We start from the raw sequence: 144,179 nt of genomic DNA on the forward strand, positions 1-144,179 counted from the left end.
TTTCAGTTCAGTTTTAGCTTCATGAGGGGGGGATGGACGGTGGTTATGGTCATCATTTTTGGATGTGATGAGCTTCATTGCATTGCTATTGTCAGCTAAGACAATACTAGGTTAGATGGTGATTGACACAATTTTGTAATTTATCCAAATTGTGAGCTAATTTATATCTTAGAATAAAAGCAAGGAGAGGTTTCAAAGTCTTACTCTTTGATACAACAAAAGCTCTATACATGGAAAGCTATTGTGCTAAAGAGATTGCTAGAAATATTGCAACCGGACACTTTGGGGAGGAAACTCCTGAGGTTGGTGTGGCAGGAGTTGGTACATTCCAACGACTCTCTGCAAAACTGACTTGCTCTGAATGATGAAGCTGCTTGGATGAGCAGTGAAATCTCTCAAGCTTACAAAAATTTGTCCACTTGTCACGATTCAACCTTCAGACACCTGTGCCTGGATGACTGAGATTTTTCATCAACAGTGTCAGTGTAATGCAGATTTAAAACTGACCAGCTGCTGTAAGGCTGTAAATCGAGATGTTGAAATGAGAATGAGTCAGCAGGGTTACTGCCACTTTAAGAAGCTGTCTATATAAGAAAGGCCATTAGAGGGCGTCTCTCTCTCTCTCTCTCTCCATGTGTATCTCCTCATGTATCTGCATTGTAGTTCTCCGTGTAGGATTGAAGAATGATTGCTTGTCTGGTATGTGCCTACCACTTCTATGCCTGTAAATAGAAGTCTTCTCTATAAACCACTGTTTGTAAGACAAGCCTCTGTATCCTGCATTTTGCTCCTGGGTGGTCTCAAAATAGTAGCCACGCTGTAAACACTCTGACAGACAGAATGCTAGAAACTCTTTTCAACGGCAAAGTTGCAGGTCATACAATAGAAGTATCTGCTATCATTAAGAACCTGTGAAACCAATGGGAATCAAGGAACACAAATCATGGAAGTGAATTTTGAGTTTATTTATTTTTTTAAACTGATATTGATGTCTTAAGTTACCCTTTTGCTAAGAAAAAAACCCCAGCAAATTTCTTGTTCCAGGTGATGTTCAGCTGAGAAATCATCACATAGCAGATTCCCAGACTCCCCAAACTGTTCAGCCAGTGGGCTCCTGGACTGAGGTTTAGCAATATCAGGAGGACTGTATGTTGCCCACTCTAATAATCCCTTTAGTTTTCAAAACTACCCACTAAAGTGCAAAGTATATTCATTCCAAGTTTTAGTTTCTGTAGATGTGTGTGTATCAGTGGTGGGTTTCTACTGGTTCACCTCAGTTCAGGCGAACCGGTAGCAGCGGCGGTGGAGGCTCCGCCCACATGCCCGGACATCATCATGGATGCTCTGTGCATGCACAGAAGGTTCTGCACATGCGCAGAAGTGCCATGCAAGAGAGAAGCAAGCACACGCACATGCGGGCTCAATGTTCCGAACCGGTAGCGAAGGTAAGCAAAACCCACTAGTGTGTGTGTGTGTGTGTGTGTGTGTGTGTGTGTGTGTGTGTATGTGTGTGTGTATATATATATGTGTGTGTGTATATATATGATATATATATATATATATACACACACACACACACACACACACATATATGTACACACACATACATACACACACATATATGGGTGGAGGAAAACCATGGAACATGTTAAAAGCTGGTGGGAGTTCTCTTATCCCAATTCTTAGTCAACAGAGATATGTTTAGAGAAATGCTATCTCACGCAGGGTGCCCATTGATTGGTGGAAAAACAAGTTTTCAAAGTCATGCATAAATAATTTGTTTCCTGAAATTGCCATTCTGAACTTTCCTTGACCACATGGGTGAGACAGGGCAGCTTCATATTAAATTATCACCTCTATGGTTTTAACCACATGTATGCCTCAACCTTCCCCTCCTTAACATCCTCTGGGTGTGTTGTGATCAATACCTAGAATGCTGAGCTCTGTCCCAAAACATCTGGATAGCTCAAGATTGGGAAAATCTGATATATAGACAACTCATTCCATGAGATCCTTGTAATAAAACAGCATTCGCTCGGTTCATGGGCTCCAGCCATGTGCCGTTCAGAAACATGCCCCCCGTTTTCCTTTCTGTTCCACAACCCAGCCAGCTGTCTTCCCTTATCTCCAAGAGTGTCTTTCTGTAATCAATCTGGTCTTGTCCTCAGTGCTTTGCATTTTGTTTTTCTTGTGGCTTTCAAATATAATAAATGCTCATTGAAGTTTATTTTTAGGCCACCGGTTTATTTTCATGTGGCAAATTGAATGCAGCCATATATAAAAAAACCTCTTCTTTTTCTGTGATGAAGGGCCAACCGTCCTCCCCTCAACCATTATCTCTCTTTCCCACCATCCTTAAAGGTTGCTTCATGAAAAGGCTATAAAAAATGTCAGCAAAGGGCAAACTGCTATTGCTGTGGCTGCGGAGTGGCATCAAGGTTTTAATTAACCAATCAGTTGTGAAAGATTCAATTTTTAGCTGGTGCAGCTTTGTAGCCCTCCCAGTCTCTTCTCTTGCTGTTGTGTTTGTTAAAACCTGTGAAGTATATAGCTCTTCTCATATTGTATGGAAAAGGGAGGGAGGGAGGGAGGGAGGGAGGGAGGGAGGAAGGAAGGAAGGAAGGAAGGAAGGAAGGAAGGAAGGAAGGAAGGAAGGAAGGAAGGAAGGAAGGAAGGAAGGAAGGGTTACATTTATAGAAATCTCCATTTACAGAAATCTCCATTTTGGTGTTATATCATCCTTACAAATGGGTGACCTTAGAAAACCTTAAAAATCTACAGGCTTTTCTCTGTCCTATTTTGGACAGCTTCAAATGAGGCTGCAAAAATTATACAGTCACTAGATGGCAGCAAAGAGTGAAAGTTGATTGTATCTCCTTGTTGCTACCTATTGGTCACCCAAATTTTTACAAATCAGACTTGGTAGCTAATTTATGCGGATATCATAGAAAGATTGGTAAATAGATGGATCTTTTAATTTACTATACAAAAGATCTTGTATTTTTTAATATAAAATTATTGAAAACTTTAAAAATGAGTAAAATTAATGCACTGGAGTAAAAAGGAAAAAGGATGCTTAGTGCATTGTGAGCGCATTGTAAGCCGCCCTGAGTCTCCGGAGAAGGGCGGCATATAAATCAAATTAAAAAAAAAAAAGGAAGAAATAGACAAAAGCTAAAGTGGAAAGAGAAAAAAGAAAGGAAAAATAATTAAAAAGTAGAAAAAAGAAAAAAATATAAAGAAGTAGCTTCCAATCTTTTTTAGAGCAGTTTTGAGTTTAATTGTAGATTTATCTTCTTTTTTTTAAAGTTTCACAATGACTCCCTTCTTTCTATAATCTATCCTATCCATCAAATCAATAGATCATAAATTCATTTTTACTGTTTTATGGAAAAAGTCCCTTATGGGTTTCCAGTAGATACTGGAATGTAAATACTGTCTTTTCTGTAATCAAATTAGTCAGCTTGTCTATCTCAACAAGTTGATTCATCTTCACCAACCATCCCTCCAGTGTGTGTATATGTATGTGTGTATGTGTGTGTGTGTGTGTGTATCTGTGTATAATGTATTGCCAAACCTTTCCATCTTTATGTGTACAATAATTTTGCCATGATTATCATATATAAATATATTTTTCATGACTCTTTTTTCAATTGTTTATCCATCAGTTACAAGAGGAAAAGCACTGGTTTCAGTTGTATATTAAACTTGTATCACATTCAGAGGTGGGTTTCAGCAGGTTCTGACCAGTTCTGGAGAACCGGTGGCAGAAATTTTGAGTAGTTCGGAGAACTGGTAGTAAATGTTCTGACTGGCCCCGCCCCCATCTATTCTCTGCCTTCCAAGTCCCAGCTGGAAATGGGGATTTTGCAGTAACCTCCCCCTGGATTGGGGAGGGAATGGAGATTTTACAGTATCCTTCCCCTGGAGCGGGGTGGGAATGGAGATTTTACAGTATCCTTTCCCTATCATGCCCACCAAGCCATGCCATGCCCACCAAACCACACCCACAGAACTGGTAGTAAAAATATTTTAAACCCACCACTGATCACATTTATTGTTCATTCACATTAAAAAGTTATGGTAATATAACAGATATGTCATAGATGATTGCCACTACTTATGGAATGGGAAACTGCTTCTCTCAATGTGTGAAATATTCCTTATAATTTGAAATAAATGCACAGTTTAACATTTCCCATAAAATGTCCTTTCATTGAAATAAAATTGTAGATTCTATTTCAGACTCTAGAGCCGTGATGGTGAACCTATGGCATGCGTGCCAGAGGTGGCATGCAGCACCCTCTCTGTGGGCATACAAGCTGTCACCCCAGTTCAGCTTCGCCGCACATGTGCGCGTACCTCCTGCCAGCCAGCTGGTCTTTGGGTCTCTGTTGTGCATGCACAGGGGTTGGAGCGTGTGTGGGGGGCCATGCACAGATGAGCGGGGGCGGGGTGCATGCAGGGGTGGGGCCAGGGGTGGGTTCTAAACTTTTTTACTACCGGTTCTTTGGGCGTGGCTTATTTTATGGGTGTGGTTTGATGGTCATGTGACAATTCTTTAGGATTTAGCAGAGGTACTGGTCTACCAGGCTTTTAACTGCTTGTAGAGCTACCCATTTGTTCTTGGAGCATCCTGGTCTATCCATTTGTTTTTGGAGCATCCCGGTCTATCCATTTGTTTTTTGAGCATCCTGGTCTACCCATTTGTTTTTGGAGCGCACTGGTCTACCACCACACTGCCTTTTAACACTGATCAGCTGTAGGGTGGCCCTTTGAAGCCCCGCGGCAAGAGTTTAAACAGTTTTTTCCTTCCAGCCAATCAGCTGGGACTCGGGAGGCAGTGAAAAATTGGGGTGGGGCCAAATAAAAGGTAAGAATAACATGTGGGGGGGGGCAGGAAGGCCCAGCTCCTGAACAAAGAGAACCAGTTCGGTGACATCATATTATCACCACTACCGGCATGGCCGAACCAGGCCAAACCGGGAGGAACCCACCACTGGGTGGGGTGCATGCACGGGGGCCACACTCACATTGCATTTTGGGGGTTCGAGCATGCTTTGGGCACTCAGGCCAGAAAAGGTTAGCCATCACTGCTCTAGAACATACCAGGCTGGGGAATTCCACACATCTTTAAGCTGCCAAACTTGGGAACACTGATATAGACCAACAAATACTTTTCTTAAAACACACCATGTCCCATGTCACAATCCCTCCCCCTCCACATCCAGTTAACCAATTCCCAGCTTTTCTCTCAGATTATCACTCCTTTGCCTTCGTTGTTCAGCTCCACATTGTTTCCATATACCTTTCCAAATCTGTCTGCAAGGCTACTAATCAAAAAAGGATGAAGCAAGGAACACTGACTATTTGATGACTTGCCCAGCATATTAAAAATACGAGTTTGACATCTTGCAGCATGTTGAACAATCCTTTTGCAAATTACAGCATGGCTAAATACAATTAAGCTCATTCCGTCGTACACAATAACTGTTTAACATATGTGGCGGAGTTTGTGCTCAGATCATGACGTTGGACAGTTCTTCCTTTTATACAGCTGTTACTCTGTAGTCATATTTAATGTGCTGAGGTCTCATTAGATTTCCTAAGATAAACAGGGATAAAACAGATTTTTATTTTATTACTACGACAGAGAAACAATCTCTCCTATCCCCAAACAAAGCCACTCCAGGATATTGTCAAGGAAAGGGGTGTTTGAGGAGTGGAAACCTTTTTTTTTTTTTTTTTTTGTTAGCTAAGTAGAAATCACAGGATAGTTCAGAATTCTAGTTTTAATTCTGCTGGCCCATTTGATTAGATTACTATTATACGTCCTACAGTACATGAGGTACCCTTGAAAAGCAGTGGTGAAATTCAAATTTTTTTACTACTGATTCTGTGGGCATGGCTTGGTGGGCATGGTGTGGCTTGATGGGCATGGCAGGGGAAGGATACTGCAAAATCTCCATTCCCACCCCACTCGGGGGCCAGCCAGAGGTGGTATTTGCTGGTTCTCCAAACTACTCAAAATTTCCACTACAGGTTCTCCAGAACCTGTCAGAACCTGCTGGATTTCACCCCTGTAGAAAAGCACTTAGAAATTCCAGCCGGTCGTAGACTCATGAAGATGGGTTGATTTAGGGCCATATATTGTTAACAGATGGACCCTGTGTCTCTGTGAGATCATATTATGGGCACCGAGCAGCTCAATTCACCTTCCTCTAACTTTATACTGTAATAATTGCAACACTGCAATTCCATGGTGGCTTAGGGGAGGAGTTTCTTCCTGTAGGTAGAAACTCCTGCCAAACTCCACCTCATAGACTCTTACATCTACTATTTCCTTACAGCTGATATAAAACTCTCATATCCTTTATCTGTAAGGGCAGATTTGCAGCTAGCAGTGGTCTTTTTAAAAAAGCCCACACCCTTTTGTTTTATGAAAATAAATACAGCAAAGGCAATAACCAGATCAAAAAGAAGGTGCCACATATCTTTGTTGGCCAGTGGAAAGATTTCTGGTTGACTCAGCCTCAGTTTGCTTATGTTGAGATTGGCTTCCTAAACTGAGCATATTGTTTGGATGCATGAAAGTACCCTTCAACTCTCAGAATATTAAGCTAGGACAATGGTAGCTGAGGAATTCTGTAGGTTGAAGACTAAGCATCTGGAGATTGCCCTGGCTAAGGAAGGTTGCATTACACCAAATACTCTGGGTTCTGTTTCAAGTCACAATTCAAGGTATTGGCTTTCACCTAAAAGTCATTATGGATTGGGACCAGAATATTTAAAAGACCACTTTCTTCCTATGGAATCTGTCTATCATTGAGCAATACAACTGAGCATGGAAGGAAATAATAATCTGTTCATAGTCAATTACAAAACCAATGGAGGCATGATTTTTTTTAAAAAAAAAATACAGAACCTGAATGTAGAGAGCAAATGTCAGTTAAATTGAAAAGTAGAAAGCTATTTAGATTCTATACTCCCTGAATGCCATTATCCTACTATTTCCCAATGAAATAGTCATTATTTGTTTACTATTTTAGCCTAATTATGTTTAGATGTTTAAACTATTGGCTATCTTACCAAAGAGGGGAGTTCAGAAAGGATAGAATAGGATAGGGTAGGATAGGGTAGGGTAGGGTAGGGTAGGGTAGGGTAGGGTAGACTAGGGTAGGGTAGGGCAGAGCAGGGCAGGACAGGGCGGGGCACGGCACGGCATGGCACGGCACGGCACGGCCGGGCAAGCAGGACAGAAAGGCAACTCAAAGCTGCCGACAGAGTTATGTTGGGACATGAAACTTAAAGCGTATGAATACAAGAAACCTCAACATAGTGAAAAATGAAATGAAATTACCATAAACTGATATATAATGCATGAGCAAATTGAAATGGATTGGGATTGCATTGAACCCTTTGAGTCAGAATATCATATTTTTAATGCTTAGGACATGAAAAACAAAGTAAAAACCTATTGCTTTTTTTTTTTTTTGTTAGGAAGCGTATAGCAAGATGCACTGCTTGTGACTGGAAACTGGAATGCCAATGTTGGAAATATTAAGGAGGAAAATGAAATTGGATTGGATGTCTTAGGAAATGAAATTAAGAGGAGAATGACTTATCAACTTCTGCTACTCAAAGTATGTTTTCATAGCTAATACTATGTCTCCAAACAACCAAAGGAACTTCTGTATACAGGGACATCACCAGATGGAGTACATAGAAATCACATTGACCATATTATTGCCAAAAGGAGCAAATTATAACATCAAAGACATGGCCAGACGCTGAGAGTGGAACAGATCATGAACTGCTCATGTGCAAGTTCCAAATTGTGCTAAAGAAGAGGAACACTAACCAGATTCCACAATATGATCTTGAGCATATACCAGCCATTTTCAAGGAGAACATCAGGAATTGCCTTGAAGTCCTCAACCTTATTGATAGAGAACCAGAGGAGCTGTCGGATGACCTTAAAGAAATGGTTAAAGAAGAATGTGAAAACAGTCTGCTAAAAATGAAGAAAAAGAAGAAAGCAAACTGGATGTCAGAACGTATCATGGAAATGTCCAAGAAAAGAAGCGAAGCCAAAGCCAAGCAAGACAAAATCTGAGAAAGGAATTTAATAAAAAGTTTCAGAGAATTGTTAAAAAGACAAGAAGCGGTATTCTAACAACATATGTAAAGACACCGAAGATGGAAACTCACATGAAAAAACTAGAAAAGGTCTCAAAAAGATGTCTAAACTCAGAAGGAGAAACTCAAATCAGCTATGCTAAAGGATGCCAATGGACAGACAGTAACCAATTCAAAGGCCAAAGAAGGAAGAAGTAAATTGAAATACTGTGCAGCAGAGATGTCAACATCCAATATATCCTGAAAGATATTGCCTACTTACAAGAATCTCTAGTATTACAAGTTCAAGTTAGGACTGCACTTTGAAAGGAGTATTATTTATCTTTGTTGCCTTGAGTTATGTATATTAAAAAAAGGCAGAAAAAAATTGTATAAAAATTATTTTTTCTCCTACTTCACACAGATGATCCCAGGTATTCCTTGCTATACATTTATGTCCGTCAATGTGACATGTCAGCAATAGTTGCAGATCCATTGGAAAACAGTGAGGTTGCTTGACACTTTCCAGCTGCGGCACATGATTTGAACATTCAAATAAATGGAATAAAGTTTCCTATTACCCATGCCTTAACCTGTGTCTCTCCCCGCACTGGAGGGTGAAAGGGCATTGATGAACAAAGCAGAAGACTGTTGTGAGAGAGTAAACTTCCCAAAATTTGGCTAGGATTGTTATATAAAATTACTTTAGAATGTTTATGGGAGGAAAAGTTTCTTCCTTCCCCCACGCTCCTCATACATCTCTCAGGAGGGCCTCTCAACCTTTCCGAGAGGCTTTTTGAAGTTTGTGGTAGGAAGGAGGGGTGGGAAATTTTCCATCCCCTAAGCTCTTAATTTAATTTCTCATAGGGTCCAAGCTAGGGATGACTAGTATATCCATTATGGCTTCCTTCTGTTTCCCATTTTTACAAATTGGTGAGATTCAATTTATCCAACTTTCACATACAGAAAAAAAAACCCCACCACTTCAGACTGAATTTTGCATGTACTGTATACCTCTAACCATAGGCATTTGCTTAGAAATTTGCCTGCTGTATTTTTTTTTCTTTTGCAGTTTTTCTTAATACGATGATGACATGTTTTTGAATGGTCTTCTCTCTAGTGAGCATCTTTTTCAAAACATCAAGGTACTGCCTTGCAAAGGTGAAAGTCCAGATTTTGAATAATCGTTTCAGTATGTATGTTGGTTTGCAAATGTGAACTTTGATACATTAGTTTTCTTCTCCAGCCTTAATCCAAATCAAGCAACCCACTCTCTGCCTTTACATAAGGATGCACTTATAGACCAAGAATCTGCTTATATCTCGATGGTACACACAGGCTCCCTGTACCTAGCATTCACTAACTGGTAGCAATGTATTAGGAGTAAGGGTATGTGGGAAAGACCTTGGGAAACGAGATAACAGAATAACGAAGATGAAAAGATGCTGCCAAGGGAACAGTTAGATAAGAGACAACACAATCCACAGCTGGTTAGTAGGTGAGGCAAGAGACTCTAGTTTCTCAGGCTGTAAAGGAGAACTGTACTTTTAGCCTCGCAAGATTCTGTTAATGTAGCCTTACAATAAAGTTGAATAAACTTATATGGTTATATTTCTTGTCTAGGCTACCTGGTAATGCTGACATCAAGATTGCTCCTTCTCAACATTACCTGCCTCTTTCTTGATCTAATGTCTCTTCTACTGTATGTATTATCTTTTGGTTTGGGCACCTTCCAGAATAATAGGGGAGAAGGAACTAAAACTGCAAGTAGGAACCATCACCCCCTATCCCATCCTTCTAACGGAAGGCTTTGCTAATTTTTTTCCTTTACATTTGCAAGGAGGCATGTCTGGATCCAACTTGTTTTCAAATTGCTCCTCTTAGGAAGTTTACCAAATACTATGACTACCAAAAGGATTCTCCTGCAAGTCAGATGAGGCATATTTGAGGTGCCTGGCAAAAATCTTCCACACTTTATACATGTAGACCTCCTCAAACTCAAAGTAATATGTACGAAGCTGATCTGCCATGGCATATGTGCCAGAAACAACAAACTGCATTAAATCAAACCCAAGAAAAAGTAATAGGAGTAGAAAGGGATATTTTCCAAAAATCAAATGTTATATTTCTTCTGTAATACAGATGTGCTGAAAGCCGGAATGTTACCATGTAAAATGCAAGCAGTTTTGATGACATCTCTACTTTTTCTGTACAGTCAATCTGAATTTCATTATCTTGCTAACTTTAGGTCATGAATAGATTAGGAAGGATTCCTTTTAATGTCCTTATACTAGGTACATGAAGTATACTTATAATCACGAAAATAGATGAGAACCCACTGAATATCTTTCATCCATAACACAAAGCTTTATTAGTTTCTTCTTCAGCACTTTCCCCCATTTATGTTTCAGTCATAAAAATATGCAGAAATATTTCGCTCAGAGAATCAAGGTGGCCAGAGAGACTAGTGAAGACTGCTGGAAGCATTGTGTTGTTTCTAGAGCATGCAATGTTTTATTTTAATTCATGACCTCTTGGGTAGAAATACAGGAAGAGTTATTCCAACACATACAGCTGTGTTAATCAAACATTCATCTCCACCTAACTTGTTATACTGTTGGATGCTTTGAAGCTTCTCTTTACTGCTATTTTATTATGTATTTGTTCAGTTCCAGTTCATGCTCCATGTTTTTTTACCACATGTTTGATTCTTTCCCTGCCCAGGTTGCTTTTTAAACTTATTTTCCATACATTCACAGGGCAAGATTAACATAGGAGGTACCATCAGTGCCTAGATGGCGTTTGCTGTCACAACGGTTGACGTGTAACAGGAATTTTGTATTTTGCTTGGATACTGCTGGTGCTTTCTTTGGAAGAGGTATTTCAAGCTGATCTGCAAAAATGGAGTAAAATCCATAGGTCATGGCAATTAATGCATTATTTACATCAACTAAACTGCCAACACATAGATCCTATGACTTTAGGAACCTTGGCCAGAATAACCCATCTCCTATAGATTAGATGCTTTGAGATGCTACCACAAACTTCTGAAACTCTTCTGTATGCCACTGGACCTGCAGTTGTTTGCCAAGGAAAATACCTCAAGCCAATATGTTAGGACATTGATGTTTCCTTTGCCTTCTCTGGTAGCCAAGCACTGAAAGTGTTCACACTAAATTTTGCTGGCTCTGAACTCATGCAGAACCCCCACTGGGAGGATGTAACAGGATCTACTGCTTAAGAAGGTAAGGGTGGTCTTGGTTCCTTGCCTTCCAATGCCACATTGTACACTGAGAATTGATGTGGACTAGTCTGAGAGAAAGAGAATGGTCATAAATGGATAGCAGAGCATTTGTTTTGCAGGCCAAAGATCCCAAGTTCAGTTCCTGGCATCTCCATGGATGATGGTAAAAATTCATCTTTGAAACCCCCATCTCAATGAGTACTTTTTCTTCTGCCAAATAGGTAAACCACAACAAGCAATGGATGGTTGTATCCACAATCTGGCTAACTCTATCCCTAAATTCCTCCTCTAAAAAGTAAAAGTAAATGTGCACCTGTCCAAAATCATTTGGGTGAGCTGGAAGGAAGCAATGGGATGGAAAACTTGCTGGTTCAGTTGAGTTCAACTCCCAGCTGTTGGGCCTTTTCTTGCCCAACGGCTAAGGTGATGGGTTATGTGACAGAATTACGCAGCAGCTGTCCAGATGAAGTCTGATACACTGATACAAAATTGTAGTGTGTGTGTGTATGTGTGTGTGCGTGTGCATGCACCCGCGCCCTGTTCTGCCCAAAATAAGACATCCCCTGATAATAAGCCCAATTGGGCTTTTGAGCACATGGCAATAAGGCCAAGTGCTTATTTTAGGGTTCAAAAAAAAATATAAGACAGGGTTTGTCATCATCCAGAAAGAATAAACACAAGATAGTCAAGAACACGGGAACATCATGAGGTAAATTAAACAGCATACAGAACACACAGAAGAAAAAGAAGGGAAAAAGGGGGAAATTCTCCTTTATACATACAGCCTACAATTGTGTGTTCTGGCCTATTGTACTCTTTACTGTTCCAGCTACTAAATTTAATATCCTAACAGATTTAAATTAAAGAGATTCCCTAAATTATAGAAGCTCAACCTCCTTGGTGCAACTTCCTTCAGAGGATAAAAATGGAGGGAAAATCATGAGGTACTAGCTTGTGGGAAGGCACATTTTTGATCTGGTCTGTTGCAATGATCTGATTCAGGGTCGTGCCTGGAAAACCAAGCCATAGAGTGAAAACAGTTGAAAATGAATATGTCAAGGACCTGGTACCAGGTAAGCTGGCTATCCTATCCTGACCTGTTCATTTATACTTCCTTGTCACTGTGCTATAGCACCAAAGGGCACCATTTCTCCTGAAAATGAGTTTTCATGAAAGTACAAGGGGCCAGCTTTTGTGGCATTTGACCAGCTGAAGAGTCTCAAAACAAGTCTCTTTGATTCAACAGACCATAACACATGAAAAAAACCTAGAACTGCAGAAAAGCTGAAATATTACTTGCAACTATGAATAAGCAAAGGATGGGGTCTTACCCTAGGAATAGTGTGAGTGTTTTGGTACATGATACTTAAATTACATATACTGATTTTCTGCATTTGTAACGCCAGTAAAATACATGCCTTGGCTAGAATACACAGACAATTAAAATATCTCTCTTTTGTTCAGCTTTAACAGGGGTTAAAGCTGGACATGTACACAAAAATAGCACTAAAGAGCCGTTTCACATATGTTTTAGACTTATAAGAAAATTCCTGGTGCCTCTCTAGTTTTGATAGTTGTAACCAGTGGTGGGATTCTGCCGGCTCTAGGGGGTTCGGCCGAACCCTTTGTTAAATTGCTGGCTCACCCTGCCCCTTGCCCCACCCCTCCGCACCACTATTTATTGCCAATAAATAGTGGTGGGCGAGGGGCGGGCGAGCCAGCAATTTAACAAACGGTTCGGTGTTTTTTTGTAATTTTATTGGCCCGCGGAGCTTCAGCATAGGCTAATTAGCCCCTTGATTCTATCGGCCTCCCGACTCTCAGCTGATTTGCTCTCAGCTGTTTTGCTCAGGGCTCTGCTGCTTGCTTGCAAAGAGTGCAGATTTTTTTCCCCCTATCTATGCTGAAAAATGAAACTGAAAGTAAAGCAGGCTGTTGGCTTTGCTGTTGCTGCAACGTTGGAAAATTAGGCAGGCAAATTTATGTTCTTTTTCCTCACCAAAAAAGGTAGGTGCAAACTACCTTTAGTGGAAAGGTAGTTTTCCCTAAAGAGGTAGTTCCTCTTTAGGGAAAAAGAGGAGAGTTCAAGATTTTAAAACACAAAAGAAAAAAAGCTCTATTTAAATAGGGAATTGTAATAATTGAGAAACTATTAATTGTATATTGTGTTGAAAGCAGAAATGGTTAAATTGTGGTTTGGAGGAATATATGGGGGAAATTATTTGGTTTATTATTATTGGTAAATATAATTAATTGATTTGTAAGAAATTGGATTGCATGGAAATAATTGGAATATTCATGTTCATATTGATTAATATACAAAAAAGATAGTTATATAACTAATTGATTTATATTAAAACGTTGAATTTATATTAAACAACTGTAATATTACATAATTAACCAATGTGAGGATGGATATAAAAATGGATGACAATGAGAAGGGGTATAATATAGAATAAAAGGGAAAAATTGAATTTGATTAAGATTAGAGATGAGGATGAAGGGTAATATTTTTTTTAAAAAAATAGATAAGGAATAAATATGGCAAAAAGGAAATATAGAAACTGTAAATTTAATTGAAATGACTAAACACTGTTTAAATTTGTGAACTGGCCAAATACTCTGTTCAAAGAAAATACATTGTATGTTTGTATGTGTGTTTCTAATTACTGCTATTTATTCATTTTTATTCTCTTTTATTCTTTAAAGTTTAACAATTCATTCTTTATCTTAATATCTTTATATTTGTTTGGGGTTGCCTTTCTTCCATTTCATCTTTTTTTACTGTACAGCAATCTTTCTCCTCAAACCTACCACCTCTCTCTTTTCTTTCCTTCTTACTTTCTCTTCCCCCCCTCTTCTTCTCCTCCTCTCTTCCTTCCTCTCTTACCCTCACTCCTACTCTAATTTCCCTTCCCTTCCTCCCTTCTCTTCCTTTCCTGTCTCTTCTTCTTTCTGGATTACTCAGAGGGCTGAAAAAGTTATTTTTGACTGGTCCTTGCACTTTTGACCACTCCTCGAACTTACGACTGTCCTCACATTTTACGTTTTTCGCCCTATCTTGTCACCATGGTGAAGAGAAGCAGTTGTGAAATGAGTGACACGGTTGTTAAGAATGTTACAATGGGCATAAATGATGACCAGTCATAAGGGTGAGGACCGGTCAAAAGTGCGAAGACCTGTCAGAAATCACTTTTTCAGCCCTCTGAATAGTCCCTATGTGCATAGGGACTAGTCAGAAGGCTGAAAAAGTTATTTTTGACTGGTCCTCGCACTTTTGACCACTCCTCGAACTTACGACTGTCCTCGCATTTTACAGGATCTTTTTCCAGGCTGTGTAGCTGCTCCGAAAGCTACTTGTGACCTGATGCTCCAATCAGAACCAAGGCATTTAGTAAATGGATGGGAACATGGTGAAGTAGAGATAAGGGCCAGGAAAAATAAATAATTGACAGAAACAATTCAATTTGAGGTAACACAATGTAGTTAATTCTTCATGTGTTTCCCTTCAATCATGCTAAAAATTAAAATTCAGGGGCAATATTTGAAGAGGTTCTGGGAACCACAAGCTGTGCTGCTTTGACATCATTATTTGGGATGATATAAATTGAAAAGTTTATTTATTTATTTATTTATTGCGATTTATATGCCGCCTTTCTCCCTAGGGACTCAAGGCGGCTTACAAAATGACAACTTCAATACAAATCACAATACAATACCAAATTAAAATCAGTAACCCAATTAAAAAACGATTTAAAATTATACCAGTGTACCCCCAAACGGATCAGTTTAATTGGCGGAAGAGCCATGTCTTCAGCTCACGACGGAAGGAAAGAAGGTCGGGGGCTGTCCTGAGCTCAGTGGGCAATCCATTCCAGAGGGTCGGGGCTCCCACAGAGAATGCCCTCCCCCTGGGGGTCGTCAGCCGACATTGTTTGGCCGACGGCACCCTGAGGAGGCCGACTCTGTGAGAGCGCACAGGACGATGGGAGAACGGCTGGAGATGGTCCTGCAAGTACCCCGGGCCTAAGCCATGAAGGGTGAGCACCAGCACCTTGAAACGTATCCGGAGTGCCACCGGTAGCCAGTGCAGCTCACGCAGGAGAGGTGTTACACGGGAGTATCTAGACGCCCCCGTAACTACCCACACGGCTGCATTTTGGACTAGCTGAAGCCTCCGGACACACCCCAAGGGCAGCCCCATGTAGAGGGTGTTACAGTAGTCCAACCTAGAGGTAACAAGGGCATGAGTAACCGTGGCGAGGGCATCCCGGTCTAGGAACGGGTGCAGCTGGTGCACAAGACGGACCTGTGCGAAGGCCCCCCTGGTTACGGCCGTCAGATGGTCATCTAAAGACAGCCGAGAATCCAGGAGGACACCCAAGTTGCGGACCCTATCGGAGGGAGCAAGGGTTTCACCTCCGATCATTAAGGATGGAACCTCCAGATCCCGGGATGCCGGCATCCACAGCCACTCAGTCTTGGAAGGGTTGAGTCTAAGCCTGTTCCTCTCCATCCAAACCCGCACCGCTTCCAGGCAGTGGGACATCATGGAAAGGGCATCCCTAGGGTGGTCAGGGGTGGAAATGTAAAGCTGGGTATCATCAGCATATTGATGATACCTCACCCCAAAACCACGGATGATCTCACCCAGCGGTTTCATATAGATATTAAAGAGCAGAGGAGAGAGAACCGAGCCCTGAGGCTCCCCACAAGTGAGAGGCCTCTGGGAGGATCCCTGACCCCCCGCCCAAACAGACTGCAGACAGCCCGAGAGATAGGAGGAGAACCACTGTAAAACAGTGCCTCCTAACCCTATCCCCCTGAGCCGCTGCAGCAGGATACCATGGTCGATGGTATCGAACGCCGCTGAGAGGTCAAGAAGGACCAGGATGGAGGAGCAATCCCCATCCCTGGCCCGCCAGAGATCATTTACTAGGGTGACCAATGCCATTTCCGTGCTGTGGCCACGCCTGAAACCAGATTGGTAAGGATCCAGGTAGTCAGTTTCCTCCAGGAATTGAGGGAATTGCTGTGCCACCACGCACTCAACAACCTTCGCTAAAAAGCGAAGGTTGGAGACTGGACGGTAGTTGTTAAGTACGTCAGGATCCAGGTTAGGCTTCTTAAGGAGGGGTCGAACCACCGCCTCTTTAAAAAAGTGGGGATAAATTGAATAATACAAGATACATGTGAATCACATTTGCTCATTATCTGCATATTCCAGCTTCTACAGACAAGCAGGTTAGCTAGTAAAAATAAATATAATGGTTCTCCTTTCAGAGTAATTAGGGGATGGAAACAATCAGTTGGTTGGTCAGTCAAATCTTATTATTTCAGCTAAAACTTTCAACAGAAATAGGGAGAAAGAGGTTCCAAAAAAGAGTCAATGATGTCCTAAACAGAAATATAATTGGCATAATAGTGATACTTCTGGTATATTAATTAAACCAATGGAAGGATAACATTTAAAACCAGGCTTCAGAATTGTATAGGGTGAAACCAGATACTGCCAATACAATTATCCTCTAGCTGGAACTAAAGCAAAAAAAGAAAATGAATTAACTTACCCCTTAAGAGCTATATCTAAAATGTATACTGATTCAGATAGTATGGTGTATCTTCCATGAAGTTATTGTCATATGGACAGAGTGAATGGCCATCCATTCCTGCACATCTGTGTCCTCTGTAACAGTTGAGGGACACTCGGGTATAGGTATGAAATCTCACCCCGTAGCTACTCTGAATGGAGTGAATCTGGTACTGTTGTGTACTGCGTTGTTATATGCTACTTCCGCATAAGGGAGTAGTTCGGCCCACTTGTTTTGCTGATGGTTCACATAACAACGCAGATACCGTTCAACCATGGCATTTGCTCTTTCTATTGCCCCATTCGTGGCGGGATGAAAGGCTGAACTGAGACCCTGTTTGCTACCCACTTGTTCTAGGAACTTCCGCCAGAACCTTGCAGTAAACTGTACCCCCCTGTCCGATATAATCCTCTGTGGAATGCCATGGAACCGATAAATATGTACAATAAATAACCTTGCTAGTGTCTTCGCTGAAGGTAATCTGGAGCAGGCAACAAAATGTGCTTGCTTCAAGAATAAGTCGATGACCGTCCATATAATGGTGTTTCCCTGACTTTCTGGCAAATCGACTATAAAATCCATGGCTATTTGTTGCCATGGTTGAGTTGGATTGGCCAACGGTTGTAATAGCCCTGGAGGTTTCCCCAGCTTGATTTTCATAGTACTACAAATAACACAACTCCGTACGTATTCTTCTATATCCCTTCGCATCTGAGGCCACCAAAACTGCCAGTTCATTAAATGTAATGTTTTTAGGAAGCCGAAATGTCCGGCTGCCTGCACATTGTGGCAGCGCTGTAAAACTGTTAATTGTACAGTTTTGGGGACATATAGCTTGGACCCCTTCCATGCAAATCCCTCCCTTTTCATCAGCCATGTTTGGGTCTCCTTGAACCAAGGGTTGGTGGTGAAGGCTTCTTGAATAACATGGGATATGTCCTCGCCACTGCAACTCTGCGAAGCTGCTATAGTGGTTGGAGCTGTGTTTGCTTGGATCAATCGTACCGGCAATATTGCCTGTACGACTACCTCCCTAGTACTATCGTATTGTGGTTTTCTGGATAAGGCATCCGCTAGGAAATTCCTCCCTCTGGGATGTATTTCAGGTTGAATTTAAATCTATGGAAATACAGTGCCCAGCGGACCTGTTTTGGGGATAGTTTCCATGGGGATTGCAGAGCCTCCAAGTTCTTATGGTCCGTCCATACTTCAAAGGGGACACTCCCCCCTCCAATAAGTGGCGCCACATCATCAACACCCACCAAACCACAAAAGCCTCTTTCTCCCAAATTGGCTAATTGCGTTCAGTGTTGTTCAACTTCCGTGACATGTACACACACGGTTGGAGGGTTCCCTCCTCATTGGCCTGGAGAAGTACTGCCCCTACTGCCACCTCGCTGGCATCCACCTGTACCACGAATGGTTTGGATGGGTCTGGATGCCATAAGATTGGTTCCCTAGGGAACAAGTCTTTCAAGTGTTTGAATGCCTCTTGTCAAGTGGTTGTCCACGTGACAAGGTAACTTGGATATGGGGTTTTAGTCAGGTGTTTAGTCTGCAATAGATCCATGAATGGAAGTGCTACCTGGGCAAATGATGGTATAAATTGATGGTAGAAGTTAGGAAACCCCAAAAAACTTTGTAATTGTTTTCTGGTTTTAGGGTCTTGTCAATCTAAACCGCCTTGACCTTATTTGGGTCCATCTCCACACCTTTTGGTGATATTCTGAAGCCGAGATAGTCCAGGGATGTCTTGTGGAACTCACAGTTGGAGAGTTTAACATATAAGTGAGCGTTCAACAGTTTACATAGCACTTGCCGTACCAACTGGGCATGTTCTTTCATAGACTGGGTGTATATGAGGATGTCGTCCAAATAGACGAGCACCCCCTTATACAAGTGTTCATGCAGCACCTCATTGATGAACTGCATGAACACTGCCGGTGCGCCTTGGAGTCCAAATGGCATCACTCTATACTAATAACTCCCCAGGGGACAGTTAAAAGCCGTTTTCCATTCATCCCCAGCCTTAATCCTGACCCTGTAATAGGCTTCACAGAGATCTAACTTCATGAATTAACAACCTTCTGACAATCGAGCCATCATGTCTTTTAGGAAGGGGAGGGGGTATTGATGCTCTATGCAAACCGCATTGATTCCCTTAAAATCCACACATAGACATAACCCACCATCTTTTTCCTCCCTAAATAACTACCCTGGACCTAGCAGGCTGGATGAAGTCCCTCTTGAGATTCTTCTCAATATCCCTAGCCCTAATGATTCTGTCAGGTTCCAAACAGAATGCAAAAGAAAGGACACAAACCTGGTCTGTTGCTGCCTTCTTTTATTAACTTCCTGGCATGTACTGACAATCTCTATTGAATCTTTTGTTAGGGCTACATGCCCATGCTCCCTGCTACCTTTTATACAATAAACACCAACCCTCCCATCATCCAATCACTTGGGTCTTTCCTCCCACGTGTCCCAGAGTAATTGCTCTCAACTTTAAGCCAGCATATAGTTACACCCCCAGCTTGCCTGCTTGCCAAAACCTCCTACCTAATCGGCTGGGTTCTTCCTCCTCCAGCCCCACCCACTGCCTTTTAGGCCTCTTTCGGCCCACTCTGCCATCCTGGGTGATGTCATCACCATGCCCCTCAGCTGTTTGGCAGCCATGTGGCATCCTGGCAGTTCAGCAAGGTTTCTCGGACCGGTCACATTCTGGTTGCTTCTGGCACAGGTGAGGTTCAGCGTGGCCACAGAGCTTACATCTCTCGATGTCGTGACAACGTTTCAGCTGGGCTTGCTGGGATGGTGACTGTGCTGGACGTTGGATGCATGACTCCCTCTGAATGGCAGCTCTGGGCCGGCTGGCCCGCCGGAGCTGACATCCACCTTGTTGTTGGTTGTCCTCTTCTCTTTTCTTTTATCTTTCCCAACATTATAGTCTTCTCCAAAGAATCAGGTCTTCACATAATGTGTTTGAAGTATGATAATTTGAGCCTAGTCATTTGTGCCTGAAATGAAAACTCTGGGTTGATTTGCTCACAATCCACCAGTTTGTTTTCTAGGCTGTCTATGGTATTTTCAAGAGTCCTTCCTAACATCAAAGTTCAGAGGCATCAGTACTCTTCCACTCCTTCATCAAAACCCAACTTTCACTTCTTGAGTGTCACAGGGAATACTCTGACTTGCACAATTCTGATTTTTCTAGATATAGACTATAGGATTTGAATATCTTTCCAAGGCATTCTTGGTATTCTACTATATTATTCAAGAAAATATGTGCAGCTGGTGAAAATTTCACTTAAATATTGATCTTTCATGCAGAAGGTACAAGAGAATAAAAAAGCAATTATTCATATTTGTATCTGCAAGTTTTGCCAATAACTTCTCTTTTGTCAAATAGGTCCATGGACAGCTTTACTCAATCTTTGAATTTACTTTGGAATTTAGTGTCAAATTGTTATGTTGTACAGTATATTGTTGTTTATTATCATTCAGAATTATCTATAAAAATCTATGCTTGGAAAAGGAAAGGAATAAACTGTTTTGTCTTTGTATGTGTATATGGAATTGACATACAATCTTACTAGTATAGTGGTTTGGAAGTTTGGTGTGATATATTAGGAACTGGGAGACTGTGAATTCTAATCCTCCCTTAACTGTGAAAACCAGCTGGATAATATTGGGCTGGTCCTTTTCCTGTAGCCTAGCCCACTTTACAGGTTGTGGTGGTGAAAAGGAGGCAGCAGTGTTATGTACTATAAGACTGCTTTATAACACTGCCCAGATCCTATACTTGGGCAGCCTGGCTGGCTTTATACACAACAAAAAGATGGGATGTATCTTTATGGGTAAATGGAAACAGCTGTGGAACACGAGTAAGTGGGTGCTCTTTGTACATGTCTTGTTATCCCACTTACCAGGGCATCCTGATGGCCACTGCAGGAAACAGGAAACTCTGAAAGATTCTTTTCAGAGGTGGGTTTCAGCAGGTTCTGACCAGTTCTGGAGAACTGGTAGTGGAAATTTTGAGTAGTTCAGAGAACCGTTAATAAAAATTCTGACTGGCCCCGCCCACATCTATTTTCTGCCTCCCAAGTCCCAGCTGATTGGGAGGAAATGGGGATTTTGCAGTAACCTTCCCCTGGAGTGGGGAAGGAATGGAGATTTTACAGTATTCTTCCCCTGGAGCAGGGTGGGAATGGAGATTTTACAGTATCCTTCCCCTGCCACGCCCACCAAGCCATGCCTACCAAGCCATGCCACGCCCACTAAGCCACACCCACAGAACCGGTAGTTAAAAAAATTGAAACCCACCACTGATTCTTTTGATAAACTTCAGCAAGTGGCTTCTAACATTGCTCCAGTCTTCTCAAAGCAGGCTTTTAAGTTCACAAGGTGGAGAAGTGCCCTACTTTCCTCAGAACAAAGTAACAAAATAACAGAGTTGGAAGGGACCTTGTAGGTCATCTAGTCCAACTATCCACCCAAGCAGGAGACCCTACACCATTTCCGACAGATGGCAGTCCAGTCTCTTCTTGAAAGCTTCCAGTGATGAAGCTCCCACAACTTCTGAAGGCAAGCTGTTCCATTGGTTGATTGTTCTCTTGGTCAGAAAATTTCGCCTTATTTCTAGGTTGAATCCCTCATTGATCAATTTCCATCCATTATTCTTTATCTGGCCTTCAGGTGCTTTGGAAAACAGGTTGCCCCCCCCCCTCCTCTCTATGACAACCCCTCAAATATTGGAACACTGCTATCCTGTCTTCCCTGGTCCTTCTCTTCACTAGACTAGCCATGCCCATTCCTGTAACCATTCTTTATATGTTTTAGTCTCCAGTCCTCTAATCATCCTGGTTGCTCTTCTCTGCACTCTTTCTAGAATCTCAACATCTTTTTTTATAGTGTGGTGACCAAAACAGGATGCAGGATTCTAGGTGTGGTCTTACTAAGGCTTTATAGAGTGGTATTAGTACCTCCATTGTAGATTAGGACACAAACTGACTTGTTCCTTTCCCTTTTGCAGGTAGTTCTTGACTTACAACCATTTGTTGAGCAACCATTTCTACAACGGCACTGAAAAACGTGATTTACAATGGGTACTCATACCTACAACCATTGCAGCATCCTCACAGTCATATGATCAACATTCAGGCACTTAGTAATTGGTGCATTGTTACAAGGATTGCAGTGTCCCAGGGTCGTGTGAGTGTCAATTTCAGCCTATCCAGCCAGCAAGCAAAGTCAATGCGGAAAGTGGGATTTGCTTAACAACTGTGTGATTCACTTATCTGCAGTGAAATTCAATTAACAAACCTTTGCAAAAAAAGAATAATACAATCAGGCATGACTCACTTAACAACCTTTTTAATAACAGATATTCTGGTCCCAATTTTGGCCGTAAATCGAGGATTACCTATATATGACACGACCTCTGGCGCAAGGGAATATACATAAGCCCAGTTCCTATACTTGGGCAGCCTGGCTGGCTATTTACTGTAACACCCTTTTAAGAAAACAGGAAGATAGTAAATAATACTGACTTAATACATAAATGTGTACTATTCTGTAGCAAATGTATTAGAGGCGACCATAAACACAAACGAAATCTAGGATGCTGGAAACTGCCATATGTCTATCCAGGAATCTAGGAAGAATACCAAAGTAGGGCACAATTTCAGTTCAGGATTAGAAGTGAGAGGAGGCAGCATCCTGAGTCTCGGGAGAAAACACTGGGGCTCCCAGGGCATTAAAGTGCTGTTCTACACTGCAAACGGGCTGGAGCGGGAGTCTACTTTTAACTTTCTAAAAAAGCACTCAAGACCTGCCTTTTGCCTCCAAGTGCTGGGAAAGGGTGAGATTGGCAAAATGAATTTGTTTCAGGCTGCACGGGAAACTTAACCGTGATGAAAAAAAAGTCTATTGGTTTTAATGTTTTTGGTTTAAATGTTTTCATTATAAATATCTTATTCGTTGGTTGTAAGCCACTCAATTGGTTTAAGATAGGTGGCTACATGGAAGGAAGGAAGGAAGGAAGGAAGGAAGGAAGGAAGGAAGGAAGGAAGGGATGAGATGACAGACGAGATGACTGACAGACACAGAACACTCAAATCTTCTAACTTAGTGCAAGTACAAGAATGCGAGGAAAGCCCCGACTAAGGAACAGAGTGAGGAGTGCGCATGCGTGCATCAGAAGCGAAGGCTTCTGAATAACCGAATTAACCGACCTCCACGTTTCCATTTTTCCAACGGCCTCCTGTGTTCAGCAGCGGCAGGCGGGAGGGGGGGGGGCGGAACCTTTAGAACGATTCGACTCTCGACGCCCCGTTACGTCTCAGCCGGGCGGAAGAGCCGCGGGAGCTCTCGCTACTGTTTTTACTTCCGCCCGGCAGTACGTGGGAGGAACAGAAGCCGCTGTTGCTGCTTCTCCCTGCCTGAGAGATGCTGAGAGCCGGTCGAGAACCGCTGAATGGGGAAGGTACGTGCTTTGGCCAAGGGATTGCCTCGTTTGGTTTTTTCCTCGCCCTTCTCCGGTGCTCCTCTTCTGCAGCCCCCCCCCCATATTAATCCCTCCCTTTCCCACCTCCTTTCTCCAGGGTGATGATGATGGCAGAGAAGCCATCGCGCTCTGCTTCTTTTCTGGAGTTATTGGCCAACAGCCGTCAAGGGGTCATAATTGCACTGCAGTGAAGGTAGGCTAACGATGGGACTCAGGCTGATGGAGCAAACTAAAAAGCGAGGCAATCTGGTGCGGAAAAGAAGAGTTAACAAAGGAATGTCTTGCTCAGGATCGTCTTTGCACTAAGTGCAAACAGTTCCATCTCCTGCTTGGGCAGGGGGTTGGACTAGATGACCTGCAAGGTCCCTTCCAAATCTGCTTATCTGTTAAATCTGTTTCACACCCACTGGCCTGCATTTTTGGAATAGCTGTTTTGTTTTGGCTACTGTTCCTACGATCATTAGCCTAACCCTAACTTTTGGCCACCGGGTGGGCATAGTCCCTCCGGGGAGGTGCCTGGTTTCCTCCCTTGGGTTTTTCTATATATGTTATAACTCAGGTCAAAAAATACCACAGAAGAAGGGTTTGTTGTTGTTCTCATCCTGCCCTCAAGCAGGAAAAAAGGAAATTTGTTACTAATTTCTGGACAGTTCTTTCAGCTGTTAACAATAAATAATTTGCAGAGAGGCAAAAGTAGGCTTGTGATGTTGATTTTTTTGGGGGGGGGGATTATCACCTGGCCCCGGGGTTACAGTAAAATAATGTGATGATTGTTAAATCTTCTGTAAGAATAAACAACATCAGACTTTGGATCGACATGTGGCTGCATCATCCCGATTGTTCTGAAGAGAAATTTTGTACCTTGTTCCCTCAGGATGGAGCTGGAAATAATTTCCTGTTTGATTTCTCCTGTGGCAGGGATGAGACACACTATTGCATAAGCAGCAAACTATACTCAGGGTCAAATAATGCCACGATATTTTCTGATTTTATTACTAAAAGGCATTAATTCGTGAAGACTGATAAGAGTGTCAGAGTTCTAAAAGAAATGTTAACCCTTCCTCTTTCTTGGTAATCTTAAGAAAACACCTCCCCACCCCCATGTCATTTGCAAGGAGCAGGGGGAGCACTCCTCCAAAGCAATACTGTACATTGTTAGTCTCAGAATGCAGCAGGGAGCAAATGGAGTGGATTCCCTCCAGGCCTGATCTAATCCCATTGATTGAAGTATTTCTTTTTAATAAAAAAAAATTGGCACTGAAGAGTTTGAATATGGCAAATTGAATCTGAGAATTTATTTTCCTTGACAAAGTTTAAAATAAGCCTGGTTTTTGTTTTTTTCATTACAGTAATTTGCTTAAGCATTTTTTCAAGACATGAATGTACTAGGAATGAAAGCCTTGAATTGTTATCCTGCTCATTTACGTATTTATTTTTTCCAATTCATATGCAACAAACATCAGCCGCTTGATTTGACGATGTGGTTAGGCTTTATTTTACGTAATGTGAACATTGTGTGCTTTTCATTTTGTAAATTACAAGTTGCAATTCTGATAAGAATCAGTGCCTCTTCTGCAAGCATTTAATAACATAGGAAGCTGCTGTTAACTTTACTTGTTCCCTACATGAGAATTTCTGAAAACATCATGTAGAAGTTGACAAAACCCCTCTATCTTGTTTGGCCAGGAAATTGCTGGCAGTTCATTTCTTTATAAAGCCAAACAAGTATGGAATGATTATTGATAGCTAATTAGCTACCTTTAAACTCTCTTTATTTTCTCTTCAGCAGCAAGCATGAACTCAGATTCTAAAGAGCAAGATTTGATACATGAAGAGTTCACTTACATTTCTGGAGTCCCAACACAGATTCTCAAGTGTGGCCCTTGGGAAGATCTCTGGAATGATAAAAGTGCACCCAGACTTCTATTTCTCATTATCCCTGGTAAGTTTTATATGGTGATGGTTTGATACGTACGTTCCCTTGATCAAATCGGTTCTAAAGTGACAATTCTGCAGAATAAGAAAAGGCCAGTCAAGTCATCCTTTTTTAAAAAAGGAAATAGCAGAGAAATGAGACTGGAGGATGGAAATATTTATCTTTTTCTTTCTGCCGGAATTGTTCATGATTATTGTCAGATACTGGTTTTGGAGTAGAAAAGCTTCTTTCGGTTTTGGTGATTGAATATTGTGGCCATAGGTGGACAGATATTGCCTAGATTCCTAGTTTTGTCATTGAAAAAAAGGATAAACCTATTTTCTCAAGTTTAAGCATCTCTGTATTGATGAGTGAGCTATTCAGACTAAAGAGTTACTAAGGCTTTAAAAATGGATACCATGACATTATGAAGCAAGCAGGCACAAAACATGCAGATCCGGGAACAAACATGTTGCTTCAGAAGTATTCATGCAACATATACTTGAAACAACATAAATCATTAACATATGAGCAGTTAATTAATGACCATTCAAAGTTGCAATGGATCTCCCAGAGCTACTTACAATCTCTGCATGGAGTTACAATAGTTGCAACCCCCTGCATCATGTGGTTGTATTTTGGAGGCTTGGCAGTTAGCTCATCTTTGTGGCAGTTTGCAGTGTTCCATGATCACATAACCGCAATTTGTGATATTTTTGCCAGTTTCTGGCGTTTACTTTTGCTTTCCAACAAAACCCACCCATTGGGGAAATAGATTCATTTAATGACCACCATATTCATTTAACGACAGCATCATTTGCTTAACGATTGTCATAAGTGGTTGTAACTTAAATCTGGTTATGTGATGCCTTGACTTACATCCACAAAGATTTACAACCTAATCCCAGACTCAATTATGATAGTCAAGCACGACCTATAAGTGACAGTAAAGTGAGTTCCAAATCTTCACCATATATGTCAATTTCTCCCTACTGACACTGCAAAAGACCAAAGAGAGTGAGGTAACAGTGATTAAGATCGTAGAAGGAGCAAGGTTCAGGTCCACCCTCAACCATGGAACTTCATTGGGTGACTTTGAGTCAGTCTCTCACTCAACCCAACCAACCTCACAGGGTTGCTGTTTTCGGAAAGAACAAGGAGGAAGAAACACCATGCATGCCACTTTCTGCTCCAAAATGAAAGGTAGAATAGAATTTTAAATAAATACATTCATTTATTCCCAACTACTATTTCTGATTTCTACAGAATGGTCAGCAGTATCTCTGAAAGGAACATGAAGCCTGTAGTTCAGAGATAGAATCCCAATCAAGTCCCAGGTTTAATTCTCTGGGTTCTCTCAAATAAAAGTGGGAAGCACTCCAATGGTTCAGTAGTCTAACCTGTCACAGGGCAGCTTCCAAAATTTGTATTTGAGAACATGGGAAGTGTCTATGGAGATACTCAATCAGCCAGTCATGGCTGTCCCAAAGGTGTTTTTTCAGGAGGCAACTGGACTTTCTTGTTTTTTCTTTGAAGATGTTTTGCTTTTCATCCAAGAAGCTTCTTCAGCTCTGACTGGATGGTGGGGAAAGGAAAGGTTTATATTCCTTGCAGACAGCTGGTCATTTGCATATATATATATACCCCAACGATGCCCTTGAAGTGATGTCCCAGTGCCTGGAGGCTGTGTGGATCTGGATGGGGAGGAACAGGCTCAAGCTCAACCCTTCCAAGACTGAGTGGCTGTGGCTCCCGGCATCCCGATATAGTCAGTTGACTCCATCACTGACTATTGGGGGCGAGTCTTTGGCCCCCACAGAAAGGGTTCACAATCTGGGAGTCCTCCTGGATATGCAGCTGTCCTTGGAGGAACATCTGACGGCTGTAACCAGGGGGACCTTTTGTCAGGTTCGCCTGATTCGCCAGTTGCGGCCCTTTCTTGATCGGGATTCCCTGTGCACAGTCACTCACACCTTCGTCACCTCTCGCCTTGACTATTGCAACGCTCTCTACATGGGGCTCCCCTTGAAGAGCACCCGGAGGCTCCAACTGGTCCAGAATGCAGCAGCGCGGGTAGTGACGGGAGCAGCATGGCGCTCCCATGTAACACCACTCCTGCACGAGCTGCACTGGCTCCCGGTGGTCTTCCGGGTGCGCTTCAAGGTGTTGGTCATCACCTTTAAAGCGCTCCATGGCATAGGGCCTAGCTATCTTCGAGACCACCTGCTGCTACCGACGACCTCCCATTGACCCGTGCGCTCCCACTGAGAGGGCTTCCTCAGGGTGCCATCAGCCAAACAATGTAGGCTGGTGACCCCCAGGGGGAGGGCCTTCTCCGTGGGGACACCTACTCTCTGGAATCAGTTGCCCCCAGAGATAAGGAGAATCCAAGACCTCAGTGCCTTCCGCCGTGCCCTTAAAACCCAGTTTTTCCAGCAAGCCGGGCTGGCTTAAGAAGAAATTTTTAAATGTTTTAATTGGTTTGTGATTTTTAATTTTTGGGCCAAATTTATATATATTTTAATTCTTTTTTAATATTTGTATTTCATATTCTTAATTCTGGCTGTACACCGCCCTAAGTCCTCAGGGAGAAGGGTGGTATATAAATTGGAAATATAATAAAAATAAATAAATAAATTATATATATATATATATATATATATATATATATATATATATATATATATATATATATATATATATATATATATATATATATAATATGAAACATAAAAAATTCAATGTCTACATAAACTCTGTTGTCTGGGTACAGTTAATTTTGATAAATAATAGTAATAATATTCATAACAATAATAATCACATACCGGTAGTAATAATAGCATTTGCTTATCCATTTTAGTGAACCTTCCTTATGTAATTAATCAGTCTCTTATACTTTGAGATTTCTTTCTGTTTCTGCTAGTTAGCCATTGATGAAACAGATCCATGTTAAAAAATATTCAGTTTCTTCCTTTTCCTTAATTTTGAGTGTTAATCTATCCATTTCTGCACATTCTAATTTTTTTTATTACGTTCTCATCTGTAGGGAGATCTCCATTTATCCATTGTTGTGCAAACACAATTCTAGCTGCTGTTAACACGTGTAAAATTAAATATGTATTCCCTTTATTATATTTTTCTGGTAGGATACCCAACAAAAATATTTCTGGTTTCAAATCTATATGTTGCTTTATCATTTTTTCTAACCATGTGTGTATTTTTGTCCAATATTCATTTGCATTCTTTTAGAGAGTCCTTGAGGCCACTTGGAGGTTTGTCTGTGTCCTCAGGGTCACCTGAGTAATGCAAATGTTTGTGAAGCCTTCTTGGCTGCAGGATATTTTCTGTCCTGGGTCCCTTCATTGTTGAAGACAGGCACAGGCTGTTGGGAATGAATCTGTGTTGTCTGCATCTCAAACTGAAGCACAGATGGTTCCTCTAGTTTGCAGTTTTTCTGGAAATCCATTCATACTCCCACACCATTCGAAGGGTGTTCCTCCCAAAGTCGATAGTTCAATTTTCCATTCCCCACCATCCAGTCAGAGCTGAAGAAGCTTCTTGGATGAGAAGTGAAATGTCTTTTTTTTTTTTAATTTGATTTATATGCCTCCCTTCCCCGGAGACTCAGGGCGGCTGACAATGCATTAAGCAATAGCCTTCATACTTTTGTATATTTTATACAAATCAGTTTATTGCCCCCACAAACTGGGTCCTCATTTAACCTACCTTAGAAAGGATGGAAGGCTGAGTCAACCTTGAGCCTGGTGAGATTTGAATTTACAGTAATTGCAGACAGCTGGTGTTAATCACAATGCTTTTAGTCTGCAGAGCCACCAGGCCATCAGTCTTCAAAGAAAAACAAAAAAAATCCAGTTGCCTCCTGAAAAAGCACCTTTGGGAGAACTTGGAAGATTTGTGAGAAATCATGTGAAATTATCAAATGAATGAAAATGATGTCTGTTGCCAAAGAATATCTGATACTTTATTAAGTCTCTTAGGCTGTTGTTCTAGGATACGAAACCATTCAACAAAGCATGCATAAAAGAAAAATTATCCAGATATATTGTAATGATGTACACTGCATGAACAAATTGTAGCCACATTCTACATGGCATCCTTCTTTCCCTAATTTCTGTGTGTTATAATAGTAAGACATGGCTGCAATATGTGCCAAACTAAAATGTCATTTTGGAAATTGAGTCTGAAACAATATCAGCTGGAGAAACTGTTAGTCCTAGAAAGAGTTGTACAATCTTTGAACAACCACATTTGCACTTGGGAGTTTTTGGTGCTCTATCTGACATTTCAAAGGAAAGGCGTTTGGTCCTTTCTCCTATATAAGTATATTCATCGGCTTTATTTGAATGTGATGAGAAGAAGACTAGCATTTCCTAAGCTTGCATATTCTCATGTTTTCCTTTAGCACAACAGCAAGGAGTTCTAAAGCTCTCTTTTGCACTTTGGTTTGCACTTAAATGAAATTTGAAGCATTTGATCTTAAAAATGATGGAAGTAGAGTTTGATGACGTTACCAAGTTTGGTAATGAAATGTCTGCAAGAAAACAACCAGGCTCAGAGAGCATCAGTTCAATACTGAGCTACAAGAATTCTCTTCTCTCATATCACAGTATCATTTTATAGTAAATGACTTGTGAAGAAATAAAAAATACAGTGAGGTGGCTAAAAGCCAGAGATGTTCTTAAAGCTTTTGCAATACTAATTTGCCTCATTTTGTTTGAACATTTCAGTGGAGTCTCTCTTAATGTTGGGATCAGATATATTTGTTCAAAGCAGTTCTTGCTCAACAGGTAATGTAGCCTATTCTACATTATGTCTGACTGTTAGGAACTGCTGAATAGGCATTTATTTATTACTAAATAAAACAATTGTGCTTTCTGACCACAATGTAGAAACAAATGTGCCAGAAGATGGTGCTGTTTTAAAGATAAGTACAGTTTTTTTACAGGTTTTTTTGGTATGGAGAACTTGATTTTCCAATAAAGTTGGGGGTTCCAAATAGCTGGTCTCACTGCATTCTTCCAGATATTTAAGTTGCCATGTATATGATATACTCCTTCACAGTCAAATAACATTTGATGTGTCTGAAGCTAGTTTCTGGGTCATTGGTTGTTTCCCATGATTAGATTTTTCCCAACAAGTAATCCCAGTGACAAAAGACTGAAGACTGCCACTTCCAAAATTGATTTAGCCGTCTGTTCTTCAAACCATTGCATATGGATGTGGAATTATTTCATTACCCCGAACAATACACAATGCCAAAACAATAATGAGAAAAGTTCAGAAGTCTCTCTACCTATTCTACATTAAGTCAAACTGTTAGAACATTGGCACCGAACTAATTAAAGGATCTGTATAATGATTTTCTCAGAGTTCAGTGGAGTAGGTGGAACAAGAATGTAAGGTACTGAGTGCTCTTTTTGACAGCATTTTTATTGTCTTCATTAAAAATTGTATTCACATTTGTGGCTCTTATTTCTACCCTTTAAAGGTATTTTTCAGTGTCAGTAGCTATTGTAATAGGTGATCTATATGATTAACTTTTATAATTGCTTTTTTCCTCCTCCTCTCTATTCCTTATTTTGTCTGTGATCTTTTCTATTTCCTTTCTAAAGAAAAAAATTCAGGTAGTGACACAGTTTATCAGAAGATAGAAATCTTCCCTGTCAGGGAAAAAAAAAGATTAATCACAGATATTAAAATCTACACTGAAGAATTGACTACAAAGCTTAACAAAAGTTGATTTCTTCCCAAGTCATTGATTATAAAATGATACTGTGCTGCTCATAGGAATGAGACAAATATTCTGTACCCCCCAGTGGAATGAATGGGGAAGAATGAAAATCTGTGAAGGAGTTAAAGCATAAAATCTTTGTTTTACCTTTGGTGGCTCTTCCAAACAATATCAGTTTTTTAAAAAGACAAGATTGTAAAACATGTTACTCAAAGAGCATTTACTTAACTCAGTTCTTTTAAATAAATTCTTCCCTTTCAAGTTACAGAAAATGCATGCATATTATGTGAATTTAAAAAACAATACCTTTTAAAACACATTTTGATTAATAGTTTTAGGGTGACAAACTCCCCCAAAATAAGTAAACTGCTCTCATTTGGGAGAAACAGGAACTAAACATTTCAGGAACTTGAAAAATGTGAATAATACACTATATTTGAAGACTACATTGCTGGAGAGGTCATACGTTTCTATAGTAAAGCAAATGCAATGGAGGAATTAAGTTCTACTTTTTTCCCCCCTGAAAACTCATTCATGTGGGGTAAATCTTTGGTAAGGTGAAAGTTGCCTGCTGAGTTGCAAAATTATTTTTTAGACAAAGAATGAGAAATCCCATACAATCTATTTTCATTCCATGTTCAAGTATGATATATAAATGGACCATACAGTGAAAAATATTTGATAAATATAATTTGCACAAGATACAAGATAGATTACTTAATATTTCAGTCTTTTCAATGAATTGTGTTTTATTTGTGGCCTATACTTTTACTATACTTTTGTCTTTTTTAGGTAATCCAGGATTACCTGGCTTTTACCGGACATTCATTGAGGCTTTATATTTTAACCTGAATCAGCAGTATCCTGTATGGATCGTAAGCCATGGTGGACACTGTAAAATTCCTCATGAAATCAAAAGAAAGGAAGGTAGTTTTAACATCTTTCTTCTATTAGATTATTTATCATTGATGAATGCTTAGCCTATATAAATCAGCTGACAGCATCTTTTGTACTAAATTGTATGAAAATGGTGCCATGGATTTTACTGATGCTTTCATTTATATGTCTAGTTTTTTATATGTCTAGACTAGTTTTTTATATTTATTTAGGTGCTTATAAGGCTATTCCATTCAAACTCTCTGAGGCTAGGCAGTGTACAAAAGACACCCCAATTTTAAAAAATATAAAACATACTAAACCTTAAATATTGAACACTGAAAATGCCAACAACCTACCCAGGGGTACTCGCGTCAACCTAGTCACAAACCTTAGTGGGAGATCCAGGTGTTAACCATTTTCCTAACAGGGGTACATCTGGGGAAAGATCATTCCAAAGGGCAGCCAATAATAAGAAACTTAAAGATTAGGAAATATCTTCCAAGACACTTAAAAAGATGAATAGTGTTCCAAAACCTCAAATTATCATTATAGAATTGGCTTATCTTGGATCAACCTCTGGGATATAAAGCATTTTTAAGGACAAAAAAAAAGTAAACAAAGGCTTGACCTGAAAGCAGCTGTTGTGCCTGTCTTATACAAAATATTTGCTACTTGAATATGTCCACAGGTAGGTGGTTATTTATTTTGGAGCAGAAGATCCTGGAACAATAAGTATTGCTTCCTTTGGTTATCACCATAAGCAGCATGATTAAACTGTATAATTAAATGCCATCTCATAGCTAGAGGTCCTGCATGTAAAAGGCAGAGTTTTTTTTCTTGCCAATTGGTATGTACTTGAATGGAAGAATGTCAGAATAACCCAAAATTACAGGCTGTCCCCGCCCCCCAAAATTTCTCTACTGATTTTCAGCCTGCTTTCCAATTATTTTAGAAGGGGTTAGTGGTTTCTCAGGAATTAGTTTTCTGAACTAGAAGCACTTCTAGACCTAGTCAAGTCCTATTTCCTTCACACACCATGCCCTGAACACTTTGGAACCACCTCCAGTTTGGAGAATTAATTTCCAGAAAATCACTTGTCCATCCCAGGAACAGCCGGAATGACATGGCCTGAGAAAGAACAGAGCATTCTAGAATTTTCAGGAAAATTCCACTGTGACCGATTGTTTTTATTCTGTGTATCACAACACTTTAGTCTTGATGAATTTAAATTCATGCTCTATATTTTACACAGTGGGGATATACACACACAAACACACACATTGGTGTACCAAAAATCAGGCTCCATAGACAGTTTATTATATAAATCACATTAAATGTTCAAATTAATTGTCATTTTCTACCAAAAATTTCATTACTCATTTGATGGATGACCTTTGAACATTCCTAAGTATATGGTAAATAAGACTATTGGAAAACATATTAACATACAGATGGGTTTGCTGATCACGTACCTGGCTCCCTGCCACGTGGCAGCAGCCCTGCCCGAGCTACTCAACGTCATTGCCGCGGTGGCGGTTGACACCCCCAGACTTATGGTCATGGGGGATTTCAACCTGCCGTCCGTGGGTGAGACGTCTGAGGTGGCTCAGGAGTTCATGGCTTCCATGACAGCTATGGACCTGACTGAGTTAATTCATGGCCCTACCCACACGGGGGGAAACACGCTGGATCTGGTTTTTGTCTCTGGACAGTGGTTGAGTGATCTTGAGATAGGGGATATAGTCATCGAGCCCTTGTCATGGTTGGATCACTCTCTCCTTTGTCTTGACCTTCGAACTGCTACACCCCGCCGCAGGGAGGCGGAGTGGTAAGATGGTTCCGCCCCAGGCGCCTGATGGAGCCTGATAGGTTCCAGATGGAGCTTGGGCCATTCCCTGAGGCTCTGGCACACGCCTCGACCGGAGACCTAGTGGCTGCCTGGGATAAGGCGGCTGCTGGGGCTCTGGATCAGGTCGTGCCTTTGCGGCCTCTGACCCGGCGCCGATCTCACCTGGCTCCTTGGTTCACTGAGAACCTAAGGGAGATGAAGTGCCGGAAAAGACGCCTAGAGAGTAGTTGGAGGGCCAGTCTTTCTGAATCCGACCGGACACTAGTAAGATCTTATATTAAGAATTACCTAGTGGCAATAAAAGCAGCAAAACGTGTTTATTTTGCTGCTCTTGTTGCATCATCAGATAACTGCCCGGCTGCCCTGTTGAGGGTGACCCGCTCCCTGCTCCACCAGGAAGCGCGGGAGGACCCCTTGGAGGCTAGAGCCGAGGACTTTGTTCAGTATCTGCATGACAAAATCACTCAGATTCGGGAAGACCTGGACTCTGACTGGGTAGTTCCAGGGGGGATGACTAAGGCTGGTCTTCAGAAGGTTATCTGGGATGAGTTTGATCCTGTGACTCCTGATGATGTGGACAGGATTCTGCGTAGACTGAATGCGACCGCATGTTTGTTGGACCCATGTCCCTCCTGGTTAGTGCTGGCTTCCCAGGAGGTTATGCAAGGCTGGCTCCAGGGGATTATAAATGCTTCATTGGGTGAGGGTGACTTCCCCGCCACCTTGAAAGAGGCGGTAGTGAGGCCTCTCCTCAAGAAGCCTTCCCTGGACCCAGCAGTGTTGTCTAATTATCGTCCGGTCTCCAACCTTCGCTTTGTGGCGAAGGTTGTCGAGAGTGTGGTTGCACGACAGTTCCCCCAGTACCTGGATGAAACGGCATATCTGGATCCGTTCCAGTCGGGCTTCAGGCCTGAGTATAGCACAGAAACGGCATTGGTCGTGTTGGTTGATGATCTCTGGAGGGCTCTGGACAGGGGTTGTTCCTCTGTCCTGGTCCTATTAGATCTCTCAGCGGCTTTTGATACCATTGACCATGGTATCATGCTGCACCAGTTGGAAGAGTTAGGGGTGGGGGGCACTGTGTTGCGGTGATTCTCCTCCTTTCTCTCCAACTGGTTGCAGCCTATGTTGGCAGGGGGGCAGAGGTCGACCCTGAGGCCCCTCATATGTGGGGTGCCACAAGGGTTGGTCCTCTCGCCCCTTTTGTTCAACATTTATGTAAAACCACTGGGCGAGATCATCGGTGGTTTCGGGGTGAAATACCACCAGTACGCTGACGACACTCAGCTGTACATTTCTACCCCGGACGACCCCAACGATGCCTTTGAAATGATGTCCTGATGCCTGGAGGCCGTGCGGATCTGGATGGGGAGAAACAGGCTCAGACTCAACCAATCCAAGACCGAGTGGCTGTGGTTTCTGACGTGCCGATATAGTCAGTTGATGCCATCACTGACTATTGGGGGCGAGTTGTTGGCCCCCACAGAGAGGGCTCGCAACTTGGGTGTCCTCCTGGATTCACGGCTGTCTTTAGAAGAGCATTTGACAGCCATGACCGGGAGGATTTTCTATCAGGTTCGCCTGATTTGCCAGTTGCGTCCCTTTCTGGATCGGGACTCCTTACACACAGTCACTCATGCCCTCGTCACTTCCCGCCTGGACTATTGTAATGCTCTCTACATGGGGCTCCCCTTGAGGGGCACTCGGAGGCTCCAACTGGTGCAGAGTGCGGCCGCGCGGGTGGTGATGGGAGCGACATGGCACTCCCATGTAACACCTCTCCTGCGCGAGCTGCACTGGCTCCCAGTGGTCTTCCGGGTCCGCTTCAAGGTTTTGGTCACCACCTTTAGAGCGCTCCATGGCTCGGGACTTGGTTACTTACAAGACCGCCTGCTACCACAAACAGCCTCCCACCGGCCGGTACACTCTCATAGAGGGGGGCTCCTCTGGGTGCCATCGGCCAAACAGTGTCGACTGGCGGCCCCTAGGGGGAAGACCTTCTCTGTGGGGGCACCTACTATCTGGAACGAGCTCCCCCCGGAGAGACGAAGGATCCCGGATCTACGCACTTTCCGTTGCGCTCTCAAGTCCTTTTTATTCCACCAAACTGGCCTGGCCTAATTTTTCCTCTTTTTCCTTTGTTCTTTTTATAATATATGTTTTAATCTGTTTTTAAATTATTGGGATGTTTTAAATTTGTCTTGGGCCAAATTGTTTAATTCGGTTTTATTCTGCTTTTAAATTTTGTATTTATGTGTTTTACTTTGTGGCTGTTCACCACCCTGAGTCCTTCGGGAGTAGGGCGGTATATAAATCTAATAAAACAAACAAACAAACAAACAAACAAACAAACATATCATATTGTGATTAGCCTGTAGAGGCTGACTTTTGGTGCATTCTGTGTGTATGCGTTAAGTGTCTGTGTTTGTCCTATTATACTAACACACCCTTTGGTAAAAGGTTAGTGCTTATGACATTGCAGCTCATTTTATTTTGGTGTCGAGTTTTAAAAACATCTGCACAATGTAACTAGATATTTTTGCTACTGAAGTTGCAGAGTGCCTTATTGTTAAAGATTTACCTTGTATCATTTTTAAAAATGCACAAAGGAATTATGTAGGGCAGTGTTGGCGAACCTTTTCGGCACCGAGTGCTGAAACGGGAGTGCGCGGGAGCGCTGGAAACCATAAGAGCAGTTCCCCGGTGCGCATGCGCAGGGGTGCCAGAAACCGTAAGAGCAGCTCCCTGGCGGGCATGCGTGCACCAGGAAGCTGAGCTTCCGTTTTCCGGCATGCGCATGCGTACCGGTCACCTGGTCGTCTGATTTCTGGCACTCGTGTGTGCGAAGATCAGCTGCGCACCGGAAAGTGGAAGCTCAGCTTCCTGGCGTGCGCATGCCTGCCAGGGAGCTACTCGTCCAGTTTCCAGCACTCCCGCCCATGTGAAGACTAGCTGGTAGCACACATGTGCGCACTGGAACCTGGAAGAGCAGCGGGCAATGGTTGACATGCCCAGAGAGTGCCATAGGTTTGCCGTCACAGCTGTAGGGCAACATGATTTTTATGTATATTTCTGGATTGATACTTGTAGTATATTTGAAGTATATATGACTATTTAGCCAGGGAGTTGAAATTTAACACAGTGAGATTGCCTGCTCATGTTTAGTGGGATTGTTTGGGACTACATTTAGTAGCAATGAGGTTATCTCAATTTGTAATTGACTTGGTATACTCAGTAGGGCAGTGTCTAGGGCCTCTTTCTATAAAATCAAGATTAACAATAGTCACTTCCGTGTGTGATAATGACTTAGTGGTTTGCCTTTGTCAACCCTTTAAAGCAGGGGTCCCCAACCTCTGGGCCTTAGACCAGTATCGGTCCATGTTAGGAAACGGGCTGTGCAAGCGACAGGCAAGTGAATGAAGCTTCATCTATGCAGGCGTGGGATCTAGGTTGTGCGCACCCCACCCCACCCCACCCATCTTGTGACAAGTTTTCCACAAAACTGATCCCTGGTGACAGAAACCACTGCTATAAAATAAACCTAAGAAACCAATGCCATACATGTCAGGGCTATTTTTATTGTAATGGTTATAGTAATAGAATCTTGGGAGTCTGAATGTGCTCCCCCCTCCTTCCCTTTATTTCTGTGGAAACTAGGAAAAGAGCCAATCACTTGTTTTCTCAAACATTTCTTGGAATGGATTGAAGCCCAACTTGTCTGTGGCTCTTTGTCCTATTCTTCAGGGCTATTCCTCTACCCTCTATAGTTCTAGAGAATATTCTATTGTTACAATTTCTCCCAAAGTTTGATGTCTATACTACTGAGCCGAGACAGCTTCCTGGTTAAATAGGGATCTATCAATGAGCAAAATGATGACTTCAGCAAAAAAATAAATAAAAAATGGCTTATATCCTACATGACAGTGCATGATTATGGCTATGTTGGCCACAGAGAAATCTGCTCTTTCCTGCAGTTTCAACTCTAGTAACTGTCCAATTCAGTTTTCTCATGTAGTTAATAACATCAGATGTAAATGGGAATATGGTAGAAACTTTGGAAGTGAACAAAAACATCTTTAGTGGATGCTTCTGAGATGAAGTATATTCACTCTGAAGTTAAGCACATTACCGCAGTTCCAACAAAAATGTCCAGTGTGTTATGTTATGTAGTTTTATGGATCAGTTTTATTTAATGTGAAATAATGGTTTTTGTACTTTTCTTCAGTATCTATAAATAATATCTAGAAATTTTAATAGACAAATGTTTAAATAATATTTGTAACAAATAACAAAGCATTTGGCACTTCCAATTATAGAACAGGAACAATTATATTTAACTTTTTATTATCACTAACTTCTCATTTGGATTCTAAGCCTTATGCAACATTCTTCCTCCTGTACTTCTATAGCTGAAAGTGAAATCTGAGATAGCATGGTATTTTGTTTAAATTGCTGCTAATCATTGTGGTCAAATGTCAGATTCTAAAGCAAACAATAACAATTTGGCACTGCAAGGGAAAAAAGTATTTCTCAGCTTTTAGATTGATGGTAGAACTTGAGAATTAGCATTTGCTGGCAAGTCCGTTGTTGATTGATAGCTTGAAGTTATCCGAGCTTAGATTTTACATTGAACTTTTAGTGCAGTTGCCAGAAAACTTAGAGCATGATCGTTTATCAAATTGATCTCCAGTACAGAGCCAGGAGGGGGGGAAACCCTTTGGTAGATGAATATTAGAAATTATAAATTATTTGGGTTTCTTAAAAAATCAAGTTGTAATCAAATTGATTTATTATTAGTTACTTTAGTTTGATTTTTCAAAATTAAAATTATGAGCAGCACAATGTAAGGCCCCCTAGGAGATGCAGTATCTGTAACTGAGTGATAATTTTCTATTAAGGTCGAGTAAATATCATAAAAGAGCTTTCTTCAAAGAAAGTTTCAAAAACTCTTCCATCAGGCAAGGGATTACTAGAACATAAAGAAAAGCAGGATAATAGAAAAGCAAGGGAGTTAATAAAAAGAGGGCAGCTCCTTCAGACATGAAATTGACATCAAATTCAGCCCCACAATCTAATCAGTCTAACTTAGGCTATAAGACCTATCTTTTGTATACCCTGTCTTGAAGAGGGAGGGAGGGAGGGAGAGAGGGAGGGAGGGAGAGAGAGAGAAAAAAAAGATAGATAAAAAGATAGATTGTAGGTAGATTGATAGGAAGATGAATGGATAGATAGATGTGTACCCTGCTCTATTAGCAGCAATATCTGGCTGGTTGGCTGGCTGGTTGGGGCCTTGCTCCTGGAATTGGGACAGCAAAAGGCCCCGGAGGAGATTTCTAGGAAATCTAGTCTCCTGCGAACGAAGTTAAATTGCAGTGGTGGGAATTAGGATGACAGATTTGAGCAGCTCAGAAGAAAGGACCTAGAGGGAGCAAAAAGAATGAGGAAAAGAGGCTGAACTCCATTGAAAAGAGAGAGAGATTTCCACCCCAAGGAAGAGCCATGGTGATATCTCAATCTGGAGATTGTATCCTGGCTGTCACAAGAGGTGGACTCGATAGGCATTTTACTGGGGCTGGGGACTAAGGACATATTTATGAGTCAACAGGATTGGTGAGGGGTCATTTGGCCAAAAAGGACCAAAAGCAACATTTGTCTATGGAGATTCTCAGTCATCCAGGTCATAGTTATCTCAAGGGTGCTTTTTCAAAAGGCAACTAGACTTTGTTTTTTCCTTGAGGAAGACATTTCGCTTCTCGTCCAAGAAGCTTCTTCAGTTCTGACTGAAATTTCAATCAGCTTCCTCAAGGAAAAAACGAAGTCCAGTAACCTTTTGAAAAAGCATCTTGGAGATAATTTGAGCAACATTGTTTGTCATAAGTTTTAATGTTTTATATTGTTGTGTTGCTTAATTTGATTCGTATCTTAACGGCCATTATTTTTAATTAAAGCCAGTAATTCCCTCCAGGGTATGTGTGTGTGCCTGAGCCAGGTTGAGCTGGTCACCTGGGAAAGGTTTAGAAGGGCCCAATTGCCAGTGGCCCTTTTGGGAAAGGTGGTACAGATAAATTTGCTAGTGCTAATTTTTTGGTCAATTCCTATTGCAAAAGATAATGTCATTTTATACTGATATATTGATATATATATGGAATGTTAGCAATTAGTACAGTAACAGTTAACTATAAATTTGAGATCTCTTTATATTTATCTAGCTACCGTGTTTCTCCAAAAAGATATCCCACCTTGAAAAGAAGCCCTATCACGTTTTTGTGCGCATGCAATCAAATTAAGCCCCACCCACAAAATTAAGCCATGCCCACCACAGGATGCAGGGGATGGTGCTAGGCACACAGGTAAAAAATAAGCTAGGGTGGGGATGGGGGGGCTGGAGCTGCCCTACTTAACAGGCCTCGCACACCCCGACACCTGCCTCGCCTTCTGCGGCCTCTTCTTCTGCGGCTGCTTGCGGCCACTCGCACAAATCGCCCTGGCGCTCCTCAGATGCCTGCTAGAAGGCATCTGCAGCCAATAACAGAGGCCAGGGCGATGCGTATAAGTGGCAGCCAGCGGCCACAGAAGAAGTGGGCCAGCAGCAGGCTCCTGCTGGGTGGGGCTGTCGGTGCCACCGCCGCAAAATGAGTCAATAATTAGAACCCTCCAAAAAGAAGGCCTAGCCGTTTTTTCGGGGGTCAAAAGAAAATAAGACCCGGCCTTTTTGGAGAAACATGGTACCTACCTTTAAAACTGTAATATACTGAAGGGTTTAACATGGCATTCTGCTTAAGAACGATCTATACATGCTGAATAAACATTAGCAGAATCATTAAATGTTGCTTTTTCCTCTGCACTGCCCAGTATTGACACTTTGACTCATTACATTTTCCTAAGGGTTAGTTTGCTTGACTGCAGAGGCTACTTATGAACAGCTCCTTTTATAACCTCATAAACACCGACTACTTATTTATATCCCGTAGTTTTGTCCATTACAACTTGCATATTATTATTTTTGTTTGTGTCTCTGTTTTATATGGTTAAAGAGCTAGAGGATGCTAATGGCATATTTGGATCTAAAATGTCAAGCTTAAAAAACAAGGAGAGGGGTAATATTAAAATGCCTCCTTGGATTTCATTGTAATCAAAGCACAGCGATCCTTGTTCCTTTCTTAAAATAAGCAACTGAAGCTTGCCCACAGTGCATTTATTTTTGCAAGATTATAAGGTTTCCCTTAACGTATCTCTTTAAAAAAAAATTGGAACAGCTTTTATTTAATTTGGTTTGAGAGTTTCAGTTACATTTTGTTTGAGTGGTGTAGTAGTGAAGTAATTTACTTTCTTACTCTTAAGCTTGAAAACATAGAATTGGAAAGTTTATTTAAATGGCATGTTAGTGCTTCCTCTCAGAGGCTTTTAAAAAGAGTGCTGGCTTTCAAAACAGAAGCTACTGATCATATGCGGCTGTCAATAAGATCATGTTCAACTAGAGATTAAACAATTGATCTTTTATTGAATTATATACACTGTATATATATATATATATATATATATATTGGTTTAAACATAATATACTGGGTTTATCATATCATGTGGAAATTGCATTAGAATCTTTAAAATTAGTTACATTAACACTTTACATGCCATTCGTAGCCTCACATTTAAAATGTTGGCTGAACCTCAACATTGTTGTTACAAGCCACCTTGAACACATTTCCTAATGAAAAGGCAAGACAAAACTATGGTAAGCAGTAACTAATGTGGGAAGTCATGGATGATGATGATGATGATGATTTTTAAAAAGATTTTTAAAATTGAAAATGATCAAACGCTAGACTTTGATGCTTGCATACCTACCTAGTCAATTATTTGAAGAATGTGGAATGAATGTGTTACTCTAAAGCAGTCTTCTGTAGGTTGGCATCTACCAAAGGTTTTTTTATTATAACTCAAATAACTCAAGTTATTTATTATAATTCAAATTATTATAACTCAAATTATTACTCGGTTGGGAAAGCCTGTGCATCTTCTACAATTCATGTAACCAATGGGATTCTGTCTATACCTGAACTGTATGTGAGTATCTAAAATAGAGTTTTTACTTTCTTTTCTGGATACAGAATACAAGGATAATGTTGATATACAATATTGTCTTTATTGGTTATATGTTTAAATATGGAATGAGGAATTATAATCTGCAATTTTGAATATTTCAAATTTATTACATAGAAATGAATTTAATTTTTCAGAGAGCTTTTGTATTGGATACCTCAAAAATGTTGAACCTTGACTGACTAGGATCCAGATAACTGCTTCATTCAGTTTTTCTCTGAACATGCATCCAAAAATGATGGTTAGACAACTGGGTGATAGTCATCTAATTCTTATCTGGGTCCAAGCAGGGACTCTTAAGGAGAAAGTATGTCAGCTTCCTTCAAGGCTATTGAAAATATTTCCTTCTTTAAAGAAATACTAACAATCTAGTGGATGCAGAGAACTGTGCCAGTTGCTCAAAGTGGCTGGGACGTTTTAGAAAATACCCTATCCAATTACTCATACGTCATAGGCCAAAATGAATCCTAGATAATAATTGTCCTGAGCATTGCTTGAGATTCTGCCCAAGTGGGGTTACGACTCAAGCAAACTTGAGCAACTTTACCAGTCAAATGCTGAGGTAAATATCACTGTGGCTTGGGAAAGTTCTTATACTGGGCTACTTCCCAAAAGGGATTAATCATGATCATGATTATGATCTGATTATGCTCTGGACAATAATTCCCCCCCCCCCACACACACACACACATTGCAGTAGGAGAGAAGTAATAAGTAGTTTAGCTAAAGAGGTTTGTTTCTTCCATTAAGATACCATTGTAATTTAGCATGTTGTAAATGCAGTGGCTGATCAGCTACACTTGAAAGCCTATAAATTCCCTATCCCTGTCCAATATTCTTAATGTGCAGCTATTAAATTGTTTGGAGGATAGGATAAAATCATATTTAGCCTTAATTCAGCTCAACTATCATGCATGTGTCCATAAAATATAACTATTGAGTGGAAAGTTGTGTCCTTGAGGATACGGGAGAGCCATTTGAAAGAGTATGAACACTGAAAATGTGCATTTGTTTTCGCTTTTTCTTTGGACTTTTGTGTAATATCCAAGATCCAAGACATGGAAAGCAACCATGCATTCAGCTTGTCCCAAAGATGCTTTTTCAAAAGTCAAATAGACTTGTTTTTCCTTGAAGATCTTTCTCTTCTCATCCAAGAAGCATCTTCAGTTCTGACAACCATGGGCTGGATGACTGAGAATCTCCATAGACAACTAATAAGTTTGTGTCGGTCTTAAGGAGTAAATGAGATAGGAATCACAACCAGATAAACTGATTTTCACTTTTTTTGTAAAGTTACATTAACAGAATCTTACAAGCCTAAAAGTACAGTCCTCTCTTCCCCTCCCATCTCCTTTACAACCTGAGAATGTAGGAAGAGTCTCTTCTGAGCCTCTTGCTCCGCCCATTATCCAACTGCTGGCTATTTTGGCTCTTATCTGATTGTTCCTTCTTTGCCTTGTCTCCCCAAATCTTTCCCACATATCCTTACAGGTTAGGAGGACTGCTTAGATAGAATACTGCCCTATTTATAACTGGAATGCTCCCCCATTTAGCAGTTCTCTCTCCCATTTTGTTTTACTGACTGTTGAGTTGGTGACCTCTCAAATACCAGTTTTTCAGGATTTGATTGCAACCTCATGATTATTATTGCACCTGATTTGGCTCTGACAAAAGCAACAATAACAAATAAACACAGGTGAAAGAAGCAGTGGGTGTGTTAATGAAATTACATGGTTACCATGTAATTTCTTACAATGTTTTAGCAAATAGTTTGCTTAACATGTCTCTATTTCATAACCCTCATGAATTTTCATGAGGTCTACGTAATGCTAACTAGCAAGTATTATATAATAAGAAATGAATTATTTACTCTTTTGTAGTGTCACAAATGTTTTTACTGCAGAATATGTCTAGTGTTTCAGTATAGAGCAGGAGCTTCCTGTTTATAGGACTGTTTAATATATGTGACGATTCACTTTCAAAGTTCTGCGGGCTATTCATCAACAGTGAAATATTACCACATCAATGTGTGAGAAAGGACTGGTTGTTTTCATTTAATGTTTCAGGAACTGCCTCAGCATGGTAGTAGTGCTCATCTTAATGGTTCAGCCTTTGCTGCTCAGTTTGACTCTTCAGGAACTTTAAAGGACTTCTGAAAGCATAAACACCCATAATAATTCATTAATGGATTGGAAATGGACAAACATTTTGTGCCAAAAGTTAATATGGAATATGTAAAAGTATACCATAGGGGGAAAGCATTGGATTTTCAGCTGCTCTTTTTCTCTTTTGATTTGCTTTGTGTTTGTTTGTAATCTTTCATATACCCACAGGCACACAAACACATGTTTTACTGACTGTTGAGTTGGTGACCTCTCAAATATCAGTTTTTCAGGACTTGATTGCAACCTCATGATTATTATTGCATCTGATTTGGCTCTGACAAAAGCAACAATAACAAATAAATGCAGGTGAAAGAAGCAAATGTCTATTTGTTGTATTTTTATTCTATATATGACAAATTTTGGTCCTACAAAAGTTACTGAATTTCAACTCCTATGTTCAGTGGTAGTAAATAAATAGAGAGGGAAATTGAGTCAAAGGCCTCAACAAAGTACAATTTCCCTCTCTATTTATTTACTACTACTGAAAATAAAAAACAGCCTGAAAATGCCCAAAAATGGTCCAAAAAAATGGCCCAGAAACCGGCCTGAAAATGGCCGAAAAACAGGCTGAAAAATGAAGATTGAAAATCTTCAATTACCTCTCTTGAAGCTGTACAACAGGGGTGTCAAATCTGCAGCCCGCAGGCCAGATGTGTCACGTGCTGGCCCTGCCCCCACCCAGTTTAGCGAAGTCGAAAAAAACTCCTGATACATCATGTGACACTGCAAGTTTGACACCCCTACTGTACAACAATCTGGTTTTGAAAGGGGAAAAAGAATTCATAGCTTCTGTGGGCATACACTTCAGACCTCTCAATACCTCACATCCATTGTGCTTTTTCTTGCCCCGCTGCATAAATCTTTTAAACATTTGCTGGCAAACACAAAGTGAGCCTTCACCCCAAAGCATATTCCCCCTTCTGAATTTGGATTATTACACAACCATATGAAATAATATAAAATCACACTATTAAGCACAGTAACACCTAGAGTCTAGACTATAGCAAAACTTTGTGAAAAAAATTGATATAAGTTTCCATAGCCCATATATAGATTATGTTGAATAAATGTAATGTCTTTGGGTTGATTTAAAGCCAAGATATGAAAATAAAGAAAACAAGAAAACTTCATCAAAAACTTCAATTGCCATAATGTTGTCTTCCTAAAGTCCCCTGCTTCCTTCTTTGCTCCAATTACAATTTCTGTACTAATAAACTTTACATCTAGTTTTAGAACCAATTCTGAGAAAATAAGCTTGAAAGTGGGTCAAAAATCCTTCCACCAACTTGGACCTTTTCCTCATATCACTACATCAGTAATGGGGTGGGATAGGGAAGGAATCTCAGTGTAAAAGCCCCTTATTTCCAGTGATAACAGTTCTAGGATAAATCAGATCAATAATAATGTCTGTCCGTGTATCTCTCCTGCTCAGCTTTTCCTCATTATCTGACTATTCCAGAATATAAATAAAGACAGAGGAGGACAATTCTTGTGATTGAGAGAACTTTGTGTCTATTTTTAGGGCCAGAATTATCACAGCTCAATGACAGAGCATAGATATTGCATATTCAGGCAAAGCAGAACTGAGGAAAACTTCTGTTGAGATCATTGCGAACTTCTCATAAATTATGGTCCATGAAGATGGGGAAATTAGTGATCCTTAGATGCCTTTCTATATTTTTATGCATATAGCATGTTTCTATTAGAGTCTTCCTTCATAGATATGCTGCTCAGGATAATCTGTAATAAAGCACAAATCCCTAAAAAGGACCTTAATTTGCCCATTTTTGACAGGGTTTTTCAAACTAAAGCACTGTTGTTAACAGATTAACATCTGCTGCTTGCAATTACTGCAAGTTCAAATCCCACCAGGCTCAAGGTTGACTCAGCCTTCCATCCTTTCAAAGGTAGGTGAAATGAGGACCCAGATTGTGGGGGCAATAAACTGACTTTGTATAAATATACAAAAGTATGAAGGCTATTGCTTAACGCATTGTAAGACGCCCTGAGTCTCCGGAGAAGGGCGGCATATAAATTAAAGCAAAAAAAAAAAAAAAATTCTAAGATGTGTGGACTTCCAGAATTGCCCAGGCAGCATTCTGGAAGTTGACGTCTACACATCTTAAAAGTTGCCAAATTTGAAAAACACTGATTTATCAGAACATCTAGCTTAGGGGTATCCAACCTTGGCAACTTTAAGACTTGTGGACTTCAAAACAGGCCACAAAATGGGTAGGGGTGAGGCCATACAGTGGTGGGATTAGTCCGAACCGGTCCGAACCGGCTGAATCCCACCTTTGCCTTTGAGGCGAATGGCCAGGAGGTGGGGCTGGGTGTGATGAGTGATGTCGAGTTGGCCACACCCACCCAGTCACATGACCACCCGGCCACGCCTACCCAGCCAGTCATTAGGGCAGAGAATTGGTTGTTAAATTATTTGAATCCCGCCACTGGCTGGCTTCCCCTCCTGGGAAATAGCAATGAGCTCCGTCCCCTAGAGTCGGATATGACTGGACAGGGGGAAACCTTTACCTTTTTACTTTTCATTCATTTGTATCCTGCCTTTATTATTTTCACAAGTAACTCGAGGCAGCAAACATATCAATACACCTTCCTCCTCCTATTTTCCCTACAACGTGCCTTTGCAGCCTCTGACTCGGTGCCGATCCTGTGGGGCTCCATGCTTTACCGAGGAGCTGAGGGAGATGAAGTGCCGGAAAAGACACCTAGAGAGCAGTTGGAGGGCCAGTCTCACTGAATCTGACCGAACACTGGTAAGGTCGCATATTAAGACCTACCTAGTGGTGATAAAGGCGGCAAAGTTTAATTACTTTTCCGCTCTTATTGTGTCATCAGATAATCATCCGGCCGCCCTGTTCAGGGTGACCCGCTCCCTGCTACATCCGGGAGTGCGGGAGGACCCCCTGGAAGGCAGGGCCGAGGAATTCGGACAATATCTGTATGACAAAATCGCACAGATTCGGGGGGATTTGGACTCTGACTGGGTAGATTCGGGCAGGGTGGCGACGAATAGTCTTGAGAATGTTATCTGGGAAGAGTTTGACTCTGTGACCCCTGATGACGTGGACAGGATTTTGGGGAAACTTAGTGCGGCCACATGTTTGCTGGACCCGTATCCCTCCTGGTTAGTATGGCTTCCCGGGAGGTTACACAAAGCTGGCTCCAGGGAATTATCAACGCTTCACTGAGCGAGGGTTACCTCCCCACAGCCTTGAAAGAGGCGGTGGTGAGGCCTCTCCTCAAGAAGCCTTCTCTGGACCCGGCAGTATTAGCCAACTACTGTCCCGTCTCCAACCTTCGCTTTGTGGCAAAGGTTGTTGAGAGTGTGGTCACACGACAGTTTCCACAATACCTGGAGGAAACGTCTTATCTAGATCCATTCCAGTCGGGCTTCAGGCCCGGGTACAGCACGGAAACGGCATTGGTCGCATTGGTAGATGATCTCTGGAGGGCTCGGGACAGGGGTTGCTCCTCTGTTCTGGTCCTGTTAGACCTCTCAGCGGCTTTTGATACCATCGACCATGGTATCATGCTACACCGGTTGGAAGAGTTGGGGATGCGGGGCACCGTGTTACGGTGGTTCTCCTCCTTTCTCTCGGACCGGTCGCAGTTTGTGTTGGCAGGGGGGCAGAGGTTGACCTCGAGATGCCTCATATGTGGGGTGCCCCAGGGGTCGGTTCTCTTGCCCCTTTTGTTCAACATCTATGTGAAGCTGCTGGGTGAGATCATCTGTAGCTTCGGGGTGAAGTACCACCAGTACGCTGATGACACCCAGCGGTACATTTCCACCCCGGGCCACCCCAATGATGCCCTTGAAGTGATGTCCGGTGCCTGGAGGCTGTGTGGATCTGGATGGGGAGGAACAGGCTCAGGCTCAACCCATCCAAGACTGAGTGGCTGTGGTTTCCGGCATCCTGATATAGTCAGTTGACTCCATCACTGACTATTGGGGGCGAGTCCTTGGCCCCCATGGAGAGGGCTCACAATTTGGGCATCCTCCTGGATACGCAGCTGTCCTTGGAGGAACATCTGACGGCTGTAGCCAGGCGGACCTTTTATCAGGTTTGTCTGATCCGCCAGTTGCGGCCCTTCCTAGATCGGGATTCCTTGTGCACAGTCGCTCATGCCCTCGTCACCTCTCGCCTGGACTACGGTAATGCTCTCTATATGGGGCTCCCCTTGAAGAGCACCCGGAGACTCCAACTGGTCCAGAATGCGGCCGCGCAGGTAGTTACGGGAGCTGCATGGCGCTCCCGTATAACACCTCTCCTGCGTGAGCTGCACTGGCTCCCAGTGGTCTTCCGGGTGCGCTTCAAGGTGTTGGTTATCACCTTTAAAGCGTTCCATGGCATAGGACTTGGATATCTTCGAGACTGGCTGCTGCTACCAATGGCCTCCCACCGACTGTGCGCTCCCACAGAGAGGGCCTCCTCAGGGTGCCATCAGCCAAGCAATGTAGACTGGTGGCCCCCAGGGGGAGGGTCTTCTCTGTGGGGGCACCTGCCCTCTGGAATCAACTGCTCCCAGAGATACTAAGAATTCATGACCTCGGTGCCTTCCGCCGTGCCCTGAAGACCTTTCTTTTTCAGCAAGCCAGACTGGCTTAACACTTTTTAAAATGTTTTTAATAGGTCTGTTATTGTTCTTTTAATTATGGGGCCAAACGCATATATATCTTTTTAACTGTATTTTAATGTTTGTATCTATGTTTTTTACTTTGGCTGTACACCGCCCTGAGTCCTTTGGGAGAAGGGCGGTATATAAATTTGATAATCAATAAATAAATAAATAAAACAACTCTGTGAAGTGAGTTGGGCTGAGGAGTAACTGGCCCAAGGTCACCCAGCTCCTATTATCCCTCTAAATACTTGTGTGCAAATCAGTGGTGGGTTGCCCCCGCTTCGCACCAGTTCTATAGAATCGGTAGTAAAACTGGCGGGAGGCTCCGCCCACTGACCCCGATGTCATCAAAATGGTTCTGCGCTAGCCCACACGTGCGGCTCCGCTGCAAACCGGTAGTAAAGATAAGTAGAACCCACCCCTGGTGCAAATATATCAAGTACACTTTTTTGCCCCCTTACTTTATGCTACTATAACTATAATGTTCATTTTGATGTGTTTCTATTTAAAAATCACATTCTCTATATTAAACAGGACATTGTGTTTACCAGTTTACTTTATGTAATTTAATTTGTAAAAACAAGTTTGCCGATTCTACTTTAAAAGTAATATTTCTTCTCTCCGTTCCCCACAAACGCGCCATTTTTTTGAGCAAGGATATGGATTGGAACACTTTTTTTTCTTTTTTTCAAATCTTATATTACTGAGGCCTTTCATTGTCCACATTCCTGTTAGAGTCGGGGGGGGAAGGGCGCGCGTGCGCATATTGTCTATGGATATTTTCAGCCTTTCACTCCATGACATAAGTTGTTCTCTAGCTGATACCATCACCCATTCTATAATTGGATGCAGATGATATTCTAAGTAGGGGAGGGCTGAAAGATATTTCTTTATAAATTTGAAACTTGTGGAAAAGAAACATTTATATTTTCTGGTGTCCCAGTTTCAGGGAGTTATGTCACAGTTCACTGAGATGAGCAATACTGTGGTTTTCGATTTATATTCTTAACTCCCTCCTTGAGAAATAACAATGTGCATTACCTCTAAAACAGCCAGCTAGAGATTTGAAAAGGCACTGTGCTTGGGGAGAAATCTCTTGAAGACAAATCATGTCCCAACTCATAGTTCATTTGTGGGATTTGAAGGGTATGTAAGATGTCAGCAAGATGCTAAATGAATACGAGAAGAGGGCTTCAACTAATTTGATATTCTGGACATTATTGGCTGCCGCACATGTGCTGAAGAATTCAAAACAAACTCTTTCTTATGCATTTGCGCTAATCTTTACAGAAAATTAAAACTGGATAAGATCCAAACTACAACACCTTGTGTGATCTCTTTTCTTGCTCTAGGTGTAGAAACACATTGATATCTTTTCACTTGTGATTTAAATGTAATTAAATTAGTTCAGTTTCACCATTATACTTTTAGCCTTTCCTTTAGAATGCATCCTTGTGGCTTTTTTCCCCCAGTACATTTCCTCTATTTTAGAAGTTCTCCAACATAACAAATATTTTGTGAGTTCCATTTTATTCAGCACATAAATTAAATAAGTAGGTTGACAGTATACAACCATGACATAATCTTTTTTTGATTTTGAACACATTATTTGAAGATGGGGTGGTCTGCTATGTCAATATTTTTTAAAGACTATCCACAATTTCTTGTAGTCGATTAAAGGTCTTATTATGCACAGGAAAGCAAACAAATAAAAATAAAAATCAATTCTTTTTCCTCTTCTGTTGTCCATCGGATATTTGAAATGTGATCTTAGCTGTCCTTATCTGTTCCTTTTCTGAGTTTAGTTTCTGCTTCTATAAAAAATTGAGAAACATTCATTTTATTTTAACTAAATGATTTTTTAAAACCAGGGCAGAAAAACCAATATACATAACTCTGGGTACATGAAGATACTACTCTCTATACCTTTATTTGAACCATTTCATTTAATTGTTGAATGAATAAGAGAAAGGAAAGACATGAGAAATGATCATACCCCAAAATACCTTAAGCTTGTGTTACTTGAGAGTTTCATATAATTCAAGACAATACTTCTCATAGGATGAATTAGATATTCAATTTACAACACAATACTTGGCTACGGACTGGATGAAAAAATAACTGGAGCAACTTGGCCTAAAAATAGGCCTTCGTCTGAAAACAGTGCTTTGGCCTAAGGCCTTTGCTACAAAACTTTTTATTTTCCATTACCTGTATAATAAGTGAAAAAAAATTAAAACTTTTATGGGCAAAAGATTGTTTTCGTCTTTTTTTTATTTTGAGGAGGTAAAGAGGAGGGGACATACCGTTTATTTCTGTCTCTCATTCTCCTTTCCGCCTCTTCCATTTTTAATTCAATAGCATAAATCATGGCAGGATGTTTCTAAGGACAGTTTACCCGCAGTATTAATTGGCTTTCTCAGAGCTTTTTCTGTGGCCATCCCTGGTTTAATTTGTTTAAGATTTGAACAAAAGGCTAAACATTGAACACTAAACAATAAACAGTAGAAGATCCTGTTTTCTTGAAGCAATTATCATTTTATACCCAACAATTACTTTTTTGTGGCATTTTAAAAAAACAACTAATTACGCGGGGACCCTATGAGAGCACACTCAATAAGTGGTTCTTCATGTCCTCAGCATGATGCCAAACACGTTACCATAGACAGCCCTGTGCAAGAAACTCTTAAATAGTGAATGTCATCTCGCCTTGACTGTCTCATCTGAGCAACCTAGGAAGAGGAATACTAAACAGAAACAGGTTCTCTTCTTTGTTTTTTCTCTCCCCCTCTCATTGTTGACTGGATTTGAACCTGGATCTTAGTTTGACTTTCTGCTATTTATACCATACCAGATGTAGTCTGTTAAAGTGGAATGAAGGTTTGCCATAGAAGAGAATATTTGAATGAGATTTTCACAAGCATTTTTTTCTTCTAATAAGCTTTTATTTCATAAAATGAAGCAGAGTGGAGGAATGCATTTGAAATTATATTACCCAGTGAATGTCTCCAAGACTATGAGTATTTTATGCTATTTATTAGATTTATATAGCTGCCCATCTCACCTTTTGTCTTTGTCTGTGATGGTGACACATTGCAACCCTGGGCATGTACCCTGCATCTCCTGGAGGCTGAACATTTTTTCGAAAAACAAAAAATGTAGATTCTGAGCATGAGAAAATTGGCCATCCTTTCTTTAAAAACAGATAGTTCTCAATTAAGTGCATATCTATCACAGATGGCATTCAGATGTAGACTAAGTCAGTCACTTAAATTTTTAGGTGTTTAAAATGTACTGTAAGTTATAAACATAATAATGGAATGATTATAAACATGTTTATGACTCCTCCCCCTCCCCAAAAAAGTCCCTATCTTGTTTGATATAAAAGAAAGTTATTTAGTGAAGTATTGGAGTTGGACATAAAGTGCAAAAGGTTGAGAATCATTTAAGGTGCTGAATAATATCAACATTTTCCAAACTTTGGAGGGAACATTTGAATTTGAAACATACAAATTCTCTGAATAAAATAAAATTTCTAAAATTGTGGGGTTCCAAGCCCTTAATAGAATGGGATTTAAGATGCAAATGGTTAAGAGTCGTCATTGTGAAGGTAGTCCAGCAACATAATTCTTGCTCACTGTTACCCGAAAAAATAATTCACCTGCCTTTTGGTTTCAAGATTCAGTTTAAGATGCTGCCATTTTGTGGGCTTTTCTAGTCTTTAAGATCAGCATCCATGGCTTGTTTTCTGTTCCTACAGGAAAAATAGAAATTGGGGATATCACAACAGAGTGTTCTTTATGGCAATTCTACATGTTTCTTTTGTCCTCCTCCAAGAATTCAGAATGTTCCCTTCTGCTAACTCTCTGGAAAAATTTAAAAGCTTTTATATTATTTTTGGTTAATTTTATTTTGTGCATTTAAATAAGTTTTAATTAGTGTTACTATTTTATTGATAATGTTCTATTTATTACAAGTAATTGAACAACATTTAATAATTATCACTAAAAGAAGGTCTATGAGTATTCTTGGTAATTTCTGGATTATTTTTGAAAGCAGTTTTAAAAAGCTACAGTGAATGTGATGAATCATCTTCAAAGCAAAGGATATAATTTTATTATTATTTTTTGGTTGTTTATAGAGATGGTTTCGAATGACACCGATGATGTTTTTGGGCTTCAAGGACAAGTTGAACACAAGTTGAAATTCCTCCGAAAGTATGTGCCAAAAGATGTCAAGCTCATACTTATTGGACACTCAATTGGCAGTTATATTGCTCTTAAAATTATGAAGCAGTCACCAGAACTGGAGGTATGTCAGAGATATATAAACTTATTCAACTTTTTCTTTCTCCAATTCTCCCCTTTCTAAACTGATCATGTTTGTATAACAATAATCTTAATTCTCAGTCACAGAAGATGGCCCTAACAGGAAAGGGATAATACACTTGGCAAATAATAAGAATTTTATTATTATCTCTTTTAATCATTAAACATGAAACTCAGTCAACTGGGCATTTAAAAATGTGTCACAAATACCATTGACTGGTGCTAATGGCTGATACGGGTTGCTGCTAGCATCCTAGATATCAACCAAGTATCATCTTAAAATATACAATGTTCTGAGTAGTGCAGGTTTTTGCAGTTCCGCTGGTGTTATTGCAGGAAGCTGCAATTTCTTGATGTGTTTTGTAAAATTCTTGGATAGGGTACCAAGTGCCCCAATGACAATGGGTATCACTGTTACATGTTTCATCCCTAACCGTGTAGTTTCAGTGGCCAGGTCATGATATTTCGTGATTTTTTCCAGTTCTTTTTCTTCGTCTCTGGCGTTTCCTGCTACAGCAATATCAATAAACTGTACAGTTCGGCCCTCAATAACCGTGATATCTGCCGTGCTTATTATTTTATTTTATTTTATTTTATTTTATTTTATTTTATTTTATTTATGATTTTATTTTATTTTATTTCATTATTTTATTTTCCTGGGAAATTCCAATCATCTTTTTTAAAAAAAACTTTCTTTGTATCCATGCTATAGAGGATATAATCATCTGCAGTCCTGGAGACCATGATTCCTTCACCAAAATCGGTTCAAAACATAATTAAACTTTTGAATATGTATTGCTTTTTAACTAACCCTTCTGATAGGACTGGAACTTGGCAAGTTGATGTAGAATAGGGAAACTAGAATATTCCAACTTCCTCCACCTGAAGGAAGACTCACAGATTGTAGAGAAGAGATTTCACCAAGCATCACAGCATCACGAAAGAAAGTCATACTATCACAGAGACAAGAAATCTAGTGGCTTCCCCAAAGAGTAAGAGATGGGTGGTGGTGATGGGTGACTCCCTATTGAGAAGAAGAATAAACAGCCTGCAGATCAGACATCCTATCAAAACAGTATGTTGTTCCCTAGGGATGAAGATACAAGATGAGACCTAAATAATCAAATCTATTAACCATTATTTCATGCTGAAATAAGTGACACTGCCAGAGAGAGCTTGGGAAGAATACTGAAAAATTATGTGTCTTTCAAGTCTATGAGTCTATGAGCAAAGTAACTTGGGGCACAGGTAGTGTTTTCATACATACTTCCAAACTGGAAGATATCTTGCTGAGGTTATCTGGAGAGCTTTAAACTAAATTTGAATGGGGACAATGTCATCCTTTCAATATAGACCAGACTAGGAAATCAAAGTCAGGCAGGTTAACACTACTTTTTATTATAAAGATACAGAAATAGAATCATGAAAACCTTAATGCATTATTTATTTATTTATTTATTTATTTATTCGCATTTCTATACCGCCCTTCTCCTTTCGGACTCAGGGCGGTGAACAGCCGGATAAAAAACATCTATAACAAACATCACAATTAAAATAAGATTAAGATAATTTATAAATTTGGCTCATAATTTAAAATTTGTCAATTAAAATAAATATTAAAATTTTAAAAATTTTAAAACTAACCCTAAAATCAGGACAGACCAGCTAGTTGAAAAAAATGAGTTTTTAGGGCCCGACGAAAAATCCGGAGGTCGGAAATCACTCGTATCTCTGGGGGTAGATTGTTCCATAGGGTAGGTGCCACCACAGAGAAGGCTCTCCTCCTGGGGGTCGTCAGCCGGCATTGTCTGGCCGACGGCACCCTGAGGAGACCCTCTCTGTGGGAGCGAACCGGCCGGTGGGAGGCTATTGGTGGCAGAAGGCGGTCCCGTAAGTACCCTGGCCCTAAGCCATGGAGCGCTTTAAAGGTAATCACCAACACCTTGAAGCGCACCCGGAAGTCCACCGGAAGCCAATGCAGCTCGCGCAGGAGAGGAGTCACATGGGAGCGCCCCGTCGCTCCCATAATCCCCCGCGCAGCCGCATTCTGCACCAGTTGGAGCCTCCGGGTGCACCCCAAGGGGAGCCCCATGTAGAGAGCGTTACAATAGTCCAGACGAGAAGTGACGAGTGCTTGAGTGACCGTGCGTAGGGAGTCCCGGTCCAGAAAGGGACGCAACTGGCGTATCAGGCGAACCTGACAAAAAGCCCTCCTGGCCACGGCTGTCATATGCCCTTCTAAGGACAGCCGCGCATCCAGGAGGACACCCAAGTTGCGGACCCTCTCTGTGGGGGCCAATGATTCGCCCCCAATAACCAGCGATGGCGTCAGCTGGCTATACCGGGACGCCGGCAGCCACAGCCACTCGGTCTTGGAAGGGTTGAGTCGAAGCCTGTTTCTCCCCATCCAGACCCGCACGGCCTCCAGGCACTGGGACATCACTTCCAAGGCATCATTGGGATGGTCTGGGGTGGAAATGTACAGCTGAGTGTCATCAGCGTACTGATGGAACTCCACCCCAAAACCACGGATGATCTCACCCAGCGGCTTCACATAAATGTTGAACAGGAGGGGCGAGAGGACCGACCCTTGCGGCACCCCACAAACAAGGCGCCTTGGGGTCGACCGCTGCCCCCCTGTCAACACAGATTGCGACCGGTCGGAGAGATAGGAGGAGAACCACCGCAAAACAGTGCCCCCCACTCCCAGTCCCTCCAGCCGGCGCAACATGATACCATGGTCGATGGTATCAAAAGCCGCTGAGAGGTCTAATAGGACCAGGATAGAGGAATAACCCCTATCCCGGGCCCTCCAGAGATCATCCACCAACGCGACCAATGCCGTTTCCGTGCTGTACCCAGGTCTGAAGCCGGACTGGAGCGGATCCAGATAGACAGCTTCATCCAGGTACTGGGGAAGCTGTCGCGCCACCACACTCTCAACAACCTTCGCAATAAAGCGAAGGTTGGAGACTGGACGATAGTTAGCCAAAATAGCCGGATCCAGGGATGGCTTCTTGAGGAGAGGCCTCACCACCGCCTCTTTCAAGGCGGCCGGCAGGACACCCTCGCTCAAAGAAGCGTTAATAATCCCCTGGAGCCAGCCTCGTGTAACCTCCCGGGAAGCCAGCACCAACCAGGAGGGACACGGGTCCAATAAACATGTGGTTGCGTTCAGCCGTCCCAAGATCCTGTCCATGTCCTCGGGAGCCACAGGATCGAACTCCTCCCAGATAACATTCTCAAGGCCTGCCTCAGTCATCTCGTCTGAACTAACCCAGTCGGCGGCCAAGTCTTCCCGAATCTGAGTTATTTTATCATCCAGATACTGTACAAAATCCTCAGCTCGGCCCTGCAAGGGGTCCTCCCGCGCTCCCAGATGGAGGAGGGAGCGGGTCACCCTAAACAGGGTGGCTGGGCGGTTATCTGATGACGCGATAAGAGCGGCAAAATAGCTAGATTTCGCCGCTTTTATCGCCACTAGGTAGTTACACACACATGCGCGCGCGCGCGCGCACACACACACACACACACACACACACACACACACACACACACAGAGTTTGTAAGACCTAGGGAAGATCATGTCTTAAGACATTTTTTCAGATTACATTTTTCAGGTTCCACTCCCAGATTCAGGTTTCTTTTATCTGACCATTGTCTTGGTAGCAGCTTTTCCTCCTGTTCTTCTAGGCCAATGCTTCTTAAAGTATCTGTCCGGGGGTCCACAAAATCAAATTATTTCCCAGTCTATGTTGAAAAATAATGCAGTATTAAAATCCAATCAAACAATCATGAAAAGCAGCAGCGAATGCATCGATTTTAATTTTTAATGTGGTAAATATGAGTAAATATAATCCATACAAACAAAAGCACCTTTGGAATTGTCTGTGATTTTTAAAAGTGGGAAGGGGTCCTGAGAGCAAATGTTTAAGTTAAGTTTAAGTTATCGTATTTTTTGGAGTATAAGATGCACCTTTTTCCCCCAAAAAAGAGGGTGAAAATCTGAGTGCGTCTTATACTCCAAATGTAGCCCTGCCCAGCTTCTCTAACAGAGGTTTCAGAGGCTGAAAAAAGCATCAGAAAAGAAGCTTCAGAAAAGAAGCCCCCAAACAGAGCTTCAGAGGCTTTTTTTCTGAACCTCTGTTTCGGAGGCTTTCAGAGGCAGGAAAAAAAGTTTTTTCTGAAACAGAGTTTCAGAAGTTTCAGAGGCAGAAAAAAAAAAGCAAGGCACAGAGCTCACAACCAAGGAACCTGTTGCTAAAATTCACCTCTGGAACAGCTGACTGGGGGTATTCCGGGAGGCTGATCCACCTGCCAATCAGCTTTTTTCTTATTTTCCTTCCCAAAAACTAAGGTGCGTCTTATACTCTGGTGCGTCTTATACTCTGAAAAATACGGTAAGTTAAGTTTAGGCCATTCCCTCTGCCTATTACAGAGGAGGACTACTACCTGGAATGGAGATAGAATTTCAAGATCATGGGAAGGGATAGTCCCAGTCTATGCTGCACTGGTCAGATCACACTTAAAAAACTGTGTCCTGTTCTGGAGACCATAATAAGAAAAGACACTGAGAAACAAGAAAGAGAACAGAGAACAGCAAAAAAAAAAAAAAGATGGTGAGAGGCTTGGAAGCCAAATCTTATGAGTGGGTAAAGGAACTTGGTGTGGTTAGTCTAAAGAAGAGAAGGCTAAAGGGTGGTATGATAGCAATATTCCAATACATGAAGGGATACCACAAGGAAGAGGGTATTGATTTATTTTCCAGTGTACTGAAAGTAGCTAAGACAAAAATCAAGGATAGAAGGTTTACAGTGAGTAATCCATGCTTGAATTAAGGGGGAATTTCCTAACTGCAATGCAACAGCATGCCTCCTCAAGCTGTAGGTGCTCCTGTACTGGAATAAAGGAGGAAAAAAAATGGACAGCTATTAGTCAGAGATGGTAGGAAGATTCCAGTGCTAGACAGGGGATTGGGCTTGAAGATTTCCAAGCTTCTTTCCAATTTGATTCTAATTTTTTGTTAGGATATTCTTTATTTCCAATCTATGTGTTTTTTTTTTTGTTTTTTGTTTTTTTTTTAATTTGATTTATATGCCGCCCTTCTCCGGAGACTCAGGGCGGCTTACAATGCGTTCAGCAATAGCCTTCATACTTTTGTATATTTATACAAAGTCAGCTTATTGCCCCCACAAACTGGGTCCTCATTTAACCTACCTTAGAAAGGATGGAAGGCTGAGTCAACCTTGAGCCTTGGAGAGATTCGAACCAGCAGTAAATTGCAGGCAGCTGTGTTAATAACAGGGTGCTTTAAACCACTGTAGTACCAAGGTTTTACTTATTGTACAACACAGGTCTCCCAGGAAGAGCTTTTACAAATTCATTTGCAAAACAGATAGAACTAGAGTGGAGGCAAGGTGGAATATAAATAACTCGAGAAGAAAGGATATAGTGCAGATATTAGTCATACATTTATTCTGTTTATGGTTCATGATCATTCATTAAAACAGTACCATCTTATTTTTTCTGTTGGTTTTAGCATATACTTTACTAATTGTACAAACAGTATAAAATCCTTCCGAGGTGGGTAAAATGAGAACCCAGATTGTTGGGGATTATATGCTGACTCTGTAAACAGCTTAGAGAGGGCTGTAAAGCACTGTGAAGTAGTATATAAGTCTAAATGCTATTGCTAAGTGTAAATTTATTCCTGTAAATTGTTCTCCTTTGACTGAAAGCTTCCTTTTTTTAAACTGAAACTACAAATCCACAGAACACACATTAGCCTATACTTCACACCCAGGAATTAACATGGCTAACATCAAGTTCAGATACAAACGTCTCACTTTTTATTTATTTTCCAGGAGAGAGATAATACACTGTATTGTATTTGTAATTTATGTAATTCTAATACTAAGGGATCTAGGGAAAAACAGCTTATTTTACTCTAATAGTTACCTGGTTTCAATTATATTTGATTTGTTGAATTGCTTTCCCCCTTCACATGGCCTCAAAGATGTTGCTGGCACAGTAATGATTTGTCAGTGGGTTGAAACTATAGATATGCTTAGGATGATTTGAGAGCACAATGTGCTTGAAGTTAAACTATGACAAGCTGAATTTAAGACAGTGCAACAATAGAAAATATTTGTATAACCCAGTTTGTTGCACAACTTCTGCCCAAAGTAAGTTAACCTCTATATTTTATGATATGAAGTGTGATAATAAGAAACTTGTGTTTCCATCTCTTCTCTTGTTTTTATTGGAATATTTAATTCTCAGGAGCATTCAAGTCCACAAGTGGTTTAGTAGCTGGCTGTTTATCCGTGTGTGTTTATGACTACTTTCTGTATTTGCTATGGGATTCTGGTTTTGGGTTTTAAAATGTACAGCTTTCTAGATGATTTTTCAGTGCAATGGGTTCTTGCTTTGAACTATTTGGTTGTTATTTTTGTAGTTCCCTATTATTTGTTTTCATTCGAAGTGCACCTATTAAAATTTTAGTAAAGTGTACTTAATAAATACAGCAATTGTATACAAGATAAAAACATTATTTTTTTAAAAAAAGACAGGTATGGATCGAGCTTTCGGATTTGTGCTAGAATCCATCTTCAGGGAACTTCTCTAGCTAGAGAGATGTTCCCTGAAAATGGGCTTTAGCACCAGCGACCTATACAGATTGGATCCTGCAACATTATCCTGAGACACGTACATTCGTCTTCATTTGTGAGGTATTGATTTCTATTTATTTATTTTTATTAAATTTATATGCTGCTCATATCACTATTTAAGGTCACTCTTTTTTAAAGTAATTACAAAAAAAGAGTAAGAAAGTTGTATTATTACAAATAAGACGGGTGTATTTAAATGTTCTTTACATGGAGATGGTGGAAGCTCTCAAGTTCTCCTCGGTGCAATCTTCCTCATGTTTCATCTGGCTTCCTTTGAAACAGATGAAGAGTGAGAATTATGTTATTTAAAAAAGCCACTTAAAACAGTTTTTCTAGGAAGTTACCTAGCATTAAAATAGCAAGCCATCCCGAAATAGAGTATAAGTCTGTTATTCCGCTGCTGTAGTCCAAGTACAATAAGCCCAAGTGCTGTAGTGCAAGGAAAGAGGAAATGGAGAATTAAGATCTGAATGACCGGTAGAATAAATAATATTAAATGGACTTCAGTACCAGTCTTAACTCTTGTGTTCAGTCCCACTGAGATGACCGCAACAGCTCGAATAATATTACACAAGAAAGCAATTTGTGGTAACATTTTGTCTGTACTATTAAGACATCTGAGCTTACAAGATGTAGGTCTAAAAAGAGTCAAATTCACTTCTACAAAAGTTAAGAGTAAAAAACAGCAAACTAGATCTTATTTTTATTCATTAAATTTATTAAATGGACATTTCATCTTTTCTTAAGCAAGTTCAAGTTGGCACATTACAGCCTCCGTACAAGCATTTGTTTATGACCAAAGTTGCAGTGGCAGTGAAGAAAGTGACTTACGACCAATTTTCACACTTAAGACCAATGCAGCATCCCCATGGTCACATCATCAAAATTTGGACACTCGATATCTGGCATATATTTAGGACGGTTGCATGGTCCCAGGGTCATGTGATCACAATTTGTAACCGTCCCAGCTGGTTTCCGACAAGCAAAGTCAATGAGGGAAGCCAGATTTGCTTAATCACTTTGTGGTTCCCTTAACAACTGCAGTGTTTCGTTTAATTGTGGCAAAAGTCATAAAATGGGGCAAAAACTTTAAAAAACTGCCTTGCTTAGCAATGGAAATTTTGGGCTCAATTGTGGTTGTAAGTCAGGGGCTACCTGTATTTAGTCCATGGGAATTTGTGCAAATGAGATTTGGTTCAATGACAAGAAGTTATAGCTGGAAGTTATTTATTTAGTTTCGTGATTCAATGGCAGTTTAATTCCTATTTTAAAGGATTAGAGTGCCTGTCTTAAGTGATCAAGTGATTCTGTATGTGCTTATTTTAGACAAGATCCTGTTGAGCTCAGTAGCAGCTGACACATAGATTGGATTATAGAACAGTTAAGCAATTAAGGGTTTCAACACAGCTGTAGGAGTGCACCTTTTTCTGAGTTGCTATATATAAATTTGCAGTTATATCAATATCTGTTACAAAATTTGTGTGAAGAAGCATTTGACTGGCCGAATTGAGAGTCTCCTAAGATAATAGGAGCAGTTACATCTATCAACAATTGAATCTGTGTTTTTATTGCATTATTAGTAAGTAGGCAGATGAAAAAAATACATCTTGTTAAATAATAAGAGATATTTGCCAGCAAAACTGGAAAAAATACAACAGCTCAACTTTCAGGTTCTCAATAAAATTTCTGGGAAGAAAAGTCACCAGAAAACAATGGCAAGAATGTTTGTTAGTCATTGCTTTCTATAGGAGAACATCTAAATATTTTACTTACTGACCAATACTAGTATAACTGGACAAGCCATGAAAAGAAATTAATGGTAAATGATAAAACATTTTAATCCCTTTAGCAATCCTTAACAAAACATGTTGCCTTTTTCAGAAAAGCCTCTTCAAAATTGATTTACATAATTCTGTATTTACACTATGAGAGAGAAATTATCTAAACTGAGGACATGAAGCATCTCAGCAACATTAGCAAAAAGAAGTGAATGATCCATTTACATAAAATCAGAGTAGAAATCTAATTCCTTCGGATCTATTTACAAATGATCAGCAATGCTCCCATTCTCTGGGAAGGGTTATTCACAAGCATTGAACTACTACATAAGACCCTCTACTCACACCTAATTCACATTACCAGAAAGACCCTTCAAAAATAAAAGTGGACTAGAAAGTGTTAAGATACATATAGGAGCAATCAGCTAAAGGAGTGAATCTTTATATTGAACCATATTTTGTCATTGTGATATTATGAACCACATTGAACTGGCCATGGAATAGATCTTTGGAGGAAAATCATTGATTTTTGAGATTGGCATTAAAAAAGTGATATTCTGTAATCAAGATGTACTTCATTATTGACAACATTGGAAAGTTTCTCAGTATTTTTCCTAATTCTTCTTTGGATTGTGTGCAGAAATATGGTTTTTAATGTTAGAATGCTAAAGTCTGTCATGGTAAGAGGGAGAAAAGAGAAATTTGAGTGAGAATAGGGGTCAGGACCTCTTGGCTGTAATTCTGTAAAGGTAAAGGTTTCCCTTGCACATATGTGCTAGTCATTCCAACTCTAGGGGGTGGTGCTCATTCTGTTTAAAAGCTGAAGAGCCAGCGCTGTCCGAAGACGTCTCCGTGGTCATCTGGCTGGCATGGAACGCTGTTACCTTTCCACCAAAAGTGGTCCCTATTTTTCTACTTGCATTTTTTATGTGCTTTTGAACTAGGTTGGCAGAAGTTGGGACAAGTAACAGAAGCTCACCCCGTTACACGGCACTAGGGATTCGAACTGCTGAATTGCCAACCTTTCAATCGACAAGCTCAGCGTCTTAGCCACTAAGCCACCACATCCTATAGTTCTACAGAAGCTGCCTTTTCTGTACCATGCATTTATATTGATCACATTACTTTTTTATTATTTAGTTAGTTATTTTGGGAGGAAAACACTTGTACAATCCTTTTCAACTCTAAGAACATTTTCAGAACTTGGTTTTAACCGTTAAAATTAAAAGGTTCTTGTAAAATAAAAATGTCCACCAGATTCTGCTCTTACTAGCGATGCTAACAAAGTCTCAGACCTCTAAGATGAGAGAGCTCATGCTTTTGCATGTTGAGGGCTGCTTTTGAGTGGTTTATTGGGAACCACAAACCAAAATATGAGAGGACTTAGACAAATACTCAGTCTGATTTAATTTAAGTGTAATGTCAATGCAATTGATAGAATTATTCCTTGTGTGTTCAATACTTTTTCTCTGTCACATTAAAAAAAATTAAGTTCAGTGGCAATTTTTTTTAAGGGAAAGCCTCTCTTTATGATTTGGGGACATACATCCAATCTATGCAGATTGAAGATTATATATCTATAATATATGCAGCCAAGAAATTAAAAGACGCTTGCTCCTGGGGAGGAAAGCTATGGCAAATCTAGATAGCATACTAAAAAGCAGAGACATCACCCTGCCAAGAAAAGTGTGTAAAGGCAATGGTTTTCCCAGTTGCAATGTATGGCTGGGAAAGTTGGACCATAAGAAAGGCTGAGCGCCAAAGAATTGGGGCCTTTGAACTATGGTGCTGGAGAAGACTCCTACGAGTCCCTTGGACTGCAAGGCGATCAAACCGGTCAGTCCTAGAGGAGATCAACTCTGACTGCTCTTTAGAAGGCCAGATCCTGAAGATGAAACTCAAATACTTTGGCCACCTAATGAGAAGGAAGGACTCACTGGAGAAGAGCCTAATGCTGGGAAAAACAGGCAAAAAGAAGAAGGGGACGACAGAGAATGAGGTGGCTGGATGGAGTCACTGAAGCAGTAGGCGTGAGCTTAAATGGACTCCAGAGGATGGTAGAAGACAGGAAGGCCTGGAGAAACATTGTCCATGGAGTCGTGATGGGTCGAACACGACTTCACAACTAACAACAATCCAATCTATGCGCTGCTAAGTAAATTTAAAAAACAGCTCAGAGGTCAGCCACAAAAAAAGCTTCACTTAGTAATGAAAGGATAAGAGCTGGAGCCAGACAGCCTTCTCTGAAGAGAAGACAGAGTGTAAACAGTAAAAAAGTTTTATTTCATTTCACCGCCTACCTACTGGGACTGGCATAGAGTGAGATCCAGGGATTCATTTTAAAGAAATAGCAAGGGTGAAGCTGAAGAGGAGCACAAATGTTTGATGAAGTACAAGGATGGAAAAGTTAATGGGCGGAGAATGGGTTGAGGTACAGAAAGACATTGAATACAGAATTATCTGACTTCTTCTGTAAGATTTCTGATAATGGTGTAGTACTTTGATGAATACCATGAAATATTTTCAGGGCATGCCAGCTGCTTTAGATAGTGGTATGCTACTTCTACTTTGGTTAAAAAAGGTATTGGTGTATAATTAGGCAGTGTAATATATTCCTTACATAAAATGTATCTTGGGTAAATTGAGGCTTTAAAAGAAATAATCTGAATGGTATAAGCGGGGGTGGGGTGGATTAGAAGATTCCAAGATCTTTTCCAACTCTCTTATTCTGTTAATAGCAAATATTATAGTCCCTAGGAAATAATTTGGCAGTAAAGTATTAGGGCCATGGTGAAGAAAATTAATTCATTTGCTTAATTTCTTTAGGCTTCAATTATACCTTGCATATGACTCTGCAGAACAGCCAATTAAATTGTTTGTATATTTTTTTTATTCATTTGCCACCAATATGCTTATCCATCAGTCAATCATTTTTATTTGATCATAGACCAGCAAATAAAACAAGGAAATCACAATTAATTAGGCAAAAAGAAAAAAAAGTTCTAAATTATCCTAGAAGGATTAGAAAAGAAAACACGGCATACTGTGCAAACTATACAATAGTACTTTGCTGTAGTCAAAGAAATAAAATCATTTTAACCCATGGCACAGAAGAGCAGAAGGATAAGTGGAGATTAAGTTGAATCAGGCACATAAGGAAGCTGTTTTTCATTCAGAGAAAATACTTTCCAAACTAGCCATTTTAGCCTGGAGCAGGGAAATAAAATCTTACATTTGAATAAGAGGCCATCCCAAGAACAAGATTATTCCCCCCCATTTGGCACCAGTTTACAATCTTCTTCCTGATTATCTTTTTTTCTTCTTCTTATGGTTAAGAATCAGTTGACCTCTTTAAAGTGCTAGGTTGGGTCCTTAGTTGTCCCTGAACTAAAAATTCAATGTGTCTGGACTGGAACTCTGGCTGCTGTTTCTTCATGCATATGCATTACATTCAACAGAATTCAGCAGCCCTGCAACATATTTTGCTAACACCATCCAGATTCAGATGTGTCCTAAGCAGAACTATTAAAAGGCATGCAAGGAGATGACTTCAAATGGCCAAAACAGAGAGACAAGGCACAGGCTACAAGTAAAGTCACATGCATCTGGAACACACTTCACCAGATGAAATTACTGCCTCAACTTTAAACTTTCATGACTAAGGCTAATTTATTCATAGCAATTCATTCTTTCCAGACTGTATTACGACAGGCAGTTATCAACCTGAGGCTGCCATTGAAAAGTTACAACTCAGATTCTCCTGTTTACAGGAGTGGGTCATTGAAAGAAGAAGGTTGGACAAATTCTGGAATGATTTTCTTGGCTTATTTTGAGCTTTTGAATTTGCAATGAAATTTAAAAACCATAAATGGTGTTGGATAGTCTGCTTTTTTAAAAAGCATATTATGTAATATGCTTCAACTATTGAGCAGTTTAAATTTTAATAAAACAAATAAAACATTTTATCTACTTGAACTGAAGTTCTACTAATTTGATTTAATGAAAACTGACCTGGGATCAAATTGATCAATGTCATTGTGAACTTCACTTTGTGGGTAATTTCATTTTGTTAGGCACAAATAAGCAAGAACATTCTTTGAGTTCAAAGCACAGAAAAGTTTATTATTGGTACCCATACACAAGAATCTAGTCACTTAATGGTCAAAGCTTAACTGGAGCCAGATAAGGGTCAACAAAATTCATGGAGGGGCTGCGCTTGGGTCTCTTGTGGCAATGCAATGATTCTAAACTAATGACACATTTAACTCCACATTCCAGCTCAGCCTGCCCTTCTCCACATTTTGCTTCCTCAATCTATGTCAAAGATGGCTCGTTCAGAGAACATTTGTTTCTTGAGATTCCTAGCTGAATTTTTTCATTTTTAAAATGTCTGTTTCTTCTTTCTTAATGGGAAACTTAGGGTTAGGAGAGTTACATTCTTCTGTTGGATGCTTATCCTACGGTTGGGTAGGTAATATATAGAAAACTATGTTCTGTAACTTTAACTGCTACAAGATGACTAATTGGCTGTGCTAAGCAGACATAAAAGAAGGAAGGAAGTTCATTCACTTCTGCTCCTGCTATTAGAAGGTTGAACTGCTGAAAGGAACTGTGTCTGTGTTACTGAAGAGAACTGGAATTGTAAGCAAACTATGTTTTGTGTTGAACCGTGATTATTTGAAGAAGTGTTATCTTTGTTTTGAGAAGCCAAGTTTGTTTTTTTACTACAAGTAAAGACTGTTTATTTTTCTTTAAACATTCAGAATCTGTGAGTATCTGTGTGTTTTGCTAAGCAACGTATCTATTCGCTGTCTGGTCCGTGGCACCACTTTGCAGAGGGCAGTTTTACCCTCAACAATATCCATGCTATTTTCTTCTTAGAGCAAAGATTCCATAGAAATTTCTAGCCGCTAGTTGAAAATCTTAGATTTTCTAATATATATATGGGACAGGCAAACTAAAAATTTTCAAATTTGTTTTCTATTCAATGATATATACTATACACTAAACTGCACGGGGAAAAAGCACCAGTGTTATATAGTATGATGGATAAATGCTTCTGGTATAACTTTAAAAAGAATGTAGGTAGAAGAATGAATTAATGGCTTTTCTTATATCAAATATTTCCTATCCTCTTCTCTGTAAAACACTCCAAAAGGCCTATTAAAATTCCATCTGGGTTTTCTTTAATTATAGGAGACTAGGAGCTAGGGTTGCCAGGTCTGCTTCCAAAAAATAGTGGACAATGGGGGGGGGTGTTAAGTAGTAAAAAAATAAAAAAAATTACAATTAAATTATATATTTTCTTACAAACATTTTAACACGTATTAAAATAATCACTTCAAAACTTTACTTAAAATTCAAAACATCAAATATAATAATATGTAAAATATTAAATTACATTTTACTTTGCTGTCGTGTGTATTTTTTATTGACTGCGCAGCTTTGATCAATTCTTTGTGTTTAAGGAATAATTCTTTAATTTCAGTACAACATTGAGAAATATTAAAAAATATACAATCATAAAGCTTTTGAATAAAAAAAATGTCCACTATTTTGTGAAAAAAAATAGTGAACATAATGTGAAAAAAAGCGGACTGTCCGCTCAAATAGTGGACACCTGGCAACTTTAACTAGGACAAGCAAAGGAAATTTGCTAATAGTAAAAGTAGCTAAATGAATTAGCACTCAGTCTTTGAGGACAAGGTTTCAAAACAAAAAAATTCAATTAAGCAATCCTGTTTAATAGAACAAGATGTGTAAGAGTTTCAGTAAGAACTTAAAAGTGCTCAACAATTACAGTGGATGACTTTTACTAATAGGTAAAGGACATAAACATAAGAGTTTTATCTATCATGGAATATTTTTGTCTATCATGATAAATAAATCATGTCATAATTTATAGCATTACAATAAAAGGAAAAAATACTAGAGATCAGTACAAATGTTTGATTCTTAATATATAAATAAAGTAGCTTGGAAGGTTTTTTCATATTTTTGTGCTGTCGGGTGGATCATTAGTTTTAAGAAATATACGTAGTGCAAAGAGTTAGAGTAAGAATGTCAGTTGATTCTAATCCTTCTCAAAGCAGCACAAAGATATTTACCTTCATATCAAACTGAACAAGTTCTGCCCTCATTGCAAGAATATCAGTGTGAATATAAGGAGAGAAAGAGAACTGGCTGTTATGTGTAGAAGGCCTCAGCAAATATTACGGCTTTTTGATACGTTTATTTTAATTGATAAGGTAGTTGTAATCTGTCTCTCAGGCAATTTAGATCAGTTTAGTCATTTGATGCATCAGATGAAGTGAGCTGCTGCAACTCAGGAAACTTAAATCTCTTGATAAAATTTATTAGTCAGAAAAGGTGCTATCAGGCTCCTTCTGATTACAGGTAGTCCTCGATTTATGACCACAATTGAGCCCCATCAACTTTGCTTGTCAGAAGGTCGCAAAAGGCATTCACATGACCCTGGAATACTGCAACCGTCATAAACATGAGTTAGTTGCCAAGTGTCCAAATTTTGATCACATGACCATGAAGATACTGCAACAGTCATAAATGTAAAAAATAATCGTAAGTCCCTTTTTTCAGTCCTGTTGTAACTTTGGATGGTCAGTAAATGAACTGTTGTAAGTCAAGGATTACCTGTATAAAGAAATGACTTCCCCTACATAACAACAAATATAAACAATTTTAATAATTTGTCATCTTCCCATATCTCATCTCTTGTCTATAACCTTAAATCTCTGTTGTTCAGTTCTGGTCAGCAGAATACCATTAAGGATGACCAGAGATAGCAATGTATCTATTTTAACCTTGATCAAATAAACCAACTCTGTATTCCTTTATTTACTTTTAACAATATTGGGGTTTTTAAATATTCCTTCCCCTTCAAATAAGTTATGAAATCTGCTTTTTTTTTCTCATTCTTTTCTTTATCCCTTCTCACAAAATTCTTCAGATCACTTTTATAAATCCAATTGCTTGATGATTTCTTGTACACCCCCCCCCCAGAATCCTGTTAATCAAGCTAGACAGTTACATATAAATACTTCAAATAAATTAGAAACTACTCATTTATGAAACATTCTAATAATTTGACAAGAGAAAATTAATTGAGTGTCTGAAAACAATACCTACCGGTATGTATTTGTTATTGCCATATATGTCCAGCTATTTTCAAGGCTAATAGAAGCATATAGTGCTGCATCCTGTCTAAGCACAGTGAAGATCTATAAAATGAAGATCTTTTTTATGTTGTCCAGTTGCAATATAATAGTAAAATTCATCCCATGATCTCCCAAGAAATTAAGACCGTAACTTTTTTTTAAAAAAAAATAATGGGATGCTATTTATTTTTATGTTGTCAGGTGGATTCTTTAAAACTCTAAAGGTTTCATAAGGGATCAATTAAAGTGTGATGGTTATGCACACCAAATTTGATTTAGCTGTCTAGGTTTGGCAGAAACAAAGTAAGATCAATTGATAAACCAGCAAATGATATTAAGGACTGCAGAATAACTTGGCTTAATGTACTAAAAAGACTATAAAATTAAAAACTAAGCCTTTTCCTCTCTTTGTGCATATTTAAACAATAGCATTATAATGTTCAATCTCAGCTCAACTCCTCTCACCGATTTGCTGTGACGACCACAGAAGGAAAGTACTATTATCTATGCCACCTTGAATTCCTGAAAGAAAAGATGGGAACCAAATCTAATACATAAACGCAAGTCCAGTTGTGGAGTGTGTAATACTTGGAATAGTGCTGCTGTACAAATGGTTCCGCTGTATGGAACAAATCAACATGAATTCAGAGCAAAGCTTTCAGAACATGATATGCCTCAGAAAGAGCTTTTTCAAGAGGCAACTGGACTATGTTTTTTCATTGAGGAAGACGGTGTTTTGCTTCTCATCCAAGAAGCTTCTTAAATTCTGACTGGATGGTGGGGGGCGGAGGGGTGGTAGTCAGAACTGAAGAAGCGTCTTTCTCAAGGAAAAAACATAGTCCTGTTGCCTTTTGAAAAAGCACCTTTGAGACAACCATGACCTGGATGCCTGAGAATCTCCATAGACCTATATGCCTCAGTGTTAAACATGGACTAAATGTATGCCTGACTTACACATTTATGAATGCTTTTTAAGGCTCCAAATCAGATGGAACTCTTTCTTCTAATAAAATACATTAGGCACCCCTCATCCATAACAGCATCATCATTAGAATTCTCTTTTATCAGCGCGGTCATTGATTTTGTTAGCTGAAGAAACCGGGGGTCCAGATTAGGAATTCTGTTACATTATTGAGCAAAACAGACCAGTAGCTCCCTCCTGTTTCTGCCACTCGACAGCCCACAAACTGAAAACAGCCATTGTCTCATAAATTGGCTGGGAATTTCAATTATGTATGCTGTGCACAATAGCAAAGAATGATTGGGGGGTGGGGTGTTGTTGGTGGTTTTAAAACAGATCACACATACTACATTGCCTTTTTTTAAAAAAAAAATCTCTAGAGAAGCAATTTAAGTGGTCTGCATTTGAACACTGCCTAACCCTCCCATTCCTTCCATTCCAATCGAGTTATCTATGGTTTGCTGTCCTCAGGTAACGGTAATGTCAAACAAGTGAAGGTTTGTGAAGGTCGTCATTGTACCAACTTCATGCTTGTAAGAAGCACATTGGTCAAGTAGTGGGTTTCAATTTTGGCTGCTACTGGTTTGCTTGTGGGCGTGTGGGCACCGCATCTGCGCATGTATAGAGATGTCCAGATGGGTGGGCGGAGCCTGCCGCTGCCGCTACTGGTTCACCCGATCCAGGGCGAACCGGCAGCAACCCACCACTGCATTGATCTCACTGAAAGGCATACAGAAATTTGCAGGAGTGGTCAGGAGTGATAGGAAGTATGGCAGTATGTTACTGTATGTGTACCATGACTACATCATGGTCTTCTGTCAAGTTTATAAAGTGATAGAGAAATCTGAGATGTTTGCATTATTGTTCTGAATGGCAGAGTTCACTTGACCTAGAAATCCTGAAATCTTCAAAAAAGAAAAGAAAATTACTTTTGCAGGAACCCAACGCAATGAGCCAATTCAGAGAAACGGGGCAAACACTGCCTTGACGTAGCTGAATTGTTCATACTGCAATGACTGTAGTTTCTTCACTTGAAGATTATTGATTCATATATAATGGATAAAAGTAGCAGCCAGTTGCATTTGCTACCTGAAATTAAGTGAATGGAGTAATATTTTCATCCTGTTACTATAGGGATACTGACCTGTATTATCAAATGTTTTAAGTATAAATTTGAAAAGCAAAGCAGCTAATTTTATCTACTTTGCCAATTTAATCTGTTTTAGTTTAGTTTTTCAGTATTTTTATCACATGAACCAAATTTGTATTTTCTTTGCAAATAATGTGCCATTTAAACATTTTAGGGGTTACAAGAAGTCTACATCAAGTCAGTTTTATCAACTGGACTGATACCCAGTCTTTAAATAGTTCTGTTGAAGTTCTAAAGCAGCCGTTCCCTTCCATATATCTGTATCTACCTAGAGTAGCCCTATGACGAGATAGGCAGCAAATAGAGCTAATGAGAATAATAATCTGATCCCTTCCAGAATTATCACTCAGATCTGGGTTGGGCATTCCAGGACTTTAATTCTAACATCTAATTTTAAATGGAAATCATCTAAGCTAGGTCAGGGTGTATTAGTTTAGACATCCTACAGTATTCCCTTCTCCTACGTGTGGAAATCTATAAGATCATTGTATTTGCCTTCATGTTAATGAAAGTATGTTTGCCTTTCCATTAAGCAATGGCAAAGAGCATTAAAAGGCTTCTTACAGGTGCTTAAGTTGGAATCTTCAAAAGTTGCTTTGGCATTTACTGAAGCACTGTATTCATTGAAAGGTAAAATTTTATTGCAGAGGGGAAAAAGGGAATTTAGTGGTAGAAGTGTAGGATTTTCTTAGGAAAATCTTTAGGTTATAGACCATATCTGGAAACATTGACCAAATGCAGAACAATATTTCTGAGTATCAACTAAAGCAGTGATAAAGCACTCTCTCTCTCTCTCTCTCTCTCTCTCTCTCTCTCCTTCCCTCCCTCTCCCCCTCTCTCTCTTTTCATCACAATTTGGCGAATGACACTCATGGGTACATTTTTTGATAGCCCAGAAAAATGAAACTGGTGATGTCCACTGCAGTATGCCTAAGAAGCAAGGACACTCATAATGGAATTAACAGAATAACAGAGTTGGAAGGGACTTGGAGATCTTCTAGTCCAGCCCCTTGCTCAAGGAGAAGATCCTATATACTATGTCAGACAAATATTTCATCCAAGATTTTCAATATTCAGTTGTACATTCAATATTCAGTTGTACATTAATGATATGAAAATGCTCAATGTTCTGGATAAGAAACAATAATTTTTTGTGAAAGTAGAACTTTATCTTCTTTAAAGGGACTTAATACAGGAATTTTCCTGTGGCTCAATATTTAATGCAAAGTTAGGGCAGTCTTAAATACATACATTTTATCCATTGATTGAAAGGGCATTACTTCATAATTCCAGACATACTTGAACAACACAGATTACATGGATCTTTTAATCTGATGTATGTGTATGTATGTATGCATTTCTGCATTTTTGTATTTATTTATGTGGAGATCTTAGGTCACCCAACCCAAGTCCTTTGAAAACATTTTGCTTCTCATCCAAGAAGCTTCTTCAGTTCTTCTTACATGCTTTTGGAAAAGCATCCTTGGGATGCTTCTGGGTAGAATATGGGACTAAAAGACTAGACTCATCTGGATGAGTGATCTATTCTGGGACAGGGTAATACCGGCTGGTAAGCCATGTGGAACTCTTGATTCTCCTACCCAAGGATCTTTAGGTAGGAATGACTCTTATCATTTATGACATGTTGTCTCCAGAAGGTGGTGCTGGGAGACTGCTGTTCAATGTCATTGTTTTGTAGGCAGTGCCCCATAAGGTTCCATTTATCTATCTTTTGTAGTTTTGTTACTGTCCTGAAGCACTGGAGAGGAACCATTTGGAGCGCTGAATGACTTGTCTTCAACATGCCGATGCCACTTGAACAGTACTGCAGTTTATATTCAATTCCACAAAAGTAGTTGACAGAGTTTGATAATAAGCTCGTTTTATTGGGTGGGCAGGAAAAAAGACAGACTTAGGGACATTCCGCTGATCATCAGAAAGTTCAGCTTGAAGACCGGATTCTACTTATTTATGAAAAGGGTGTATTCCTTCTGAAAGATCATGGTCTTAACTTGAGAATGTTTCTTGATTCTGAGATGCCCTGGATCTTCATCTGATGACAGTGGGTTTCTTTGTTTAGTTTAAGGCAGACTGTAAAAACTTATTTGTTTCACAAGGCTTTTAAGTAATTTTTCAATATATTTCTTCTGAGCTCTGGTTTGTAAAGGACTGGGTTTTTCCTGATCTTAATTTTGCTAAGTATGCTTTTAAGTTTTAAAGATGTAATTTACCCGTGGGCCTTTTCTAGTTCCAAAGGCTACTCAGAAATGCTTTAAATAAACACAGTTGCTTTGCCTGCCTGGAATATATCTCAGTTATGCATGAATTGATCTGTGCTCTTGAAAGTATTTAGTAGAATGACTTTTAACATTAAGGGATTCAGATAGCGTTCAAAGAGCATAAGCAGTTGATATTCCCATTTTAAGAGATTCCACTAGCACATCTGCCGGTAAAGTAGTGCAAGATAATTTAATAATGCAGCAGTACGTCAGGTCTTTGGATATATGCTATAATTGGATGTACATTCATCACCAGTGACTGCTTTTACTTAAGCAATGGGATTTTTCCCTCTATTCCACCAGCATCATTCCATGTGTGTTCCCAGTTTTCTTTTAGAGAAACTCCAATCCTCCAGAAGAGATTTGAGGATGTTTCAAGAGTAGAGAAGGATTTCCTTCCCTTGGCAGATTATTCTTTGTCAATGGAAAAAGGATACCTTTGGGTGCAGGTTGATAGCATGATGTTTATACACTGATGCAGCAGTCTTCTGGGCAAGATGCCTATTTTCTGTCTCTTTCCCAGTTACACTATGTTTTATCTCTCTTTTAAAAGGGATGATAAAGAATGTGGAGCAAGTTGGCCTTGTACCTTGATTTGTAGAATGTGGCTGACTACAGAATTTAAGGAGAAATGAAATGAGTATAAGAAGGAAAAAGGTACCCCGCCTGTCTTACTCGGGCAGTACTCACTGCTAACCTTACTACCTACCTCTGTTCCACTAATGTGCATGTGTATTGTTTGTATATCACAGATAACTTACTAGTAAAAGAAGGTAATGAATAACATGTCAAAATTGAAAATATAGCATATCTTCAAGTTAGGTAGAAAACGTATTAATAATTAAGGATACATTTCAAACAAGTGGGTTGTTATTTTTATAGTACTTTTATTAAAATCAATATGTAGAACAGTAAAAATCTAATACAAACTAAAAACAAATTAAAAAATGAAAAGGCCAAAAAAATAGAAAAGAAAGAAAAATTACAATAAAGAAAAAGAAATAGATAAAAAATGATTTCTCGCTTCATCACAACAATTAATAGCAATACAACTTGTAACTACAACTTATAAGTAACTATGACTTGTAACATACGTTCTCTTAAAATACAACATATGATCTTGCTTTTAGCGGAACTGTCTTTAGTTCACTATTTTTTTCCCTGGAAGTTTAAACAAATGGGTTACTTTTTGTGTAAAATAAATCACGGTCATTTTTAAAACTAATACTGAAATTGAAAGATTTCTGTTTCGGTTGTATTAGAAAATTGCTTTTCTGCTAAATATTTTTCTTTCAAGTATAGTTGCACAAATTAGCAAAGGAATGATTAAAGCTCTTCTGAATCATAGGAGTGTCCTAAAAGTATCCCAGGAGAGCTAATCTAAGGCTGTATTTTATGCAGGGTTTAGAATTCAAAGACAGTAAAAATGCTGTACCTTCTAGAAACACAGACATAGGAGGAACAATTGGGTAGATGATTGAGAATGGCTAAGAATTGCATTTTTAAAAAAGTGGCCTGGATTGTCTTCGCAGTAGTAAGTGTTTTGCATTTTAATGGAAAATTTCACGATTGCTTTTGAAAAACAAACAACATTTCTTCAACTGGGTGAATATGTTTTGAAGATATTAACTTTTGGATCACTCGTTGGCAAAGTAATGTTTGGATGACTTGCTGTTTATAAACATGTCTTGAAAGCCTAGTGCATGAACCCAGATGAAAATATAACTTTTCAATACAACTGGACTGAAAAAGTGTAGTTAAGGTACATAAAATCATTCTGTTAGTTTCTCTCATCACACATCAAAATGAAACCACCTAGTAGAAAGAATTATAATTATAATATATGGGCCCCAGTGAGAAAATGAACATGCTTCGTGTCAACTTTAATAAGAAAAAATATAGCAGATTTGCTCATGACCTTAGTAATGTATGTATATAAGTAAATGTCTTGATGCATACTCGGGCAAGTACAGAATATATTATGGGAACTGAGATACGAACAAAGCTTTTGGCTCCATGCACATTTAGAATATAAATTATACCTGAGCATTATGTTAAAAAAATTCCCACACAATTTGTATACTGCTATTTTAAACTATTAAATCCTGGATGTGGAAGGACATTTTTTTAAAACAAAAATCTGAATAATATGAATATCAATCATATTGCTTCTTTAGCATTATTAATTTCAAAAAATTAAGAATGTAAATGGAGATATATTTTAAGACATCTCATTTCGTATTGAAAATTTTAATTCTTATGCTATGCTGTTGCTCAAGACAAGTACCTCAGAGGGAAGAATACTGTTAGTCCCAGAACAATTAAAAAAGAACTGAACCTGTATTCAATCTAATTCAAGTACTCTCTACTTTGTACAAAAACTGATGGTTCTGCAGGAATGCATTTGGTCAAAATCTAATTCGTATTATATCTTCAAGTGGGTAAAATCCACTGAGAAATACATAAAATATTGTCTCTTCTTTTTCATGGAGAAAATAATTACTTGGTGTGAACTATGTATAGATAAGGTATCCTTGGAGTTATAGTTTATCTATTGCCCTCAGTTGGTTGGTTAATAGTAGATGAAACAAACCCCCAAGTGAATTGTCATTCCCCACATCTGCTTGTACCTGAATAATCTTTATCAGTTGTATTCCTATTGTTTTGTGAATCTAGGGAGTGTGAGCTATGTGGTAATGACTGTGGGGCATTTTAGTTTGAGTTTGGTTCTTTGTGAAATTAGTGACTGGTTGGATTAGGTAATTGGATTGTAATTAGCATGGGTGTAGACGCAAATAACTAGTGCATGTGATTTTAATCTGATTTTAGCCCATGGTAATCTTGGCCTGATACAGATCTGGATTTAGATCAAAGAATATTTGAAGGCAGGATGGACAGCAAGTGATTATTATGGTAATTCCAAAGGACCTCACCCTAATATCAAGAACCCTAGGCAAAAGATTAGCAGCATGAGCAAAGCAGGAAACATGTTTTACTTCAAGCTTGAAATAGATTAATTTTACTGAAAAATGCTGCTGGAAAATACTGTATTGGCTCTATTTCAAGAGAATATAATTTGAAATTGCTCAAATTTGTTCCATCTGAACAAACTCAAAAAATTTTGAATGTTCCAGCTTTGGAAAATAAGGGGAACATGGGACAAGACTTTTCCAATTTTTTTTTTTCACTCCAGGCCATAAGAGTAAGTAATCCTATGTGGGGATTATGGTTTTGTAAGTAAAAAAATAATAAAAGTAATCCCTTTACCTGATATTTTTATTTTTCAGATCACAGGTAGCAGTTAGTATAAACTACCATCTCATCTGCTAAGTTCTTTGCTGGACTTCTCTAGAGCTCTAAATTTCACAAATAATATCATTAACATGACTACAATGGCAACAAAAGTATACTCGTATTCCAATTTTGTACAACAGAAAAGCTTTGCAATTGCATTGGGGTACTCAACATCAAGATGGTTAAAAAAAAGTTCACACTAAAACTCATCAGAGCAATTCAAATGGTCCTAACGTAGAACAAATAGTAGTCTTTATATTTGCCATTCAGAAGAATTAGTAGCTGTTTGATTAGTTGTAGCAATCCAGGCCTGTCTCTAGTAGCAGAGCAATGGCTCTCCTCAGTTCTAAACCATGAGTTTAACTAATTAGTATTTTGCCACAGCGTTCCACTTTTTACCCTCTCCAGACTGATAGAAGTAGGGACTTCATGATCCCATCTACTGCTGTATTAGGTAAGTTGTTATAAACTAGCCCAATCAAAAGCCATAATATAAATGCCCAATTAGTACTATCACAACATTCGCCAAAAGTGCCACTGAAAGTAGCTGAATTTTGTTTTGAATACAAGTTGGACATCATTTCAAGCCAAAACAAAACCTGGAACAACAAAAAAATTGTTTCAGTCTTAGAACACTAAGAACAGCTATTTTGAAACATGTTTTGTTTCCATTATAAGAAATGATGCAGACCTCTTTCTTTTTTTTCTTTTTTTTACAAAAAGCTGTCATTAAATTACATTTGGGGGGAAGGGAGGATATTGGGTTTCCGTGACTGATAGGTCTGTTTTCAAATTAGAGTGATCCTAGCAATTAGGACATCCATTTCCAGGATCTTGAGGGCTGAAAAGATTTGGGCAATTGGTGTGGAGTGATTATTTACCAATTCTGCAAAGATCTATGTCTTAATGTCACCAGTGCCTCATTTTGAGTGGCTCACAGTGGTTTTTAAGTTTCACTAGCTAACCTTGCTTAACAGTTTGTGATCAATAATTTTTCTATGTATTGTTTCTCCAATTTTTGAATTGGTTTAAGCAATTTAAATGGATTTGTGAAAAAGGTTATCAAATTAATCTGTGTACTTCAATATTGCCCTGTGAAATTCTGTTTCAACATATTCAGGAAGGGGGATCATTATTCTTATACTGTAAATACATGTTCCCTTTGAACAACGTTTCCTTTCCTATCTGCCTAGAATTTGACATAGATATGCTGGAATTTATTACTGCAGATGTCATCACATTAGATAAACAAAGCTGCAGGCACTGTTTTAAGATCAGATGATAAAATACTAAAGCTGAACAGTTTCTGTGGATTTTAGAAGGCTTTCTCTCTTCAGAAAAGTCTCCTCATAAAACTCTAGTCTAGTGTTCCTGTAAATTTCATTGTGTTCTTCTGGAAAATATGCTGGGTATGTTGCTTCTGTGCAAGACTAAAACAGAACAAAGTTTTGCCTCTTAGAGGCACAGTTTTGCACTAGAATCCCGATACATCAAATAGGATTTGTAGGTTGGCTTGGATCTGAGTAGACCATTTCTAAACTTGTTTTGTTTGTTTGTTTGTAATATTTATAGAGCCACCCATTTTATGTCGAACTGTGGGCAGCTCCAATCAACTGAATCTCCTGACTGACAGGCGGCCCTTTTTGTTGAATATCACTAGGTGGTATAAAGTTCATCTCATAAGAAATAAAATGCATTTTGCATATATGGTTTAAAGTCTGCAGGTATATATGGAAGATAGAAGAGAGAATAATAGGGTTGGAAGGGACTTTGGAAGTCTTCTAGTCCAACCCCCTGTTCAAGCACTAGGGGTGATATGCTCAAGGACTAAGGGTGATATAATAGCAGTCTTCCAGTACTTGAGGGGCTGTCACAGAGAAGAGGAGGGGTAGACTTACTCTCTAAAGCACCTAAGGACAGGACGATAAATAACAGGTGGAAGATAATTGAAGAAAGATGCAACTTAGAAGTAAAGAGAAATTTCATGATAGTGAAAAGAATTAATCGGTGGAATGCTTTGCCTGCGGAACTTATGAGTGCTCCATCACTGGAGGTTTTCAAGAAGAAACTGGACAGCCGTTTGTCCGGAATGATAAGGACTCCTGCTTCAGCAGAGGGTTGGACTAGAAGGCCTCCAGGGTCCCTTCCAACCCCATTATTATATGTCTTATATATTCCTGCATGCTTTAAACCATAGATGAGCAACTTACAGGCCACATGTGGCTATTAGCTGCTACTGTATGATTTGCAGAGCCTCAGTAGAGAGAAAGAAAAAATTAAAAAAAGAAAAGTGGTTTTCAATCTTCTCTTGGCTTTGGCTCCATCTTCTGCCAGCAGTAAAAGGCCTTCCATACGGTAATATGGCCCTGAACTCATATAAATTTCCCACTCTGGCTTTAAACAAACAGGTAATTAATACAATACATTAATGCAAATTGCACATTATGATTAAATGCATCATTATCCTTTAAAATAACAGTGGATTTCACTTGCCTGATAAAAGTTTCTCTTTCCAAGCTTGTGATGCATAAAGATTGAGTGCAACATGTGAACAATAGCTGTTACGCTTGTCACAGTTTTGACTTCCATAGATTTCTTCTTCAAAAGTTGGCAGTCCATAGTGAACTATTGTGATTGCTTATAAAACTCCCTTATTTTGCTTCCTCAAAGCTATCTGACTTTAAATTATCTTAATTTTACATGCACACTTTTTTTAATATGGATCAGTGCTCTGCAGCTATAAGAATTGGAGTTGGAGGAAGCTTTTCTTTCTAGGGGTCATCATAGTGGATCAGTTATCAAAATAATGGATTGCTTCCTGTTTTTGCTGGCTGATCTGATCAGGGCCTGAAGTTTATTGGAAACTTCAAGTTACATAATGAGCATGGAATCCAAGTCATGCATTCTTTTTAGTTGAGGGTGATTACATTAACTGTTTTGCATACATCCCCAAATAATTCAGAGCAAGTTATTCTTCAAAAAGCAAACAAGCTCCAAGATAATTTCTTCCTCAGGCATGGAAGTGACCCTCAACCACTGGCAAGTCTGTTAGCGCCATTGTGTGGGCCAGCAAACTAAGTTGTCTGCAGTTTATGACAATGTAAGGAGTGGTTTTGCCAGCTCTGTGTTTCAGGACATGTATCTTTAAACCAATAGTTGTGATTATGGGAGCTCTGGAGCATAGTGGGTCACAAGGTTAGAACACTGGGCTGATGATGGGCAGGTTTGCATTCAAGAGCCACTACTCCATCTCCTGCCGACCCAGCAGTTTGAAAGTGGGTGACCATGAGTAGCTAAATGGATACAACTTTGGTGTACAACTTCATGAGGGCACAAAACGAGCCTCCAACTGGGCGTCCTCCAGGCAACAATGATGATACTAGCAAATCCTTTCCCTATGGAAACACTTTGGTGCTTCTGACATGGAAATATTATTATATAGGGGTTCTATCCCTATATAATAGGGAAATTTTCTAAGAGAGAGCGTAACTGATAAAAATGTGCAGTAGAACTGAGCAAGATGTCAGTGTGATACCTTGGTATATAAAATTATGGAGGCAGGCAGGCAGGCAGATATCGCAAATGGCCAGTTTGCTTCTTCAACACACTATCAAATGTAATTTGTTTGGATAGTTTTCATATCTCTTCTCATGAGCTTATGAAAAATAATTCTGACCTGGAAAGCAATTATATAAATGATGGTTTGGGGGAATTACATGTGGCAAGTAACTCAGCTATAGCTATGCACACAACTATTATAAGACTGGGTAGAACTCTAGAAATACATTATTTATGCAACCATAAAATAGATTGTTGTGGTTTCAGTGTACATGCTCTGTTGTTATAGTTTCCAGCTCATGAGTAATGAGTTTTATATATAATGAAATGAAAATTAATAAATATTTGTTAACAAAAATATAAAGATGTAGGGAGTCCTATTCCAAAGGTGCTTTTTCCAAAAGGCAACTGAACTTTCTTGGTTGTTGTTGTTTTTTGAAGACATTTTGCTTCTCATCAAACTTGGAAGAGAAACAAAACGTTTTCAAAAGAAAAAAAACCAAGAAGGTCCAGTTACCTTTTGGAAAAAGCACATTGGGACAACCATGACCTGGATGATTGAGAACCTCCATGGACACATAGAAAGTCCTGATTCATGCATGTAGCCAAACTCCTTAGATATAGTAATAATAATAATAATAATAATAATAATAATAATAATAATAATAATAATAATAATAATAATAATAAATTTGATACAAAGATGGTCCAGAATGTTGGTTATCAAGATCTCTAAAAGTGAAACAATTATATGTTTGATAGTGAACTGGTTTAATATAATGACATGAAGCTGCCACATAATCTGTTATCAGTATTGCATTCCTCTACTTCAGCTGTATGACATTTTAAAAGAAAAAAGAGGATTGTAATGGCTTTTTTTTTTTTTTTTTGCATAGAATGCCTTTTCCTTCACCCAGAACCAACACAGTGTATGTTGGATGGTTTACAGAGCTCTCCAGATATAATTCTCCTTTTCCTTTACACTAATAGAAGAAATACTTTCAAAAATATGTCTTGCCTAAACTATGATATGGCATGGCCTACGGACATTTTACTCCCATACACAAGAGCAGATGCTTGAAAACTGAACCACTGGAGCAACGTATCTACTGGTTATTAATGTCTCGAAGCCTCCTGCCAACCTCAAGAATGACGCCTGAAAAATAATTTTGAAATGTCCTTGGGACCTTGATAGCATAATTGATGTAATAAAAAATATTAATTTAAGAAGCTGAAGGATCAAACTGTCAAAGTCTTTGATATATGTTAGATGAATGCCCTCCCAAAATAGATGTAGAACAGTGCTTGAATAGGATCATTCTTTCTAAAGCGGTGGTTGAAATCCATGTCTTGGGCAGGCAAAGATAAAGTTTGATTCGAGTCAAATATGGCTCCCAGTGACTTCAGGATCCTTCCTGGCAGTACTCTTTTTTGTATATATATAAAAAGTTTTTTATTAATAATATAAAATTTAAAAAAACATTGGACATAGATATGACATCACTGGTTCCAAACCTCTTCCGTCACTTTACAATAATATTAGTACTCATATAAACATATAGTTCTTAAGCTTTGTTCATTATTTAAACATAATATAACATTATATTAATACTTTTTCCTTTATTTTTATATATTTATCTCTTAAACATACATTTATTTATTTATTTATTGGTTTGATTTATATGCCGCCCTTTTCCGGAGATTCAGGGAGGCTTACAATGTGTTAAGCAATAGCGTTCATACTTTTGTATATACCTGCTTAGTAGGGCTTCCCCACCCCCCAAAGCAGTGTTCTTTTTTATACAAAGTCAGCTTATTGGTCCCAGAAACCGGGTCCTCATTTTACCTACCTTGAAAGGATGGAAGGCTGAGTCAACCTTGAGCCTGGTGAGATTTGAACTTGGAATAATTGCAGGCAGCTGGTGTTATTTAACAGTGCTTTAGTCTGCTGCGCCACCAAGGCTCTTTGTCATTTATCTATAATATCTATATTTTTGTTCTAACACTATACATTTGTCTTGGCTACCCTCTTGTTATCTATCCAATCATAAAATTGTTCCCAGATTTTGTAGTACTTAGTTTCGCTTTTATCCTTGAGTTCCAAAGTAAGTCTGTACATTTCTGCGCATACAGATTTTTAGTAATATTTCCTCTTCAGTTGGAATATCTTTCTCTTTCCATTTTTGAGCGAAGGCTATTCGTGCCACTGTGAGTATATGCAGTAATAAATAATTTGTATCTTTCTTATATTTTCTTTCTATAATTCCCAGTAAGAAAAATTCTGGTTTGACTTCTATATTTGTTGACAAAATTTCTTCCAGCCAGTTCTTTAGTAAATTCCAAAATTTTTGCACCTTTGGGCATTCCCACTATATGTGGCAGTAATTCCCAATGGTCTCTCCACACTTCCAGCATATTGAGGATTTCCCCTTATTCATTCATGCTAATCTTGTGGGGGGGAAGTGCCACCTATAGAATATTTTATAGAGGTTTTCCTTATAGGAAGTTGCTAGTGTGATTTTTACATTTTTTCCCATAAACTTTGCCAATTGTCCAAATTGATATTGTTCCTGGCAGTACTCTTGACAACACCATGGAAGAGATTTGTCATTACTTTCTTTCAGTATCCTTTTTCCAATTTCTAGTTTAGTTGACCTACAACCATGGTACTTCTTGATGGTCTCCACTGAAATATTAATGAGATTCAACTCTGTTTAGTTTTTGAGATCAGCCAGGTTTAGTTAGATGTTGGAGCACAAAGCCTAAAACAAACTTGCATGGAAATTCAGAAATGGCATTCATCTTCAGGGAATGTTTACTTTTGTTTGCTGAATTTTAAGGCAATGGCAACTATTAGCATACTAAATTTAATAATGCGTGCATCCTGCAGTTTAACTTTGTTTATAATTTCTGAATCCCAAATGCTCCACATTTGTCAATTAATGATAACATAAAGGAAGTACAATAAACTCTTCTCAGTAAGTGATATGTTCCTCTTGCAAGACCTCAGTTTAAACATTCAATCAACCTCTAGTCCAGTTTGTTGGAAGATAAATGCTCAGTTTGCTCTATACATTTAACTTTGGTGGAAATATTCAAGCAATATTCAAAAGAACAGGAGTTTTGGAACATCATTCTGAATTCCTGTCAGAAAATCCTCCTCATTAGATCATTGGAAACTCCTGAGGCCATTTTGACCCTAATCTTAGATTTCTTATAAAAAAAGAAAAGTTTTTTATTATATATGACAGGGTAATATATATCCTGAATGATTGTCTTCAAAGCAGCTCATTGCACAATAACAATAGTTCCAGGATTCTTCTTACCGTATTTTCAGATGGATTCCAATTATGTACAAATTGACATATTCCCTGTTGAATGATATTCTAAATGAGTATAACTTTTCTCACTAACAGATATTCAGATAGGAATCTCAAACTAATGTAGCATTAGTTGGTGATACAGACAGGGTTGGGCTAAGTAGGATCAGTCCTTTATTGCAATATTTCAAGGCACTGTGAAATCTCTGGGGGAGTTGGGCAGTTCAAAAATGAGAAAAATAAAGAAATAAATTTAGGCCATGGTGGCACAGTGGTTAAAGTGCAGTCCTGCAAGCTAGTACTGCTGACTGCTGGCTGCCAGCAATTTGGCAGTTCAAATCTCACCAGGCTCAAGATTGACTCAGCCTTCCATCCAGGGATGGGTTCCACTTACCTTTACTACCGGTTCACAACAGGAGCACAGATTGTCAATTATGACCTCCAGGTGGGTGGGCGGAGCCTCCCACCGCTTTTATTACCGGTTCGCAAGGACCGGACAGAACCGGGAGCAACCCACCACTGCTTCCATCCTTCCTAGGTGGGTAAAATGAGAACCCAAATTGTTGGGGGCAATATGCTGACTCTGTAAACCACTTAGAGAGGGCTGTAAAGCACTATGAAGCGGTATATACGTCTAATTGCTATTGCTATTGCTAGGCAAGGTGTATTTCTATAATATCTGGATTCTCAAAAGAAAGTCTTCAGATATTATTCTATAGGTTTTTTTTGAAAATGCTAGAATTTGGAAATACAATTCAACATACTTATCCTTGGTATTGCCTATCAGCTTTCCCTTTAAGAGGACAGGCAAAATAAGAATAATTTTCTGTGCAATATCTTAAAATTATAAACATTTCTCCAAAAAAAATCTATCCTGAGATTAGGTTTAGTTTACAAAAAGACATGAATTTTCACACTGATAAAAGTCATATCTTGGATATGAATATATACACTATTACCACAATATCTCATGTAGCTTTAGGTACATATAAATCTTACCAGCTTTTTCCAATATGTTTCATTTATTCCTCTATCATTAAGGTCTGAATTCCATTTTTTTAAACTTACATCATCAGTCCCATAAATTGCCTTAAAATTCTTGAGATGAAAGATACATGCACACCATGAAATATTCTAAGTGTTGAAGCCAAGAAAATGTGGAGCAGATTTCTTCACATTTGACTTAAACCCTATGATTTAAAGTCTCCTATTGCTGATCCACATGGAGAAAAATCACCTTGGAGAATGGGGAAGGAAACTAGATTATTGTAGGTAACTTTCTGGCATAAATCACATTTTTCCTAAGGGACCATAGACTGAGTGATAAGGTCCATGATTTTGTAAGTGAAAACAACATTCTGAACATCATTTCCTTAATGAATAGCAATATTTATGGTCTAGACCAGGGGCATCAAACTCGCGTCATCACAGCGTCGTCGTGTGACATATCACGACTTTTTTCCTCTTCGTTAAACTGGGCATGGGCGTGGCCAGTGCATGATGCATCCGGCCTGCAGTCCGCGAATTTAACAGCCCTGGTCTAGACCATCCTTTCCCAATCTGATACTTAGCAGGCATGTTTGGAGACCAGAGTCCTATTTTGATTTATTTATTTATTTATTTATTTATTTATTAGATTTCTATACCGCCCTACTCCCGAAGGACTCAGGGCGGTGCACAGCCAAACAATAAAAACACATACAATACAAAATTTAAAAGATAGAATAAAATCAAATTAAATAATTTTGGCCCCGACAAATTTAAAACCCCAAACTTTTAAAACCAATTTAAAATTGAATATATAAATACTAAAAAATATTTAAAATTTTAAAAATCTTTTATAAAAGAGGGGGAAAATTAGGCCAGGCCGGCCTGGTGAAATAGTAAGGTCTTTAAGGCGCGGCGGAAGGTGCGCAGATCCGGGATCCTCCGTATCTCTGGGGGGAGCTCGTTCCAGATAGTAGGTGCCCCCACAGAGAAGGCTCTCCCCCTGGGGGCCGCCAGTCAGCATTGTTTGGCTGACGGCACCCGGAGGAGCCCCTCTCTATGGGAGCGTACCGGTCGGTGGGAGGCTATTGGTGGTAGTAGGCGGTCCCGCAAGTACCCGGGTCCTAAGCCATGGAGCGCTTTAAAGGTGGTAACCAAAACCTTGAAGCGCACCCGGAAGACCACCGGGAGCCAGTGCAGCTCGCGCAGGAGAGGTGTTACATGGGAACGCCATGTCGCTCCCATTACCACCCGCGCGGCCGCACTCTGCGCCAGTTGGAGCCTCCGGGTGCTCCTCAAGGGGAGCCCCATGTAGAGAGCGTTGCAATAGTCCAGGCGGGAGGTGACAAGGGCATGAGTGACCGTGCGTAAAGAGTCCCGATCCAGAAAGGGACGCAACTGGCGAATCAGGCGAACCTGATGAAAAATCCTCCCGGTCACGGCCGTCAAGTGCTCTTCTAAAGACAGCCGTGAGTCCAGGAGGACGCCCAAGTTGCGAGCCCTCTCCGTGGGGGCCAATGATTCGCCCCCAATAGTCAGTGATGGCGTCAACTGACTATATCGGGACGTCGGAAACCACAGCCACTCAGTCTTGGATGGGTTGAGCCTGAGCCTGTTCCTCCCCATCCAGATCCGTACGGCCTCCAGGCACCGGGACATCACTTCAAGGGCATCGTTGGGGTGATCCGGGGTGGAGATGTACAGCTGGGTGTCGTCAGCGTACTGATGGTACTCCACCCCGAAACCACGGATGATCTCGCCCAGCGGCTTCACATAAATGTTGAACAGGAGAGGCGAGAGGACCGACCCTTGCGGCACCCCACATATGAGGGGCCTCGGGGTCGACCTCTGTCCCCCTGTCAACACAGACTGCGACCGGTCAGAGAGAAAGGAGGAGAACCACCGCAACACAGTGCCTCCCACCCCCAACTCTTCCAACCGGTGCAGCATGATACCATGGTCGATGGTATCAAAAGCCGCTGAGAGATCTAACAGGACCAGGACAGAGGAGCACCCCCTGTCCCGAGCCCTCCAGAGATCATCAACCAACGCGACCAATGCCGTTTCCGTGCTGTACCCGGGCCTGAAGCCCGACTGGAACGGATCCAGATTTCTTCCTTTTCATAACAATTTGAACATAGGTACATGTCCTTAGATTCCAGCCATAATTTTTCGCTTAATCCCAAGAGAAAGCATATATAAGACGTAGATTAAACCAGTCTATAATTAGAACATTGTATAAATATAACAAAAAAAGAGCTGATTAATTTTCATGAACTAATGTGTGGACCTATGAGGCATAAAATCTAACCCAAGCCATCAGTTGAACATCCTGTGCGCAATCATCTTTAGAGAAACCTATGTAATTTGGCTCTTAAGTAATTATATTAGATGAGGTATTCTCCCACAGCCTTGGCCTCTCAGAAAGTTGAACAATAATGGAAGTGGTACTATTTTTCATTTCCTTCTAAATAATTTGGAAGTTTTTGCCTACCAGTGGAATTGGCAGGAATCCTAGCAACGTTTTCCTTATGTTCCCATTTTGAGATACAAGTCCTTAATGGAAAGCTTATTGAAAATACTACTTTAAAAAAAGAAAACATTTTGCAGGCTTCTTCTGTAAATGAGCAATTAAAGGACCAGAATTTGAGATCTGAGTTATTAGGTCAGAGACAGGAAAGAAATTGTTCAATAGAATAGACATGTCCTTATTTCTGCAGACATATCTGCACATTTGTGTATGTCAGACTGACTGCACCATAATCTGTACTGATGCAAAAGAAGGCATAGCATAAATAGACTTTTGCACTAAAGCTTTTTTTTTTAAAAAAATTAGACATTACATTGGAGAATGTATATATAGCGTTGTACTGCATTTTAATAATAGAAATGATGTGTACACATTTCATTTTTCTCTGAAGAATAGGATAGCAAATTCCTTTTTAAAGAATGGTTTGACCCAAAAAATCTAAAAAAAAATTGATCCATTGAATCTTAAGAGTGTACCATATTCAAAATTACATCCTTTGTTACCAGCCAGTGAGGAGCCAGAGGTTGATTAGCTTTGTCCACTTCTACTAAGATAAAAATCCTACTGAATTCAGTGGCGTTTTCTCCCAATTAAGGATACAGTTCTAAGGATAGAGGTCATAGGATTCATACTGTACATATCAGCTAATTTTAGCGGAATTATGCTGGGTAGAAAAAGGAGAACTACTCCAGTTGTCCATATTTTGTATTGCATGTAAAGTTTTCTCTCCCATACTATGTTCAAGTCTTTTTTATTTTTCTGCCTTTTCAGATTCTCCGCAGCATCCTGCTCTTCCCTACGATAGAACGCATGGCACAATCCCCACATGGCAAGCTCCTGACTCCCCTGTTCTGTCATCTCCGTTATATTTTATACATACCTATATATTTGTTCACCCTTTTACCAGAAAGAGTCAAAAGCTTCTTGGTCCCCTTTGCACTGAATGATGAAACTGCAGTAACGACAGTGGTGGACATGCTTAACATGGATTGTATTGGTGAGTAGGACCAGCACATGAGGCTTGCTCTTTCTTCTAAATTATTCTATCATTAAAAAAAAAAAATTAATGTATTCAGTAACAATTTGGGGAAAATATTTTAAAAGTTTGAGTCAGTGGTGAAATCCAATTTTTTTTACTACCGGTTCTGTGGGCGTGGCTTGGTGGGCATGGTGTGGCTTGGTGGGTATGGTGTGGCTTGGTGGGTGTGGCAGGGGAAGGATACTGCAAAATCCCCATTCCCTCCCCACTCCTGGGGGAAGGATATTGCAAAATCTCCATTCCCACCCCATTCTGGGGCCAGCCAGAGATAGTATTTGCCGGTTCTCCGAACTACTCAAAATTTCTGCTACTGGTTCTCCAGAACCTGTCAGAACCTGCTGGATTTCACCCAGCAGGGGTTTGAGTGGTAATGGTAAATTTGGCTCTTGGGTTTCTAGCAATATGGCAAAAGCCAAAGTAAAAATGCCTTTTCCCCCCAACAAAAAAAGCACTTGGCCTTATTGCCATGAGCTCAAAAGCCCGATTGGGCTTATTATCAGGGGATGTCTTATTTTTGGGGAAAGAGGGAGTGTGTGTGTGTGTGTTGCCAAGGCTCCCATGTCCTTATAGGACAAGTTAAGAGGGAGTAATGGCTAGGTTTAGAAAAAAGTAGAATGGCATTGCCGAAAAGCATCTCTTTCTCAATTCTGCTGATTAAAAATATCTTCTGAATCGGGGCCTTCCATCATCAACAGGAAATTAATCAGAAGTGCAACTCAGAACATTTACAAAAACAAACAAACATCTCCAAACAGTTTTTTTTTAGATGTATTCCATGTTTCCTTAATAGTGCTTGTTGTCCCATTCTGTTTTAAAATCTTAAACCTTTTTGCCCCTTTTTTTATAATTTTAGAGCCAATCCTTCCTCTGCTATATTTCAGAGGTGCACTTCCTGAAAATATTTGGTGCTGTTCCCACTATTTTGAAGTGGAAAGATATGATAATTGAGTGGTAAGCCTTAAAATAATGCTTAACTGTAACCATCTCCTTCAAAAGAAAACACCAGAAAAAAATGGGAAATCCCATTCCCACCGATTGTATGATGTAACTACGACTGTTTTGCATCTTTGACAAATGGAAATTTAACAAGGAGAGATCTAACCTAGAACTAGGGAGAAGTTTCCTGTCAATGAACACAATTAATTACTGGAACGACTTATCTCCAAAAATTGTAGGTGATCTATCACTGGAAGTTTTAAAGAAGTTATTGGACAGCCATTTGTCCAGATTGGTAAAGTGTCTCCTGCTTGAACAGGGAGTTGGACTAGAAGATCTCCAAGGTCACTTCCAGCTCTGTTATTTTGCTATTCATCTCAGTGCTTTCTGAAGAATTCTTCAAAGAATTCATTACAAATAGGTTCTTTAGCCAGATAGAAATCCCCAACATTTTAGTGAACGATATATCTAATTGTATGTATCAGTTTAGTCAACTACAGAATTGAGATTCTGAGCAGCAAGGTCTGCATGGATAAAACCATGGACGAGAAATATTGGCAACATAATGGAGGCAAACAGGTTTGTCCCATTTCATCTTTAATAGGTGAAAGAGTGGGAGGCTTTCCATCTTGCATTCCATACCTCATTCCTTTGGACAATATGGTATCAGTTTTGTAAGGATTATAATTTTGAAACTTAGTATGGTGGGTCTGTCATGTTTGTTTTTTCACAGCTAAATGGGCCATTGCCAGACTCCTGTCTGGAAGGAAGCACAGAAAACATTGATCATGCAATGATCAGAGAATGAGCTCTTGGGGATTTGGTCCTCTGGCAACTTCCCATTTTTTTATGTAATTAAACCCTTTTGGGAATGACTGGTTTTATTTGGCTGCACTTTACTAGCAGCCTTTAAATAAAATTAAATATTCGTTGATTTCAATGAGTCGCCTTCCTTGGAAATGAATCATTGTGGTTGGCTGAGTTGAAAGGAAATGCCCACAAACATTAAGACTGTGAGAGTAAAGGGGTTGTATATAGTAACAAACTCCTAGGCTTCCTGTATAGGTAAGTAATCTAGGAAGTGGCATGTCCTGTACCATCTGCTTTAGATTAGCAGTAACTGACTATATCTTGGTCAGCAATCGTGGCTATTTTAACTTGGCTTTACCAACCTGTGAGTGTGCAGTGAAATAAAATTGGAACAAACATTATATCCATTTGCCCTTCAATAACCCATTAGGTATAGTTCAGAAATGTTCAGCAAATGAATTTATTCCTCCTCTCCAGGAGGTTTGTGTTAACTAACTCATTAAAAGTGTATGTGTGTGTATGTGTTACCTTTGGCATTAGTTTCTGTCTCATTGCTGTAATTGCAATAAAATCCATGATGAGAAGAGAAGGTAAACGTTTCCTTTAAAATGATGTGTTTCCTAGCACAAACTAACCTGCCAGGGACTCATTACCACGTCCGGACCTTACTCACAACAATATGTTTTCTCTCCTCTAAAAAGGAAATGAGATTTAGAAAATCTAATTATAACAAGACTAAGAGCCTAGCCCGCCTTCCATCAAACTCAAAAAGTAAAACACCATTTAGAAGGAGTGTGGCCTCAAGCAAAGTCTTGGTTATGTTGTTGTTAATGGGAGAATTTCAGCAGAATAAAACATAAGCTTCAAAGTACATAGGAAGTTTCAGCAATCAAGAAAGAAAGCATGGTGGTCAACATTATACCATTCAGTGTTTAGCTAAAAGACCTTAAAATGGTTCTGTGTGGACTTATGAATAGAGGACTAAATATTAATAAATAAATCAGCTAAATACTAAATAAGTAAGCTGTCTCAATAACAACATAGCTTATTAGAATTTTCTTAGGATTTTTTTTTTTTTTTTTTTGCCTAGTCATATTCTTTATTCAAATATTGCATTTTCAAAACCTATTGGGCAGATACTGTTCTCTAATGTTGCCCTATTACAGAGGTCCCCAACCCCCGGTCTGTGGACCAGCACCAATCCGCAGCATGCCAGAAACTGGGCTGCGCAAACAAGTGAAGCCCCATCTGGAGGATGCAGGCAGCCTGTGAAACCACAGCCCCTCTAATCCACAGAAAAACCTCTCTCCGTAGAACTGGTCCCTGGTGCTCAAAAGATTGGGGGGCCACTGACCTATTACATTATATGTGCAATATGTAGAAATCAGCATTGATATTACAATAGATTGGGGATATTAAAATAGGGATTCTGCTACCTTGCTCTCAAATAATTGGGCATACCCTCTCAGAAGTCATGTTTAGCTGCTTCTCTGCTTTCAGGAAATAAGCTAAGACTATTTTAACCCTTTTTCTTTTAGCTTTATATGTTTAATTATTTTGAGAGCCTTATGGGTATAAAAATAGGTATACATTGAAATAAGAAATTATATATATGTGGTTGTATGTGTGTGTCTGCATGCACATGTGCATTTGTTGAAACTAGATATACAGTATGTCAGAGAAGTGAGTACACCCCGTCACATTTTGTAAATATTTAAGTATATCTTCTCATATGACAACACTGAAGAAATGACACTTGGATACAATGTAAAGTAGTGAGTATACAGCTTGTATAACAGTGTAAAGTGTTATTTTACACAGGGGTGCTTAGATCTGGCCCTGTAAACAGCGAAGGACCGGCCCACAGTGCCTCTGCCAGCGAAAATGGAGCTCTGTTTTCACTGGCAGAGGGTTGCAGGAGGCCGTTGCAGCTGAAAATGGAGTTTGGGAGCCCGTTTTTGCTGGCAGAGCGCTCGAGCCACCAGAGGCACCCCATCATGAATCACGTCGAGCTGACCAAGCCCACCCTGGCCCCTGAAGTCAAACACAACCCTGATGCAGCCCTCAATGAAATCGAGTTTGACACCCCTGACATACACTGTTCTTAACAGTGACAGCACAATCCTTAAGGTCCTCACAAAGGTGCTAGTTAGACAAATAAAAAAGAAACACAAGACGACGAAATGGCTACCTCAGAATAGTTTTACACGTTCATCCACTTTGTTACATTTTATTATTCCCCAAAGGTTTTCCCCTTTTGAAAAATAAAGATGCTTAACCACCTCCCAAACAGAAATCATCTTCTTCCACGTATTAAGCATATTAAACTGCTAGCAAATGAAGGGTTGCCCAAAAAAAGGGGGAGGGAGTGAAATATGCTTTCTTTATAGGTTATATTATGAATGCAATATGGGTTTTTTGGGGGGAGCGGGGAACTTTTTTTTCCCCTTTACTTTTAACAACTTACTGCCTGAAAAATATTTTCCATTGAGTATGTAAGTAGCTGATTTAAGGTGAGGGCAGACAGGTCTGTATCTATAACGCACAGGATTTATTATACACTAGCTTGACTGGCAAACTTCCTCCGTTTGTTTCTGTAAAATTTCCACAAAAGTACAGACATTACATAATGGGCAAACATTGCAAGCCTTTTTGAGAGAGGCAGGCTTCTGGGTCAAAGGTTAACGTCTGGATGACAGCAAAGATACAGATAAGGCCAGTAAACCCCCCAAACCCCCTCCTTACATGCAGTCCTTCCTTGCAATCTTAAATCTGTTGCTTCTCTGGAGGAATTTCCTTGGGTTTTTGTTTTTTTTAAAATCTGTTTACTGACCAGAAGAGTACTAAAGATGGTTTATTTTATAATATTTGGCAGTGATGGAAGAGATGGGGGGAGGGGAGTCCTTATCTTGGGAAAACAGCATTTGAAATTGTTATTAAAAATGAAATGGAAAACTATATTCTTCCCATTTTATATCAAAATGAGCATAATTGGATACAAACCATATTTAATAGTTGGCAGTCAGGGGGCTGAATAAGTGGATAATGAGCAGGAAGGAGAAACTAAGACCTTTATATTTTTCTTTTCTTTCTCCTTTCCTCTCCTCCCCTCCCCTCCCCTCCCCTCCTGCCCTTTTCACTTCCATGAGTGAGCCTGAGAATCAATGTTTCGGTGAACTAGAGAGGTTAGAAAGCTTGAATGCAACCTACATGTTTGTCATGCTTTCAAATAAGTTATACAAAAGTTGATCAAATTCCTTTCATTCATTATATGGAATGCGTGGATGGAGCAGGCAAACTGCACATAGAAAGTTGTTTCTGGCACCAGGGTAAGCTTTGTGCCTAGACTTGGGACCCCGAGTGTGTGAAGAGTCCCATTTCCTGCTGATATTGACATGATGGGGTGTCAATGATGGGGTTTTTCCTCAGCTGCCTTACATATTTATTGTTGTACTATATTGTAATTATTTTTAATTTAATTTTACGGTTGTTAGCCTCCCAGAACCACTTCAAATGAATGGCTATCGAAATTAAATAAATAAGTGTCCTCTATTTAGACAGGAGTCAGGGCTTGTAATTATATTTTTGGATTGATAATGTGTCCTCATGTCATTGTTGATTCTTGGTGATCACCTGGATAGATTTTTCTCCATGATGTAGTTACATAGCTTTGAGCTAAATTATGCTTAATATTAGAAGAATGGAAGGAGATGCAATAACTGTGTTGAATTGTGTAACAGTACAGATCCCAGTTAGGCCAACAGCCCTGTTTAACAACCCTTCAAAGTTATGGCAGCATTGAGAAAGTAACTGTACAACCATGCATGGCAGCACTCCACGGTCACATGATTGTCATTTGAACACTTCTCTACGGCTTCTGACAAGCAGAATCAGTGGAGAAATTGGCAGTAAAATTGCAAGTCACTGCCACGTGATGTCTCACTTAACTACCCCTGATGATTTACTTAATGACTATAGCGGAAGTGATGTCATAAGCCTGTTGTGGTCATGTGATGTTTCACTTAGTAACCACATCACTTAGTGATGGAATTGCTGGCCCCAACTGAGATTGCTAAGCAAAGACTACCCATATACGTGTGGTATTTTAAGTCCTCTGGATGAAAAGATTTCTGAAAAGATTGAATGATAAATGCCACAACTGTATTTTTCACAAAAGCTTTCCATGGCTGAGCACAAGTGAGTTAACTAGGTATAGAAAACTGAGTATTAAAAAAATGACCATAGAGATTGAAAATTATATATGAAATAGAAAGAAGAAATATGTAGAAGTCATCACAATCATTAAAAAGTTGGAGAAGAGGGGGGAAACCCTTTTCGTTTATATGTACATAAATTATTACTTTATTTGCAGTACATAAATTAAAGCTGTTCCTCTCTTCTAGTTTGACCTATAGAAGCACTGAGTTGGAATAGCATCTGCCAAGCAAACTCGAGAAATAAGTTAGAAAACCTTGAAGTACAGGTTCAACACTATTAAGCCCAATTAATCAGCGATGGTCTGCCCTGAACCAGGTCAATCCAAATACAATTTGGCCTAGCATGATGGGCAAATGTGCATTAAAATATGCAGTGAAGATGTGGTAAGGCAGTTGAATGAGTGATTCATCAATCTTATGTAGATACTGTTTGAATGATATGAATTGGAATTATTTATTTCGGATGCTGGGTAGAATGAAACAATTCTGAGTGTAAAATATATCTAGTTCTAGTTTTAGCCAGAGTGAGCACCCAAGCAATATTTAATTAATCAATTAACTTACTATTTTTAAGTTGACATACTATTTCTGATCATATTTTTAAAGATAAAGTAAAAAGAATAATCATACAATGGCATTATTATTGCTACCATTATTGATTAGTTAAATTGATAATAAAAATGTTTTTTTTTAATTTACAATTTGAAATCTATCTGTTCTTTCGTACACATATTAATTCAACTCTCTGCAAAATTGTCCAGTGATTTTTCTGTTAGTATTAGTCATAATCCAATATATTCCTCTGTGGGATTTATGTACAGATCTCTCATGCATCATCTTAACTTTCTGTTAATTTTCTGCATATCACAGAAGCTTATTTTTATGAAAGCATTGATAAATAATTTTGGAGACATTAGAACATCACAGAGAGAAACTGGACCATGGAGCCAGAGTTAATTAAACATTCCATATTATGAAATGCAAATAACCTGATCCTTAACTCAATTTTTCTAATTTGAAATTCCTTCTGCTGATTTCTATCAGATCTACTCTGATGATTCTATATTAAGAATCACAGATTAGTGACATTTTCATTTCCTTATCTCTTCCTGAATTACAAGTGCTTTATAAGATCCATTCCAGGTTCATGGTTTTAAATCCAATTACAGGCTGCATCTCACTGCAAGCAAAATAATACAAGAGATTACCGGTAATCCTCGTTCAATGACCATTCCAAGTTACGGTGGCACTGAACAAGTGCTAGTTACAACTGAACCTTGAAGTTACAGCCATTGCAATGCACCCACAGTTATATGATCAAAATTATAACTTCCTGCATTTATAGCCACTCATTCAACTGCCTTACCACATCTTCACTGCATATTTTAATGCACATTTGCCCATCATGCTAGGCCAAATTGTATTTGGATTGACCTGGTTCAGGGCAGACCATCGCTGATTAATTGGGCTTAATAGTGTTGAACCTGTACTTCAAGGTTTCTAACCTATTTCTTGAGTTTGCTTGGCAGATGCTATTCCAACTCAGTGCTTCTATAGGTCAAACTAGGAGGTCAAAGAAGGACCTTTTCTATAGGTCAAAGAAGGAGGTACAGAAATATCTATGTTATTTTGTCATACTGTCTGTTTTCCATGTAAATATCCTGTTGTTAATGTGCGCAGTTTTAAAATACTGCAGCACAGTCTTATTTATCTTTCTTCCAAGCCACACCTAAACTTAGAGAGAAAATATATAAGCAATCATAGTCATCTTCTCCAAGGCTTTTTCCAGGGTCTATACGTTAGATTGCCTAAATGAAAACAAAGTTACCCTCTCTTGGTAGAGTCTCCGTGGTTAGGCCCATGCAAAGATGTTAAATGCCCATTTGTAATTGAGGTAAGAAATTATATTCCATAATACATATTTTCAAAGAACATTTCCTTAGCCCTGGAAACATATTTTATCACCTGCTTTCCAGGAAGGTAGACCAAGGAATAATGACTTTCACATTTCCTCTGCTACTGTTTGTTTTCCTGTGTGATGCCTGACTAAAATGTTTGCTTAATGTTGTCTGAGGACTTACCTTCCTAAAGCAGTCCTTAATTGTGGTTTGTACTCTATATCTGCTTTGTTCCTCTTTTTGAAAATGAGCTGAAGTTTCCCCTATTTAAGGATGGGATGCTCATGCTAATTTAGTGAAAAGAAACAAATGGCTTTTAAAGGATTTATTATGTTGACAGGCCTAGTCATTTGTCAGAGTGACCCTCATTTATAACTTACCTTCTTTCCAAATGAATGAAAGAAAAGGTGGGTGGGTAGGAATTTAACAAGTTGCTTTATTGCTCGTAAGAACTTTGATTTGTCCACAGATGCTCTGAGTGAGAAAAGGAAAGCAGTTTGGCTTCCATAATTATGTGTTTTTTAAAAAAACAAAAAACAAATTAAAAGCTGTCAGTTTTATTTCCATCATAAATATTACTCATGAAACCTGAATGCTTTGATAGTGAAACTGCTCATAACTTCCAAAAAACACGAAGCATAGTTTGGGAGTTTCTTAACATCCTTCCTGAGGTGGTCATTTGTAGGAGAGCTCACTTGGAGTGACTCATGCAGGGTACATTAAGAGATGGAAAGGAAAGAGAGGTGAGAAGAAGATACTGAAAATAAATTGACTTTTTAAAAAACATACTGCCAAACAAGTTGCAGTAGGTAGGATCTACTACATCTGCCCACATCTAGCAATGAAGCTGTTGATTGGGGAAGAGTAGTATTAGAGTATTAGAGTAGTATTAGAGTATTTGAGTATTGGACCACTGATGTGTCATCAAATCATTTCTTTGCCACAATGACTATAATATTGTAAAAGTGATCCTTTTGATAGTATAACACCTCTGTAATCAACAAATTAAGCTTGAATTAATAGGCTTCTGTTTTCAAAGTTCTGCTCCTGAGCTCCTCAGTAGTAAATCTAAGGAATGATAGAATGACTCACCAACAAAATGTTAATCCTGAAAGAAGCATGCATTAATTTGTCCTTCCTTTTCTGTCCTTTTAAAGACTTACTGGATACCTACTTGTTCATAACATCAATGGACTGGCCCATACCTTGGATCAATCACTCCAAGAGTGAGCTCTCTTCCTAATGACCACTTCAGGAAGGATGTTAGAATTTATTCACCCAAATTAGCTTTAAGAGTCACCCTACAAATCAGTGTTATAACAGCTTATTCAGAATGCTGAAGCACCAGAGAAAGAAATGTTTCAATAAGACCCAATTTACCATCATTGCTGTTTTTGCTGTAATAAAAGTAGGTTAAAATGTCCTACTATTTAGTAGGAAAGCAGTGAAAAAAAAAGGAATCCCCATCTTGTCTTAAGTCATCAAGATACAATAAGGCACTGACCGTCTTTGATAAGCAATAAACTTTAAAAGGCCAAAGGACTTGGATGGTACCTTCTGAGATGCTTCTCACAATCCTGTGGACTGAGATACCTTTGTGTGATGGTGGTCTGGACTGCTCTTCCTCCTCTCTCCCAACATCATTCCCACAGACCATTACATAATCTGACCTATCCATTGAGACTGTAGCATTATTACTGCTTTGAAAAGCTAGCAACCTGGTGGTGAGATAATCAACAAATATTCATTGTTTCCCATGGCATCTTTTAGAGGTAGAGGTATGAGAAAGCCCTACTGGGGGAAAACAAGGTTGACAGAAAGGATTCTAGCCTTCCCGCGTACTAGTTTTCTGAATGCAGAAAGATTTAAGCATACAGTTTCCCCCTCTCTTCAGTGTTATAAAGAGTTTCCACGTTCAATTTCTTCCATCTGTCGCTTCAAAGCCAGAGCTGTTTATGTACTACCCTGTACAGACCCAATGATACCACTCGAGCAACAGCTTGCCACAAGAAAAAGAAAGTTGCCTAGAAAGCAAATAATCCAGTTGTTTCAAATTCAGCCAAACCATACGTTGAAAGTATAGTTGTGTCATGAGGTAGTTAAGACTGACCAACTTCTGTTCAAGCAATCTCATGCTGTATTAGCCAAATTATGTATCCTTATTGAAGCTACCTGCTGTTCTAGTTCCTAGTGATGTGAGCTATACTTTAGTTCCTCATGTTAATTTATCTGAAGCTAATTCACCTGAACATTTGTTAAATGTTACCCAACTGAATCTACCCTCTTCCTGCTTCTAGCTTTTATATCTTCCACCACTTCAGAAGAAGGCAGAAAAGGGTAAGAGAAGGGCATTTTTTTCCTTTTGCCTTCAGTTTTGAGGTCTGCTTTTTTTTTTTCTTCATTGCAGTATACATCATACTTTCCTCAGGGTAGCCGGGACATTTTTCTCCTGGGAAACTCAGTTATATGACTACCATAATTTAATTTGCTTTTATTGAATCCACCACTTTTATCTGTTCTTCCACATCATAACAAGTGGTTTACAATAACTTAACAAAAATCATCTGGACAGAACAATGATACAAAGATATATTTTCCCTATTCATCTGCTTTGGCCTCATAGATTAACCATAGCCTTTCAAAAAGTTCTTGTAGAATCCCAGGGTTTTTCAGAACATTTTGATAATTAAGATACAAACTGCATGTCTCTGAGTTGAATTAGAAAAGAAACTAGATGGTGCTACCTTTGTAATCCACTTAGTTGGAGAAGATGCTTAGCTGTATGTAATTATTTTTTTACAGAGCTAACACACAAAGTCATACTCTCTCTGTATGTATATGTGCACACATGCACACACAGACATATATATACAGTACATACATACTTCAGATTACTGATTATTCTGTTCCTGTGGCCTAACATTATTATAATCTCTTCTTGTTGGAATTTTGGCAAACTGGGTTGTTTTTCTTGATCCTGGACCTTGGTTGTATGGATTATTATTATCTGATTGTTCTATTATTGTTTGGTTTTTAATCATTTATGTTCTTCACATTGCCATGTGATCATATTAAATTGTATAAAGAAATAAATAACATTTTTTTTTTGTCACAGGAAGTTGCAGTTGCTTATTTAACAATTGGCTATGGCTTGTTGTTTTTTTTTTCTTCATTTACAGTTCTGCCTTCAACATTGTGGTGCTTTGTGTGGAGCAAAAGTTAATATGGAAAGTGGTGTTAAGCTTACTTTATTTTTAATTCCCTAATTCAGAGTTTATATCCATCTTTATATTAAACTTGTTAAGGCTGTTACGCTGGGCTTTCCTATATTCCTAAATTAGTTTGACAACATTTGTTTATTTGTTTTTAGTTAACTCAAGAGGTTTCTAACTTTCAGTGTACATGGCCGCAAGCATATTACGACCATTCGACTTCTAATGCAAGTTTTTAAGTGAAATTTATATGCTAACATATATGTGTTTTACTAAAGCCATCAACCAGTTGGCATTTGGAGTTTGCAGTAATAAAACAAAAACTTAAGAGCTTCCAGGGATAACTTGTACTCACTGTATCCAAGATAACAGTGGGCTGTGCAAGATGGTTCGGATTATAGATTAAACTGATGGATGAATCTTGCTGCAGATGGAATGAGGTTTATACCATTTTCCCAGAGGAAAGGAAATGTTTGCACCAATGTATGCATACAGAAAAATATCTGTTGGCAAACTTTAACTTTTCTTTTGTAGGTTGCAATCCTTGAGGAAATGAATTGACATATAATAGATGCTTTGTTTGCCTTTTGAACAATAATGTGAGTTGAAGAAAGAGAGAAAAACCATTCCATTACTGCATTTGCTTCTAAGCGGGACTAGAGAACATATGTCCACCATATCTTGTTAAGCTACAACTCCCACCAGGACTTCCAATAGCGAGCAATGAAGTGACCTGTAGTTCAGTGATGTCTTAATAGTCAGAGGTTCCATCCCTTATTGTAGAGGCACGTTAAAGAAAGTAAAATATGAAGCATTTTACTGCTCCTTGATATTCTCCAAATGTTCCTTGAGATGGAGGGAGTTAATTAAACAAAGCCCAATGGCACTAAGACTGTTGCAGATTATTGTTTCAAAGCACAGTTCGTCTTTTGTTTAGTCCTGCATCGTTTTGTTTCCACACCATAAGACGACTATAACAATGGATTTGAACTTCAGCGCTGTTATGTGCAGGTATTTCTGTCTGGCAATTGGTGGCTGATTGAATCAATGTCAAATAGTTCTAAAGACTGAAAGGAGCTTGATTGATTTTGATCATTAAGCTCTGTAAAGAGGGTACTATTAATTTAGCTGGTGAAAATGTTAAGCACTGGTTGTGACATGTTAGGTTAAAGAGCTACCCGTGATATAAAGCCCTCTTTTCTCTTCTTGGTCCTTGATTCTGAGTTCCTTCAGGGCTGCTCCGTCATAAATAAATCAAGCGTGTTTTGGGCACAGTTAGCAGCCTCTGTTTAGCAAAGGGACATGACTAAAAGGACACCAATGCTTAATCATCCCTGATCGGGAAAAGGAGAAAGGGGGGAGAGGCACCATCTCACCCTCCACATCAAAAAGAGGGGTCATTCATAGGATTATAAAATGCAACTTTCTCTTCACCTAAGTGCGTTAGAGCTGACCTAGAAATAAAGAAATACCTTCTGATTTCTGGTCTCTCTCTTTTGTTTCCTTTACTGTTTCCTTTTCCTATTTTCTTTTGTATTTTGTATCCTATTTTATTTTATAATTCAATAAAAATGTTAACGGGGAAAAAAGGAAATAGTCTTAAACTGTGGGACTTCTGCCTTTATTCTTTGGGGTCCTTTGTTTGTATGTACAGTTTTTAGATTTCAAGTTTTTGAAGCTTCTTTCACTATAATTTTAATATTGTCCACAATTATGGGTTTTATACTGTGCTTTGTAGTTTTAAAAGAATGTTTTATTTTGTATTATTAGCTAGCTACCACAGGCTGGATTTATTGATAGAAAGCAGATTACAAATGTAATATATACATAAATAGAATGGAGGAACTGTTCCATTGATGAAGAGCTGTGTTGATGGAGGCCTGATAATCACCATGGAGGCCTGATTCCTTTGGTAGAAAGTTTGACGACTAGAAATTTACCATTAACATTAGACTCCTGGATCCAAAACTTCTTTACACTTCTACCAACCTTCCTTTGGAACAAACTCCTGGGGTAGAATAAAAGAAGTACAGTGCAGAAAATAATCAACTTTGCCCTCTGAAGTTTTTAAACTCTCACAGTTCTGGGAAAAATCAGTAATTCTAGGCAATTATGTCTCACTCCTGCATAGTGGCGTAGGAGGCTAATGCCTCCTACTAAGGCAGCATTTAACATCCAGCTGCCTGCAATTACTGCGAGTTCAAATCTCACCAGGCTCAAAGTCGACTCAGCCTTCCGTCCTTTCTAAGGTGGGTAAAATGAGGACCCGGTTTGTGGGGGCAATAAACTGACTTTGTATAAAATATACAAAAGTATGAAGGCTATTGCTTAACGCATTGTAAGCCACCCTGAGTCTCCGGAGAAGGGCAGCATATAAAAATAAATAAAAATAAAATAAATAAATAAAAAATATTCCTGTTCAGTATATATGTACTAATCCCATACAGATTTACTATGGAGCAAGAGCCACTGGAATCTAATCTGTGCAAGCCAGATGATTGGGATGAATGGGACAGAACAGAATAACAAAGTTGGAAGGGACCATGGAGGTCTTCTAGTCCAACCCCCTGCTCAGGCAGGAAACTCTATACCAATTTCAGGCAAATGGTTGTCCAATCTCTTCTTAAAAACTTCCAGTTTTGGGAGCATTTACAACTTCTGGAAGCAAGTTGTTCCACTGATTAATTGTTCTGTCAGGAAATTTCTCCTTCGTTCTAGGTTGCTTCTCTCCTTGATTAGTTTCCATCCATTGCTTCTTGTCCTGCCCTCAAGTGCTTTAGAGAATAGCCTGGATCGTTCCAAATACTTGGTTGTATGGTGAATTGTCAAACAATTTGGCTTTAAATCTTGAATCTAGAATTTTAAATTGAGCTGGCAAGTGCGTTGATATCTAGTCAGATGGAAAGTTATCAAGTATTTTGAAATCCAACTCTGCCCTCTCTTCTACCTCAATGTCATTTGCTTCTGCTTCCTTAAAGTGCTACAGGAATTTGCCCCATTTAATGTTTTGAGGTCACTAGTAAGGAGCAGTCCAATTGTTATTTCCTTTTTCTCGGCCTCTGGAGAGAAATCCATGCCTCTGCTTTACAATCTTCCACTCATTATTTCTTTCAAGCAAAAGGCTGTTCGGGGAAGCGTCCATTAGAACTCTTCTATGTAAATTCATGTAATTTTGTGTAATTAACTCTTTTCATAAATGTTTTAATTAAGAATTACATGTCTATTGTCTATCAAAATAGTTCATTTTTAAAAAAAATTAAAAAGACAATATTAAAATGTTTTTAAAATGTAAAAATGTTTTAAAGACAAATTTAGGAGTAAAATTGAAACTAGTCAGCCTAATTATCGGGGCCTTTCATGTCTCATACCTTCTGTTTATAGTTTTAAATGGTAATTTTATTGTACTGTGTTCTTATTTTGTTTACCATCCAAAGTTCCTTCTGATAGACAGGTGGCTATATAAATTGGAAGATAGATAGATAGATAGATACTGTAGATAGGTAGGTAGGTAGGTAGGTAGGTAGGTAGGTAGGTAGGTAGGTAGGTAGATAGATAGATAGATAGATAGATAGATAGATAGATAGATAGATAGATAGACAGACAGACAGACAGACAGACAGACAGACAGACAGACAGACAGACAGACAGATATAGCACTTAGACTTATATACCACTTCACAGTGTTTTACAGCCCACTCTAAGCAATTTACAGAATCAGCATATTGCCCCCAACAATCTGGGTCCTCATTTTACTGACCTCGGAAGAATGGAAGGCTGAGTCAACCTTGAGCTGGTGAGAATCAAACTCCTGGCAATCGGCAGAATTAGCCTGCAATACTGCATTCTAATGACTGCACCACAAGATAGATAGACAGAGGGAGAGAGGGAGGGAGGGAGGGAGAGAGGGAGACAGTAATGGATTAACTACCAACTGGGAGACATTTTTGGGAACCATGGAGAATAATCCCTAAAACTGTCAAAATTTGAAGACTGTAGCTGAACATAGCTTCCTGTATAAGTTCTGTTTTCTGATGTGCTTTCCTGTGTGTCTTATTTCTACAGCAAACATCATGTACCTGGCAAGCCAAGAAATGAGAAATGTTCTAGAGCGAGACAATTCTACAATAAAGCAACATTTAAATAAGGTAGACTTTTATTCTTTACACTTTCCATTGGATACTAGGACTGTTCAACACTTCAAATTCCACTCCAAAATGAGGGGTGCAAATATAGCATCTACTTGCCAGTTTTTAAACCATCCATATCTTTTTCTGGGGTTATGTGATGGCTGCAGAGAATGACTTAGTGATTGTGTAAAAGATACAGCAGCTTTAAAGAGTTGCAAAGAAGTGTTTTATTTGTGTTCCCAATGCTCTGAAGCCATTTTTCCAAATTATTTCCAGCCTTCTTGTTTATCTGTTTTCAAATCCACTCCATTTCACTCAGCTTTAATTCCAGGTTTCAGCAATTTAGTAATTATTTGCAAAATTCTGTGTACCTCATCTCATCTTATAATAGTTTAAGGTGAGCTATTACAAGAATATTTTAGAATAAAATTAACAAAATATCCCAATTCGACAGCATCAAAAGAGAGAAACTATGTATTAAGACATTATGTGTTATTAATTTATCTATTTTATGTATTAATAAATTTGTGCCATTTGTATTATTAATTTTAAAAAGTCCCATGGGCTCTCTACAGTCAAGAATATCATATAAAACATAAATCACATACCTGAAACAATCAAAATAGTTTAAGGATCATCAAGTCAAAACAAACAAGAAGGGAAATTCTGTGTTTTATTTGAAGGCATGTCTTCTCAGGATGAGTCCTCCTCTGAAGGTGAACTTGCACTTCTAGCCATACCATGTGCACTCTCTGAACCAAAGACCAGGACAAGGGGTGGCATAAATCCCATTTTAGAATCTCATAAAATAGAGGACCTTTTATTATAGACATTTGACAAGCAGTGACATCATGTGCCAGAGTGGATGTCATTCATGTCATAATGCAATTGATGCCAATTATGTAATTCACATTATTGCATATATCATGTCATAGTGACTTCAACAAAATGTCCTCACCCAAATTGGCAGAAAAGACCAGATTGTAGAGAACAGAGGAGATTGAGAATTCAGACACAGAGGTACAGATGTGACTAATGAATTGGTCTACTTGTCAATGAAGCTTCCTCAGTTGTAGAGTTTGACTTACTCCTTTTGAATAGCCTAATGGCTAACAATGGGAGCCTGGGTGGAGTTTTATGAGTTCTGGTTTTACAAGCTTTTAGTTTGTAATAGACAAGGCTGGAAATAATGTTACTATACCTTGTTTCTGACTTACTTAATTAATTCAACCCCTGACACTTGACCTCCATCCTGACTTTGGTTCTTGTCTTTTGGATAATAGACTCTGTTTGATGCCTCAACTTTATTTGACCTCTTTATATGGACCCTAGTATGGCATTTGACTCTGTTTTTCTGCTGCCTGTGAATTATTGGGCTCTGCAGTCCTGACTTGCTAACAATTTGTTTACTCCATGCCTAGCCCAGAAGTATCAGCTGCTATACTACTGTATATTATCTATTAATAAGATAATTAGGCTGAAGAAGGATGATCTGTCTTGTTCTAGAAGGCTTCATTCATTCAAGTTGGGTTTGTTTTTTTGTTTTTTGTTTTTGCTTTAATTTATATGCCGCCCTTCTCCAGAGACTCAGGGTGGCTTACAATGTGTTAAGCAATAGTTGTAATTATATTGTATTTGTTTATTCAATTTGTATTTATACGAATCTTCCAAGTGTCAGCAAGAGATAAACTTTAATTGATATTAACAGGGAGCCAAAGTTTTTAGACCACTTCAGTCCCTATTCTCACTCTCTCAAAAAAGGGAGAATTGGTATTACTTTTCCAAGAATCTTAAAGGCAAGAGAAGTGTCCATGCATCAGTAATGAAGGACTCCTGACATATATGTTGCTAAATGTAACTCCCTGTAGTCCCACCCAATATGACCAATGGTAGAAAATGCTGATCGTTCTTATTCAAGAATTTCTGTACGGTTACATGCTTTCCATCCATCAAGTTGAGAAAGATTTGTAAAGCCAAGAAGAAATATTTAATTCAAGCCAGCCCTTTGAATTGGACCTAGAAGCTGCAAATCAAGTTGGATATAGTTTTTTTTTTTTTTTTTTTTTTTTAAAGGAACTCTGTAGTAAGTTTATAATGTTCTGGACACTTTTTTTCACTACAGTTTTCAGTTCCTTATCTTCCATGAGTAAATCAAATGGAAGGGAGGTCAACTTAAGAACTGCTTTCTTTCATTCTGGCCACAGCGATGCTCAGGTGTTCTCATCAGTCACAATTATTATGGCTCCAATTAGTGGATTCAATCACTTCTTCTCTACCCCCAAGTAGGCCAGGAGAGCAAGAATCAATGGCATTTTCCTTCCCTGAGCATGTTCTCTGAGGACTGGATGAAGGAAGACAACAGTTCTTCTAGTGACTAGTCCCTTGGACTAGAAGGGAAAGCAAGGCAGAATACTTGTTAGTTTCACAATTGCTTTTTTTTTTTTAACACATGAGTAGCAAATTTTGTGAAATGCTGGATTTCCATCTCAGGTATAAATACAAACATCTTATGAAACATTGGCATTTGTATAATTGACTACTTAGTATTCTATGCCATCTTTTTGTGCAAAATCACAAAATGATACTCAGTATCTGAAAACCTTTGTTTATTCAGTTTGATGCAGCCTGACTCTAAAAGCAATATAAAGGAAACAAGAAATGACAACATCAACTGGACAAAAGAAAAAAGAATAAGCTGGTAACTTCAGCAGACTCCCATACGTCCCACCAACCCAGCAAATGCTGGGGCACCAGCTATTCTGGCCCAAGGTCTAGGAGAACAACCCTTGTAGTCCTTCAGGTTGGGAGTCACACAGATCTCAGGGAACCTCATTCTTGATGGCAGGTGCTGCAACAGAGAAGCTACATTTCCTAGATACTGATAAATGACATTATTTAATCCAAAGAACCCAGAGCATCCCTACCCTATCAGCTGAAATTGATCAGCCAGACACCACAGGAGAAAGGCAGCCCCTCAAATCACCGGGCCCTAAGCCATGCTGTTGACCCCTGTACTGAGCTACATGAATGAATGGTTTGACTCAGGGTGATATAACTTCCTGTGTTCCTATAATAAGCGGCCAATGAAAGAAAAGAGGTGAGGCCATCTACAAGTGCCAAAGTCCTGCATGTGCAAGCAACTAACTGTGTGGGAGGAAGTTTATTGGGCCTTGGTCCAAGGTCATTCATAAAGATGAAGTGTTTTGCTATGCAACATTTTAAGTCAAAATACGTTTGGAAGAAACTCCTCCTCCTCTTCCTCCTCCTCCCTCTAATTTAACCTTGTTCTTTTTTTTCCATCACAAGCTTATTTCATTATATGAGCATAAAGAAAAAATTGCCCAGTGAAGCAGCCAAAACCAATTTTGAGTTGCTTTTATTGAAACAGCTTGTCTACTATTGCCCAGGGTTTTTTTTTTTTAATCCAATGTCCAAAGCTGTCCATAGCAGTCTAATAGTTATTGCCCTTGAAAGATTCATAATCTGGAAAGCAGCAGTATGGAAGACACTACAAGAGAAGACTTTCTTCCCCCAGCCAGAGTAAATTATTTCCCTCCAGTTTGGAAAATCCTTCAAATACGCTGCATGAATAAGTCTAAAACATCTTCTGCAGCCAGGAACACCTTTCATTTCGGCAGGTCTCAGATGTTTTTTGGACGATGTATTGCTGAAGTCCAAAGTTAGAAAAGCAGCCCGGGAAGATTTTGCTATATGTAGCACTTAACCATACTTTAGCCCACATAGCAGTTCCAATTTAGTCCTTTTGTGACCAAACCTCAATAATAGAATTGAAAAGGAGGGAGACATTGAGCTCCTAGAGAGCAGAAAGTAAAACAGAATTACAATAAGTGAGGTTTCTTGGGCTACAGTTGACCACTTAGACATGTTTTAATAACTTACTTCCGCAGAAGGTCTCACATTCATATTCCAAATTTGCAAAGTCCTGTAGATCAGCCTTCCCTAAACTGGTGGCCTCCAGAGATGCTGGACTTCAGTTTCTGTAATTCATAGCAATTTGGCCAGAGTGTCTGGAAAGTAGAGGATACTTGTAGGCCACCAGGTTAGGAAAGGTTTCTGTATCAACTTGCACTCAATTAAATGTGCATACTGTACAGTACTGTTAAATAATGAATATTCTAGTCAAGTTGCAGCATATATTATTAAGCGCAAAGTAAAATAGAATCAGCTCATAATAGAGCATTAATGAGCAAAAAAGGGTTTCTTTTAAAGAAAGTTTCCTTATTAAATTACTATTCAAGACATTTCAGCATTTGATGCCAAGGTAATTGCAATACTCTTTAGTTGTGCTCTAAATCTGCTGTATAATAAGATGACCTAGCCGTACATCTCTCCATTTGGTGGTGGTGAGGGGCAGTGATCAATGAAGACTCGGTTTCTCCTATCATTCTATTTGTCCCTCCATCCGCCACTGCATTGCAATTCCATAGAATTTACCTGTTTTACAGGAATATCTTTAAAATATCCATGATTGATATAAAACTATAATCTCTGAAACATATGAAAACCAAGCCAAGTCAGGAAAAAAAAGTAGAAGTTACATAGATATTTTACATTAGCCACTGCCATCCTGATGTAGCACGAAATACATTGGACTACAAGTCCTATCATTCCTAAATAAATAGCAGTAGGGCACTTGAGTGTGAAGCATTTGGAGAGTAATACCAAAACTTAAGCTTGCATCCAGTGATAATGCATTAAATCCAAAACACAAAATAGGAGCATCAGATTTCTGTATAACCATTACTTTTTTTGGTGGGGGGGAGGACGGGAGTCAAAAAGTGAAGGAAAAAAACCCCACAAGGAAATGAAAGAAAAGTAATTTATATATTAATGACTCAAAAATCAGATTTCACCCATTTTGCCTATTTTATGAAGTGTTAGACCATTAACCTTTGGGTTAATGATGAAGATACAGAACAAGAGGAGAGAAAAAGAGACGAGGAGTTTGTGAGAAACTGAATGAGAAGAGATAGCAAATAAACATATTCCCCGACCCTGAACGTCACCACCAATGTCCCAAAGGTGCTTTTTCAAGAGGTAACTAACAGGAGAACAAAGTCAGCAGGATAAGATTCAGCAGTCCATCTGCATTTAAAAAACAAAAGCCACTCTTTTTGAAGACAGCAAAGTTCACATTTTGGAGAGAGAGGAACACTGGTTTGAAAGAAGGGTCAAACAGGCCGTCTGTGTCAAAATTGAACAGCCCTCTCTCAACGGGGGGTGGGGGGCGAGGTTATGATATCATCTATCTCCAGTCCACAACACAGTCCTTTCAGCAGTTCCAAGAAGGCTCCACACCCATTTGCAGTACTCAGGTGACCCTGAAGACCCAGATAAACCTCCAAGTGGCCTCAACGACTCTCTAAAAGAATGCAAATAACCAGCTAAATCCTTCCATTCCCCAACATCCAGTCAGAGCTGAAGAAGCTTCTTGGATGAAACGTCTTCAAAGAAAAACAAGAAAGTCCAATTGCCTCTTGAAAAAGCACCTTTGGAACAACTATGACATGGATGGCTGAGAATCTCCATAGACATCACTACCAGGGGTGAAATGTAAAATTTGCTACTACCGGTTCTGTGGGCGTGGCTTGGGGGGGAGAGTAATGTGACTGGGTGGGTGTGGCCAACTTTTTTTATATATATATAACTTTTCAAAGCATTTTTTCTAATGCTTTGAAAAGCCTCTGTCGATCAGGCAACTCAGCTGGGATCGTCAGAGAGGCTTTTTTAAAAATGCTTTGAAAAGCCTCTCTGATGATCAGGCAACTCAGCTGGGATCGTCAGAGACTTTTCAAAGCATTTTTTTTTTACTACCTCTTCTGCCAAGATGTTGCAGAAAAAAAATGCTTTGAAAAGCCTCTGACAATCCCAGCTGAGCCACGCAATCATCAGAGGCTTTTTTTTTTTTACTTTCAAAAGCATTTTTTTGTCGGAAGAGGTTGTAGAAAAAATGCTTTTAAAAGTAAAAAAAAAAGCCTCTGATGATCGTGCGGCTCAGCTGGGCATGGGAGGGGGGGCGCACAGGGATTTTTGCTACCAGTTCTCCAAACCACCCGTCACCATCACTACCGGATTGGGCTATCCAGTCTGAACCGGGAGCATTTCACCCCTGATGACTACTAATCTTTGAGTTAATAAATAAGCCTAAGGATGAAAAACATTTTTTTTTCATTGAATGAGAAGGCAATAGGGCCATATTTGGCTCCCCCAGGCTTTTTTAATGACATATGTTGCCATAGGCAGAACCTTCTTTTTGTCTGAATTTATGTCTGAATTATACATAGGCTTATTTGAGCATTGACTGTTTTGAAAATATATTTGGTCACAAAGTCTGATGCATTTAGTATGATTCTACTGCTGTGAATTTTTACACCTGAACTGAAGGCACTGAGAACTCTATGCCTCTCAGACATTTTTTTTTTAAATCTGTATTGGACCTTTGGCAACCACACAACAGGCAGAAATATTTTTTAGGGATGTTTTTAACACATTTTTGTTAGGACTTACACTTTCTTTGAGAGGCCTTAATGGCATAGGATCACTGTAGGAAATAGCTGCTTTCTTAGAAATGCTGAAACATCCTGTTGATAACAATCTCAACTAACTGCCATCATATTGGCCATATTTATGAAAAATTAAATACATACTCACTTTACAAAAGTTTGTGAGAGAATACTTTGAAGAATTTGCTGTTTCATTTTTAAAACATACTAATGATACAGTATCAAGAAAGTTTACTAAGGTTAAATCTGGATATTGGTGATGCTGGTGATAATGATAATTAATATACATAGTAGATCGTGGTGGACTGTGTTTTTATTATTATGGAAACAGTCTATATTAGAGAGGGGTTTCTGACAGGGTTTTCGGCAGATGTGTAAGTGTAAAATTCACACTTTAATCATACTCCAGTCCTAATTATTTTGTGCTCTTAGGAACAAAGATACAGGATCTAGGCCCCTTCAAAATGATGCTAGATTTGAACTACCATCAGCTGCAGCCATTACAGGTAGTCCTTGACTTACGATCACAATTGAGCCCAAAATTTATGTTGCTAAGCGAGACAGTTAAGTGAATTTTGCCCCATTTTATTACCTTCCGTGTCACACTTGTTAAGTGAATTGAACCAGTTGTAAAGTTACTAAACAGATTGTTAAGTGAATCTGGTTTCCCCATTGACTTTGCTCGTCAGGTCATAAAAGGTGATCACATGACCCCAGGATATTGCAACCATCATAAATACATGCCAGTTGCCAAGCATCTAAAGTTTAATCACCTGATCATGGGGATGTTGCAATGGTTGTAAGTGAAAAATAATCATGTCATTTTTTTCAGCCATTGTAACTTAGAACAGTCACTAAATGAATGGTTATAAGACAACGATTACGTGTATCTCTATTATTAGTGCCCAAACAAGACTGTTGAAGGAGGAGAAGGAGGAAGCAGAAGCGTGGAAAGAATAGGGTGTTTCATTGGTGCTTGCAGAAAATGAACATTAACCATTTTAATTGTGTTGGAAATCGTTTTGGTCTAAATTTAAGCCAGATAGCCAGTGTGGCATGGTGATCAAGGTGGTAAACTAGAACCTTAATTCTAATATTTTTTCACCTTTGAAAGTTCAGTAAATAACTCTGGCCCAATCATTCTCAGCCCCTCGTCCCCTCACAAGTGCATTATGGGGAAGAATAAGAGGATGGATTCATTGTATGCCACCTTGAGCTCCTGTACAACGGGCAGGATATAAATCGAATAAAAAGCAGCTTTTGTTAGAACTATGGTGGTGGAGGAAAGAAGTCAGCAGTGCAAAAGGAAGCACTCACCTAAATATAAAGCATGGATTTGATGTCTCAGCACAAGAAAACCAATCAACAACGTGAAGTAAAAGCTGATCATCTGAAAGAATTGTCCCAGAAGTTTATAACTATACCTCAGTGGCTAGTGTTATAATGGGTTGGGAAGAACTGAAGCATAAGCAAGGGAAAATGCAGAGATTGTGTTCATGCAGTATCTCTGCAACCCAGAAAGAAGAAACTTTTTCAGGTGATGTATAGAATGGCTCCTATTGGTGATGAAATATTTTCAAGGTCATGGAATCCACAATTTTTTAATTACACAGACAGAGGTAATCTGCAAGCAAAGCACAAGATGTCAGGATGTTTTCCTTGGGCAGTCTGGATCTACTCTTATTTTCTTTGTTAACTTTTCTTCTGGGCTGTGACACCCAGTTCATGTTTTGGAGGAAAGGGTTCGCCTTCCTTCCCTGCATGCTGAGATCCCAGTGAAAAATCCTTCCCTATCTGCAGCTGCTATTTATTTAAAAGTTTTTTTAAAAATTTTTTAAAAAAACTGACAAAATGACGCATTTAGTAGGATGTCTGATTTGGCCCTAAAAGTAAAAACAAAAGCAACTGGAAAGCGCAATGGCCCATACTAAGTTTGTTTGTTTTGACGATTGTTTGCCACCCAGAGTTAATGGTTTGAGATAGGTGGCTATACAAATGGAATAAGTAAATAAATAAAACCCCATTCTAAGTTGCTTGCTTGAAAACAAATCCTATTGATCCTCAGGTTCCAATTTTTACATCTAAGACTTGTTTTGCATCCAACTTGAAGAAGCAGGAGGACTAAACTTCCTGGATTTTCCTGTCAGAAGAAACGTTTCTGCCTGTAGATTGGCTAAATAAGCAGATGTTAAAAAAAAAATCCACTGGACTCTCCACCTATTACGTTGGTTGTGAATAAATATCCTCCCAATCAAGGACTATTATCCTTAGTGTCACATTAGTGTCACTAGGCAATACAATAATTCTCAGTAGGTCTCTCTTGATTGGTTGAAAAGTGTCTTACAACTTCAGTAATCTCCATTGAAGAAATTCTGACCATTGACATTTATTACCTAAGTATTTCTAATACATATATACAATGTTTTATAATTACCGTGGTATGCCATGACTCTTGAATTTCTCTTTGGACTGTAGATATTATTCATGTCTTTGTTTTTTATCTAATAATTGGATTTAGCTCTGGTCTCTTTCTTTTCCTGCCACGATCTTTACTTTAAGACAGTTCTCTATTTTTATTTTAGCTCATTTTTTACTATGGATCAACTGACTCATGGTGTCCTCTGCAGTACTGTGAAGAGATGAAGATGGCGTTTCCAGACGGAGATATTCGAATCTGTGAGAAAGGAATCAGCCATTCTTTTGTCTTGGATTCCAGCAAAGAAATGGCTGAAATGATAACAGGCTGGATACAGGAGGATCTCGCCAAGCTATGATAAAGACAGAGTAGAGCAGAGCAGGAGGAATTAGCTGTATTGTTGCCATGTAATCTTCCTTGATAGATTATGCTTTGATCTGTCTGTGCAATTATGGTTTGCTTTTTTCTGGAAACTCTGGTGTTAACCTGATGGCTCATATTACATTCCCGTTGACAGGTTTCTAACAAATACCCAAGGTAAGGTTGTAAACACATGGGGATGACTGTATCAAACCAGAGCCCTGGATTCCTTTAGGCCAGTGTCAGCCTCCCTCTACAAACAGTGACTACCTGTTGAGGTAACTCACAGGATTGTCGTAACAAAAAAAAAAAAGAGAGAGAGAGAGATCCCCTCCCCTCCATGTGCCATCTTGATTTTCCAAATGTATGAATTAATGGGCCATTAATTCTGTGTCTAGCTAGCACAATGCCTCTAGCAGGATTGTATGAATTATTGCATCAGGTGTTTAGATCTTCTGACATATAAGTTTGTTTATCAACACCATTCATTCTGCCACAACATTGTAGTAGTATTGCACCCATAATTGTGTCCCATACTGTTGTTGAAGTGGTTAGGGTTAGAACTGACTGTCACTCATCATTGGGGGAAAATAGCATCTAATTTAGGGTGATGATATTAGAATAGCAAATCACTACAAAATTGTTGTTATTGCTTAAATTAATTTCAACATCCATTGTAATGGAAGACATATATCTGGTGTGGAGAAAAAGAACTATGTTGCTCACAAGCAGAACCAACAATGAATTAATAAGCTATATACTTCTTACAAATAATCCTAGACCTATGACCACAAATGAGACCAGAATTTCACTTGCTAAGCAGAATCATCACATAATTTTGTGACCAGTTTTACCAGTTGTTAAGCAATTTCAGGAGTTTGCAACATGGCCACTTAACATGGTTGTTAAGTGAATCACATACAGGTGTTAAGCAAATTTTGCTTCTCCAACTGAAGTTGCTTTTCAGAAAACTGCTGAGAAGATCACAAATTGCGATCATCTTGACCAGTGGACACTGCACCAGTAGTAAACATGAGACTGTTGCCAACTTCCCAAATTGCAATCACGTGATATGGAAGTGGTATGATGGTTTTGTGAGGACAGGTCATAAATCACTTTTTCCACGGCTGTCATAACTTTCAGCTATTGTTAAATGAAAGGTTGGTATCTGTATAATACTATCTGTATTGAGAAAGATCTAAGTACATTGGTTAGAGCAGTGGTCCCCAACCCCCGGTCCGCGGACCGGTGCCGGGCCGTGGAGTACCTGGCACCGGGCCGTGCAGCGGCCGGGGGACATGAACGCTGCAGCGCAAAGGCTCCTGGGCCGTGTGCAAAAGCTCCTGGGCCGTGCGCAAAAGCTCCTGGGCCGTGCGCAAAGGCTCCAGGGAAGAGAGCCCCGCGCAGGTACGCACGTGTGGCCCAAAGCCCCCACCCCTGCGCGCGCTCAGCGGGCCACGGTAAAATTATCAAAGGCTGATTGGTCCGCGGCGATAAAAAGGTTGGGGACCACTGGGTTAGAGGTATGCAAATACCTAATGAAGTATCCACTTCATTAGGGGCCTTTGATACCTCAATACCCAGCCTGTGGAATTGTATTTTTTCTATATGAACAACCTTTTGTCTCAGATAGTGGGAATAATTGCTGAGTTACAAGTAGTCCTTGACTTACGACCGGTTGCTTAGTGCTTATCTATGATTCAAAATTACGACTTACCTGAAAACATGGAGGTGTAACCTACTTCTGTGGTTCCAACGGTTGCCCCTCTTGTGGTCATGTGACTGCACTTCAGGCACTTGCAGCATGGCCACATTTATGTCATGTGACCACATTTTATCACTGTTGTGCCAAAACCTGGAGGTTACCGAAGTGTGTGTTCTCCACCATAGAAAGCAATGAGTTTGATTAACAATCACCATATTTACTTAGCAACTACCATATTTGATTAACAACTGCCACAAAAAAGGCCATAAAACAGTGATGAGCAGGTTCCATTATGGTCATATGTCAAGGACTGCTCTACATGTTATTTTAGAACAGACAGAACTTGGATGACATACTCCTTTTATTAATTTTTTTCTAAAGAAATAGTCACTGCTGGGTATGGAATAATTCCCTCCCTACCTCTTTTTTTTTATTTTTCGTGATTTCTGACAAATCACAAAAACAAAAGCAAGTATATTAATGCCCGTACTTTGGGAATTTGGGAGAAAAAGAGATTTGGGATTGCCTGCGCACCGTAAACTGATCCCGAACTACTCTTGTCTACCCAATTATTTAATGCCGCATCCTGTGCTAAATGCCATGTTTTGTATACTTGTCATTGTCTCCCTAACCTTGATCACTACCTAAGCTAAGGTAGCCCTGTGATTGTGAGGTGAGACTAATGGAAAATTGTGCACATAGACATGCAGTGCATCTGACTTCTTTTTTGTTTCCCGCCCACCCTGAAAAAAAGCCCAGGGCACAACTGGATTTCGTTCTTGGAAGAAGCCCAATTTCCAACAGCACCACTATCTGCTGCTGGCCAAGATGGGAAAGGAAAGAAGCGGGGGGGAGGGGGGAAGAGAAGCTGTTTGTCACTTGGTTCACATTTTTGCAAACTTAGGAGTTGTGTTTGGATGATCGGCTTGGCTGGTTCTGTGCTATGCGATCCCCCCACCCCACCCCCAGGAAAACTCCGAGCAGGTAGCAGACAACAAAGAGAGTGGCCATCTTGGCAGGAAGTCCAGGCATTGCTAAGGTACCTGGAAGGGTCTCCCTGTCTGCTGTGTGATAATGGTGGGTTGGTGGTGGTGGTTTTAATCACAGGGGAAAGGATTCCTCTGTTGATTAAAGCCATTGCAGGCAAGATGGGCACAAGGTTTAACCAGCTCCATGCCCTTCTCAGCAGGCTTCATCCCCACCCTTCTGGATGCAGGGAGTAAAAAGAAAAAGGATTACTGGGGGGACTGGCCTATCTAAAGCATTCATCTTAATTTAGCCTCAGGGTCAGCAGCAGAAAGAAAAGGAAAGTTCCATATTCCTTGCAGGTTTTTGTAATGGTGGAAGTTAGTTTAATCCAAACCAACCCTGAGGACATTTCATAGGACAACTAACATTATCTGGCCCCACTATTGCCTGGGGTTAGCATATCAATATAAATCTATCCCCACCCCACTCCTCCAGTAGGTGTGTATAAACAGAGCCACAAGGTATTTGCCCCAGGACTTCCACAGGATATCAGGTTGAACTGTTTTAAAACTTCAGTAGGTGTATTAAATGTTCTGGCCTATGTATGCTTATATATTACTTCGGCAGATATTAATATTACTGGGAATCCAAGTGGCATAAGCATGACTAGCATTGTATCTAACATTTAAGGATGGTTTTTGGAGTGTAAAAAACTATTCTGTATGGATATTATATTTATATAACTCGGTTGTTTGTACACCGTTTTATTCCGTGGTCTCATTAAATCCTGGTGTTTTGTAGATCTTAAAAAAACATATTCCTACAATACTTTTGTGTGTAAGATGTGGTCACTCAGAGGAATATTTATAATCTGGTAGTAACAATGTTGCCTGCCAAAAGGAAAACTCAGTTTTTTAAACATTCAATATTTAATTGAAAACACCCAGCACTGACCATAGGACACTTTCATGCAGTGAAGTTTGATCCATCTGTAACCATGACAGCCTATTTTCAGAATATGATGCTTATTAATTTTGCTGCTCTTTTCATTATCTGGTCATCTCAATAATCTTATCTTGGAATTATTGCAGTATTTCTCAATACTGTTCTAATCATAGGGATTCATTGCCTGCTTTTACTTGAAACTTAAAATGTTTGTGCTCACTAGTCGTTTACACATGGGCATATAGGATTGTGATAAACTAATTTTGTAAACTATAATTGCTTAATGCAAAATACTAGTTTATTTTAGGAGTTGTTGTTCAACCTTCTTCTTGCTTTCTGCGTTTGAAAGATTCCTTTGATCTGTTTTCAGAATGCTCTTATCCCAATGGCACAAAACTGAAACTGATAAGTGATGAATAAACATTCTTTAACAACACTATTAATTGCTATTCATTTCTTTGTAAGTTTCAAAATACATTTGTATGGAGGAAAGGATTTGATTTGCAGAAAATAAAAGGGATTTGCATTGGGAGTGCCCAGCAAAAAAAAAAAAATTGGTTGGTTGGTTTGTAGCCCACCTTTATTATTTTAATAATTCAAGGTTTGAACATATCCAACACCCTTTCCTCCACCCAAAGTATTTTTCCCACAAAAACAACCCTGTAAGGTGGGTTCGGCTGAGAGAGAGGGACTAGCGCCCAAGATCACCCAGCTGGCTTTCATGGCTAAAGTCATGAAAATGATAAGAGAGGAAAAAAAATCATCTTTAACACATCTTCTATATTTCCCCTAGATAGCTTCCCTTGTGTTTCATTTGCACATTTCTAGTTCTGAAAGAATTGCTCTCAAGTTCCATTTTTTGCAGATAGAACAAGACACATCATTGAAGAAGCCAAAACTTGGGACTCTGTAAATGTGGTTGGAGTGAAACAGAGCAATGTTCAATTAAAGTCTCTAGTACAAATGAGGGTTGGGCAACTCTTGTTTCTGAATCGCTTAAATGGTCAGGTCTTTTTCATGAGTTGAAAAGCTACTCCAGAAGCTACTCACACCTGCTTACAAAACAAATGGGTTGCATGTGTACATACGTGCGTGGCAGTGGTGGGTTTCAAATTTTTTTTACTACCGGTTCTGTGAGAGTGGCTTGGTGGGCGGGCGTGGCTTGGTGGGCGTGTCATGGCTTGGTGGGCATGGCAAGGGAAGGATACTGTAAAATCTCCATTCCCTCCCCAATCCAGGGGAAGGTTACTGCAGAATCTTCATTTCCTCCGGATCAGCTGAGTCTCCGGAAGCAGAGAATAGATGGGGGCGGGGCCAGTCAGAGGTGGTATTTACCAGTTCTCCAGAACTGGTCAGAATCTGCTGAAACCCACCTCTGGTGCGTGGGAGGAACGAGTATACCTTCTAAGGATTTGCACAGTCCTGTACAGATAATTATAAAATGGAATTATATTCATGAAATTTTTGACATTTCTGAATTCCCATACTCAAAGAATCAATCATAAACTGCTGGGGGGAAATAATAGGGTTGGAGAATTGACTTCCTAACCTGTTTGCAGGGCCCGATTTTCCTATAGGCTAACCAGGCTTCAGCCTAGGGCCTCAAGATCAAGAGGGGCCTACACAGTGGTGGGATTCTGGGGGTTCTAGGGGGTTCGGCCGAGCCCTTTGTTAAATTGCTGGCTCGCCCGCCCCTCGCCTCCCACCCGCGCGGCGCCAGCCTACCGTAGCCAGGGGTGGGCAATTGTGGCTCTTTTACAACCTGTGGACTTCAACTTCCAGAATTCCTGAGACAGCTTGGCTGTCTGAGGAATTCTGGGAGTTGAAGGCCACAGGTTGTAAAAGAGCCACAATTGCCCACCCCTTCCCTAGCCTGAGTTCCGCTGCCTGGGATCCATGTGGGCTGCCACGTGGTTCCCCACCGGCTCCGGACGCAAGAGAGCAGGATGGAGAAAGCAGCTTCCACGCCTTCACTCACCCTCACTCTCTGCTCTGTTGGATCATCGGCCGTTCGCTTACCCCGCCCACTCCCAATCTATTGCTGCCTCCGATGGCTAGAGGAAAAAAAAACTTCAAATTCTTGCAGCAGGGCTTCAAAGGGCCGCCCTAGAGCCAGTGCTGCAGCCGAACCCTTTGTTAAATTACTGGCTTGCCCCGCCCCTCCGCACCACTATTTATTGCCAATAAATAGTGGTGGGCGAGGGGCGGGGGAGGCAGCAATTTAACAAAGGGTTCGGTGTTTTTTTTTTGTAATTTTATTGGTCCCCGGAGCTTCAGCATAGGCTAATTAGCCCTTGCTTAGATCAGCTCCCGACCCCCAGCTGATTTGCTCTCAGCTGTTTTGCTCACGGATCTGCTCCTTGCTTGCAAAGAGTGCTGATTTTTTCCCCCCTAGCTATACTGAAAAACGAAAGAGAAAGTAAAGCAGGCTGTTGGCTTTGCACGTTGGAAAATTAGGCAGGCAGATTTCTTTTTCCTCACCAAAAAAGGTAGGTGCAAACAATGGGAAATTTAGGGAAAAAGAAGAGATTTTAAAACACAAAAGAAAAAAAGCTCTATTTAACTAGGGAATTGTAATAATTGAGATACTATTAATTGTATATTGTGTTGAAAGCAGAAATGGTTAAGTTGTGGTTTGGAGGAATATATGGGGGAAATTATTTGGTTTATTATTATTGGTAAATATAATTAATTGATTTGTAAGAAATTGGATTGCATGGAAATAATTGGAATATTCATGTTCATATTGATTAATATACAAAAAAGGTAGTTATATAACTAATTGATTTATATTAAAATGTTGAATTCATATTAAACAACTGTAATATTACATAATTAACCAATGTGAGGATGGATATAAAAATAGATGACAATGGGAAGGGGTATAATATAGAATAGAAGGGAAAAATTGAATTTGATTAAGATTAGAGATGAGGATGAGGGTAATATTGGTTTTTTACAAAAATAGATGAGGAATAAATATGGCAAAAAGGAAATATAGAAATTGTAAATTTAATTGAAATGACTAAACACTGTTTAAATTTGTGAACCGGCCAAATACTCTGTTCAAAGAAAATACATTGTATGTTTGTATGTGTGTTTCTAATTATTGTTATTTATTCATATTTGTTCTCTTTTATTCTTTAAAGTTTAACAATTCATTCTTTATCTTAATATCTTTATATTTGTTTGGGGTTGGCTTTCTTCCCTTTCATCTTTTTTATTGTACAGCAATCTTTCTCCTCAAACCTACCACCTCTCTTTTCTTTCCTTCTTACTTTCTCTTCCTCCCCCTCTTCTTCTCCTCCCTACTTCCTCTTCCTTTCTCCTTCTCCTCCTCTCTTCCTCCCTCTCTCTCCTACTCTAATTTCCCTTCCCTTCCTTCATCCCTCTCTATTGCTGTATCCTTTTATGCATATGGACTACTCAGAGGGCTGAAAAAGTTATTTCTGACTGGTCCTCACACTTTTGATCAGTCCTCGAACTTATGACTGTCCTCACATTTTACATTTTTGCCCTATCTTGTCACCATGGTGAAGAGAAGCAGTTGTGAAATGAGTGACATGGTTGTTAAGAAAGCTGCACGGGCATAAATGTGAGGATGGTCATAAGTGTGAGGACCGGTCAAAAGTGCGAGGCCCAGTCAGAAATGACTTTTTTCAGCCCTCTGGGTAGTCCTTTTGTGCATATGGACTATTCAGAGGGCTGAAAAAGTTATTTTTGACTGGTCCTCGCACTTTTGACCAGTCCTCGAACTTACGACTGTCCTCACATTTTACGTTTTTGCCCTATCTTGTCACCATGGTGAAGAAAAGCAGTTGTGAAATGAGTGACATGGTTGTTAAGAAAGCTGCACGGGCATAAATGTGAGGATGGTCATAAGTGTGAGGACCGGTCAAAAGTGCGAGGCCCAGTCAGAAATGACTTTTTTCAGCCCTCTGAAAAAAGTCTATGCACATAGCCATGCCCACCCGGGTCACATGACGAGCTAGCCACGCCTACACAGTCACGTGACCAGCTAGCCACACCTACCCAGTCACATGATTGCCAAGCCACACCCCCAACTAAGCCACGCCCACAGAACCTGTTGTTAAAAAATTGAATCCCACCACTGGTGAAAGGGCCTCATAAGTGGAATAGCCTAGGGCCTCTTTCAATCTAAATCTGGCCCTGCCTGTTTGTAACTTTTCGGATAAAACATGGTGGCATAAGGGCAAAGAGACAGTAGGTTCAAGTCCATCATCAGTCACAATGTGCCTTTAGGCCCATCACTCTCTCTCAGCCCATTCCACCTGACAGGGTTGCTGTTGATGTGAGAGAAAATAAAAGAAGGAAGCGTTGAATATTCTGCCTTGAGCTTCTGAAGAAAAGGCAAGATGTAAATCAAATTAATAAATAAAACTTTCCTTTACACAATTTCTCATTATAATAACTTGAGTGAGGAAGTTGCTTTTAAGAATTGAATATAATTGTTGTATTTGTAGAAAGACTATACACTGAACATTCTCCACATGAAGAGCCAGACTGTCTATATCCAATGAGTATCTATATCCAAGATTTCTAAATGTTAAATCTACCTACATAAACATGTACATTATAAACATTATGACCATTAGATAAATTAGCACACTATTTCCATTTACTATTCCATTCTGATCTTCTCCTTATTCTAATTGGTCCACTGCAAAACACTTTGTTTGAATAACAGAGAAGAATGTGGCTCTTAGTAAAGCTACTTAACACTTTGTGTGGAATGATAAAAACCCACTTGTACCCTGGAGGCTGTCATTTATTTTCAGGGTCACAGGGTCAAGTTAAGACTTGGGATTATTGTGTGCCCCAAAGCCTCTTTATTAAAATGTAGGCAATGTAAGAACCCACTGAGAGTCTCCTAGTGACCAAGAGTAATTAAAGCAGTACATAACACTGAAAGAGAAAGCTATAGAGTGGGAATATAGAGAGACTGCCAAAAGTGGCTACTGCTTTAAGCAGTGATTGTGCAGAATTTATGGAGTAGGACAACTCCTGTATAAAATGAAACCACGGAGGGAGAACACCATTGTCCTTGTGTAAAAGAAGACATAGCCAAGAAGTGTTAGTCGTTGACATGAACTCTTTAACATCACATGATAAAAAGGATGACTCTGGTGAACATTTTTGTATACTTGCTGTATATTCGGTTCTTACTAGTCATTTTACCACCCATTTGCATTTTCTTCTTCAGCTAGAGATCTTTTATTCTGTCCATGATGGAGAGAGAGCTGGAGGGATTCCCATTTTGCATGTTATAAAGAACACTGGTAGGATTCTGGAGATGCTAATTCGTAGCCCACTGAAACTTAAATAAATATTAAAATGCCATTCACATACTCAAAGAAGATCCATGGTGGTGTCCTCTTTTCATTTAGTTATCCTCTTCCTTGATTTCATTTTAATGAATGAACCAGAGTCTGGTTTCAAGCAAGACCATTAAGTGGAAAAAGGATAGAAACAACTGCCATAACAGGAATGTCTTTACAGAAGTTTGAAATGGAAATCTAATGATAGAGCCATGATAGTGCACTGGTTAGAATGCAGTATTGCAGGCTATCTGCCAACTGCCAGCAGTTTGATTCTGACCGGCTCAAGGTTGATTCAGGCTTCCATTCTTCCAAGGTCAGTAAAATGAGGAGCCAGATTGTTGGGGGCAATATGCTGACTAAACCACTTAGAGGGGGCTGCAAAGTACTATGAAGCGGTATTTAAGTCTAAGTGCTATTGCTATTGCTAATGTGGGACATAGGTAGTTTGAAAGAATAGGGGCACACAGCTTGGCTTAGATTGCCTGGTGCAGAAGCAGTGGCTTCTAGATGGGTCTTATAATTAGACAAAGCATGGTGACATCACCTCCACTAAGTAAACGAGACCAAAAAATGAACTCCACAGGAAGGCTAAAACTGTTGTTATTGAGATTGGCTATAATAACAGAACATTGCAAGTCTGATTCTGCTGTCCCTCCTCCCCCTTTTATACTTAAGTGAATTAGGGAGATATCTACCGTGTTTCCCTGAAAATAAGACCCTGTCTTATATTTTAGAACCCTGAAATAAGCGCTTGGCCTTATTGCCATGCACTCAAAAGCCCGATTGGGCTTATTATCAGGGGGAATGTTATTATCAGATGTCTTATTTTGGGGGAAACAGGGTATCTATATTTCTTTCAAATGTTATCCCCCTGTTGTGACCTTAAAATATGTCTTACTCCTTGTCCTCCTGACAGTGGTGTTTGTACATCTCCAACAAAGACATCTTCAGGTGATCACATCAGATGGTGGAAACTCCCATACCCACACATCTAAGTTTAGTCTCTTCTCTTAGCATACAAGCGCTGTGGTGAGAGAGGTGATCCTTACACATTGGAAACTAGGCAGAACCTGGAGGCAGAAAGCCATAATCCCATTTAACCAGAGGGGTCCCCAGATGCTACAAAGCTGACTTACCAAATATTGAATGAACATCATCTTAAGAAATGGTTTATTCAAGCACTGCCTCATTCTGACCCAGATAAGTGCCAGGATAGAAAAACCATATAAAAGGTTCTCAACCTTTTCTCACCACGGATCCCCTTTGAATACCTTTTGTGGCCACGGACCATGGCCACAGATTCCCAAGACATAACTCAAGATTTAAATCATAACATATCTTCCAAGCCTTCATGGACACTCTGTGACTCCGAGGGGCCACGGACCACAGGTTGAGAACCACTGCCATAGTGGGGCAGGCAGAAAATGTCAGTCCTGTCAGCTTTAGTATCCAAAATGCAGAAGGGTGAATGAAATGTATAGATTTCCTGACAATCACTCTACCTCTATCTTTCCTGTATAACTGGCTAATTTAGCAGTTGAGCTCCCGGCCTTTCAGTTCTGAAAGAGTGAAACAAAACTATTAGTCACTATTTCATCTGGGTGACACTTTCCTTGTCTCCGTCCCTTAGATGCCAAGTGAGAAAAGCAGTATCCTAATGCACCAGGTCTGAGGGAGGAAAAAATGGAGTGGTGACGATAAGGCACTTGTGGGTAAAAGCACTGAATAAATGAATATACAGTTGGATTTTTCTTGTAAAAACCCCAACTAACAATAGAAATATTGTTTCTAGTTGAAAATCCCAACTTGCAATACTAAAAAAAAAGTTTTCTGAAGAAAAATGCAGAGAAGCACTTATCAATAAAATATTTAATAAACTTATCTGTACAAAATATTTAAATGGTTAGTTAAAGAGTATACATAATTGCTTATTTAACAAATATAAACCACTATATAATATATTCAAGAAAATATATATTGCTTGTTTACAACTGATTTACAATCCATTATGTACAATCTATTTAAATTTTAGAATACGTACAATGCATTTACACCCTTGCTTACAGAGCTATCTTCCATAGAACATTTCACATACAGATCCACATAACATTTTAATCCCTACCCCGAAAATAGGCATCTATTTTTATATACATTGATATATTGAACACCGTAAATAAAAGTTCTACAAAATAAAAAAATAAGAAAGACCAAGGTAAAGAAAATGATCTGGGGTTTTTGACACAAGAGAACTAAATGTATAAATTAGGATGCAAAATTGGAAGCATGCTGCCTTGGTTTTGGGGTGAGTCTGCAAATATTTTTTTTAGTATACAAAGAAAGCAATTGCGCTTACTTAGCCAGAGAAATTAAGTATGCTCTGACAACCTTTTTCTCTGAATCATTCAAAATATGGAGTAAAGAAAATGCAGCTAGTTTCCTGGGGGGAAAAGTAAAAAGAAAAAGAAAAAAAGAATCCAGTTTCTTGTCAATGAAGAAAGGGATTACATACAGAAAACATCTTAGGTGCATCCACAGTTTTTTAGACTGGACTGTAAAAATCTTGGGTCTTCTTAACACTGTGTTTTAAAACTAATTACCAATGGCTTCATTTCCACATATATTTAGCTCTTTCTGAAGTTATTCAAGGAAAGTGAAGTTGCACAAATTGCAGAAAGGACTCATCAACATTTAAACTGATATGAGAGAAAATATTGATGAGAAAAGTAGGCGAAGACCAATAGCCATGAACTGTGGGAGCATTCTTGAGGTCTGGCCAAAGTTAATTCAACTATTTGCAGCCCAACAATGTAAAAAATGTCAAAATGTGCAACACTATTTTTTTATTAGACATTTTCACTCTCTTCCCTCTGGCCATATTTTGAGATAAGTTACATTCATGGGACCTGAGTCCAAACCCACAGTAAATCAGGCGTATCTCCACCAAGGTCAATAAAATTATGATTCCAACCAATGTGGATGTTGGGAGAGAGGAGAGAAGGGGAAGGTACAAATATCAGACTTTGTAGATCCATGAGTTTCTACTGCAGATTTTTTTTTAAAAATGCCCTTGAAATGGTTGCATTTAACAGAGCAGAGGCAGGATTATATCACAGGCATGCTACAATCCTGTCACTTTGTGGGTTTTTGCAGATACAAAGAGAGAATTTTCCCTGCTTACTTATAATTTATGTCCCCCATAGATAATTGGACTAACCAACTATGGTTAACCATAGTTTATGAGATTAACCCAATGTTGGAGGTTCAGATTGCTATGTGGAATCATAAACTAACCACAGGGTTGAGTCTGCATAATATGCTAGATTAAAATGTGGTACAGTTAGTTTATGGCTCAGGATGGCTAATCTGAATTGATTTGGCTGGGGAATTCATAAGGCACTGTCACCCTGCAATTGGGGCAGGGAATTCCTGGACCTAAAGATGTTATTGGCTTGTAGAGCTTATAATGCCTGATTAGTGGGTCATGCTTTTGAAGGGGAATGGGAGTTAGAATCAAATATTAGCTGAATAGACATCCTTCTGAACTGCATTTAAGAAGCCCGAAGCACACACCCTTTCCATCTCCTCCATGTAACTTGTTGCAATTTGCAAAAGTTAGGCATAGTTGGGCTTGCTTTCAAACACAAACCACATAAAGACTGTAGCATAAAATCACATATTTTGCTTCCCATAAGTGAAGGTAAATAATAAATATGCAAGTATATTATGCATGCATGTATCAAGCAGCTTGTGTAAACATTTTCTGAAGAGGGAGTAAAGTTTGGTGGATGAAATATACTGATAAAAATTCCAACAAATTATTTGGTGTTTTTTTTAAAGAGGTCATTGCAGATTCCACCACTTGTCAAAAACATGCTGCAAAAGCTTTATTGTTTATGGCAAGATCAGAACTGTTGCTGTTCCATTGCGGTTCTCTAAAGCAGAAAATCATGCTAGAGATTTTGTTTTTCTATTATGATTTTTTTAAAAAAACTGCATCTCCTCCAATCTGATCTTGAGGAAATATTTTCTCTTAGCTGGATATATCTTATTCTCCCCTGTACCATCTCACTGATTAAATATTGATTCCAGAGCCTCTCCTGCCATGTTTTTATATAGTATGTATACCACAGGTAGTTTAAGTCAAAGAGGAGTTTTGTTCCAATGGTATTCATTTGATAAGTGTGCCAATTAAGGGCTCCATTTTATAGTTAGAAAATAACACATTTTAGGGGTGGGGATGGCGTACAATGTACCTTTTTTGAAAAAAGTACACACTACCCAATCAGACTGAATTATTTCAGACAAGTATAAAAGATACTGAATCATAAAGCTTCGTGAGATTGATTTTCAGATTAATATCAGATCCCTTCCATATATTTCTAATGATTTTATAATTTTATATAATTTATAATATTGTGTTTTGTTACGATAGGAGCTTAATACTGATGCATTTTATATGCTGTCACACAGAGATGATGATAAATGAAGAGAGATGAAAGGTAATAATATACAAGGTCCAACCTCAAATTCCTAACATGTGCAAACTGGAAGTATGTTTATTAATGAAATGTGTCCCAATTTATGGTTCAGTTAGGGGCTGTGAAAGATTAAATCAGCAAATATCCATGTAAAGGATTTAACAGGAAGTAAAAGGGAAGCATTCTGTATTTTACTCTAAAATCTAATGGAAAAAAACTAACACAACACTATCAAAAGGCCAAAGACCATCTAGTCCAGTGTTTCTCAACCTTGGTAGCTTGAAGATGGGTGGACTTCAACTCCCAGAATCCCCCAGCCAGCAGCGCTGGCTGGGGGATTCTGGGAGTTGAAGTCCACCCATCTTCAAGCTTCCAAGGTTGAGAAACACTGATCTAGTCACTCTCTTTTCAGGTTTCTCACTTACAATGCATTCCTATCAATAATAGGAATTTAAAAGCCTTTAAAATGCAATGTATGAGCAGCATTAAGCTTGGTGCAGTATGTTTAACAATAACGTTTTACACCATCCTGATACACAGAGCTGGAATGAGACGAATATCTACATGTCAGTCCAGATTCAGCCTTACTTGGCTACAATTCAGGCAGAGCATATCCCCAGCCAGCTCCAATTGTTCATGAAGGTAGCTCTGAGGGCTGTGTATATTTATATATCTAACTGCAAGAATCACCTGGACCTGCCAAGGTCTAGTTCAATACTTTCTCAGTCTAATTCCCATTTAAGCTGCATCTCAGTTCAATTCTGACCAGGTAAGTTTGAAAGGTGTTGTCCATTGTCTCTAAAATGCATATGATGAGCCATAAGGGGATATTCCTTTCCAGATGAAAGAGAGATGCAAAGATGGAGAAAATATCATTTAATGCCTCCATGCTGAAAGCCAACTTAATCCATATTAAATTCTCCCCTGCTAGAAAGGAGTCTTTTCAATACTCTGCTAATGCACCTGTAAGAGCAAACACGATAAGCCACTTAACTTTCTATCAAAAATATGAAGCAAGAGGGGATCCAACTGTGGCTTCAGGTGATCTCTTTAAACTAAAAAAAGAGGATGAAAATGAAGTTTATCTCATTCAGACTATTAAATGCAAATATAAAAGATGCATATGTTTCAAGTTTGTGCTGAATCTATGGAATACTATGATCTTCAGATATAATTAGGACACAGGCATTCTGTATTTTTCTTTCCTTCTACCTCACTCCGAAACCCCAAAGAAAGGAACAATCCAGCTGAAGAACTTGCAACACATTTGTCTCCTCTTGTAACTGTCTCTGGCAGTGTTATTAACAAGCCTTCAATCACCGAGACGCCGAATTGGCAGGAAAAGATCATAATCGGAAGCAGAAGTTGAGCAAACAAGCAATCTGACCTCCCTCTGTGCTTCAGAAGACTCCTGCCAATGGAAAGAGAGGCTACAATTGAGATGGCACCTCTTAGGCCTCTTCAGTCTGAGTGGACTTTCCCGATAAAAGCCTTTGAATGCCCAGCACGTAAGGGGATTCCAATCTAACAAGTTCAGTGTTTGTTTTCTGCCTCTTTAATAAATGGTGAATAATAATAACAGCTGTTTTACTTAAGATTGGTGGCTGAGCATACCAATCATGCTGCATTGTGAAAGAAAAAACAGAATGGCATGACTTTTTGAGCTATAGGACAGGGGTCTCCAACCTTGGCAACTTTAAGACTTGTGGATTTCAACTCCCAGAGTTCCTCAGCCAGCAAAGCAAAGCTGGCTGAGGAATTCTGGGAGCTGAAGTCCACAAGTCTTAAAGTTGCCAAGGTTGGAGACCCCTGCTATAGGAGATCCTTGTTAAGCACTAACAGCAATGGGAAAAGTGCATAACAGCTCTACAATATGGCACATGACTTTCTAATTCAGTTTTACCTACACCAGCAATGGGGAACAGATGCTGGAGGAGATTTATAGCTCCCAGTAGCCCCTGGCCAATGCGGAAACATGCTGGAAGTAGTAATTTACAACAATCCAGGTAAAGCAAGCTCCAATCCCTCTCCTATTCAACATTGACCAGTGACATTCCCCCCCCCCCCCAATATTTTAGATAGTGTCTTAGATTACTGGAAATTCCTAGGATTGAATCAAGGATATTCTGTATTTATTGCAGGTATATTTTGCAAGCTATAGCGTATTTTGATTTTTAAAAAAAGTTGCAGCAGAATACTGAATTCTTAGAATCCTGAAATGTCAACAGCCATCCCCTCAAAAGATAATCTTTTAAAAATTATTAAACCAATCAATCAAGGAGCTGGAACATCTACTTAATGGGGAAAATCTACATTTAGAAATTCTTAGTTTGACTAAAATCCAGTGAGGAGAACATTATACAGATATCTGCAATTATCTATGGTGTGGGAAAAGTAGATATGTCCATCTCTCAAGAGTGTTATAAGTGGTGGTCCTAACTAAAAAATGAATGATTCAGGACTGTAATTACGTACTTCCTCAGACCCAGCATTTTTAAACTGTGGAGTCTGTTGGCTAGAACAAGATTAATGATGGCCACTAATTTGGAAAGTGGTCAGGTTCATGGACAATTCAGCCAGCAGTAGCCATCATGGTAGCTATAGATCATTTCCAATATCAGAGGCAGCAAGATTCATCCATCAATGAAGCAAATGAGTAGGAGGAAGAGCTAGGAAAAACCTCAGGAGGCTCCTAGCAATTCATGAAAAATAGTTAAATCAATGTTTTTCAAACTTGGCAGCTTTAAGATGTAAATAGTATGCTGGCTGGGGAATTCTGGGAACTGAGGTCCACACATCTTGCCAAGTTTGAAAACATTGAGCTAAATGAAGCAAAAGCCATAGGTCTGAGACAATTTTCTGTCTTTTATTCAAATTTCTATCAGCAAATAGCTTTGTTTGTTTTGCTCCCATAAGATATTTAGGCAAGAGTTTTCCTATCGTCTTTAAAAAAAAATTTTTTTTAAAGCATGTGTTCAATGATATAGCAATATTTCCCAATTTAAAGCTCATTGAGTCAGCTCCCATCAACTACTGCCAATATGGCAAAAAGCAGACTGTGAAATTCATCTCAGTGCAAGCACATATTCCCCCAAACAAGAAGCTCCATTCCAATGCCACCCCATAGGCTGTTCAAGGGAGGTTTTTGCCATTAAAATAGAATATACATTTACTGCAGTGGTGCTATTCAGCCGGTTCTATCTGGTTCGGGCGAATTGGTAGCGGCGGCTGCAGGAGACTCAGCCCACCCACCCGGACGTCATCATGTCCCATTTTTTACACTCTGCGCATAGGTGGCGCGTGCGCTCCTATTTGCAAACTGGTAGCGAAGGTAAGTGAATACCACCCCTCATGGCTTATTTGTGGTAGAGAGAGGTTTCCCTCCCACCTTCCATTAACAATTAACAGTGATCAAAAATTTTCCCTTACCCTAAACAAGATGTGGTATCTCAATTTTTGGGGCTCAATTTAGGACATTATCTCAATTCCTAATTCTTCATATTTATATACTGAGCTGCTTTTTGTACCTGGATCTTCAGAGCTCTATTTAAAATAGTAAGCTTGTTTGCAATCTGTTGACTCCAATCAGAAGCATTCCTTTATTTGTATTAACTGAGTTTTCCATTATGGCTAATAACACAAAGGAGCCCAAGTTAGGAATTAGGGAAATTCTTACTGCAAGCTGGGGACTGATTGATTTCACTTTGTTCATCTCACTGGGCTTCCTGATCGCATGGATAATCCATGTGCACCATCCCAACACAAAGGTGATCTCCCCTCAGCTCTTTGTACAGAACAGGTGATTGACTCAGAAGTACTTACAATCAATAATAGGTGAGATGTTATAGCAGTGATATTTTGCTACCATCTCATGTTGCTTTTAACCATTTCGGCACTTCAGATTTCTGAATAAATCTACAGTTCAAGGCCATTGGCTAACACATTCCATTGCATCCTCCATAGCCAAGAAACAAAGCACTAGATTTAAGCTAGGCAAACTGAGGACAAGCTTGATATCAATACTTGAGATCTCTAGCAGACTTTGAGCATCATCTGGCTCTAACACAATATTTCCCTGAGTGCATTCACTAACTCTCTCTGAAATGAATTGGTGGTGACCTATTTACTCCCTACCCCTGGAGACACTCTGTGAAGATAAAAACAACACTGAAAGGACACTGGGCAAAAGGGGAAAATTGGAGGCAGAACATTGGGACTACTTTAGACAATTTGATATTCTCCAGAAGTTTTGGGTTCAAACTTCAACAATCCTTGCCATTGGGCATTCTGCCTGAAATCGATGGGAGTAAATATTCAATATATCTGAAGAACATCAGAGGCCTTCACTGTCCCTTAATCCACCTCTCACTAAGTTGTTCTAGCAACAAGGATTTTTTTGCTCTACATCTGTATAATATTTTATCAGTGACAACCTCATTTTGTCAGCCCAATTTTGTGGGAGTAGGAAAAATGTCTTTCGACCCTCAATCCACAGTGGTAATGCTTATTATTAAACACCTGGCCAATATTTATTCATTATTCATCTGCAGGGGAAATGGGCATGTGTGCCAAGACTAAAAGCAGGAATGACAACTTGAGGACCATTCATCATTTTTATCAAGCTATGGTAGGCACATGTGTGTGATTGTATATAGACATAAACACACCCCAACTAATCTGAACAGGAAAAATGATTTCCAATTTGAAATAGATTACTCTCCATAGAGTTTAAAATGTCAAATAAAACATTAATTCCAGGCCAGGGGACGGTATTCACTAAGGTAATTAATACATTGTGGGTGTTTCTACAAAAACTCCCACTCCAACCTACTTCAGAGAATGATGAGAATAAGGGCCAGTTTCTCTTCTTAATGAAAAAAAAAAGCTAAGGATTTGCTGTGGGATAATTGAAGTGTATTAACATGACACTGATAGCAGGGGTCTCCAAAGTTGGCAACTTTAAGACTTGTGGACTTGTGGACTTCAAATCCCAGAATTCCCTAGCCAGCCATGCCATGAAAGAATAAGCTGGCTGGAGAATTCTGGGAATTGAACTCCACAAAGTTATCAAATTTAGAGACCCATGCATTAAAGGAAGACTTTGTGGTAGGGTTATGAGCACTTCTGGTTCGGTTCCGAAAAGATGCTTTGCAGTACACTGGGAGACACCCCATTCCAGGAAATGACACAAATGCTTTCAAGAGCTTCAGGGAGGTTCTCCTTTCATGCTTCTGGAGCACCTTCTTGGAAAAGAAAGGAAATCACTGTGTGGTGCTAAAAAGCTATCTTCTGAAAGAAAGATATCAAGATTAATAGGTACAAGGTGGAACCATCAAGAGGGAACAATAGAAGTCTTTGGAAATGAAAGGATCAGAGAGTGGTTTGAAAAACTGTATTCCTGTAGGATCATATCCCCTGAACTGTATTCCTGTGGGATCCCAGCTGGTCCAGAATTCCCAGTCATCTACTCGAAAGGCAGCTGCTTGTGAATTTTGGGGAGTGTCCCCAATAGCTGACATATCTCCAGGGAACCTAAATCTCATCAGCCTGACCTCTGCGAATGGTGGGCCTTTGGAATATACTTCAGAGCCACGAAGAAATTATAGTGTGCATGTGTATGTATATGTGTAGAAAAGGTGTTTATGTGTGTGATTCATACAGACACATGTTGCAACTGCTTTGCCAAAGATCAGAGAACCTAAATCTCATTAGCCTGTCAGCCTTCATCTCTGCAAATGGTGGGCCTTCAGAATATACTTCAGAACCACAAAGAAAGCATAGGATGCGTGTGTGTATGTGTATATATTGTGTTTGTATGTATGTGCGTCACACAGACACATATATGTCGAGACTGCTTCGCCAAAGATCAGAAAAGTCGGAAAACGACTAAGAAAGACGCTTGTCAAAGTCAGCTAATCTCCAGGTAGGCCAAAAAGACAAGCCTTCCATGGAGACTTCTTGGGAAGGTGATTCCAAGAGAACCTTCTCCCCGTTTCTTTATAAAGTGCCGGTTCGGTGGCCTTTTTTTTTTTTTTAATCCCAAACCTCGGAAGCCGTCGGAGTGCGAGAGAGGCAAGCAAACCCCATCGCTCAGTTCTGAGGCGGTGGCGCCTCCGCCAGAACCGCTGAAGCCAACCCTCGCCTCTCCCCTGCAAGGAAATCTGCGGAGAAGGCGCGGTGTCCCTGTGCAGGCCCAAAACCCGAAGGCCGCTGGGTTTTCCGAAGGCTGCGCCTGCTCGGTGGGAACCGCGCCCGCCAGGGGCGAGGCTGGAGCAGGCAGGCAGACAGACAGAGAGAGAGAGAGAAGACGAGGCTCCCACGTGGCCGCCGCCGTTACCTGCAGCCGCAACTCTCCACCACCATGTCCTCGTACTGTTTGTAAACCACGTTGTTGCCGGAGTCGGTGTAGAGGATGCTGATGGGGCTGAGTTTGGAAGGCACGCAGCAGCTGGGCGGGGTGGACTCGGGCGCCATGGAGTTCATGAGCGTCTGAATGATGGCGTGGTTGGTCGGCTCCAAGTGGGAGCGCAGCGGGAAATCGCACACGCCGTCGCAGTGATACGCCTCGTAATCCAGGGGCGCGATTATCCAGTCGTCCCAGCCCAGCTCCTTGAAGTTGACGTGCAGCGCTTTGCGGCTGCACCGGCTCCTGATTTTTTTGCTCTGGTTTCGCCCGCCGGCGGCCCGGCCCGCCAACGCCGTCCGCCGCCTCCGCCGCTTCTGTTTGGCCAGAGCGCCTTGGCTTAATTCGTGGGACCCCAGCGGGAGCTCGGAGCCGCCGCTCAGTGTCCGGATCTTCTCGCGGATCTCCTTGAAGAGGTTGTCTTTCCGCTTGGTGCGAGAAAAGACCACCAGCAGGGCCCTCTCGTGGGGCTGCGATGGGTGCTCCCGGCCGAAACCCAGCTGCCGGGGAGACAAGAGCTTCCCGGTCTGGGCCGAGACGATCCTTAGCCCAAAGCAGAGCGCGGGCGGGCGCTGGGGACGGCCGCCTGGCTCGGCCCAGGGCCTCAAGGCTGCCCAGACGTCGAAGACTTCCCACTGGGGCGCAGCGTCGCCGGAGCCCAAAAGATCTCCCGCTCTGGAGTCCAAAAGGCCCGGCTCCCGGTCTTCTGTTGGATCGGGGCAAATAGAGATCAGCAGGCGATGGAGCATCCCTTCCGGGGACGATGCCAAGCTCCTGTTTTCGGCGGCTTTCCGCAAGATCCTCAATTCGGCCCCTACGATTTCGTCCGCCTCCGCCAAGGTAGAGATGTCGAAGAGGTATTGTTGCCCGGCTTCCCAAGAAGAGTCGTCTGGAAGAGAAGAGAAATGGATGGGTGGAAGCTGCCTTGTTGAGCCCGAAGAGCAGGGCGGCACCGTCCCCCTGGCTCTGTACCAAAAGGGATTGCCTGCCTGCCTGCCTGCCCGCCCTGTCTACCAAGGCTTTAAGTGCCAGCTGGGCTATCCACTTTCCCTGCTCCCTGCTTTATTCCCACCAGTTTTTCGGACCAGTTGGACGCAGTTGCTGTTTGGATAAGCTTTTGGGGCCCCAAATTCTAGTTTTTTCCCCCCGGATAAGAACCCCCATCACCCCAGAAGCGGGACTTGTTTCTTATCTACAAAGAAACTCAGACCACATACTTAATGCCTGTTGCAAAATAAGTTGAATCCACTGTTCTCCCATAAAGCGAGGTGAAATTGCGTTAAAATCGTGCTTTTCAGCATGTGCAGAATGTCTCAACACAATATGGAAAAGGAGTTCAAAATGGCTTTGAAAAATATATGCAGGGAGGAGAATAATTTGGGAGCTGAAATCATATCTAATTTTCAAAAGTTCAGATAGAGAAGATCTGCCCATAAAAATGATCCACCTTAAATCTTCCACCCTTGACAGGTCAAGAGACATTGAAAGAACTGTACAGCAAGCATCTGCATTTATTTCCCAGCCCAAGTAGGGAATGGGCTGGTGGGGGTGGGGGGTGGGAGAGAAATGGGCCCATGTTTTTCTTCCCACACTACCCACCCTCTTTATTGCTATGAGCCAAGTTAAACATTTCCCTGGTCTGTCAAGGATCATTTTATTTGTTCACATGTGTGCCTACTTGCACATTTTCTTTATTTAAATGCTCCAGCAGAGAAGGTGGAGGAAGAGAATAGTGTTGAGTGAGTTAATCCCTTATGGAGGTGACCTATCTGAATCCCCTTCCTATCTCAGCTCGTTTATGTTAGAAACCAGACATGAACTTTTCCTGGGATTAATTAAAGTAACCAGATGTTGCAATAAATATACACCCTAACATTAAAATAAATAAAGGGAAGGAAGAGGCAAAATAAATGAAAGAATGAAAAAAAAGATTCTCATATGGGCTTTCTCAACAGTACTGTAGGATGTGGTTCCCTCAGCCACCTCCCCAAATGCTGGATAAAATGAACCACCCGTGGCCAAGTAAGGTGAGCAGTGAAGCAAGGGACTTCTGGCCTTCGGAATGTTGCTGAGCTATAGTTCTCAGAGGGCTCACTTGAAATATCCTAATTAGAGCTGCTGGGAATTGTAGTTCAGCAGTACCTGGCAGTATTACTTGACCTTAATTTACCCCTGAAGCTAAGTAGGGTCAGATTTGGTTAGTATTTGTGGGAGAGACCATCAGGAAATTGGGGAGGGGGAGAAAGAGGGTAGATTCTGGGAGGAGATAATGGCAAATTCCTTCAACATAGCCATAGTTACATAGGCCCATGAAGCCGCTGGATTTCAAAGGGACTGGATCTTTCATAGCTGGAGGATGGGGCCCACTGCACTCATTAATTATGGGGCTTGTTAATGGATTGATTGAAAGATGACGATACTGGCCACTTGCAGTGACCAACTGGGTGCTTCTGGGAGAAGCCTCTTATCATTTTTCTTTCTTCCCAACAAGAGCAATCAAATCAGTTTCTGCCACCCCGAACAGGGAGCCAGCATAGAACCGCTGAAGCAAATAGCCGCAGAAAATCTTGCACGTCTGACTGCGGGTCAGAATCAGCATCTTCCTTTCCCGATCTATGGACCACCCGGTGTATTGGGGATGGATGACTTGGGTCTGCCCTGCTGGCTGGGAATTCTGGGAACGGCGATTCCCACACTTCACGGGATCGCCAACTTGGCGATCCGAACAGATTTGAAACGGGGTGTCCTGTGTCTGGTCCTCGCATCCTCCATTGAACTCGATGAATTGCGAAAGAGGCTTTCCTGCTTGGCTCTTTGGAAGTCTCCTCTCCTTGCAAGCGGTGGCCATCCCGAGAGAAAAAGGGGGAAGGCGGCGGCGGGGGCAGCAAAGAACGAACCAGAGCCCTTCAGAGCGTCACAGACTATTATTCCGCTCGCCCAGCGCTCCCCGAGTAGCGTCTCCTGCCTTCTCTGCACCCGCGGCCGAGCTCGGCGCGCAGACCGGAGAAGCCAGCAGACGGCTATCTCATCTTCAGTCGGCCAGACTTGCGATCCCCATCGTCACCAAGCAGCCCTTGAGGCTGTGTAAAGCCTCCCTCGTTCCTGTTCAAACTGGACTTTCTTGAAAAGTTGCCTCTTGAGAAAGCACCTTTGGTTCAGATGCTGAGCTATCCTTAAGCAAGGATCCTAGGCCCTAGGATCAGTAACCACGGCCTTAGGGGGCCTCCGCGGCATCTCAAAGCCACCAGGACTCCAGAAATCTCGACTCCTACTTCTGCAGCATCGGGACCAAACTCAAATCAAACCTGCCCTGATATTCTTCCCCTGCAGCTCGATCCACTGAAGCTGCCTTTGGTGTGCCCTCTAAAACACCCCGACTTTCTTTCGGGGTTGCTCACAGTTCATCCAAACTCACAGTCGCCTGTTACACTTTATGCTTGGAGAGCAGACCATAAATTGCTGATTGCTGACTAAAGTGAAAAGTTCAGGGTACAGACGTGTGGCCAGGTATTTGCAGGAGCACAAGTCTCATCCTCCATCCTGGTGGAGTTCAATGAGAGTTGGAGTCCTCCAACTGCTCCCGAATAATATTTTTAAGCAGCTAACTGACAACAGCAACTGGAGACCTTTAGATGAATGTGTTCTCTATTTAAAGATCGGGTAGGTCTTAATACAAGAGTTTTGGGGTTTGTAGGTAGTTGCAGGTGCTGTCCTTAACCTTAAAAGCACATTCTGATATTTTAGAAAGTGTTGTTTTTTGTTTTTGGATTTTTTTTCTTCTTCTTCAGAAGAGACCTGCCAGGGTACGCCAGCCTGCGAAGTCTAAACACAACCGTGATTCCCTCCCGTTTCTATTGTTTTCTCCGAGCGATAAAAGAAGGAGTAATGATGTAAGTCCCAGTCACTGAATTAAACGAGGCTTATTCCGAAATCAGCGAACAGAAAAACATTCGGGTGGTTAGAAATAAAAAAATAAATAAAAATAGGGCAGACAAAACATAAACTAGCTAATACCCCTCGCACTGCTGTTGTTTCTGTTAGAAGGATCGCGCAAATCAGTTTAATTTCCTTGATTTAGGGAGCCTTCTCTAATTGAATCAACAATATTATAAAAAAAATTCTTTTTTCTGTGATCACTCAACTCCTTAATGATTCTGTGCAATTAACAAATAAAAAAGAAATCATCAAAAGATCATAGCAGGTCGAAAGAGTAATTCAACCAGCTCAAACTCCACAATCTCCCTATCTTAGATTCTCTAGTCACACGTCCTCCTAAATCCATTAATTTATCCTCGGCGGCTTCTCGCCGACATACAGAAACATGAACTTTATCGGATGATGTGGTCCTTCATCGGAAGATTCATAGGACCTGCGTTTGTGAATACAAATATAAAACAAAGCTAAAAATTCTTTTGGCAGAGATTCCAATCCACGCGTAGGCACGATATATTTCTCTAAGGATGATCAGTTACAATACACCTAATGCAGGTCCCCGATCTGTATCTTCCAAGCACGTGGAAGATGTAGATCGGGGACCTTCTCCAATTGCGGGGACCAAAGGTTGTAAGGCAGCCTCGCGTTCCGGTACAAAGAGGGCTCTTTGATCAGACGCCCCCCCCCTTTTCCAACCCTATTCATTAGGAAACAGCCTGTTTGATGTAGTAGTTAAGGCACTGGGCTAGAACCGGAAGATTAGGAGTTCTAGTCCCATTTTAGGCACGAAGCCAACTCTGTGACCTTGGGTCACCTCTCTCCCTCAGTCCTAGGAAAGGGGGCAATGGCAAACCGCGTGTGAAAAACCTTGTCAAAAAAACTGCAAGGACTTGTCCAAGCAGTTTTGGAGAATCGGACATGATTGAAGGGAAGAAAAAAAAAAACACCAATATTAGGAAATTTGTGGGCGCAGATCCCACGTGACTCAGACGGCATTGTGAGCCTTGGTGGCGCACCAGAATAAAGTGCTATTAAGTAGCACCAGCTGCCTGCAATTACTGCAAGTTCAAATCTCACCAGGCTCAAGGTTGACTCAGCCTTCCATCCTTTCTAAGGTAGGTAAAACGAGGACCCGGATTATGGGGGCAATAAGCCAGGTTTGTATAAAATAGAACACCGCTGGGGGGGTGGGGCAAAAAAAAGCCCTACTAAGCAGGTATATACAAAAGTATGAAGGCTATTGCTTAACGCATTGTAAGCCGCCCTGAGTCTCCAGAGAAGGGCGGCATATAAATCGAACCAATAAATAAATAAATAAATTGTGGAAGGCTGGCGTTTCAAGCGCGCACCGTGTCCCGCGTCCCCAAGGAGATCCGACAACCCCGCTCTCCTTACTTGAGATCTTTCATTTCGTCTCTAATGGGGGTGTTGGGGGAACCTTTGCTCCCCTAACACAAACCGAAAGAACCTAGGAGACAGTCACTCTGTCTAAACCTTTCTTTGGAGTCGCTTGTAGCTTTAAAAGAGCCTTTCTCCCTCCCAGCGGTACATCTTTACAAGGCAGTGTTGCCCTCTACCCGTTTCTCCTTTGACTTTGGTTCAGTTACAATAACGGGCGACTAAGTTTCATCTGGTAGGGTTGGTGGGCTGGCTAGCCATCTCTTTTTCTTTCTTTCTTTCTTTCTTTCTTTCTTTCTTTCTTTCTTTCTTTCTTTCTTTCTTTCTCTTCCTTCCTTCCTTCCTTCCTTCCTTCCTTCCTTCCTTCCTTCCTTCCTTCCTTCCTTCCCTCCCTCCCTCCCTCCCTCCCTTCCTTCCTTCCTTCCCTTCTCCTTTTCTATTGTTTTCACGTGGTGTTTCATCCAATACAGATCATTTGGAAGACATTCCTGCCGAATGCTGAAACTAGAATAAATGTTTGTCAGAAAAGAGAGGATGGATCGAGAAGTTGTTCGGGCGAGTGAAGCGTTTTTACGGCCTGGGTGTCTTTTCAGGCCAAAGAAAAGAAAGACGACGCTTATGGGGAAATATTCAAAGCAGTCGGAGAGTTCTATCTACTCCTGCAGTTTTAATCTCTGATTCCCCCCCCCCATTCTCTTTTCATTTCCACCCCCTTCTTCTCCGTCTTTTGATACGTAGTGATTTTCAGTCACCCGCAGCGTCCAACTCTGGAGAAAAAAAAAAAAAAAACCTCGCCACGAATTCGCATAGCAATAAATCACCCAAGTTCGTAAGGCAGCCAGAATTAAAAGGCAAAAAAAAAAAAAAAAAAAAAAGGTGCGCAGGCCTTTAGGAGAGGAAAATTCAGAGCGGGCAACTTTTAACTTGTCCCCTCCCTGAGTTCCCTTCATTTGGGCTGCAAAGTGCTCTTCTCCGGTTGGATTGCAATTCCGGCTAATTATAGAGACCGGCCAATCGCGGATCAGCGCTCCGAGACACTCTTGCTATTGGCTCGCCGTTTCGAGTCAAGGTGACAAGCCCCCCCCCGACCCCCGGGTTGGCAGCGGTGGCGGAGCAAGAGTCCCGCCGCCACCGGCAGGGAGGCAGATCAAACAGCGAGGTAGCCGCGCCGCCCTTTCTTAACCATCCCTTGCCCGCTTCCCTCTTCCCACGAAGGGCTCCGACCGAGCTTAAGCGATCCAAAGAAGTTCAGCTGCAAACATCTCGCAAAGGTCTCTCTCTCTCTCTCTCCCTGTCCGTCTGTCCATCCATCTGTCCATCCATCCATCCATCCATCCATCCATCCATCCATCCATCCATCCACCCACCCACCCACCCACCCATCTATCTATCTATCTCCCCCCTCTCCCTCTCTCTCTATCGCTCTCTCTCTCTCCCTCCCCCTGTCCGTCTGTCCATCTGTCCATCTGTCCATCTATCCGTCCGTCCGTCCGTCTATCTATCTCCCCCCTCTCCCTCTCTCTCTATCGCTCTCTCTCTCCCCTCTCCCCGTCCGTCTGTCCATCCATCCATCCATCCATCCATCCATCCATCCATCTCCCCCCCTCTCCCTCTCTCTCTATCGCTCTCTCTCTCTCTCTTCCCCTCTCTCCCTAGCGTTTTCTCTCCCCCCCCCTCTCTCTCTCTCTCACACACTCCCGAGGGGGCCCAGCAGGGCCTCGGAAGCAAGAGAGAGGAAGGACTCTGTTGTCTTGACTCGGCGGGCGAGTGTCCCCTTTGCTGTCAAGGCAGGCCAACCCAGTCCCGGGAAGAAGGAAAAGCCGCAGAGAGGCTGTCTGAGGTTATCCCGGGCGGGGAAAAGTGTGCTGAGCCGCTAGAGCAGGAGACGGAGGGCAGCAGCCTGGGAAGTCCTGCCCGAGCGGCGATCGAATAAGCCACAGACGTGTCGGGGTCGTGGGATTTGAAAGGAGTTTCCTAAACCTGGCCGTTCCGACCTTCGCTTCTTCCCACCCGCCGTGGCCTTCCACCTGTTAATAGTTACCCACTCCATCCCGCGCCTGCCCCATCCGTCGCTTCAGCCAGTCAGCCTCTCGCCCCTTCTACTCCAGGAATCAGGTTGGCTTCAGTGCAGCCGCCCGCCTACCGGGCAAGAAGGGAAAGGGAGGCTGGGAGTCGCCCTCGTCTGCCCCACTTTGCATCTGATCTCAATACCCCCTCCCCCAAAAATGGTTACAGTGAAAACCACATTTCCCCCTGACTCAATAAATCCCAATATCTTTTGAATCCCCTTCAGCTTTGCTTTTCCTTTCCCCCGATCTTTCTGATCTTCAATTTTCCTCCCTAAAGAGCAAACGATTTCTCAGTCGTGAAACCAGGAACTCAGTCACCTGAGCCCAGTTTTACTTCTAAGGTGGCGCCATTATCACATGCGGGCACCTCGCTGATCCCCCAAACCTCAGATTCTTCAAAAGGGATCTGCAGGCTCGATTCGACTTTGGGCCCGGGACAGAAACTCCATATAGGGGAACACTTTGAGTTGTTTGGTGATTTAGAAGCTGAGAACAAACAATATTAATGGCCGAGTCCTTGCTGCTCTCCGGAGCTTTTGTTGCAGACGTATCATTACCAAACTAGGTAACAACATCAGTGCTATTGGTTTATTTGTCCTCTGCGGCCACCACCGCATTTCATATCCCCTATCTTCGAATTATAGCAGTTTGGCCCAGGCTCGGTCTGTCTGCAGTAATTTTCTCCTTGGGTTATTAATGTTTAAAGGAACTTTGCTTCAAGATCGTTTATGATATGGAAACTGAAAACCGTGAAATCATTTTTTTTTTTTGTCGCAAAGTCTAGATCACAAAAATAGTCATCCTGCAAAAATCATTAAATCCTAGACTCTAGTCTAAAGGGGTGACACGGTTAGCTTGGGTTAGATTAGGAAGGATCCTATCGATCTTCTGTATTAGACCCGATTAATTGGGGAGTAATTTGAGGAGTAGGGAAAGTTACTTTTCAGACAGCTTCTGTCTGGGGTTTAGTATCGCGGGGTCGATTCCTTGTAGTTGGATTCGTTATGATGGTTCATTCTTTTGGCAAAACCAAACACTTCCACACTCCGCAAAGAATTGGTGAGAAGACGGCGAAAAAGAACGGACGAGGCTAATTATTTCCCAACAGGACGACGGGGCTTTCCTTTCCCCCCAACTTCCCAAATCCATCGCCCCCATTTATAACAAAATCCCGAAGCAGAGCTAAACCAAAACGGCTCGCGAGCCTACCGACCTCTCCTCACCCACCCCCCGTCCACCCCAACCATCAAACCGACCCAGTTTAGACAGAAAGAGCACTTTTAAATAGCGGGGTGGGGTGGGGAGCATCTCTCTTCTCCGTCAAAATACTCCAACCCAGCCAATCCAACTCGCCATCCCCGAGGAGGAGAAGGAGAAGAGGAAGAGGAGAAGAGACTCCGGCGCAACGCGTTTTGGATGCAGCGCATTCCCGAGACAGCCCTGCGCGCAAACCCGGCCCGCTCGCGATAGAGCTCGGCCCAAAAATCAGAGCGCTTTTTATAAGGGGGGTGGGTGGGTGGGTGCGCCCGCGGTGGGCTTTCCGAGCGGTTGGTTCCCTCACTCGCTCGCTCGCTCACCTCGTGGTTGTGCCCGCGCCTGATCCACGAAGCCCGTGACGGTGTTGGGGCGACTTCCCGGGACATCGTTGATCTCTCCCTCAGGCCGGGGTGGATCCTGACCGGCGGCTAGGCGGCGGTAAAGCGCGATCATGTAGTCGTGCGGTGCCACCACCGTGCCGTTTTCGAAGACGCCTCCATCCCGGTTCAGTCGCCCGCCGGGCTTTGCCTTCCAGAGGCCGGGGGCGGCCGCCACCGCCGCGTCACCGGCCGCTGCCGGAGGCCGAACAACCGCGGCGTCCAGCTGCCCGTAGCGGAGGCGGCAGGCGCTCCAGAGGCAGCAGAGGCAAAGCGCCGCGGCCGCCCTCAGCTGCATGCTCTCGCAGGCCTCCCGCCGGTTTGGTAGCAGCCCAGGCTCGGCGGGCTCTGAGCGGCTGGCGCAGGGGCTTTGAGGGCTCCTCGGACTCCCCGGCCGCTTTTTAACATTGTGTTAACTCGACGCCGAACCAACCAGGACAACTACAGCGGCGGCAGCGGCTGGCTGGACCCTCGCAAGCGCCCCCTGCCGGCCAGTCGCCGCTACCGCCGCCGCCGCCGCCGCCGCCGCCTGGCAAAAGGGCGCTGCTTTTTTTTTTTTTTTTTTGCAAAGGCGGGGCAACGAGAGGCGGGCGAAGCGGAGAATCAAAAAAAAAAAAAAAAAAAAAAAAGCGGCGGAAAATATAAACAGCCCCCAATATAAACAGCCTCGCTGAGTCACGTATTTGTTTTTACAAACTCTTCTTCTTTCCTTCCTTCCTTCCCTCCCTCCTTCTCGTTCCCCCTTTTTCCTGTTTCTTTCCCCCTCCCGGTGTTTTGTTTTTTTTTTAAACCGAATCCGTCGGAAATAACACCAGCCGGAGAGAGCTGGCCGGGGCTCCCGGGCGCGGGCCGCTTGGCCAAAAAGTTGGACAGAGAGACTTGGATGTCAGCATCCCGTCCCATCCTTTCGGCTGGACGCTGCAGCAAAGCCGCCTTGGGAGGTGGTGGGGAGGGGGGAGGAAGAGGCGAGGCTGGCCTGGATTTTCCCCTCGAGCTGCGAAGGAGGGCTGGCGGGTGGAAGGGGGAGCTGGGAGAGCCATTGGATTCATCCGGCGGGAATTCTTTTTTTTTTTAATTTGATTTATATGCCGCCCTTCTCCGGAGACTCAGGGCGGCTTACAATGCGTTAAGCAATAGCCTTCATACTTTTGTATATATTTTATACAAAGTCAGCTTATTGCCCCCACAATCTGGGTCCTCATTTTACCTACCTTTGAAAGGATGGAAGGCTGAGTCAACCTTGAGCCTACGGAGACTTGAATTTGCAGTAATTGCAGGCAGCTGATATTAATAACAGTGCTTTAGTCTGCTGTGCCACCAGGGCTCTGTGCAACTAGTTTGATCAACGTCTCCGAAATACGGGACAGAAGTTGCGCTTTCTTCGATATCTAATTTTCAACTTTCCTGCCCTTTCGGATAAATCAGCTCCCGTCGCTCCTTCGAGAGGTTGAGAAGCGAGGAGGAAAAAACAAACAAACAAACAAACAACACTTGGATAATTCAGTATATTACTACTCCAGTAATCCCAGCGACAGATGAAGCAGTAGTGAGGTTTGGTGATGGAAGCCAGAGTAGCTGACTGCGTTTAAGAGATTTACTCCGCTGTTTCGGCTAGCTTTCGGCTCATAAATCTAGTTCAGTGAGTCCAATTTAAACGGAGGGGAATTTCATTTTGAGCGACCAGACCGGGAACCGGGTTGTAACTCCAAACTCGTTTTCAAAATGGCACCTCTGTTACTTCCACTGCTGGGTAAATAGGGCCGTTTGTGGTGTTGAAGTGATTGTCAAACTTTTCCTACTAGTGATCTGTTATCACTAGAGAATTTGATAGTAATAAAACGTTAGTAAGTACGTATAAGACACATGGCATAGATGTACTATTAGTTATACTGTATGCGAATTTTTATACTTGACTATGGATTCCCAATAAATCCCAAAGCAGACAGGCTACTCAGCTGACTCTGTTAAGTGGTCGCTTCTAACGTCAAGACCGCAGGATTCGCATTTTAAGGCGCTGTCAGGTGCTACGTAATTGGGAGTCCATCCCGCAGTAGAATAGAGGTATCCAATCTTCGACGGCCTGGAGGTTAATTGGAGAAGTGTGAAATGCGTTCATTTTAACGGACTTTGCCGAATAATTTCTTTGCTTTCGGCCTTTCCCAAGGCAGTACTAAGTCCCATTCGACGGAAGCGACTGGGAGGGCGTCTCCAGACCCCACGACCCCTGCCTCCCCCACTCCACCCCCAATTAGTCTGGCTTTTCCCAGATTGTTGGGGGGGGGAAAGGTATTAATTTACATCCAATTTCCCGTTTCCAATGCGTTATAGCCGAGTTTATTTGGAAATAAGCCTCGTTGGATTCATTGGTCCTTACTCCCAATTATGGCCTCCGTCTGTGTGTTCACTCCACCCCCAATTAGTCTGGCTTTTCCCAGATTGTTGGGGGGGGGAAAGGTATTAATTTACATCCAATTTCCCGTTTCCAATGCGTTATAGCCGAGTTTATTTGGAAATAAGCCTCGTTGGATTCATTGGTCCTTACTCCCAATTATGGCCTCCGTCTGTGTGTTCATTGGTCCTTAACTCCGCTTACGGTAGCTACAATTTGCCCAAACCCTAGGGAATCTCTATGAGAGAGGCGGGTTACTCAAGGATAACCAAAACTTGGAAATCTGGTAATCGTGTAAAAAGTAGAAGCTTTATGGCTCAGTTCACAAGATGACAGATATTTTTTTTAAAAAGGAAATATATGGAGACTTTGACTTTAACAAGGAAAATCGGTACATGTATGGGTTGCTCGGAAACACTAATAGGACACAAACCTAGTCACCCTTCCGTCCCATTCTTCCCTAGAGCTTCATTCTAGTTACCAGTACTTTATTAACCCTTTCCCTTTTCTTGAGGACTTTCTTGGTCTAAATTCAGACGTTTCTCTAATTTCCGATTCATATCACAAACCCACTTCAAGGCTAGT

The 144,179-nt window shown here is 40.3% G+C and overlaps 2 protein-coding genes and 3 long non-coding RNA genes across 6 annotated transcripts; 1 reads left to right on the forward strand and 4 right to left on the reverse strand.

Moving 5' to 3' along the window:
* Positions 1–4,030: 4,030 nt before the first annotated feature.
* On the reverse strand, positions 4,031–23,338 carry LOC117674279 (uncharacterized). The gene is made up of 3 exons (XR_004593791.3): positions 23,187–23,338; positions 7,862–7,975; positions 4,031–5,605 (listed from the first exon to the last, which is right to left on the reverse strand). It is a non-coding gene; the product is annotated as an uncharacterized LOC117674279 (long non-coding RNA).
* Positions 22,984–116,384, forward strand: LDAH (lipid droplet associated hydrolase). Of its 2 annotated transcripts, none has more exons than XM_034432188.3 (7): positions 22,984–23,437; positions 25,245–25,400; positions 31,918–32,052; positions 52,901–53,070; positions 87,562–87,787; positions 102,965–103,047; positions 112,136–116,384. In XM_034432188.3, the coding sequence occupies exons 1-7, from the start codon at positions 23,401–23,403 to the stop codon at positions 112,325–112,327; spliced, it is 999 nt and encodes a 332-aa protein (XP_034288079.2). In that variant the 5' UTR covers positions 22,984–23,400; the 3' UTR covers positions 112,328–116,384. The 2 variants fall into 2 exon arrangements, with proteins under 2 accessions (XP_034288079.2, XP_034288080.2); XM_034432189.3 differs by having other exon boundaries at positions 23,165–23,437; positions 25,248–25,400.
* LOC117674278 (uncharacterized) lies at positions 50,271–51,478 on the reverse strand. The gene is made up of 2 exons (XR_004593790.3): positions 51,066–51,478; positions 50,271–50,573 (listed from the first exon to the last, which is right to left on the reverse strand). It is a non-coding gene; the product is annotated as an uncharacterized LOC117674278 (long non-coding RNA).
* LOC132711127 (uncharacterized) lies at positions 100,640–103,709 on the reverse strand. The gene is made up of 3 exons (XR_009621952.1): positions 103,638–103,709; positions 102,660–102,753; positions 100,640–100,910 (listed from the first exon to the last, which is right to left on the reverse strand). It is a non-coding gene; the product is annotated as an uncharacterized LOC132711127 (long non-coding RNA).
* Positions 116,385–132,009: 15,625 nt separating the features above from the next.
* GDF7 (growth differentiation factor 7) lies at positions 132,010–141,503 on the reverse strand. Its single transcript, XM_060689299.2, has 2 exons — positions 141,149–141,503; positions 132,010–133,060 (listed from the first exon to the last, which is right to left on the reverse strand). The coding sequence occupies exons 1-2, from the start codon at positions 141,501–141,503 to the stop codon at positions 132,102–132,104; spliced, it is 1,314 nt and encodes a 437-aa protein (XP_060545282.2). The 3' UTR covers positions 132,010–132,101.
* Positions 141,504–144,179: the final 2,676 nt, after the last annotated feature.

This window comes from Pantherophis guttatus, chromosome 1, assembly GCF_059756535.1.
Source record: "Pantherophis guttatus breed Tessera chromosome 1, ASM5975653v1, whole genome shotgun sequence".
Taxonomy (NCBI): domain Eukaryota; kingdom Metazoa; phylum Chordata; class Lepidosauria; order Squamata; family Colubridae; genus Pantherophis; species Pantherophis guttatus.

Excerpts from the sequence above, each read along its gene's own strand:
- GDF7 (XM_060689299.2), bottom strand. The coding sequence starts at position 141,503 with ATGCAGCTGAGGGCGGCCGCGGCGCTTTGCCTCTGCTGCCTCTGGAGC. Across the intron at positions 133,061-141,148 it reads GGCGCGGGCACAACCACGAG|ACGACTCTTCTTGGGAAGCC; the intron begins GTGAGCGAGCGA and ends CTTCTCTTCCAG.
- LDAH (XM_034432188.3), top strand. The coding sequence starts at position 23,401 with ATGCTGAGAGCCGGTCGAGAACCGCTGAATGGGGAAG. Across the intron at positions 23,438-25,244 it reads AGAACCGCTGAATGGGGAAG|CAGCAAGCATGAACTCAGAT; the intron begins GTACGTGCTTTG and ends TTTTCTCTTCAG. Across the intron at positions 87,788-102,964 it reads GCTTAACATGGATTGTATTG|CAAACATCATGTACCTGGCA; the intron begins GTGAGTAGGACC and ends TTATTTCTACAG.